Source organism: Halictus rubicundus, chromosome 11 (assembly GCF_050948215.1).
Source record: "Halictus rubicundus isolate RS-2024b chromosome 11, iyHalRubi1_principal, whole genome shotgun sequence".
NCBI lineage: Eukaryota > Metazoa > Arthropoda > Insecta > Hymenoptera > Halictidae > Halictus > Halictus rubicundus.
Window position 1 is genome coordinate 6554703 of NC_135159.1, and position 107863 is coordinate 6662565.

The 107863-nt window shown below is 37.7% G+C and overlaps 4 protein-coding genes across 11 annotated transcripts; 1 reads left to right on the forward strand and 3 right to left on the reverse strand.

Moving 5' to 3' along the window:
- Window positions 1–54080: 54080 nt before the first annotated feature.
- LOC143359232 (poly(A)-specific ribonuclease PARN) lies at window positions 54081–72404 on the reverse strand. 3 transcript variants are annotated; one of them, XM_076797025.1, is made up of 12 exons: window positions 72252–72404; window positions 71157–71370; window positions 70780–71055; window positions 70431–70713; window positions 70252–70373; window positions 69952–70178; window positions 69809–69878; window positions 69351–69406; window positions 69179–69265; window positions 68638–68830; window positions 57103–57191; window positions 54081–54249 (listed from the first exon to the last, which is right to left on the reverse strand). In XM_076797025.1, the coding sequence occupies exons 1-12, from the start codon at window positions 72268–72270 to the stop codon at window positions 54155–54157; spliced, it is 1731 nt and encodes a 576-aa protein (XP_076653140.1). In that variant the 5' UTR covers window positions 72271–72404; the 3' UTR covers window positions 54081–54154. The 3 variants fall into 3 exon arrangements, with proteins under 3 accessions (XP_076653140.1, XP_076653141.1, XP_076653139.1); XM_076797026.1 differs by lacking the exon at window positions 57103–57191; XM_076797024.1 differs by lacking the exon at window positions 54081–54249 and having other exon boundaries at window positions 55124–57191.
- A 4-nt stretch (window positions 72405–72408) lies between these two features.
- Window positions 72409–75947, forward strand: LOC143359233 (uncharacterized). 4 transcript variants are annotated; one of them, XM_076797029.1, is made up of 9 exons: window positions 72409–72560; window positions 73105–73191; window positions 73319–73563; window positions 73629–73855; window positions 73920–74183; window positions 74295–74486; window positions 74558–74799; window positions 75253–75567; window positions 75680–75947. In XM_076797029.1, exons 2-9 carry the CDS (start codon window positions 73109–73111, stop codon window positions 75798–75800), a joined length of 1689 nt encoding a protein of 562 aa, XP_076653144.1. In that variant the 5' UTR covers window positions 72409–72560; window positions 73105–73108; the 3' UTR covers window positions 75801–75947. The 4 variants fall into 4 exon arrangements, with proteins under 4 accessions (XP_076653144.1, XP_076653148.1, XP_076653143.1 ...); XM_076797028.1 differs by lacking the exon at window positions 72409–72560 and adding an exon at window positions 72594–72637; XM_076797027.1 differs by lacking the exon at window positions 72409–72560 and adding an exon at window positions 72612–72699.
- A 225-nt stretch (window positions 75948–76172) lies between these two features.
- Window positions 76173–83618, reverse strand: LOC143359234 (SET domain-containing protein SmydA-8). Of its 3 annotated transcripts, XM_076797035.1 has the most exons (10): window positions 83303–83618; window positions 82349–82553; window positions 81283–81537; window positions 80508–80762; window positions 79839–79992; window positions 78926–79082; window positions 78064–78416; window positions 77507–77610; window positions 76920–77147; window positions 76174–76537 (listed from the first exon to the last, which is right to left on the reverse strand). In XM_076797035.1, the coding sequence occupies exons 2-9, from the start codon at window positions 82487–82489 to the stop codon at window positions 77004–77006; spliced, it is 1563 nt and encodes a 520-aa protein (XP_076653150.1). In that variant the 5' UTR covers window positions 82490–82553; window positions 83303–83618; the 3' UTR covers window positions 76174–76537; window positions 76920–77003. The 3 variants fall into 3 exon arrangements, with proteins under 3 accessions (XP_076653151.1, XP_076653150.1, XP_076653149.1); XM_076797036.1 differs by lacking the exon at window positions 83303–83618 and having other exon boundaries at window positions 76173–76537; window positions 81283–81533; window positions 82349–82489; XM_076797034.1 differs by having other exon boundaries at window positions 82349–83618.
- A 3725-nt stretch (window positions 83619–87343) lies between these two features.
- On the reverse strand, window positions 87344–104514 carry Syt4 (Synaptotagmin 4). The gene is made up of 6 exons (XM_076797042.1): window positions 103778–104514; window positions 98144–98452; window positions 96421–96794; window positions 95313–95471; window positions 94324–94641; window positions 87344–93711 (listed from the first exon to the last, which is right to left on the reverse strand). The coding sequence occupies exons 1-6, from the start codon at window positions 103827–103829 to the stop codon at window positions 93592–93594; spliced, it is 1332 nt and encodes a 443-aa protein (XP_076653157.1). The 5' UTR covers window positions 103830–104514; the 3' UTR covers window positions 87344–93591.
- Window positions 104515–107863: the final 3349 nt, after the last annotated feature.

Genomic DNA, 107863 nt, shown 5'->3' on the forward strand with positions numbered 1-107863 from the left:
AAAAAAGGCACGGGGATCGAGGCACGGTCCGTGGCAGCGGAAGAACGGATCGAGAGGCTGGAATAGCGTCGTGTTGTATCGATCAATTACGGGACCCGGCCTTATAAGGCAATTATTAAATCACGCGGACACGTCGTCTTACACACGCGTGTATCGGTAACAAGCGATCGGCGTGTCACTCAGCCCCGAGATTCGCTCGGGATCGCGATATCCCGTTTGCCGCGACGTCCGGGATGGATGTGTCGGTAAGAATATCAGAGCCTCGGATCTGCAGATCGAATTCTCCAGCCGCGAATAAAAGAGATCCCTCAAGACGGCGCCAGTTTACAGGCCGGTCTGCTCTCCCTCGGTCTCTCTCTCTCTCTCTTTCTCTCTCTCTCTCTCTGTATGTAGTGTAGATACTTAGGCGAACACGTGGTCGCCCGTAATGGATGCGAGCTGCACTGTAGATTAGACAGATTAGCCATTATGCTGTTTAGCTCGCCGCGCAGACCCGCGAGATTGCATTCTAATCAACGGATATAATGTTTCGACTGCTGTGGATGATACGATATTATATTCTAGCATGTGTATAAATTTGCGAGAGTCTATTTGAAATATTGCGCCTACTGTTTTGTCGAAATGTTTAGCCATTTCTCTGTGGTGATATCCCCCTTCTTAGGAAGGGACATACACCTTTTTCTTTCTTGGAGGAAAATTTACCCGACCAAGATGAAATTAGGCTATATATGTCCCGAATGCCTAAACGATAAAAGTCACAGAGCTATCCCCACTGCCGCGGGGTATACCCCGTGAGGGACCAAGAAGCTCGAGAGACCTCGGTCGCCGAGTGTAAGGTCGCGTGGATCAAAGAATAGTATCTCCTGGACGATATATGTCCCTGGGTAGACCCGTGTTTTGGACATGAATCGAATAATCACTGTACCCACTAAAATCTTACTCCCAGGGTCTTCTAACCCACTCCCCACCATCCCGGTGGTGACGTAGGGGGGGGGGGGTAGAGAATTTTTCTGTCTCAACAAATGGTCATATTAGAAAAAAAACATTTAGTACATAAGTTGCGTCAGACTGTTATCTACGAAATACTAAATCCTCGTTAAAAAATATCCAATAGAAGTGGGGTGGGGCAGTTCACAACATATTGTCCTGGATCATACCGGATCGTCGGCGGGGATCACGGGCATGCCGATCGTGAGACGATCGTGGGGGCCGATGAATTAAAGATCACCGATCGGCCGCCCTCGGTGGAAGCCAATGAATTTGTCCGAAGACTGCCGAGGACATTGAGAACATAATCGGTACTCTACCCCTCGGATCAATGTGCACGAGAATCCGCCTGCGGAATCGCAAACAGCGGAACTCTCTACTCTGCTGATCACTTTCTTTCCCCGAAAACAACGCTTCGAGAATGTCGTCTAACGCCGGGCAGCGCTTAGAACAACGGACACTGGCAAAGGATCCAATCAAACGAAGAAATCAAAGCAATAAAACGTGCACAGACCCATGCAAACTATTCGGAACTAAACCACTCAGGAGAATTGTTTATCATCGAGAAATTTATAATTGCTTACACAATAATAATAATTGGATTAAATTTTCGAGTTGCCAAAAATGGGATCATGAGTGTTTATACATATTCCTGAACGGCGGATAATTAAATATATTTGTAACAAAACATACTTTGGAAGACTGACATTGAATGCCATCAATTGAATTTTCCTTTTTAAATCATAGGTGGAAGTTGAGAAATAATGGTGGGAATGAGAAAGAGAAATATAAATGAGTGCATAATTAAGCACACATATATTATGGTATGTGCCATGACGATAAAATTAAAATAGAAATCGCAGAAAATTTAAATGATTTCGATCTTGTAATTTTTTCAAGGCCGCACATACAGGTTACGTTTAGCGGACAGTAGGCATAGCGTTGAGGGTATTGTAGCGCTTACAAAGCGCGCGATTTGCATGCGAATCCACTATGCAAAGCGCGGGTCCAGTTTTTCGTGTCCGATTGAGAATGTGTTAATTGGCCAATACTGTGTGCACGAGCTCGACAGCAACGATCATAACGATCCAAAGGAGGAGCTGTGGCTCTGAAATTGTAATTTCAAATGGAAGCAACTCCACGGAGTCCCCTACCCCCTGTGTAGGTGCGTGCAACGGTATACAGAGCGACTCGCCTAACTGTGCTATCCGAACTAGTAAACCGTTCATTAGATTCAGAATCAATTCGAACAGAAATTGTATGGTACCGAGAGACGATCTCACTGTGTAACTAATTTATTATCGTTTTGCTATTTCATCGAGATTTTTCATTATAATGGGTCTTCAGTTACATAATTAATGACACACGATTTAAATCAGAATAACTTTTTTATAAACGGACCAAACGACATTATCGGTCGCATCGACAAATATTGAAATAGATTTTATTAAAAGAAACTGAATAGGGTGTCCCAAAAACGTTCAATTTCCTTGCAGGAGGTGATTCCTGAGTTCATTCGAAGTAACTTTTTCCTTTGCGAAAATGTTCTCCGAGGCTTCGTTTAGAAGTTATTAACGAAAATCACGGACCAATTAGAGCGCGGGAACAGCGGACGGACTCCGAATCGGCGACACGCCCCGCTGAGCGTAGGTCGCGTTGTCATTGGCCGAGCCGAAACCCGTCCGCTATATCCGCGCTCTGATTGGCCCGCGTTTTTCGTTAATAACTTCTTAACGAAGCCCCGGAGAATATTTTCGCAAAGGAAAAAGTTTCTTGAAATGATCTCGAGAATCTCCTCTTTCAAGGAAGTGCATTTTTGGGTCACCCCGTATAATAAAGCTGTAGCTATTAATAGTGTATCTTGATTAAAATTCTTGTTAACATTTGCATTCTGTAATCGAACATTTCATATGCAACGACCAAATGTTAAACGTGAACAGGAAAGTGCGTCAAATCGGATTCGACGCGGAGCCGAGTTGACAGTCGATTTTCGCGTGAGCGGCCACCGTTAATGAAACACGTTAAACTCGTAGCCGGCATGCTAAGCGATCGGTTTTTTCACCGGGACAAGAGGAAGTAGCAGATGACAGCGTCATTAGCCAGTCGCAAAGAAGTTTAGGAGTTTGTGCATGAGCTTCTGAAATTCCATTGGACGTTCGGCGAGACAGGACGATTCGATACGTGCGTTTAACACTAATTTATGTTCGCGCGTGACGGTGTGCAACCACGCGGAATCCGAGGCGGTTGCAGCGGAGCTGTCAGTCACCTATCACTATAGACGTGGCTAAGTACCTCTCGGATAAGATAGCTGGCTGACGACCGGCTTCCGGAATAGTTTCGCCGATTTTTATCCCCATTAAAACACCGTCGGTGAAATTCTACAATACAATAGTCCACTAATTATGCAATAATAAAAATACTCATGGGCAATTTTCTCAACTAATTGCTGCAGTTACTGCACGCTTTCGCGCTGAACCCACTGTCGGTTAAACGAACAACTACTTTTTAATTTTACAATTGTTGTACACATAGGAAATTATTATATTCACTATTCTCTGTGTTCAGGAGTCCGCTGGACATATAATATTCGTTCCGGCACACTTTCGGAAGGAGACGAACAAAATGATTTTGTTTCTGAAAAATATGGTGCTGTCGGTTTTTTCATTTTGAAGCGGACGAGTCTTTCTGCCAGGAAGAGCCACTCCCACGCACGAGTTTCTCCGGTAGATAAGAAGCCCCGGCGCAGCTTTATGCGTCGGTGCAGTGCGTAATTTCCTCTGATACCATTCCGAGTTCTTCTTGTCCCCGATCTGGGACACCGTGCAAACGGGCACGGAACACCACGGAAGGGAAACACACGCCATGGGACACGAACGGATAAGAACCACGGCCATTGTGTCTCTGCCCACGTGGATGCTAATATTGAATACAAATACGCGCAATAAACCAACCCGTTTCTAGCCTGCTCCCTATCTCCCGGCCGCATTGTTTCCGCCCCACCCCCGCTGCATCTTCTCAGACACTTCTCTTTTTTGAGCACACGTATTCTTGCAACATCTGCGACTTATTCGTTTCGGTCAATTTTACTGGGTCATCCGAGCAACGCGGAGTGCCATACCTGACAGCAATCTGCAGTGGCTGATCGAAAAGTATAGTAAACGATAGCCTTGCTACTCGGACATTTAGGCGACGTACAAGTTTTCTGTGTCAATTATAAGAGAAGAGAGTTACAGAAAAATTAATGATTTCTTCAATTTTGTTTCTGAGTAGGAAATAACTATTTCAAATAATTTATTTCGCGCAGTTCTATACATACTGTTGTTTGAAAATAAAAATAATATTAATGTAATAGCGGTTTCGAGTAATTTCTTTATCTTTTTTATTTCAAATTTGACAAGAGAAATAATCCTCAAAATAACATGCAACAGAGAATGTCTGTATAAACCAGACTCAAAAATTTTAATGAACAATTTTATAATTATCTTCAATAATTATGAAATAAAATAATATATTTCACCTACTCGTTGTTGCCAGAGATACATACAGACCGCAGTCTACATTTTTGCAGGAAAAATGCAAAAATGCATTCTTTTTTCATTGTTTGTAGATTATAATTACCCGGCAACATTGTGGACAACATTATTTATCACGTACTTGAAAAATATGTTGGTTCCAAAAAAAGACAATTGTGCTCGTTAAAAAGTACATTTACCAAATTTTTACCACAAAACCTTGAAGAACGAGGTACTATCTTTTTATCCGGGAGTGTAGAAGACAATAAGATGCGCAGTTGTTAGCGGTCGCAATTTTCTGAAGCCTGCGAAACTTTTCTCCAGCACCGTCCCAGCAATAAATTAAGCCGTAGAGCGGCCTTTCTTCTATCTTCGCGGCATTGTTTTCATCGGGGAATAAGTTTTCTTGCGTTTCAGTTGAGACCTTCCGATATCGAGCCCCGGCATTCGAGCTGTACCAGAACGCGAGATGTTATCGGGGCATTGTCCGTGGCATCGCTTCGTTTAAACGCAGTTATCACGTCACTTTAATAGGCTATGCGCCCGAATTTCATACCAAGAAAGATTTCTCGCCACTTGTCCGAAGTCAAATAAATTTTTCCGAACTTCGCCGCAACACTAGAACGCACAAAATTTCGTTCTACAGCGCCTGCCATACGAATTATTGATACTTCAACCGAGAAACTGGTTGAAATAACAGCGAGACCAATAAAAATTACCATTACTAGAACATTAACAGAGAAATAAATATGTTTCGCTAAATAAATGGGTCATTGCAAAAGTCCCGATATGTTTCTAACTGATGGTGTTACTCCTGTAACAGTGGTATTGCATTGAATACAGGGTGTCCAAAAATGTTGCAGTTCCTTGAAAAAGGCGATTCCTGACGTCATTTGAAGTAACTTTTTCCTTTGCGAAAATGTTCTTCGAGGCTTCGTTAAGGAGTTATTGACGAAAAACACGAACCAATCAGAGCGCGGATACAGCGGACGGGTTCCGCCTTGGCGTCACGCCCCGCTGAACGTAGCGTTGCCGTTGGCCGGGCCGGAATCCGTCCGTTGTAGCCGCGCGCTGATTGGTCCGGGTTTTTCATTAATAACTCTTTAAGGAAGCCTCGGAGAACATTTTCGCAAAGGAAAAAGTTACTTCAAATGACCTGAAGAATCACCCCCTTTTGGGACACCCTTATATGTTGGAAAGAGTGTACCTTCGGTTGTTGTTTGACCATAGGTTTAGGTTATTTTAGTACCGTTTTCGTCATAAAAATAATTGTTAAACATTTTTGCAGTGAAACAAAAATTAAAATACAGTGAAAAAAAAGTTCAACGAGCTTAAAATATTGTAAAGAAATATTTTCGAAAACGAGTCCGAAATAGTGCAGCTCCGAGCTGAGAATATTTTTCATGCGACAACAGACAACGGAGATAAATTTTCTTCATGGACGTTGGAAGGCTAGATCTTGTAGATCTAAAAACAAATGGAAACAGTATCTAATTACCGACGAATTGCCTGGTTGCCTTTTTACTGTTTTTCCCACAATTACAGAAGACTCGACTCGTACAAATAAATCTCGCTTAATAATCCTTTCCGGACGCGCGAAACGCGTGATCAAAAATGCTAAAAAAAAAACAATAATCGTGAAATAACAGTGCAGCAGACGGGAGTCGTGACAGAAAATTGAAGGAAACGAGTATCGGATCCGCGTAGAAGTCGATTAAGCGGATCCGAAGTCACCAGTGGTTTCTTGCGCTTGCAGCAAGTGACAAGTGCGATTTCCGGCGAAATCATCTGGCGCTATAATGACCGCTCGAACACGACCATCAAGTGTCATTTGTCGCGATTGCCCTCATCCTGTATCGATCTCTCGTCGTCGCTTCGCGTCGGTACGGGACAGTCGGACAAGAAACGAAGAAAAATGGGAGAAAAACGTCGAATCGGTGGAATCGCGAGTGTTGCTAAAAGGGCATCGTTGCGCTTTGGTCCCTTGTAAGGGACGGGGAGCAGTACGCCACGGCTAAAGGAACCAGCTTATGACCAAATTTAGGCTTCCCGAGTTCTTTCGTCCGCGGAATTTCTTGCGGAAGAGACTGACGGTCGTTAACAGAGCTAACGAACGTCCCTTCGGAAATTAGCCAACGCTAATTGGGGGATAACGAGCTCTTCGTATTCGAAAAACGTTAGGCCACGGACTAATCCAACGCAGAAACAATAATGGTTTCAGTTGTTATTAATTATTCATACGTTTGCCGGGCTTTGAGTGAAGCATAACAAAAATTCATGAATAACATTTTTGTTTATACCATACTGATAGCGTAATATTATCTATCATCAATAATACTTACTATTTTTTATTTGTAATTCATTTGTATTAACTGATTTCTATTAATTCTAACATTGCAAACACTATTTAACACGTTAAGGGCCAAATATCAACCCCAGAAATTCTTAGAAAATCAGAGTAGTTTAATTAATGAAACCAGAACTAGAAATTTAAAATGTATTATAGGGGATGCTACCTTAACCCTTTCGAATTCGAAAGACTCCAATAAAATTCGGTTTATCTGGATATCTCATAATAAAAATAAATTTTTAAACCCAGTCATATGTGACTGACGTGGCAGTTAACGTGTTAATATAGAACCAACGTTTAGAAGGCATTAACAAATTTATCAAAGAACAGTGTCAAAAATAAAAAATCGAGTAACCTGATAAAATAATATTCTGTAAAATTTAGAAAAATGTTTTTGCTTAGTAGTGTTGAAGTTAATAAGAACATTTCTAAAAAAAAATAGAAAAACTTAAAGGGCACAATTAATTGATCTGTAAAGGGACCGGTTACTAATTTTTCTTTTGCTTAGTAGTGTTAAAGTTAATAAGAACAATTGTAAAAAAATAGGAAAAGTCAAAGGGCAAAATTAATTGATCTGTAAAGGGACCAGTTACTAATTTTTCTTTAAATTTGTTCTTCCAGTGTTTGGAAGCGACGATCCCCGGGCAAAATAATGCATTTCACTGTTTCTGTTTGTTCTTCCCAGATTCGGTATTGTAAGTGAACGATAAATGAATTCGTCACACTCGCCATTTCACGCGAGACGATGGGCTCCGAGAACTCTGCTCTAAGTATGGGGCTGTTTCGTAGCAAAAAGTAGTATCGTCCGAGGTGAGGCCAGCGGTAATAAACGAGTTGCCCTTATAAAAGAGAAGTGCAATCGCGTATCGCGTCGCTGTTGTCCCAGCGGAGCATGATGCTGGCCAAACGAAAGAAGAACTTGTGCGAATGACACAGGGATTGCATGCCGCTTCATGCACGTCTTTATTAGCGGCTTCTAGGTGTGGTAATAATGAAGTTAAACTACACTGTGACGCACGACTATGGCACCGCTAAAATTTCTGAGAGTTATGATCATTAATACAATTTTTAATTTTCATCCTCTGTAGGAAAATATAGACGATCCTGGACTGCAACTCTTAATTATTCATGCACTCATTAGCTTTTTTCATTCAAAATGAAAAATTTGATGACTCTATTTACGCGAAGTAATAATGATTTTGTCATTTTTTAATTTTTTCCGAAAATACAGACCTTTGAAAGTTGTAATTTTTGACAGTGTTTTGTCCATTTCTTTTGGAGGCTAAGATTACGCGAGCTATAGTGGTTCATGTTAGCGATTCTGATCAAAATTAAGTATGTCGTGATATAGTACATGTCAAATTAGGTAGAGTTTAAGTCATCGTTTTGATCAGTTCGAATTTATTTACGGAGAACAACAATTTTAATCTTCCAATTTTTGCTTATTGTCACAGAAATAGGTTGCCCACTATTTTACAAATAATTAAGGTGTTCTGATTTGATAATAACGTTAGTCTAACGAATTGATAATAGTTAATCTATCGAACGAAGCATAAAAGAAGAATATTCGATTCACAGGAAATTAATTAGTCAAATGTCCTAATTAGCTGTGTTCATAATTTCGAACAGCAAAAACTTCGGCAATATTAAAACGTCTGTTTGGCCAATTGTAAACTCGTGTAACAATAATTCACGTGAACTCGCGAGGGAATACCGCGAGTTGGACGCACTTAGCGTGTAATGAACGACGAAACGTTAAATTAGAAGTTACTGCAGCATTGTTCGCCCCATGAAGGTATGCCACGCACGCGACATTGTTGTCTGTATAGCGTTTAATTTGCCACAGTAGAAACTTTAAACAAAAGGATACCACTGCCATTTATTTCCCGGAATATAAAACAATAATTACTAATCCTCTCACGAAATAAATTTCTCCATCATCGACTTAACGTCATCTTCCATCATTATACATATTAATACAATAACAAAATAAATTCCAATAATAAAAATTACAAACAGAAAAAAATATCTTTTACTTATGAGAAAATCCTTTGTAAAACGAATAAAATAAAACATTAGTTGTTAATTCTTTTTTTAGTATGACTTGTGCTCTTGTATTTAAAAATTTGGTACTATTTATTTATCAATAACTAATACAGCGTTAAGCAACTAAAAGTTTCCTGCATCATTTCACATGAAAGGTTTCATTTAAAAAAATTTAAAAATTCTTGCACTTGAAGTACTTAGCATTTTAATTTTCCAATGATTCCTTTTTGTAAGATTAATGAAAGTTATAGTGACATTTTAAATTCGACAGAAAAAAATTGCAATTTCAAATTCTCCGACTCGTGGACCGGAGAAACCCCTCCCCTGGGCCCCCAGGGCTGTATATCATCTTCTGCGGTCGTTATTATACTAAGGGTGGCATCTGGGGTGGAGTTTTCGTTTTAAAATTGAATTCTATTGGCTACGATACCCTCCCTGTCTGTTTCTCTGGCGAAATGGAGGTTCTATTTAGGCAGGGGAGGGACTGCTAGGGGTGCAGCACCCTATCCTGAGTTCCCTGGAAGGGAAATAGGGCCGGTTTTGTGACGCACGTGCTCTGTTCGTGACACAGATCAAATTAATCAATTATTATTGCGTCGCTTGCAGAAAGTGAAAACAATTCCGTCGAGCTTCCAATATCGTTGATTAATTTCTGTTGTCTTTGAAGGAACAAGGCGATTTTTATAACATGACAAATTCGATCTTAATGGATCCTTTCGTGAATCGCAGCAGAAAGTAAAATTGATTTCGATCACTCAAAAGTTGTTCAAAATAATATAAAAATATGGTTAATGTTACGGCGAAGTTTTCTATTATTTTATAATATTTTCTATTATTTTGTTCATGTACCAGCCGGAGGGGTAGTTACAGGGAAAATCGAAAAATCAGTTTTTAGGATAACTCCACTTACTCGCATGTAAAAATTCCAAAAATCTGAAAATTGTCAGATGCTCCAATACACATTAGTTTTTATTTAGTATAATTTTAAAAATTGTAAAATTTGTAAAATCGCCACACTGCAAAAACTGCCCTGCGACGGACAACCCCCAAAGAAATAATAGAAGAGAGGGGTTGCCAAGAGGCTGTTGTATCAACTGACAGTCGGAGAAGTCCATGCACGATCACGATCCGAGACGGTCGCATGCTCGAGATAACATAACCGTATTATATGTAATTGTAAATGAAGTGATCCATGTAAAATGCCGCGACGCGAAGTGCCATGGATATTTGCAATAATATATTGACTGTGTACTGGAGATTTGAGTGACATCATTTTGTTTCATCAAAAGGTGCGGAATTAAACGGTATTACTTAAATGCCATTTTTTAACGTAATGAAAGTGAACAAATTGTGTATAACCTTGTAACCTAATGGAAGTTGTAATTATAGGGTGCAATAGAAAAATATCTTTTTGGTGGTTTCATCTATTAAATTGCGTCTATTTCTATCGGAATTTCGAATGCGAGGACATTGTTTAAAAAATCTGCACGTTTAAAATGAAACCTATTGACCCTTATACGCCCATCAGGGTCAAAATTCACTCATTTATATTTTTTACGTGAAAAAATTCTTAATTTTGAATTCTTCTTGTCCGTGATATCATTAGAATGTGACATTATCAGACTGCGGATCTTTATGCAAAATAACAATTTTCTACCTGCATTGCAACAAACTAGAACGAAGTAGAAAGTTACTTCCTTTTTTAATATGTATAATAGGCTGAAAATAATATAACAGCATTATTAAAGACATTTAATTTTTTTACTGTTTGAACTCACGCCCACTCATTTTTGTCATAAATGCATAAAATCCGCTGTCTAGATATTATAAATGAAACACAATTTGTTGATTTTAACCCTTAATCTTCTCTCTGTGCATTTGCCCCCCAGGCTGATGAAAACAGAAACAAAAAGTTGAAGAATAGAAAATTTCCAAAAGATTTCACAGAATTGCTATCTGTAATATGTTTCAAATTTTTTAAGTATTGTGTACTAATCTTTTAAACATGATAAAATTTCACAAATACTTATGCAGACAAATTTTTTCTTTACATTTTGCACCGAAAATATATGGGGTGCAATTACACTCCCGTACACGGTGAACGTTAGAATGACAACACACAGCGAGAAGGTTAATTGGTATAGTGTTTGCTCACATTACAAAGTATCAAACTAGGATATCTGCAAATAAATTTTTTCGAATCCCTTTAAGCGTACAAATTAAGACTAAAATAATCAAAATATTCTGAAGAAGTTAAATTTTGATATTTCCAAAAATTGTACCCTGGAGTAGCGAAAGTTTACAGAAATTTTGTTGGGGTCATGAGAGACCCCACACCAGTTAAGGGTTATGGACAATGCAAAAATGGGCGATATTATCCTAGGATCTTTCGTGCGTTTGTTTCTGAGGATCGTACGAGGCTTGAAAGACGACAATAGCTTCTGTCCGAGACAAAAATTGTGTTTAGAAAAGTTTCGTTTAAAAGAATTTTAAAATTCTTGCACTTGAAGTATCCAGCATTTTAATTTTCCAATCATACGTTTCATCAGATTAATGAAAGCTATAGTCAAATTTCAAATTTGACAGATAAAAATTGCAAAGCAAAAATGGTCGATGTTATCCCAGGATCTTTCGTGCGTTTGTTTCTGAGGATCGTACGAGGCTTGAAAGACGACAATAGCTTCTGTCCGAGACAAAAATTGTGTTTAGAAAAGTTTCGTTTAAAAGAATTTTAAAATTCTTGCACTTGAAGTATCCAGCATTTTAATTTTCCAATCATTCGTTTCATCAGATTAATGAAAGCTATAGTCAAATTTCAAATTTGACAGAAAAAAATTGCAAAGCAAAAATGGTCGATATCATCCCAGGATCTTTCGTGCGTTTGTTTCTAAGGATCGTACGAGGGTTGAAAGACGACAATAGCTTCTGTCCGAGACAAAAATTGTGTTTCGAAAAGTTTCGTTTAAAAAAATTTAAAAATTCTTGCACTTGAAGTATCCAGCATTTTAATTTTCCAATCATACGTTTCATCAGATTAATGAAAGCTATAGTCAAATATCAAATTTGACAGAAAAAAAATTGCAAAGCAAAAATGGTCGATATTATCCCAGGATCTTTCGTGCGTTTGTTTCTGAGGATCGTACGAGGCTTGAAAGACGACAATAGCTTCTGTCCGAGACAAAAATTGTGTTTCGAAAAGTTTCGTTTAAAAAAATTTAAAAATTCTTGCACTTGAAGTATCCAGCATTTTAATTTTCCAATCATTCGTTTCATCAGATTAACGAAAGCTATAGTCAAATTTCAAATTTGACAGAAAAAAATTGCAAAGCAAAAATGGTCGATGTTATCCCAGGATCTTTCGTGCGTTTGTTTCTGGGCATCGTACGAGGGTTGAAAGGCGACATAGCTTTTGACCGAGACAAAAATTGTGTCCTCTCGGTATTCCAGGTATTCGCTGGTTTGTTCCTGGCCTATCACGTAACAGGGTGAGCGATATCCGCAGCCTGTAATCAAACACTGTGCGAGCTCTTAAGAAAGGGTAACCGCACGTCGCGCCGCTGAAATGTCGTGCTGCACATCGATCGACCGCAGAAGGCCAACGAATCCGTTGAATCGGTGTGCAGCACACGGCCAACGGTTTCTTCTCTTCTCTTCCCTCGGCGATCTTCATCTTCCCTTCTCCGTTTCGCCCGACGTGACCCATTTCGGGCCGCAGGTTGCGAACCTGACAGGTGACAAGCTCCTGCGGTCGGCGTCTTCGGTTCCAAATCGATTGCACACCCTTTCACCACTATTCTCGCGATTTCTCATATTCGCTCGCGACAACCGAGTGCTACAATCCTCGACAAAACGCGTGGGCACATGGGCATGACGCATGGGTGCCATCTTTGATTCCTCTTGTGCGATTTTTTCTATTTTCATTGATATATTTGCAGTGTGAAAAGTTGAATAAATCAAAAGGCTGTTTAACTTGAAATTCTTTGTACAAGTCTTAGCATTTGGGTAACAGGACTTGGGTCTGTTTTGACCCACTATTTCGAGAGTATCTTTTTCTGGAATAAATGAAAGGGCTGTTTAATTTGAAATTCTTTCCGCGTACAAATCTTAACATTTGGATGCCGGGACTTGGGTCAGTGCTGACCCACTAGTTCGAAAGCATCCTTTTCTGGAATCAATGAAAGAGCTGTTTAACACTAAACCTACCAAGTACAAAACATATAAAAGTAAAACGTCTTATAGAAAGGAGAAGATTGAATTGAGTTAAACTTTGTATGATTTTTATTATAATATGTGCTTAAATAAAGAAGTCAAGTCAGTAATTTCCTATGAAAACGATTTATAATTATAACAATTGTGTAATAGAAAACCGGTCATTTTGCCCGTGGTAGGTTTAGTGTTAACTTGTGATTCTTTCCGTGTAAAAATCTTAATATTTGGATAACGGAGCTTGGGTCACTTCTGACCGACCATTTCGAAAGCATCCTTTTCTGGAATAAATGAAAGGACTGTTTATCTGGTAATTCTTTCCGCCTACAAATCTTAATATTCGGATGCCGGGACTTGGGTCCGTTTTGACCCAGCATTTCGAAAGCATCTTCTAGTTACACAATTTTTGAATTTTTCTGGAGAAATAAAAAATGCTAAACGCGATTCCTCGTATTCTTTTAATTTCTGTTTCTGCAGTGTGAAAAGTTTGGAGGTAAATGGCGTCGAAGTTACCGTAGTTTTACTAATATTTTTACAGAAAAACAAGGGGAGGGGAAGCTGCCCCCTGTATTGCACAGCATTCACCTTTCAATTTACTATTTCCACAATGTGAAAACCGTAGAAATGATGACAGTGAAGATCCTTGATAAAAGGAACCCATTTTATCGTGTAGCGTTTACTCTGCACCATTATTTCAAAGTAAAAATAATGGAAATTATTGAAATAAAACGCACGCGCTATCATTTTCTCCGGGAGTTTCCGAACCGTTCGTTTGCAATGATTAAGGTATAAATTACGAGTGCCACGAATTTCGATCGGGTTTCCTGCGTGCGCAGGAAGGAGCTTCAAGGATCGCTCTTCGCCGGAGACGAAGAAAAACGCGGCTTCCCATCCTCGGCGGAGCGTTCGCGAGGGTACCGGCATCTATTACCTTTTATCTTTCCACCTTGCCTGCTACCAGGGCCACCTCCTTTCGCTGTTGCTACAGCGTGTTCCACTCAGCCGAAGATTTTCGTGCCTTTGCTCGCGGAGAACACCGCCGCGCGTGCCTATCGCAACGCGATAATTTTGACATGGCCTACACGGTTTCGGTATTAATATCCCGAGAGCCGGGCCCGTGTTCCGATCGCGCGAGATAAGTATCGGGAATCAATAGAAATCATCCTTGCATCGCCCATATACGTACAGAATTCAATAAAAATCCACGGAGAGGACCGTTCGCGAAAAAGGTGCCCTTTTCTTATTGATAGAATCCGAAACACTGCGCGGAACGTTCAAGCAATTCGTAGTGCTCACAATTATTCAATTTCAACCCTTTCCGTCGACGAATTGAATTGTGCTGTTTTAATTTTCTTCGAATGAGCCGTTTCATACGAAAGTCAATGTTTCTCTGTTTAGTTTAACACGACATCTCGAGGGTTCAGTCGTCGTGAAATAAAATAATTGCAACACAATTTTATCCGAAGCGGAAAGACGCGGATGAAGAAGAAATAATAATACAAAATAAAGTTTACATTCAAAGGAGATTTTTAGATCAAACAGTATACCGCGTACAGTGAATTCTCGATATATGTCAAGAACACGGGTCCTGCCAGCGACATGTTTCGTCCAGGAGACATACCCGAGCCGTGTTACGTTTACCCTCACGTATACCCGGTGGTAGTGGGCATAATTCCGCGACGTTTATCGTCGAGGCCTTGGCGACATATATAGAAAAATCACTGTATAGGTATCTTGATTTAGTATCTTAATTATTCTTTCTGCCACAGTTTTAAAACGATACGTTTGTCGGAAATGTGACCTACGTCGCACAGTGGGCAATTTGGACAAAATCGGATTCAAAATCGAGGAACTTTCGATAGGAATGAGGTAGAGCGATGAAATTTTTTTAAAATGAAAGCTGCAACTTTGTAGAATATGGGAAAAATAGGGAGATTATTACCATCCAATCGTTTCAACGAAAAAATGACTTCATTAGTTTTTGTCACAAAAATCTATTTTTTGTAAAATCCTGAGGTCGTAGACAAATTTTGAGACCAGATTTGAAATCAGCGTGAAAAAATCTATGGGAAATTATGTATAGCATGTTAAAAAAAATTTTTTTCCGCGCGTGGTATTGGAAAAACTAAAATTTTCTTGAATTTGTGCGCGTTTAACGAATTTTCTCGATGTTAAAAAACGTTCGTACCACAATCTCTCTATTTTTCCCATATTCTACAAAGTTGCAGCTTTCATTTAAAAAAGATTTCACCGCTCTACCTCATTCCTATCGAAAGTTCCTTGATTTTGAATCCGATTTTGTCCAAATTGCCCACTGTGCGTTGTACGTCATTTGGAAGAGTACAAAACACCGTTCGGTAATTAGAGAAGGGCTCGAATCACAGATTTCTTAGCACTGACTCCGCGTCTTACTGCACCGACCGATTCGCAGCCCTCGACGTTACCGGGCAGTGGAGCTAACTCGAGGATTGTTTCTATTCAGTCGATTTTCCACGTTCGGTTTCCGAGCCCAAGGACGTGTTTTCACGGCATTTCCGCTTCGGACCGGCTCTCCGCGCGAGAAGACGAAATCGCAACGAACTCCCGAGCACACCCGAGGGTCAATTAAAATACCGATGACCATCGTCCGAGCAGGATTTACGAGCGTGCCGATTCTCGGCCCTGATCGTTCATCCGACAGTCAGCTGGTGTCGAAGTCCGCGGCCGGAAACCTCTCCGCGTTTATCATTTGCATTACTGCTTGGCACCCATGCGGACCCCGAGCACAGCTTCTCCGTCTTTTCCCCTTCGTCAGCTCGCCTAACCGAAAGGGCGAAACGCTATACAACACGCTCTCGGACAAGGCGATAGCGCACGAGTGCTATCTTTCACGAAGACTGTATAGTCCCCGCGTTGCATGCTGTACGACACAATAGAAAATCAAATCTCTGGTATGACAAAGAATTTGTCCTTTTTGGGAAGTTTTATAGTATAATTCGTAGCTATGAAAATCATGATAAATTAATACAAATGGAAACACCTATTTTTAGCCGTGACCAAAAACATAAGCAATATTCTTTTAAAAACTGAATATACAGCCACCTTTATTTTTTAGGACTTCTGATATTCATTTGAACACAGATTAATGGTGGCATTTGCTATGCAATAAAATGTAGGAGACAGCTTCATCTAGTTTTTCATAAAAATCGTAAAATTAAGAATAGTAGGTATGTGAGATTAATATTAGTACAATTATGGCAACTTCGACGCCATTTACCTCCAGACTTTTCACACTGCAGAAACAGAAATTAAAAGAGCAAATATTATACAACGGAGTACGAGAAACCGTGTTTTGCATTTTACGTTTCTCCAGAAAAATTAAAAAGTTGTGTAACTAGAAGATGCTTTCGAAATGCTGGGTCAAAACGGACCCAAGTCCCGGCATCCAAATATTAAGATTTCTACGCGGAAAGAATTACCAGTTAAACCAGTTTATCCTTCCATTTATTCCAGAAAAATATGTTTTAGAAATGGTGGGTTAGAACTGACCCAAGTCCTGACATCTAAATGTTGAGATTTATATGCGGAAAGAATTTCAAATTAAACAGCCCTCTCATTTATCCCAGAAAAAAGAATACTTTCGAAGTGGTGGGTCATAGTTGACCCAAGCCCCGACATCCAAATATTAACACGTTAAGTGCCAAACATCAACCTCAGAGATTCTTACAAAATCCGAGTAATTTAATTAATGAAACCACAACTAGAAATTTAAAATGTATCATAGAGGATGCTGTCTTAACCCTTTCGCATTCGGAAGACTCCAATAAAATTCGGTTTATCTGGATATCTCTTAATAAAAATGAAATTCTAAACCCAGTCAAAAATCATTGTCGGTCATATGTAACTGACGTGGCAATTAACTTTCGTTTATCCCAGAAAAGGATTTTTGACCAAACCTGGAAGAACAATTTCTACCCGCTTCGTACCAAAAAATATAACTCCAAAGGGCAAACATGATGCAACAGAACGCAATAGTCCGCGCTTCGGAAGCTCGGTTCATCGTCTCGGAAAAAATGTGAATGTTCACCCCGAAGCTGTTATGTACAGCTTTAAATAATCTCCATAACCGAGAGTGTTAAACCGTTCTCGAATCGTAGCCGACTACGTAAGTGGTAAGGAATGATATCTCGAACGAATGCTAGTCCTTGTGCGCAAGTCTGTCTCTCTCTCGGAATATTACCTAGAAGAACACGGTTAAGGTTGAAATAAATACGGATTGTAAATTATGGTATCTGCGCCTGGGGCAGCCTGAGCAGCAGCAGCAGCAGACTCCACAGTAAACCACTCAACTTGTTCCCTGGTCGATTTCTTTTGGTTTTTCTCGGGGGAAACCTTCGGACCCATCGCCGACACGAAATCACCCTATACATTACAGCCATCAAACGATTTGAAAAGTTTTCGAAATGGAACCGCCGCTTTGCTCCTATTTCCGCGGTAACGAGAGTAAGAGATCTCTTATTCGCTCGGGCTCGTCCGTAGCATCGGCATAAATATCCTTAACGCATTAGTCCGCGATCTCATAATACCGTACGGGAGATTTATCTATCTAACATTTCTTCCCGTGAGCACGCCATCAGTGCTCGCCGATGCGTAAACGCAGATTTCGTTAAGGCCGGTCTTCTAAGAATGTTTAAATTCCTCGAGGCGTTCCCTGAGGGTCCAATTATCTCTTCTGCATATTCGCTAATAACAGCCGGACCGGTTACCGCTGATCCATGCGTGTTTATTTGCAGCTGTTTCTAGACGCGGCCATTTTTCTCTTAACCATCCGTTCGCCTCGTTTGTTACGAAATCAACGCGCACCCCACCGTCCAAACTATCGCCATTCAACCTACCCTGGACCGGACTTCGGTAATTAATTATTTCTTTTTATTACTAGGCAGCGACGTTTATGACACAAATGCGAACGTGTCATTTGAAACATCAGATGATTATTTTCGAACTATTAAATATATTACGAGAGAGAATTTTCTATTTCGCTCAGGTTGCGATTCAGATAGATAATGTTCATTTTGCACAAAGCAAAATATTTAGAAAAGATAAATATAATAAATAATGTTAGAAATATTAATATATAAGTATTAGTGATATGTAATATTAACCCTTAGCACTCGAATGGTGACTGTGAGGCACCACTAAAAATTGCTGTATCATTATTCAAAATATTTTTTACATTATTAAATTCGTTTGCATTTAGTAAATTACTAAATTGATTTCAGTCTTGTACGAGTAAATGGGACCATTTTCGTATGTGTAACATGAAAAATATATATAGAAGGGAAATATTCTAGATCGGAAGAAATGTTTCGTTTTGGAGTTAAAATAGCTTCGAGTGCAAAGGGTTAATATTTTAATACTGATATTTAATACTCATAAATGGTTATGATACTCTCCTAGTGCCGGACACTTGATTTTTCTCTCGAATAAATAAAAATATGTAATACTTTATACTTTTATTCCGCGTTATTTATAGAGTGACAATATTAGAAACCAAAATAAAGTGAGAAATAATCCGGGAAGATAATCCGTCGCGCAAATAGAAATCCAAAGGATTGTTTAAATAATCGATAGAGGTAACACACACGCCCCTCGAGCGTCGCACAGGCTTGAGAAACACGCGAAGACAATCTTCTGTGTCCGCCACTTGAATAAAGACGGAGTCAACGTCTTTTGTTGCAGAACCTGTCCCTGCATTTAAAGTACTTTTGCCTTTATTTTAATTAGTTTTGCAACCCCTGACCCTCGGACCGAGCTTCCCCGCAGCGTTTTGCATGAGAAATGTTTATGGTGTGATTTCCATCTAGCCGAGACAAGTATTCCGATTGTCTCGAGCAAGTAGAATATGAATTCATTTCACTATTTTGAAACGCAAAGTCTTGTAATCCCATCGTTTAATTTCAGGGGGACAACAGGTTCTTCGGTAATTTATTTCAAGGGAAAGCAAATTGTTGATCGCTGAAACAGGCGTATGCAGTTAAAATACATGCATTGATGTTCCCAAAAACATTTTTTTTATTTACGAAACTTTACGTTAAAATGGTTGGAAAATGTTGAGGGTTAGAAGTTCACTTTTACTAGTTTAGTGGAGTCCTGATCTTTATGCAAAATAAAAAGTTTGAGTATTAAAAATTTATATTTTTCACTAATAATTTTAATGTAGTAAAAATAATATATTAATACTCTTAAAGTCTTTTTATCTGTTCACTGTTTTAAATTGCGCCTACTCATTTTTGTCATAAATGCATAAAATCCGGAGACTGGTAATTAGTTTTTAATTGGCTGATATTTGTTCGACTTTTAGATCAGAGATCCTGAGCTGCGATAATAACCGGAACAATCAAACTTAGCTCAAAGTCTCAAAACAAATGAATGGTTACAAAATGTCCCCTTAAGGTGAGTTTTGTACCTTCAAATGATATACAGTGTGTCCCAAAAATAAATAAAATATAAATATAAAATATAAAATATCCTTGAAGGGGATGATTCCTGAGGTTATTCGAAGAAACTTTTTCCTTTGCGAAAATGTTCTTCGCGGCTTCGTTTAGGAGTTATTAACGAAAAACGGATTCCGACTCGGCGACACGCCCCGCTGAGCGTAGGTCGCGTTGTCATTGGCCGGGCCGGAATTCGTCCGCTGTATCCGCGCTCTGATTGGCCCGCGTTTTTCTTTAATAACTCCTGAACGAAGCCTCGGAGAACATTTTCGCAAAGGAAAAAGTTTCTCGAAATGACCTCAGGAATCACCCCTGTATAAGTATATTTTTGGGACAACCTGTATAATAAACCTGTAAACTACGTGCTTCTGGATTAAGACATAACATTTCCGACATAATGGATTCTAGCACCCCAAAAACACCTAAACCCGTACAATTAATAGCGTATAATTAACAGAGAGACGAAATTTGTCCAACTTTTGCGATTCTGGCCCACTGTGGCGCTCCAGCGAAATAATCTCGGAGAAAAGGGAAAGTGGATAAACAAAGAATCATCATACGGTTTTGCGGGAAGAGGGTCGTTACCGCAATAACGGTTCAAACTGTGGGAAATGAATTCGCGCGAGAGGAGGCCGGTGTATTACCTCGCGGATTTCATTGCCGACATGTTCAGTAAATAATCGCAGTTATTCGCCGCGGCCGATCCGGCCGGCGCGCGCTCGTACGATTCTAATCGGCGTTTCGATGCCTCCTGATAAACTGTAACGGCAGATATAATTATATTAAACCGAATAGGTTTCCCCGATGGCATCGTACCAACGTTGCACCGGTGCTCCTCGCCACGGGCGTTGCATAATTGCAGCCGATCGATTGAGAAACCATTCAACTCGTGTTTTTGCCCGGGACGCTGCAACGATTGTTAGGCGCCTTCAAATTATCCACGGCGATTATATCAATCGAATTTATTGGCCTACTACGGAAATAGTCGAGCTTTTTCTCTCAATACTCGTCTAGTTTCGCTTTATTTCGATTTTCACGGTTCTAAAACTCTCCACATCCAAACGAATGATAGCATTCCGCTTGAGAACCAACACCCCGTGAAATCGGAGATCAAAGTTTACCCGTCATAACGATCCCATAGAAAATAGGTGAGCCTAATGAAATGGGGTGATCTAACATTTTTTTCGAATATAAAGATACTGTAAAGAAAAAGGATTTTTTTCAGGGAATGTTCAGCAACATCTTAGCTTTATTTTCATATTTTTTTATTACATAAAATTGCAAAATGGTGGAGTTGTATAACACCATGTTCAACATAAGCTTCGTAGCTTGCACCCAACGGTAAAAGCGACTGGAATATAAACAAATAGATTGTCTGCAATGTAGCATACGATTGTTCAATAATTTTGATGAATGAGAAAATGGCGACAGTTGAGAACAAAAGTATCTATAAATTCAATAAATTAAGACATCGAGAAAAATCGTACGCTACATTGAAATAATCTATTTTCATTTAAGTTAATACAACAATTTTGTGATTTTTATATTCCAGCCACTGTTACCACAAGCTACCAAGGTTTTGCTGGACATGGAGTTAGATAACGCTATACAACTCCACCATTTTGCAACTTTATGTAATACAAAAAATATGTAAATAAAATTAAAATGTTGCTTAATGTTCCCTGAAAAAAAAGAAAATATCTTTTGCAGTATCCTTATATACGAGAAAAATGTACTCCAGTTTATTAGGGTTACAGAATTGCATACAAGTAGTGCTGACTCGATATTTCCTAGAATCCGAACGATAAACAATAAGACCGTCTAACGGTAAGAAACGAATCCTGGTAAGCGTATTGTAAACTTTTGCAGGCGCAGGTGCCGTGCAGGTGTGAGCCTGACCTAGCCCAGCGGGGAGGCTCGAGAATCAAATGCCGGTAGAAAGAGAAATGGCGAACGGAAGGAACCCGAAGAGGAGTCTGCTCCGAGAGCTCGAGGACGACTTGTGACTTGTGGCCGCTCGGTAAGCAATTGCACTCTTCGCGCAAGTCGGTACCGGAAGCTTGCACCCCCAGCGAGGATCAGTCCATCCTCCCTGGACAGTTACCATATTTCCTCTTTGCGCAAATCTCACAGAATTAGTGTTTTATTTAGACCTCAGGCTCATCTATTCAGTGAACGAACACTTAACGCTAGCTTTACGTCAAAGTGACGGGTGCTAATATTTCTTTTTTAAGTTCTAATATTTTTAATCTACAATTATTGAGATTGTAAAGATGCATCCATGATTATACAATAAATTTCTTTCTTTGGGTACATACTATTTTAGAAAATATCTAGACCAAATGACGGTTTTTAATATTTTTAATTTACAATTATTGAGATGGTAAAGATGCATCCACGATTTTTCAACAAATTTATTTCTTTGGGAACACATTATTTGAAAAAATTGCTAGTCAAAATGACGGTCTGTAATATTTTGAATTTGTAATTATGTATTGGGACTGTAATGTAATTCATGATTATTCAACAAATTCATTTCTTTGGATAGATATTATTTTTAAAAATTGCTAGTAAAAATCACGGTTTCTAATATTTTTAATTTACAATTATTGAGACTGTAATGATCCATCCATGATTATTCAACAAATCTAATTGCTTGGGTACGTATACATATAAAAATTTACGTGAACACATTTTTCTAAAGTGATGCGAAATAATCGCTTTTACTGCCCCGTAAGTGTTACGTTGCATGCCTGTTGGAATTACTATTCCCGAATCGTAATTTGATTTCCCGAGTGCTGTTTCTATCAGAAGTCGTTGTTAAGATCTTACATTCCAGAACACAAGCAGTTCTCGTTTGCCGAGCTATTAAACGAAAGATAGCAGCAACAACGTATGAATGTACCATCGAGGCATTGCTGATTCGATATATCGTTTAGAAGTTCGTAATTGAATTCAAGCCACCGACGGAGTGAAACAATCATAAAATAGTCCTAGTGTTCATCGGCACTGTTTTATTATACGTCTGAAATAACTGGATAATGCGCCTCGACGTTCTTGGTGGTTAGCTCGCCACGTTCGTTGGTTAATATTTACAAACACATTATATGAAAGTGCAATTATTTTCGCGTAGCATAGCCGGCGATATTTCGTTACCTCGGGTCTCAAATTTAATGTGGAAATTAAACCGAACGTACAAACGCGCGCAATTATCGAACCTTCTATTTGTCCACCGCTCGATGCGTACCATTCGCTGTGACTTACTAACTTTTAGTGCTCGGCCATAATCCGTTCATTATTTCCATCTTATTACACTGGCCAACAAAGTTCAACTCCTCTGGGTTTCGATAATCAATCATTTTTATAGATTTTCTTATACATTTTTGAGAATTTAGGAAGGAAATCCAAATTTTCATTGTTTATACTTTTCTGTTTGAACTTGAAAAATGAAATCAGTATCCAGTGAATTCTCGATATATTTCAACAGAACCGGTCTCGTTAGCGTCATGTATCCATGTGGCTCCTCACGGGGTATACTCCGCAGTAGTGGGGATAATTCCGCGACGTTTATCATCCAGGCCTTGGCGACATATATAGAGAAATAACTGTTCCAACTTCCTATGACGGTGTCCAAAAGAACAGAGTCTGCTCTGTCGTATAGTGCAATTAAAATGAAAACGTTAATTTTCGAAATAAATTCAGAAATATTCGAGAAAGATGGTAAACTATAAGCATCTCTATTTGAACGTTTATAACGTTGTAACAAGTATACCGTTATATGTATTTACATATAAACAGAAAAATTTTCCTATTCCTAATTCGATTTTTCTTCCTGAAATTATTATTTTCTTCTGAATATTTAAATTAAGTATTTGAAATGCTTGAATATTTAAAATAGCGTCAAAAATTATATTATTGTATAGAGGAGTTTCTCTGTAAGTTTGTGTGGCTTTTACGGCTGTGTCAGAAAGAACTATACAAAATTCGATTTTTCCCCCTTTTTTCAAATTCAATTTGAACGACGTTTAAAATTCCAATTTTGTTGGTAAATGCCATTAGACACAGACAAATTTCAAAATGCATCATTAACTTTACTGCCGTCTCTAAATAATGTCTACACAAGCGCATGCGCCGAATGTTACGGAAAATTAGTTATCTCTCGTAAATCAGGGTTATTTATGAGAGGCATAATACCCTGTGATCGTGTCTCTGCGCGCGTGATTCATCTTTGAAGCAGACACTGTCATTCTTAATCAATTCTGGCACGTTTCAAGGTGTGCAATGATGATCGCCGGTAAACTACAGATTATGCGAACGATCGGTAAATCATGCTCGATGTCGTCGATAGGAATACGAACAGTTTGTTCCAAGGGATACAATTTTCTAGAAATGCTCGAAACTGTTCTGTATAATAAGAAACGCGTCTACTATTCCGTTAATGTGACACGACCGAAAAGTGCATAACTACCACAGAAAAATGCATCGACAGTAAACAAGTTTATGGAGACTTGAACAAAATATTTTACGCGGTGTAATGTCATTTATGATAAAAAGAAAAGTTATTTAAGATAATTATAAAAATGTTCTTCCCAATTATGCCCGGTGATCTGATTATCAGGTTCGAGTTTATACAAACAACCTTTGTTGTATATTACTTTGAGGATTATTTCTTTTGTCTTTGGAATAGAATTTGAAATTGCTATTGTGTCAAATGGATCAATATTATTTTTGTTTTTAAATAGCATTGTTGAATTGTGCGAAATAATATAATGATTGTAATGAATAAAAATAATAAAAAGATACATCGTTCCAGTGTCGAGGCAATCGCTGTACTGGTTATTCGAAATAATTTTGCACGTTACTGTACATCTCTTCAGAGAATCGCTATGGCTGCCCGGAATGATCGCAGAAATACCGGAAACGGAATCGACGTTTCGTGTTTCTTGGCCAGTGCGCCATATGCCGATTATATTCCATTATATGGCGGCTCTATGAAGTGGCATGTTACCGGTCCTTAACATACCAACTATTTCTCGGCAACGTCATGGTCGCGCCACGGCACCATTGTTTCGCGGTATAATAGAGCATCGTCCGGAATAGATACGCGCATCTGCACGTATTCTGCAGCCTCGGTAATGAGTCTATGCGCCAGCACTCCCGACACCGACAACCTCCTGCCTCCTCGCTGGATCTTCGAGATCCTTATCTCCTGAAGTTCGACATTTGACATGCCACACGTCACCCCTCTCGCGACCCTGCTCAGCCAGGATCTCGGAAACCATATTTTTCCTATTTTTAATTCGTGATTTTTAGTTTCCAAAGTCGGTTCGAACACTCGACACAAATAATGGGATTATGACGCCTTGAACCTAATTTATCTGTCAATAGATCATTTGATACTCGACTGTGATCCATCTGCATCCAGTTTTAACCCCATAAGTTTGCCAGAAGGGTTTGTCTTCTATGGTTACGAAAGTTCTGAAAACAATTTTTAAATGATGCGGGACAATTTTTTCCGATTTATTTAAACGCCGGAATAATCTTTTTGAAAATTAATTGATTTAATTTGTAAATTTAGGTAATTCGAGAAAATGGAAATATATATTGTTTGCAATACATTATGAATGCGTGCATGGAATGTGCGAGCGAAATCTTTTCGTTGTAACCGATCTGTGCCGCACTGCAGTTTACCGGTAGGTCGAGACAGGCCGGCCAACAATATTACATTATTATTTATTAATTCGGAGCATTCGAGATGTGTATCTCTTACGATGCGGTGCTGCTCTACCCAGGATCACGACTTTCTTATCTGCCCAGGTAACCAGCGACTCTCAATCCGAAGCTTTTGTTTCAACATCAAATCAATCCCAGACCAATTTGCGATAGGCGTATTCTAATATAAATAATTATAAACGTGTTTCTAGTACGAGAAATCACCCAAACAAGAGGTTTAAAATTTTGGAAATTATAATTAGTGAGATTGAACGATGCATTTATAGAGAACTATTCGACAAATTAATTTCTTTAAACATATGATAAATATGGCGTGAACTTTGAATAAATACAGTGTTAATTTTTTTAATGAAATATTATAAAACAGTCACTTCGAATGGCTTGGAGTTTTAGCGGTAAAAATAGGGGCTGAAAAATTGTAATCCTCGAGATAGTTGCAGAATATAAAACAGTGAACTGTCTAGCTCTGTGAGAAAATTAGAATGAAATTTAAGTAGTGTGACAAGGCATTGGAACACCTTTTAATTTCAATTTTCATTGATATTTCTAACGACCATAGACATTCACGAAAAAGTGTTCCGTATGCTTGGGGATGTTCGAACCCTTATTTAAATCCGTGTATAATTTGTTCATTCTGTACATTATGCTAAAACAAACATATTCGCCATTATTTTAATATTTTTTTAATATCTGGCGAGTGGACTGCGGATCTTTGTAAAAACACAAAAAGTTCTCTCCTTAATGATTTTAAAAGGTTGAAATTAGTATATTGGTACTCCTAAATTCCTGTAACATTACCTTGTTACCTTTTTCATTATCTCCTGTGATTCGTTTCAAAATTTTTTTTTGCGCACGTCATTTAACGCTAAACTTACCAAGCACAAAACATATAAAAGTGAAACGTCTTATAGAAGGGGGAAGATTGAATATACTTAAACTTTGTACGATTTTCATTATAATATTAGCCTTAATAAAGAAGTCAATTCAATAATTACCTATGAAAACGTTTTTATAATGTCAATAATTGTGAAATAGAAAGCCGATCATTCGACCGTGGTAGGTTTAGTGTTGATAAACCAAATGCTTCTAATTGCTGAAGAAAGGTCAGGTCTTTCGGTGAGATTTTGAGAAAGTTCAACCGTCCTAAAGGGCGTTCGAGCCACTGTGCATGTTCTCGGATACGAAGTCGGCCACGATAAAACTGGTTCGAAAGAGGAGGCTTGTTTATCCGGAGCAACGTCGCATGTCCTCTAAAATCTGTCCTCGAGGACATCAGATGGTAGGCTCGCCGCAGCCTCAATTTCATTTCAGCCAGCGGCCGCTCGATTTCCTATCCGAGAGCCTCCAGAAATAGAATCGAAGTACAAGGAGCAGCAGAGCCTAGCTGTGTACACCACAGGGTACCTCTGAATACCATGGTCGGTGTGTCCACCTACGAGCACCATGGACCAGTGCAATCTCGTGGCATCGGTCTGACCTCTCGGTACCAGCGGCTACCGTTCTGTGATTACCATGATAATTCGCTGGCTCGCCCATACTCACCACCAATGCCCCCTGGCAGGCCAGATAATATGCAATACCGTCCGATAGAGCAGATTCCGTATTCTTAACGACGACCCGTGAGCATATCCGGACCCATTGTTTCCCAGCAGCCCCCGGCTCGCCGAAAGCGCGTCTGTATCGCGCATATCGCCAGCGAAAAACCATAGACATGCTCGTGCGAGCACTTTTCGTTGTCAGCGCTGAATACGGTGAAAGTTGCCCCGTTTTACTGGCAAAAATCATTTCCCCCTCCAGTATTTCTCGTCTTGGCATTTTTCGAATTTTTCGAAACGCTCATCCCAGGGTACTTGCCTCTATTAATGTGCTTTCGTATTTACACGAGCAGTCAACATTCAAAATAAATAGAGAAGCTATTTCCTTAACACGTTGACTGCCATGTCACCCATATGGGGGTGACGGAATTATTTGTCCAGGTTTGAAAATGAATTTTGATGTCAATATATTCATTATACCAAATTTGATTAGGCTCAGTAAAATGTAAGAAAGTTGGAGGATTACTCAATAATATCATATATTTAATTCTTTTCAATTTTTATTTCATTAAATAACTTACTTTGATTATGGAATTTTTTAGGTTTCTAGTTTGGCAGTCAAAGTGTTAAATTAAACTATTAAGGTACATGTTACAAAGGAATACGTTGCATTCTTTAACTTGTAAAGTATATTAAATATTTTTCCGAAGATGTGTATCAACGCCGTAAAAACTGAACGTTACGAGCACTCACTCAAGAGCATTGCCATAATCTTGATTTGCACAGTGAGGTGGGGGTTCACAGAAACGTTTAGTATGATTAAATCGTGGATTTTTATGCGAATTTTCATAAGGTAAAAATAGAAATAATTATTGTTTTCTATAAAAAAAAAAACGCTGCAAATAGGACGCTGCAGTGAACTGCTTTGGCATAATTATGCAAGCTAACGTTTCAGATATAGATGCTAATTCATCTAATTAGTTGAAACAATCGTTTGTTCCTACACTGAGAAAGCCCCGGGCTGATATTTCGACGCCAATCTACAACGGTAATCGTTATTAAGTAACAATTCACGAAACCTCCCGCATCAATCCAGGCAATTATGGCAGAACGTGATGCATAAATAGAAGATTGCATTCAGAGTCTCTCTTATCAGGCTAATCCTTCGTTCGTAATAAATCGAAGCCGGAGATTTCGCAAAGTTACAATAGGTTAAATTTTTCAAACGTTTCGATTTATGCGAGAAGGAACACTTTCTCATCCGCTTTATGTTGCCGCAGTAGTCCTGGCAAAAGCAACTTGTAATCGGTGCTATTAAAAGATTTATCGATAGATAAATCGATCGATTTGTCGGTAGATTTTTCTTTTTAAATTTTCGAGGAAAATTTCGGCGCAATCCCATGCCAATTCCATGCAAAATCCACGCCAATTCCATGCCAAATCCATGTCAAGCCTTGCACTCGTGAAGTGGGCAGATCGGTCTCACTAAGAGCGGACCTAACGGACCTAAATCGGAGTAAACCTTGATGTAGGAGGGAAAATGTAATTAAATACATGAAACTTAAAATTATATAATTTAGAAATTGAAATATAATTCCGCCCCCCCCCCCCTACAGCAAGATTTACTCCGATATTTACTCTTAGAGCAAGGTCTTAGTATGACTGACCTGCCCTCTTCACGAGAGCAAGGTTTGGCATGGAATTGGCATGGATTTGGCATGGAATTGCGCTTGCAAACTTCGCACTCTTTGCTCGGAATTTTTCGGCAATTGTTTTCGGCAAATTCATAGCAAATAGGGATCAAATTCTGCTCCGAGTGTTGGCACCAAAATGACCGCTTTTTGCTCGCAAAGTACAATTACAGACATGGATCAAAATTGACAAGCATATTGCTTATAGTTGTACCACGCGATAAAAATGAAATTCAGACCGGAAAACTGAAAAATTCCCGTATCTTTTTGAGCATGCCCGGTGTTTACATTTTCGCATTCCTTCGGAAGCAGAAATCGCAGGAGAGAGAAGCGGGTCCCGTTCCGCTCGCCTGAGTCGGCCTGTACAGTGGCATGGGAGGCACCTTGAATGGAGACCATTAACTTCGAACGTATATTATTCAAGCCATTCAGACACGGGGAAATCGTCCCTGCTCTGCATAAGGAGGAGCGCGGCGAACGAGCCTGACATGGGCCTCAAGTAGCTCGGCCCTGTTCGCTTATGAATCCAGAACCTCGCATACATATGTATCGTCTATTATCGTAATGGCTGTCGAGCTACCGTCAAGTAGACGTCACCCGCGCAACTAACGCAAATGCTCCTCGGCATCGTTCCCATTACCAAACGGATCCCTCTTCCGCGCTGTTCAAAACACATAAATATCCCGCGTGCTCAGCTATTTTAATTGTTGACAACAACACTTTACGGGCTACACAGACGAACGAAAAACTCGCCCGGCAGCAAGAAACGTTCTCGGCCGAACAGGAAACGGACGGTGCTCCTCGATCGTTCCACGAGGAATTTGTGTGACCTTGGCTGACCTTGAACGGCCATCGACGTTCGCAGTAGCGGACAGAAGTTTAAGACGATCGGTTATAATTTCGTCACTTTTCTACTCGATCTCTGTCCAGTGACGGATCTAGTCGTGGGCTTTATAGGGCCCCTGCGCGGTAAAAATAAATTTAAAAAATTGATATTAAAAATTTAAGAAAAAATTAATTGGACACCCAGTGTTAGCCAAGGCCCCAAAATTAACCGCCACTGGATCTGGCATATTAGATTGCGGTTTTAGACGGTCGATACGAAAAAAAAAAAAATGGCAGCGTTAGGTGCGTCTCACGCGAAATTTCGTAACGTTCAGGTGGAAGAGGGAGGAGGTACAGTGTGGGAACGTGTGTGGCTCCGAGGCTCGAAAAGCGCAAGCGTTTTAGCGGCCGCCATGCCACGCCGGCTCGATGGTAAATCGCCGGCTACGATTTATTGTGAACGAGGGATTCGCCTGATAAAGGAGACGCTCGATGCGATCTTTTATTTATGCAGCACGCGGCTCTGTCGTAATTGGCCGGATCGATGCGAGGTATCGGAGGTTTCGCGAATTGTTACTTAATAATTCAAGCCGCTCTAACTAAGTGAAAACGAATAAGAACGCGATCCACCTGGGCTCGTTTTAAAGGGTGAAGTCCGTACTTTTCAACGCTGCTAACTGGTTTTTGCTTTCCAAGGAACTTTCCAACGCTACTGATAACATTGGTTCGGGATGTAAAGAATACTCCTCGAAACAACTTCGTGATTTCTGACGGAAATATTTGTAGTATACTGTCGAAAATTGCGCAAGATTTAGCTGCAAATAATGGCTGATTTATTACAAATCCTCCAAAAAAGCCTTGGCAATTCTTTTAAATCTTGTACTATCATTAACTGTTTACAAAAAAAAATTATACTCTGTGTAATGCTAATGTCGGCACATCAACTTTGAAAGCTTACATCCCGATAATAGTTCACGCAAAAACAAAAGTATTCTAGTGTTTGAAAACGTCCTTGGTATCACCTTCAAGAGCACGTAAACAACAATACAGGTTTCCACTCAAAATGTCAATCGTAATCTTTACAGAGCTTCCCAAGGTCACCGCAATGTCAAACTAATGCAATTGTCACGTGCTCTTTTCTATCATAGATCCTACGACTTCCGTCGGAAACTTTTTTTCGCATCACGTATAATTTTCGTGTAACGGAATTGTGTCGAGAAAACTTCGTCAGCTATACTTGCGAAACGATTTCGCGGATGAAAAATCATGCTAGCCTCGCAGTCGCGGCTAAGGTGTCGCGCCGGGTGGGGGGAGGGGGGGGCTGGTTTATCTCGGCGATCCGTGGCACTGGTGTCGCCGGAAGAGTGTCGCTCAAGATTATTCCGAGTGTAACTTATTTATACTAGGCGGTCGCTTTCGCGCGCGACTTTCGCGTCTAGACCGACTTAGGTGCCTAGCAACTTTTCTGTCCAACCGCGGCAGACTTCTCTCGCGACCCCGCGATCTCGACCGTGAGAAAGGGCACGGCTGTTCCCGCAGAGACACACGGGAGACCTGCTCAGCCGTTATAATTTTATCAGTCGCAGCGCTATGCATTTTCACTTTAGCCCGGGAACGACATTGTCAAGAACGGTGGCGGCCATTTCCTCGAGTCATATTTCATAACACCAAGTGGTCTCCCGGGCGGCCAAAAATGCAAATTTCATAAAGTATTATAATCTCTCGGTGCTAATTCGAGGACGTTTATGCTCACTTCGTTCTCTACAGACTGAAATTTTATGGACTGACTCAATACAGTGATTTCTCTATATATGTCGCCAAGGCCTGGGTGATAAACGCCGCGGAATTATCCCTACTACCGCGAGGCATACTAGCAGAGGCCACGAGAGGTCTCCTGGACGATACAAGACACTGGCAAGACCCGCGTTGTTGACATATATCGAGAATTCACTGTACTATTATAATCTACGGGTTCAATATCCCTCCGAAGATTTGCAATCTAGTTGTTATGCAAATGATAACGAAAATAAGTCATCTAATGGCTCGGGGACAAAAATACGTGGAAAACTTTTTCTCCGAAAAAAACAGGAATTTCTACAATACTAATTTTTGAACACAAGTTTTTCGACTCCCTTGGATTCTCCGCGGAAGGCTGTACAATATATTTTTCATGCTGGGAGCTAATGGTCGATATGTAGTACGGGACACGTTCCGACGATTTCCGATAAAACCTGAAACCTCTCCATTACGAAAGACGCTGACTAAAACTGTCGCTTCTTCGCTGCCATTCGGAGGCGAGATCACGTAGTGGCCGGCAAGAACCGAGGTCCATATCCGAGCGGATGAAATCGGCTACGGCGGCGCAAAGAAAACGGTCGGCGTGCATTCGCAACGGTGGGGCCGTTGTCCGGGGGAAGAATTAAAACGCGACAGCGATTCCAGGGGGCCTGAAACGGGCCCAGTTTCAGTTACGTACGTACAAGACGATCCTGAGTGACACACGAGAACCGTGCAGGACGTGGGACTGGCCGTCTCTCATTGTGAGCGGCGTGTGGCGGGTGCAGCTACAGCGCGTTGCACAAATGCAGCACTATCTACTTATTAGGTGCTCGGATGCGGTGGCCCACGAAAGTATTCGAACGCCCTCAGAATTTGAATAACATTTAAAATTGGACTTTCTTTTGAATTAGATTTATTCGTTTATTAAATACGAAAAATTGCATTTGGTAGGAATTGCACGGAAAAATAGAAAGGCAGTTTTTAAACATTTTTTATTTGAGCCCGTAATCAAAATTTAAAATATGCGTCCCGTGAATCTATGTATGTAGAATCCAGATGTAAATTGTATTTTAATATCTAGTAGGGTAACCGTAACTATTTTTTACTGCCCACAATTTTCGCTAAATTTGCACAGAATTGTGGAGAAATATTCTAACGTTTTTCTTAGATCGTATTTGTCAAAAATTGTGTGTAATATTACTTTTTTTTTTTTAATTGGTGTCGTGTATTATGTTGCAGCGAAATACATATGAAATTATGGAGGGCTTAAATTAAGTTTGTTGATGCTAAAAATTTTTATAAAACACAGCCTCTTTAATTTTCTAATTTTTTCTTGTCTTCACCAAGGAAAAATATTTCTTTCATGGCGATGTAGGTTCGGTCTATTAAAAACCACTTTTTTTTTTTAATTCAAACCCCTAGTTTAAACTCAATCCCATACAAATTCCTAGACACATATTTCTGCAAATGGATCATTTGAAATCGAGATTTTCATAGTCGATATCGAGGATTTTGGGGAAAATTAATTATTGTATGACGTAGTACTTGTAAAATCGGAGGGTGTTTAAGTCATCACTTTGTTCATTTCTAATTTGTTTGCAAACTACAGACTTATGAAAATTTTTGAATTATTTATTTCATCTTGTCATGTAGTCTCGCGTTTAATCAAATGAGAACTCGATTAGGTAAACAAATATTATGCCGCGAATCACTATATGAGAATCAATGAAAATATGAGCGGGTCAAAAAAGACCCCAGGAAAGCGACAAGGTTAAAATTGTCGACTTCTTGTCCAGTTTGTCAAAGGAATACTGCAACTAGAGGAATCAACCCCTCGCGATGTTTCCTAATATTTTTCCAAAGGCTCTAGAAGGGGTGAGGCTAAGATGATTATGCTGACACCTGGCCCCAAGACGGTCCATCCAGTCCGACCACTTCTCCCAAAGATAACAATACAGCATTACTATAATGCTCGGTAGTACACAACTTTCACATCTTTATTTAGTTTTATGTCAGCTCTATAATTAATAGACTGTGGGCTTTATGCATTTATGAGAAAAATGAATAGGTGAAATATCAGGTTGTCGCACATGAAATGTCCGATTTTTAACAGTAACGTTAAACAAACACGACTTTTATCGAAAATTCAACAAACTTGTTTTTCCACGAATATAAAAGAAAGAATGCACAAAAATCGCATTGATGGACGTTAAAATAAAAATGATTTACAAGTAAAATTAGACATCTAAATTAAAATTGAAGATAGTTCAATTCTTTTAATCTTTGCATTGTTTAAAACCGTAGCTACTCAGTTTCGTAATAAATGCATAAAATCCACAGTCTAATAATAAACCTGCAAACTGTCATAGTATTTCTTGATCAAAACGCTTTATAACATTTTGCATTTTAAAATCGGACAAATTAAATAAATTAAACACAAACTGCATACTGCAAGGGGTTAAAACATATAATTCCTCTGACGCTCTAAGTACATATCGATGAAAAATAAAATGATTTGTATTGCTGCAAAATCAATGTGCAATAGATTGCCGTTTCATATGTGACGATTAATGCAAAATGGATGGACAGAGACCAGTTAATCACTGGACAATGAGTAATTAAGCAAAAGTTCCATAAAACACTTTTGCAAGCCACGCTAAAGTTATATTCCAATTATTTTATTTAACACTAGGTTTACTCTTCAAAATGGCGTGCTGTACTACTTTTAATTTATAATTATTCAGATTGCATAGAAACATCTACCAGGACTGATTCAACGAATTTATTTCTTCATAAAAAGATGACTAAAAATTTGGATAGACATATTATCGTTATTTTCATAAAGTAATATAAAGCAGTTATTCTCAGCGGTCCGTAAGCCTAGCGTATGCGTCGACATAAACCCTTGAGCTGTTAGGCCAGACAAATATTGACTTACGCCACTTTGTGAATTAAACGACTCGTATGTAAATACCCGATGGAAAGATAAACGGTACAAAGCCCGCGAAACCGCTTGACAATCAGTCGCGTCATTTGAAGGCAATGGGTTAAACAACGGAATCTGGAGCAGAAGAGAGAAACGGACCAATACACGTTCGAAGTTGCAAAGAGACTCGAATATGTTCGGGTTAACGGTGGAGTTATCGAAGTTAGGGAACCACTATGCAGCAGAGCCAGCGGCTGCCTTGGCAACGCTCTTAAGAGCGTCGAGCCCCAAAAGAGCTCCGCCATGTCGTCCCGTGACTCACCGTCTCCCCAAACCCAACCAGAACGGCATAGAAATTCATCCCCCAGTCTCTCGGACGAAGAAGGCGCACCCCTAACTCCGAGAGAAAGCAGCCTCCCCAACTCCCAGGGTATATCCCAGGCTCCTGTATCCCAGGGTAGGAATCCATGCCTCTCTCTTTCCCTTGTCGCACCCCCTCCCCCCTGCCCCTGCCATTTGGCTCGACCAGGGCTAGAAGGGTGGCATTTCTACCCGCCCTTCTCCTTCCCCTGCCATAGTAACCTCAGACGGTCGGTGACTGGGCGTCGCTGAGCTTTTCCGCCTCCGGATAGGTCGGCGCGCCTTGGGAGGGGTGTGGTCGGGGGGTGCCGGGGGTGGTTTATGCTAATCGCCGTGGCCTTTAAAGCCCTCGAAAATCGTGGACAAAAAGAAGAAGGGTGCGCGGTGTGGGCTACCCCTGTGCTCTCTCAGCTCCATCGATTTTTCTCCCTTCTATGGAGCCACCCCAAAACCTAACCCATACTGGCAAGTCTGTCTCGGTGGACACGGGGCGCACACACGCGCCCCGCGAAAGCGAGAGGGCTGTGCGTGCCGGCCGAAAATATTGCGTGGCCGGCGCAGTGTCCGGCCGGCGAAAACCTCGGCGAGAGTGAAAAACGCGTCGCGACGCCGCTGCTCTCACCGGCGATACCGAATCGAGGCACTCTCGGCTTCCGGTTCGTTCGATCGCGAGTTATACGTTCTATTGTGCCACGAAGAGGATTCCGGCCTGGGTGACGACGACGACGACGACGACGACGACAAAGCCGAAAAGTGCACCGCCCGCGCATTCGCACCTGCGTCTTCGCGGCAAAGCGCCGTGTCACACGAACGCATGTGTCGATACGCCGGACATGCATGCGCTGCACCGGTGCAACGACCACTGAGTGAGTAGCCACGCGACCGACACCCCGGATAGGATTCGATTTCGCGAAACGCTGCCCGATGGATCTCGAGGATTTACTGGAGCCTCCGCTGTTCTTTAAGGATTCCACCCCTTTAACCGCGGCCGACGTTTGCGAATAGGATTGCTGCACGAGAGACGTATTCTTCTCACGATCGACCTTCAGGCTGTTCGTTAAGGATACTGTAACGCGGTACAGAGAATCGATGATCGAGCTCCGAGGAAAATCGGGATGAATTAACGCGGCTTTCCCAGGTTAAGATTCAAGGTCTGGAGGTTGAGGGTGTGGTGTGGAGTTTGGTGGATCGGTGGGTGGATAGAGATCTTGGGACGTGAGGGGTTGCTGATGGTTCCTGGGATTTTTAGTTTAGTGGTCGGAGTCGGAGTTTGGTTGAGCGCTGCTTATATCAAATTATTTTGAATATCGAGTATGAAGTTTTTGGGACGTGAGGGGTTGCTGATGGTTCCTCGGTTTTTTAGTTTTGTGGTCGGAGTCGGAGTTTGGTTGAGGGATGCTTAAGGGTAGGCGACTTTTAAGTGAAATATTGAGGATATATGATACATCAAATTATTTTGAATATGGAATATAGAGTTCTTGGAATGTGAGGGGTTGCTGATGGTTCCCGGGGTTTTTAGTTTAGTGGTCGGAGTCGGAGTTCGGTTGAGGGATGCTTAAGGGTAGGTGACTTTTAAGTGAAATATTGAGGATATATTATATAACAAATTATTTTAAATATCGAATATAGAGTTCTTGGGACGTGAGGGGTTGCTGATAGTTCCTCGGGTTTTTAGTTTAGTGGTCGGAGTCGGAATTTGGTTGAGGGATGCTTAGGGGTAGGTAACTTTTATTGAGGATATATGTTTCGATGTGCAAAGTATTTTGCATTTTAGTTACAAGGAAGCATATTAATAGGTTTTTCACTATTTTCTGTTATGTTCCGAGATGCCTAACCCCCTTCGTGTGGCGACATGCTATCAAAAGGAATTTAATTAATGCTCAGGATTTGAAACAAAATTAATACATGAACGTAGCACAAAATCAACAATCGAACGATGCTGAGGCTTAATCGTCTGATTTATGTAGTAATTATGATATTGTGACGCGATATTGCGCGACATAGTTAATTTCAAAAGTGCCGTCGCACCGGAAACAGTTCTTGAGAAGCTTGTTATTTATCTTTCAGTTTTGTAATATATTACCAACGAAATCTCCGATATTTGAACAATTTTTAATATTTCAAAGTTTAATTGGGGATTCTTACTTTGATGTTCTGCATTTGAAAATAATTTTCTAAAAAAATTCGAATATTCCAATAATAATTTTCGAACGTCCAGTAACCGATGGAGGATTTTTATTAATTTTGATGAGTTATATCCAATTAAATTAAAAAAAAATCCAAAATGTATAATACCTAAAAATACCTAAAGCACCGTCGGATCACGAAGCATTGACTGTCTCTACTCTTTCGATATTCATTTTAATATAAATAAATTGTTTCCGCGCTTGCATTAAAGCAATTCTTTTGAAAGCAAAAAATTCTATTTAACAATAAATGGTTAGCAAATAAAATTGTATTTGTCAGATTCTATTGATATCTACATCGACGGTCTGTTCGATGTTTCCTCACCTAAGGCTTTGTTTAAAAAATTGTTTAAAATTAATCACCGAGAGAAAATATTAAAAGCTGTATGTTTAATATGCATTAAGTCGAGACAAGTCAAAAACCAACAACTTTCAATTCACGTTTAGTTTCCTCCAATTCTGATAATCAATGTAATAGTTCTAGCGTGTTAAACATTTAAGCCAATAATATTTATGTAAGTGTAAAAGAAGTTGCGTATAGTCGCCTGAGACACATCCCGACGCATCATCGCAGTTTTAGAAACGTGACTCGCTTCGTAATTTATAATAAACGAAGCAACAATCACATTGTAGGCAGTAATCGTTAAATAATCGTTACGATGGAAAATGTTCTTTGAATAATTTATTTATTTGAAGTACGACTAGAAGAACACTTTCATCGATCACAGACGCCGCGAGCTTCTTCAAAATGGCGTGCACCCCCGCCATCTTACTCTAGCGTACTCTACGCGACATAATATGTGTAAATCGCGAAAAAGAATAGTAATGTCTCTTATTACCATTCTCTGAGAACAATTGCAGTGTCCGCGAAATTATACAAGCCATGGTGTATGAAAATTTGTTGTGCTATCAGATTTTCTTTTTGCATTTTTAATTTCTAAAATGAATTCGCAGAGCTGGCAATTTGGATGTTCCTCTTGCTTTAGTAATTATTTAAACAAATTTACACGTTTAGAACATGAGTTTAAGCTTCGTCATCTCATTCAGGAGAGTCCACAGAATAATTTTATATAAATAATAATTGCAAGATTACTGAGATTATAACGCAAAATATTTTCAACGTCTAAAATCCGATAAGATAAACGCATCACAAGTGCCCCTTTTACATCAATAATTATTCAAACAAATGTACACCGTCAAGATTTTAAACTTTATCGTCTAATTCAGTACTTGCAGAATAATATCTCACATAAACAATTGCAGAACGCAAGACGACGCTTTTTATTTCGAAATAAGGAATTCATCATCCGAAATACGACGAAAGCTAGTCCCGAGCCATCGCCTTGTATCGAAAGAAAACTAGTGAAATATCGGGCGTGGGTCAGAAATGACTCCGGCATAGGCCTAGAACTCGCAGGAGTCCAAGGGTTAAAGCGCACCGCCCTTCCAAAGTCGAAAGTGTCAGCAAAACTTGACAGACAGCGCGGATTTTACTGTAGCAATCATTTAAACGAATTTACACGGGCGCGTATTGAATGACGCGATAGTATCAGAAAAGTGTACAAATCAATATGACACGACGTAAGCGACAACTGCGCAAGCATCGCCGTTAGCATCACCCTTCCGAAATCATAAATATGCACCATCCCAAAAAGATTCGAAGTTCATTATACAGTATAATGATGCTTCCAGCGTACCGAGAAATCCAGGGGTGTGCGAACATTTTGTCAGACAGTGTAAGGTGCAATAGGGGCCCAGAAAAACAGTTAGGTCGAGGGCGAGGACGAAGGAAACGAGGACGAAAGCGAGTGCGAACAGGGCGAAGGATGTACGCGTAGGCGCATAGCACGCGTGCGAATGCTTGCACGCCTAATGCGCGTGTGGGACAGACGACGTATTGCATTCACATTTCGAATCGTGTACAGAATGTTCGAGTAACTTACGACCGGATAAAAGCTGATTCTACGTGAAAAAATTAGTCGAAAATATGGAATAAAATTTTTTCATTTGTCTTTAATATTTTTTTCTCTTCTAATATATTCGTTCTTAATTCTTTTATACTATTTTAGGTAATAATGAAAATGCAAGAAATGAAAATTCTTATTATTTTGAAATTTTATTCACTTAAAAATTGTTAGAAACGATAATTGTGCTCTTCTGATTAAATATCGAAAATTTTTAGTGTTGTTTTGAAATTTTTATTTTTTAAACGCCATAATAATTCTTTCTGTTAACCGCTATGTCGTCACTATACACGATATACTCAACACGAGTGTACAAATAACATTCCAGTAGCGCTAGGTCTGGCGATTGTTGCGGCCAAGGTATTATACTACTGTGGCCGACTCAATACTGGCAGTTTTCACTTAAAAAATTTCTTATTGCCCATAAAAGTAAAGCGAGAGAAAAGCTGATAATATCGACGATATTTACAGATACGGCAGTGATTTTCAAGTATAAAAACTGTGAAATTCGTCGAGTTGAGACTCGATCAAGTGTACCTCGCAGATTTTTAAAACCGATTTTCTCGAAAACGAGATCTCAAATGGAAAAATGTGATTCTACATTTTCGACTTACTTTTTCATGTAGAGTCAGCCCCTATTCCGTTGTACCGCCACTTACACGGCACCGTGTATATCGCAGGCAAGATGGGGGCCGCGAATAATTTCTCCGCCATACCGTCACGCCTTCCAGTTTCTCTAAAATGGCGCTCTGCAATTTTTCTTCATAAAGCCATTGAATGTTTTAAAGTCCCTAAAACCTTTTGAATTTCCCATAGAAATTAAAATCAACAGCCTTAAAAATTTTTTCAGACCCCAATAGTAAATTACAAATTTTTATGTATTCATAGTGTACAACGATTTCCAAAAAAGCGTAAGATGAGACCACCGAAAAATATCTTTTTATATTTTAATATTCATCGTGCTATTTTTAATTGAAGTTAGTATCAAAGTTTACAGAATATGTCAATGTAGAAAGTACAATTTTATTTTAACCTGATTTTGTGATCCTTAGCAGGATCTAAATAGACTGTGCATATTTATGCAGTTTCGCATTGTTGCAGATAAATTCAAAGACAGTAAAATTAAATGGAATATCCAATGTGATATTTCAGGATTTTTGAAAATTTATGTGAGCCATAAATGCACAAAGACTTCTCTGTATGCATTTATGGTGGGTGAACAATTTTTTAACATAGAGGAACGTGTGTATTAACATTTTACCATAAGTCAAAAATGACTTTATATTAAAAATTGCTCCAGTAATTTTCCTTTCAGCAATAATGAAAATAACTGATATGAATACCAAGTATCGCATTACAATTTCTATGCTTTGAAAAATACGTGACTGCAATTTTAAGGGAATTCGAAAATGTTTATCTGGGAATGCAATTGCATTTCACAAAATGCATACACGACTAATTTTCAACGGCACCTTTTCTCAGACGAGGCACAGTAGAGAATCAATAAACAAGGTAAAACACAATTGAAACGACCCACCATTGTCCACTTGCAATCGGCGCAATTAAAATTACATGCATTGTTTCCCACTCGAGTCGACGTTAGGCACGGTATTAATAAGCCGCGAGCATTTGGCGCGTGACTCGAAGGCGCGGTGCCGCGGATCAATTATTAATTAACTTATTCCGTAAGCAATAATTGCGACACGGCGGCGGCGCTACGTGCGCAGGTATGCGCGTCCTCCTAGGCCGGAGTGCATCGCTCGGTGCAACGTCAGATTTTATCTGCGTGAGAAAACCGCGGATCGTCCCTGCGATCGCTCGTCGCGAAATATACTTACACGGTGCTCGAAAGGTGAGAGACTCGGATGAGAAAGACTGTATAGGCACTAAATCGCCCGCGGTTTCACCGCGAGACTGCAACGGGATGATGCGCGAGAGATGCGAGTCTGCATTCTGCTGCAACTCGCATCCCGAGCTGCGAGCAGCCCACCCCTTGTTGCGTTTGAACGAACAATTGACGAATTCTTTCATTTTTTTTTAATATTCCAATTTTAATAACCTCCGACACAAAAGGCCCAAACTTTAATTTCACCTTATTACTATATTTTACCTATCAAGATTATAAATATTAATTCTTAAACAATTACTAAAAATTAAATATTTAAAATAATTTATTATACTATTATTATATATTATTAATAATATACAGGATTTACATGACTATTATTATTCGTAGCAGAAAATGGTTCACGTAGTCCTGTATGGTATCAAGAGGACGCGTAGAGGACATATGAAGGTCAACTTTATACTTTTTTATAAAAAAATCCAGCCGTATATTTTTTTATAGTCCAATTATTCTCTGTAAAAGATTATTAACCTGTGTATGTAGAACAATGATTAATGTAGGAGTTATTTTAATTTGAAATAACCTAATTCTCTCTCCAATATTTGCGAATGTTATGATCGTCACATTGAACCTCGAATATCTCTTTAAAAAATGATTTTTTCGCATAAGTTAACGCTTTCTCGTAAGGAATGTCAAAATACATTAAGTGGTACGATCAAAAATACATGTTTCCATTCAGAAAAGAGCTAATGACGTTCATATGTCCTCTACGCGTCCACCGACAAAAAAACTATTGACGTCAGAATGCGCTCCTCTTGATACCATTCAATTGTTTATTGCACCACTTAATGCATCTTGATATTCTCTACAAGAAAGCGTTAACTTACCTGTATGAAAGAATCATTTTCTTTTTTGGTTCAACGTGACGATCATTTACAGCATACCATCAGCAAACGCTGGAGAGAGAATTCGATTATTTTAAATTAGAATAACTCCTGAACTAATCATGTTTCTACACACACAGGTTAATACTTTTCTGTAGAGACTAAAAAGCTGCATCGATTGGTGCATAAAAAGATCAAAGTTGACCTTCATATGTCCTCTACGCGTCCTCTCGATACCATTCGAGTCTGCGCGAACCAGTTTCCTCTACGAGTGATAATAGTCATGCAAATCGAGGCGGTAGTATGTGGTGACGAGCCGGCGTGTTATTCAACAATTTACGCGAAATTTTTCAAAAATGTACTTTTTCGTTATTTCACCAAAGGTATATAGCCCCTTAAAAGAAAGCATGGGAACGGCTAGCAAAACGAAAACCAATGGCAACGGCGCGGCGATTCCGCTGGGAATAGGCACCGGAAACGAGACTCGCCGATTTTACGGCGCACACGTGGTGCGAGCGGCCGATCGAGTCGAAGAAGTGGCTGCGCCGAGCGTATCCGGAGCCATGAATCCGGCTTAGGCGTTTTATGCGTTTCCGCGGGATCGCCGGGCTGGGTTTATCGGTCAATGGATTCACGGCTGGCCGTGTGTCCGAGGGTCCAGCTTATTCGTAATTAGTTGCGGAGCGACGCGACATCGTAAAAATCGAAAGGCGCGTTCGCGTGTACCGGATATTACTCTTTAGAGAGCGAGCGGCTCCCTTCGGGCGAATTTATATCGCCGTTCTGTCTGCTCCCGGCGCGCTCATGCTTCCACCGAGGAATGCACTTAAATTTTCACGGCGATCGCGCGAACCGAGAGCTGGAAATTCACGATTGCGCCAATGAGACGTGGAACTGCTCGAGCGTCTACCAATCGAAAACGATGTCTCTCCGCTAGGAAGCATCGCATAAATTATATATCGTTCGTCGTAAACACCGATTCCCGGACTTAGAGATTCTACAGTCGACACCGGGGATATTGTTTCTCGAATTCAACGATCGGTTGTTTCTCTACATATGTCGCGAAGGCCTAGATGATAAACGTCGCGGAATTATCCCCACTACGTCCTCTAACGCTGAGGTGTGTAAACATAACACGGTTCTGGTATGTTTTCTGCACGATACACGACGCTGATAAGACCCGTGTTGTTGACGTATATCGAGAATTCACTGTATCGATCCAAATCGTCGGGCAACGTGATTTAGATGTGGACACTGATGCGACACCTTCTCTCGGTGAATCAATTATGAAACTACCAATACCTTTTAGGTGTGTTTAGAAAGAAGTATTCAAGTATTCATTTTTCAAGATTTCTACTTCGTTTAAAAATTTTTAAGTATTGTTACAAGATAGGCAAAAGTGTATAGAAATCTCTGATAATAAAAAGTTTAATTAAATCAGCCTGAAATATTATGGAATCGCTCTTTCGGATATTTTATCTCAAAGGTGTGTGCTTAATGGCTTACAAAAAATCCAATTGAGTTATTCTACGTCAAAAATTTTGCTGACACAGTCAAGATATAAGCAAAAGTGTACAGTAAAGTCCTATAATAATTCGATTTACAGTTTTATTATAAAAAATAAGTTGTTTCTCAAGATTGCATTTAATGAACTATAAAACCCTCAATTTTCATTTTTCTCTCGTCTAAAAATTCGAAGATATCGTTGAAATATAAGCGAAAACGCACACTAAAGTTCTACAATAATTAGATTTGCAGTTTTGCTATAAAAAAATCGCAAAGTTAGTCTAAGATACCAAATTATATAATAAGTTCTTTCTCAAAGATGTATTCCATGATCTACAAAAAGCTCAATTCTCATTTTTCGTTTATCTAAAAATTCAAGATCACAGTCAAAAGAAAACCAAAGCTCAACCCCATGGTTCAACGACAAACATATTCGCAGTTTTACAATAAAAAAAAAATCCCGAGATCAGGCACAATCACTTCGCTGAAACCTCCCCAGGGATACACTTCGTTTTAAATAATCTCATTATGGCGCACTTAAAAACCGGCCGAACATCCCCACCAACCCAGCAGTCTCTCAGCCCTCCAAAAATTTCATTCAGCAACGTACCCATTGTTTTTCGTACCCAGAGTCCAGTTCCACGGTCTTCAAATTGCAAACAAAGTGAACCAACAATGCGTTCACACAGTGTAGACTGACACTGGAAATAATGGAAACCATGCGCAGAGTGTGATCGATTTAGGTGCTCGTCTGCAAGGGAGACGCTCGAGGTCGCATTAAACATTCCTTCGAATGATCCCTTGGTCGCGCCCTCCTTGCGAAAGAGTGTACTGGAATAGTGATTTAAGTGGTCAGGTGGGATGGTAAACACGATGCGGAATGAGCATCGGCGCCGTGTCGGACGCCATGGCGAAAACGGGATGCATGTACCTCTGCATTATTAACGAGACTCGGGACCGGGTAGCAGCCCCCACCACCGGCTGAATTCTAATCAGGTCGCCTAACTCCCTTGGCAGACTCGCCGCAGCCCGGTCGCAGGTTCTTTTGTTATCCTAAAGTCAACGCGACTAACTGAAATTCTAAATGATCAGTCGATTGAATCGTAGCTCGAATTATTCCGTCTCCTACGTGGGAACTTCGTTTACACTTTGCAAAGAGAGCTCGGGGGGGGGGTGCTTTTTGGAATAATTTCTCTCTCGAGGAATTCTTTTATCCGACCAGGTGGATTTTGAATTTTTATAAGCTTTCTCGTAACGGTGCATTAGACTGGAGCTGTGGTTCTTACCCTGTTCAGTGACCGGCACCCCCGGAAATCTAAAAATCCTCTGAATCTAAAAATAAGCTCTCGCACCCCCTTGAAAAATGTGTTTCTATTTCTTTATTTAGCAAATTTATATATTGCAAAATTAATTTTCCACCGAAAATTTACAATCCTCTCGCACCCCTGGAAACTCTTCCTCGCACCCCCAGGTTAAGAACCACCGGACTAGGGGGTGAAAACTTCGTACTCGTGTAATCTTCAAAATATGATGATTCAGTACGAAATTCGAAGTGTTAGCGTTTATGGCATGTACGAAATCTAAATACAAGAGAACATATACAATATACAGGGTAGCCTACAATTTAGTCCCCACGATTTTAGAAGCACTTTCAATAAAAAAATGTTTCCCAAAAATGTTAGCGCTATTAAGAGTTTGAAGGAAAGTGTCACTTCAATGGAAAAGCAAGGTCACCTTGGTTTTTTAAAACTGGCTCTGTGTATCTGACCGCACTATCTCAATGGCCTACTATACTAAGTCCTTGAGTTAACCTTGTACTAAGAAATTGTTATCAAACAGCGACTCTTCCTCTATAACAAAGGATTAACCTTCATATTTTCAATGAAATTTGAATCTATCTTAACACATACCACTATGAGTTCAATTACTGATATTGTTCAAGAGGCATTTGAAATTAAATATTTAATGTCAGTACGATTTGTAGGTGCTAACATTCAACGAATTTTAAAAATCGGAATTGTTTAAGAAGCATTTAAAATTAACAAGCAGCCCACGAGTATTAAAAATGGTATAAAACGCGTTTAAGACGACAAATTATTTTAGCAATGATTTCTATCGACAAACAACGAGTTCAAGCACAGAAATCGTTCGAACGGCGTTCGAAATTGAATACCCGATAGGTCAATGGTTTTTAGTTGCTGACAGACCACGACTCTGAGCATTCGAACTGTTAGCATACACGTTTCGTGACCGCAGTGCAATAAATTGGCCTGCAGAATTGTCTCTTCGATTTCGAATAACATAAAATAACACGCCGGTGGTTTCTAGCTGCCGCGAGAGACCTCGAGTTTGAAATCGTTAGCGTGTAGGATCGGAATTGTTAGGACCCGCCTCGACATCATCGATCCTGGGATCCCGTGGGCGTTTCTTCGTCATGCTCGAAATCTATCTCACGGCGTAACATGCTCCTTTGCGAAATATCGGTATGGTTCACAACACCTGGCGCTGCCGATACACACGGCCCAACGTGGAGCTCCGATCGGTCGATAATCCTCGGATTAATAATTAGTATCCATCCCCGCCGAGAGCCACGGAACCGACGCGAACGTTGCGATCGCGTGTTCTCAGAGCCCGCTGATTTGTCGTTCACACTTTTTTCGATCGACGGCTATAACTAACACAACTGGGCCCCGCCGCGTTTCCACTTCGCCGGGCAATTAATTCAAAGCCCCGGCCCGATCTTATCGCCTCGCGGAACTGTTATTTATTGTTGCTCGTATTCGGCGGGGCTTGAGCCCGAGCAACCATGCACCTCATCGACGTGTAACTCCGCGACTATTAACCGCTCGGTTAATTGGATCTTTCTCCATCGTTTCGGTTCTACTTGCACGGCCGGGTTTTACTGCGCCGCTTTCGTCATGCCTCGCGGTAGACAGCAGACGCTGGTACGCGAGGAACTTCGGGGGGCGCCGCATAATGGTTCAGACGCGAGAAAAAAATTGATTTTCAGAGAAAAAATATTATTTCTGTATCGTCTAGTAGTGGGAGCATAATGTGCAGATTTTTTTAAAATTTTGTTCACAGCCACACACGCATAATAAATAACTAGACTGCGGATTTTATGCATTTGTGACAAACATGAACGGAGCAATTACGAAACGGTGAAGATATTTGAAGAATTTAATGATGCATTACTTTCAACTGATTAAAACTATTTACCCCTTGCCCTGCGGTATCGAGTCAGACTCGTGATGAAGATTCTGAACAGAGTCTAATAAATATGTATGTTATTAATTTTTAATCTTTTTTTTCTCTGAAATTCTGAACGATGAAGAATTTCTGACCATTCTAATCACAAAATAAATAGCAGTGCAAGGGGTTAAGAAAAGAAATAAATCTTTAGTTCCTGTAGCTTGTAATTAGTTCAGGCAATTTTTATTTTGCATAAAAATCTGCAGTCTATAAACTACCCTTTCTTCTCTCCTAGGAAGTTACCAGTAGACTGCGGATTTTATGCATTTATGACAAAGATGGGTAGGCGTATTTTAAAACAATAGAAACATTAGAAAAATTTTAAAATGCTGTTACAATGTTTTGAACCTATTAAACATGTTAAGAAAGAAAATGAATTTCTATTTCACTCCAGTTTGTTGCAATTCAGATAGAAAATGTTTATTTTGCATAAAGATCCGCAGTCTAGTTTCAGTATTCTATGTCTTGGGGTGCAAAAAAGTTATTAACCAGTTAACTGCATTCGACGTGTATACACGTCAATCTAAAACTATATTGCGGTGCGGTTAACGTTAACGTTAACGTTAACGAATTGTTAATTTCTTATCGAATGAATAAGATTTATAATAGCGGCATTTGGCCTGCGCTCGACGTATATACTCGTCATTACTCGATTTTAATTCCGCGCCCCGTGAGGGGATTTTAAAAATTAAACTCCGCAGTTAACTGGTTAATAGACTCCGGCGGATGTTTATGTAAATTAAAAATTTTCCATCTCGATCGCAAGAAACTGGACTCATTCCTTCTCTCGATAATTTTATTAAACCGCGGGCAATATAATTCACCTACTTATTTCTGTCATAAATGCATCAAATCCGCAGTGTAGTTACTAATTATCGAGATATTTAAAAAAACGGTCCTAACTGCAAAATAACGGCCCCCCCGGAGGTGCAAGTCGCGTCGGCGAAGTTAAAAAATTATTCACCAGTAATTCAGTTAAAATACTTTCTTATAGGAACATTGGCAACAGAGAGGAAGGTAACAATGCGAGTGTCGCGAAACTGCGAAACCAGTCCAGTTTCGCAAGGGCGAAGGGGGTAGCAAGAGCTGAGGGTGATTTGGGCCTTAGTGGTCCTGTGGTGGCTGCATATGAATCCTACTGGCCTGCTAAGTCCCAAGTTGTCCTGAGCACGGGCTCCGACCAGCGGCTACGCGTATGCAGTTCCGACAATGGATTCGGATCGTGTGCATCGAACCATGCATGCAGTTTTCGTCGGAGGATCGTTGGAGCGTCGCATCAATTAATCTGCGACTACTGAAGCAGAGCTTTTCAGCTGTCACTGGAGTTCTGTTCTCTGGGCCGAAGCCTCCGGTTAAAGCATAAGTATGAAGTAGAAGTATACCTTAACGCTAGGTTTACGGGACCTGTCAAAATGACGGATCCTAATATTTTTAATTTAGAAATATTAAGATTCTAAAGATACATGAGGAATTCAACAAATTTATTTCTTTGGGTATATGTTATTAATAGATAGCGGATCTTTATGCAAAGTAAAAATTTTCTGCCTGAATTGCAACAAACTGGAGTGAAATGAAAATTTTTTTTTTCTTAATATGTTTAATAGGTTGGAAATAATATAACAGTATTCTTAAATTCTTCTGATGTTTTTACTGTTTTAAATTACACCTACGCATTTCTGTCATAAATGCATGAAGTCCCGCTATCTAGTTATTAAAATAATGGCTAAAAATTTGGGCAGCATATTTTTGTTATTTTTATGAAGTAATGTGAAATAGTCGCTTTTAGTGTTCCGTAAACCTAGTGTTAAGGATTGTCTCCGTTAATCCTCCGTATGCCGGAGTCATTCGTGACCCGTCAATATGTACAATTTTATTCCGATATAAGACGTAGCTTATAATTTCGAAATAAGAAAATCGCCCTCTTTTTCTCTTCATTCGAAATACGACCAAAAACGGTCCCGAGAAATCGCCTTATATCGAAAGAAAACTGTAGCGAAATATCGGCGTGGGTCAGAAATGACTCCGGCATAGGCCTAGAACTAGCAGGAGAGTCCGAGGGTGAATCTCTTAAACGTGGACAGTTACAGAAGTGATTTCAACAGCTCGAGACGATTGTAATTTTGCAAGGTGAGTAGCTTATTTGACACCAGTATCGCAACCATCAGAAGACCGTTCTATAAAATCACATTTATAGAAAACGGGGCAGATAACTGGTTTTTTTAGAAAAATGGAGATTTTATTCGTAGCGTAGTGTTAAACTTGTGAGCAATTTAATTTGCGTTATTTTTAGACAATATGTCTCAGAGTTAAATATGATGCAGTATACGAGAAATTAAATGGGGGTTTAAGTTATTCGCAAAACTGCGAATTTTTATGCAAAATAAAAATTGTCTACATGAATTACGTAAACATTTATTTCTTCTTGAAAGAAATAAATGAAAAAAAATGAATAAATTGTACAGACATCTTAATTTTATCTTTAAATTTTTATTTTAAACGCTACGAACTTCCAATCCAATACTAATCGATACCAAGAAACAAGTATACTTCAAAGTACATCGCAAAATTTACTTCGAGCGCACGACAACTATAACTGTCCCGTAACTGTCCTATAACTGTTATATGACCATGAGCTATTAATCAATTTTTACCGTCTACTGTTTCTGTGTTATAGCATTCTCGACGACCATACCCGGTCAATTTTTATCGGTCCAGCTCGCATAACCGGATAAACCGATGCATTATAAAAACCCTAAAGCGTTGACTTCCTCCAACTAGTCTCGCGGCATTCTTATCTCGAGCGCGTTAATGAATGCTGCATAATTGCATATCTGATGCTTAACTTATCGGCGATTTAAAAAAAAACGAACATAATCGGCCGGGTAACGCATAAAAATTGCTATTATTAATCCACGTTGTGTTTATTAAACGGAAACTAGGAGTGGAATGGGCTATAAAAATATCAGGATTAGCAATTATCCGAGCCTTGGACGCCTCTCCGGACATATCTGTGATCATTTATCGTTCATACACGCGTTTTCCACTTTTCACTTTTTTCTTTCTAGTAGATGGGAACGCGTATGCATAAATATCGATTTGTAAAAGACCTGAATGGATGTGTCATAAAGTGCGTACGTCTAGCTTCCGTTTGCAGCGTCAAAAGTTGAAAAATGTTGACAGGAAACTATTGAAAAGTCAATTAAATCTTTGTCGTATAACAACGAATCAGTTGCTCCTTTTTCAAAGAACGAAATAAAATTCTATTCTTAGTTGTAATCGTTATTTAAAGTTTAAGATAAATATGGACGTGCGATAAAGGTACACTTCCTTTCTTCTTTTGCAAATTACTGAGAATAAAAGAGCTCGAGTACCCTCATTCGCAATACGTCGAAAACCGCCCCGAGCCGTCGTCTTACATCGAAAGAAAACTGTGCAAGAGTCAATTCCATGCCAAATCGATCACTTTTCGACCTCACCATCAACGACGATTTTGTTCTAATTGAAATATGTTGTAGTCCATATGAAATTAGGGGAGGTTTCAGTCATCATTTTGCCGGTATAGAATTTGTTTAAAAATTACAGGCCTTCGAAGTTTGCGATTTGTATCCATTTTAACGAAAATGGGCTTCACTTACGAATTTTTATCTCGGGAACTGTTTGTCCGACTGAGCTAATTTTCTTTTTGTTTTATTCAGAAAGGATTGAGCTATTGTAAAATAATTTTTTCAACCTCGATAATTAACTGTATACTGTCGGTAAACGTAAATGAATTCGGTTAGGGGCTAAAGTTTTTCGAATTTTAAAACAAATATGATCAGACTCCTTCAAGTTTGCCCATCAAAATGAGCCCCTCAAAAAGATGGAGACTTGACAATTGACGTCACGATGAGCTGGGAAAGAACGCGGTGTATCCCCGTTCCAGTTAGGCGAGTCGTGCGCTCTGCTATTATAGTCGGCTGCCTAACCCGCTAAACGCAATACCAGCAGACCTCGTATACGACTAAATGACTCTATTTATACCTCAAGAACTACACTAATAACCACTCTTGGCCAACGACACCTTTTTAATCATAACTCAATTTATAGATGTAATGTCTATAATAATTGAGTATGTTCTACAAAAAAGGTGTCGTTGCTCGATGGAAACCACGAGAAGGTGGTGGTTGTCTTCCATCGGGAAGGGATAGAAGGGGTCATGGAAGTATGGATAGGATCATAGTGTGTGGTGGACTTATATCTTAATATAATATAATACGTTATATGTTTAAGATAGTGTAATAACTTTCTTTTAAATATGAACGGCAGCTGTATGGTGTTTTAAACTTTCAGAAATTATGACAAAATTATGACCAATGATACAGACAACCGAACATGATAAATAGATAGAACACTTACCTGAAATGGTGGTACAACCGCATCCTTCCCAACTAATTGTGACGTTAATTTTCAAGTCTCCATCTTCGTGGAGGGCTCATTTTGATGGGAAAACTTCAAGGGAAAAAAAGAATTCGTTTACGTTTTTCGACATTATAAAGATAATTATCGAGCTTGAAAGAATTATTTTGCAATAGCCTAATCCTTTCCGAATAAAACAAAAAAAAATTTAGCTCAATCGGACAAACAGTTCCTCAGATAAAAATTCGTAAGTGAAAGTCCATTTTCCTCAAAATCTTTGACGCAAAATATGGGTGTTCTTGTTTTTTCCCATTTAACAATAATTCTACATAATGGATTATAGTCTCGCACCTCATCGTGGATTAGAGGAAATCGGATTTACAAAGCCGCCTAAACAGCCAGTAGAGGCTCGGTTATGGAATTCTGAAGTACTCCAGTTAACTGCAACCACCCGCTAGGCGAATGATGTTACAGCATGTGCTGTTGCGTTCGAGCACGATCCTCTCAGCCGGAAACCATTCGCGTTACCGCTGCTGGGGACGGTGTACAACTATACTGAATACGAGAGGCTTAGGTCGCGGTGACGACTGTATACAGTCAGTCTCATAATTGATGGCACACACTTCAAATCAGAATAAGCTTCTTTATGAATGGACCAAACCACTTCAGTTTTCCTGTCAAGCTAAATCAGTTTACTAGGCGGAGATTATGAGATTTTCTATAATCGAAAGAAAAAGAAAGAAAAATCGGTCATTTCACATGCAACGACCCGATAGAACACTTTAGGATAAGCGACCCAATTACTGTGCCTACATTAATTATACTTGTCTTTAAAGCATGATGAATATTTAAAAAATTTTTATATGAATTTATATATACATATATAAAAATAATTAAAATTTTAATGAAAAAAATTGAATACCTCTTTTTTAATATCCGTTATAATAATAATGGAATTGTAATAATTGTCATAATGCCATTGTAATAATAAATATTATAATTATTATTATTATTACGATTATTATTTTTATATTAATATATAAATTAATATGTATATTATAATGTATTTATCTTTTATAGTAGTCATTACGCTTTAAAAATAAGTGTCATTAATATAGGCACAGTAATTGGGTCCTGTACCCTAAATATCGAAAGTGATGTTATTGCGAGAGCTAAAAGAAGTCACGTTTGTATGTGCTCTATTTTTGTTAGTCGCAAGCGTAATTCACCGAAGTTCGAGTATGCACAGGCCGGGGTTTAAAACGCAGTGTTGCGGTATATTAGCCGCGATATATTGCGTCGGAGCATAATGATTTCTTCGAGTTCTATGGGCCGCGAGATTTACGGTGTCTGGCTTGCGCGACGCCGGACAATGATACAGCTTCGTTCGCCTGCATAATGCAGTCTCCGCGAGCGTTTCTTTCGAATCGGAGAGGAATTGAACTCGGATACGCTTCGTCATCGTGTTTCGTGTACGCCCCTATTGTGGCCCGTTGATCCGGCCAACAAATAATCAATCGCTCAAGAGATAACTCGACCGCCGATCTCCTAGCTCCTGATACGACTATCTTGGCGTTAGATGAACATAAACTCCCGTAACAGTTGCCATGCTCGATTCTAGAATGTGTCTGCGGTTCTGACTATGCAATCCGACTACATTTCGTTCAGTGCTATACAGTGCATTTCCGATTCTCGAAAAAATATTTAAATTGTGATCATCTCGCGGAAACAAGTAGCACAGCCATAATCCTGGACTCATTCTAAAACTTGTAGCCTCTGCTTTCGCAAAGCAGTGCACATGTTCGTCTGAAATATTTTTACATGATCTAGCAGGTGGGAAACTGGACTCATTTTTTCCAAAAAAAAATTCTGGAAATTTAGGCGTCTTTGAGAACATTCATAAATTTTTGTGTCATGAAATAATAGCGTTGATTTTATCTTTTCAATAAATTATACAGATTCGAAAGATCGGTATTCGCGATTTATTTGCACAATTAATTGCAAATAAATCTTGAAATATTTATTTTATCGGAATAACTAGATTTTAAGATAATGTTAAATTGTATCGATAAGAGAGTGAAATAGAGGGTGCAGACATGAGTTAATTAGGGAAATGGAATCACACCAGGTGATTATGGAGTTTGTTCTGGCAGAGTTGGGGTTTCTATGTGGCATGTGCCTTGTTTTTCTAAATGCAATGCCCTTTCAAATCTCAAGAATGTCCAACACTTCTCGACGTCAGCAAGAACAGCGGAAAAACTTCCTTTTCTTCCCTGCACACATTGTTGCTATAATAATTTCATATACGAAACATTTCATTAATTACATATAAGATAAGCAACATATTAACTACATAAAAACTTCGTTTATTATTTGTTTACAAACAACTGATATTCTGAGCCTTGATTTGCAATTACAAGTAATATTGAGAAGGAAACATACAACATTTGAAAATGTTCAAAGGTGTTTGAAGATGTTTGAAAATGTTTCAAAGTCTCCAAAGGGCGATTTAAATAATTGAGAAGGACACGATGCAACATTTGAAGATGTTCAAAAGTGTTTGAAGTTGTTTGAAAATGTTTCAAAGTCCCCAAAAGGCGAGTTAAATAATTAAATATCTCACAGTAAAAACAAGTTAAAATGTATTGCAGGAGTTGTCATTGTATATATTTGGTTTTGCCATGCGATTTTGATTGAAAAAAGACAATGGATGGAGCCATAGTTCTTTGCAGCAAGTCTTTTATTGTATTCATATGTCACATGGCGAACGACCTCGCCCAGCGTATAGGAAAAATATGTTTATAAACTTTCCAGGTTATAACATTCAGCTAAACGTTGTAGAACTGCAGCTGCAGTATTTAATTGCAGGGCGACGCGTTTGCGCTTCTACGATCTTGTTACAGAGCTTGGTTTTTTGTTTACAGAGACGTAAAGGCCGACTGAAATGGATGATCTAATTATTCAGTTACAGTGAAAAGTCGTGTTATCGTGCTGCTGTCACAAATTCAACCTTTCTTTTATTTCACCTTCGATTTTATGGCAACGTTAGTCCAATTAGTGCTACCTACACGTTCCACTTATCTCCACTGTTCATTTACATACGCGTACACTATCTCTCAAAAGTTAAATTCAACACTGAAATCTCAATTCCTTTTATGACTAATAAAATCTCGTTTAATTAGTGAAGAGATTTATATTTCTGACAAGATTACGATATTTTTCTACGGCAGAATTGTAAAATTCGGGTGAAGAATATTTGAAAAAATTCAAGAATGATTTCTGAATTATTAGAATTAAACACGTCGTTTTGATATAGCAAAAATTTGTTATTGTACAAACTAGTTTCGTGTAGCTTTCGACTAAATCTTTTAATATTTTAATTTTCTTTAAACCAAAGTGAAACATTCTGGACATTTAAAAAATCCCAAAGTTATTGAAAATCAAAACTATCCTTTTGATAAATGAAAAATAATAATAATAATAATACTTATTACCGTTTAATTAGTTTTACCAACTTGTCATTGAATACTGACTGAAATTTTGGAATTTAAAAAATTTTTGAACGGTAGTGTACTTATTTGTTAGAAAGGAGTAAAAAGCGATACAATAAAATGTTGCCGTTCTGTCTTCGCAGTTTGCAATTTGTTTATCATTCCATAGGACGATGTTAACAACTAGAAAAATTGTTACAGATCTAATTAGTCCCAGGATGCCTCAGCAAATGGCCTTTTCTTCGCAGAGCCTCGGCCAACGTCGACGTCCGCCGGATCCTTTCGCTTCTGGCGTCGTTTACCTGCACATATAACAACAAATTGGTTTATGCGCAACGACATAACCCTTCGAATTTATTAGTTAACTCTAACGAGCTTAAATCAGACTGAATTATACGAAAAAAAAACGGATTTTTCAGCAATTTCGTTTTTGCAAAGTCATTTCAAGAAAATCGTTCTTGAAAAACCAATGCAACTTGCATAATAATATTCTGTGGAGCTTTCTGAAACGATACAGTCCCCTGTTGAGCTGTGGGCACAGAAACATATTTAAAAGGTCGTCAAAGTGAAAAGAACACATGGAATGACCCACTTTTTGCAATTTCCATTTTTCAATTTATTTAAAAAACTAAATCTGTATCTGTAACTTTTCACTCTAACCTGTTTCTAAACATCTGCCAGTACACTTTATTCGGAGAGTACTACAGAATATTACTATGCGGTTAGATACACAAAACGTCTCCGAAGTAGAAAGTTTGCGTTCTCATTGCAAAATTGATTTTCTCGAGAACGACATATGATAATTGAACAATATTTGCAGATTTGTATCCTGCTCACGAGAATATATCACCAACATACAGTTAAAGTTAGAAATCTGCGAAAGAATTTAGTAAACCGCCGTTTGTTAATTAGTTTTATAATTCCGAAACAGTTCGTCGTCTTTTCGTGCCAAGCAGGCTGTAATTTACAAGATTGCCGTTTACTAAGAGCGTCTCAGTATAAAAAAGTTTATTTAAGTACATAAATGTAATATACAGTATCTACGAATCTTCGTATGTACAGTGTAAATAGATATAATAAATCTAGTTATGTGAAACATTTGCGTAAAACAGTCACTTCTCTTTGCAACTCGACGTTTCGTGTTCAAGTATAATGTCCATTCCGGTGCGTCGTGCGTAAAAAATTAAGATATTTCGTTAATCGTCAATGGTTAATAAAAGGTTGCATATTGGTTCTAAATATAAAAAGGGATTTCAAAATATTTTCGAAATAAATCTATTCGTGGGAAGCATTATGGTCTTTCGCTGAATAACATCCGCAGAAAGTCGTTCCCTTTCCTACTATTTAATGAACAATATAAACAATATTAAAAAACGATACTCGCGCTACAAAATAAATCGTTAAAAAAGATCCGTGTCCCCGAATTGAAATCGTAAAAAAATGTCTTCCTAAAAAAAACTGGAAAAATTATTGTCGTCTGCGCAAAAAAAAAAAGAAACAATATGACAGTCAATCAGACGCAATCGAAATACTGTACTACTCTTTGTTCGCCCTATTAATACTTTCCAACGTTCAATAAAATTCTCACCTCTCAATTTGACCTTAGCCTCGTCTTCCAATTAGTTTCAAAACAATGGTGGTCAAGGTTTCAAACCCTTAACCTTTAGAGGGTATTTTTCCCTTGAAAACTTGAATTTTCTTTACGAAAAATTAATAGTAAATTTATTAGACAAATTTATCATATTACGAATACAAATTTACTATCCTCCCCTTTATCTGAATCTTTTGATAAGCTCAGGACAAATTAACACGAAGTCCAAGTGTTACAAAAACGTCTCCTGTTAAGTAAAAAATTCATTGTCTTTAGCAATCTGGTTTTTAAAATTCCAGCTCACAATATATTAATCGACTATGATTTTTTGGCGTTCAATTGTAACAATCGACTTCTATTTTTCAAAGGTTCGAATATTCTAATTTTTGACCACTATTGTTTCAAAATTAATTTATTCACACCGTCTAACTCAATTTTGCATCTCGATAACAATATACGGTTTCTATACACTTCGATACGCTAAACACGAATTCGAAAATTCTTTTCTTCCGCCACGCTCAGTTTTCAAGAACTGTAATTTAAAGCAAAAAGTCAGGACTTTGAGAATATTTTGTTTCAACTATAAAACTAAGCCAAGTGCAATGGTAATTGCAAATTTAGAAGCATAACTGCAAAATATGTTGAAGGTTCAAAATCGATTTCTCTTTTCCTTTCTTCACAATTACATTTCTTAAAAACTCGAAATTGCGATTGACAGAAAAAACTGATGTTCGAATTCGCGTGCAGGGCACCAAAATGCACAACCATTGTCCATTGGTTGCGAAAACACGAAATTGGTGTGGACAATAATCGATTCAAACTTAATGCAACGCGTAACGAATTTCCCTATCAGGTGACCACAATTTCAATCAACCTCGGTTAATTAATTGTAGATCGCTGAACCACCTTGCCGCGTTCAGTTACGTCCTAACGATGAGAATGTAATAAAGAAAGATTAGTATTGTCGCGAACACTATGAACAAATTTGGATTTTTATCAACAACGTTCACACTTTTACTATGTTTCGCTGCGAAACGTTGCGTGACCGAATTTTCCGAATTTTGGTTGCTCTGTTTCGACTCGTAACCGTTCGAACAATCCTTTCCCTGTTCTGTCGCAGGCGCGATTTTTTCCTGCTGCTTGCTGGGCTCCGCGACTTTCGTTTTCGCGAGTTTTTTAGCGTTCTTTTTCGCGTTTTGATTAGCCAAGGGCGCGTGGGAATCATCTTTGGACGCATCTTTTATCAAATTCGTGGCTTTCGGGGCTCCTGTTGGTTTCGATTTGGTTTCAACTGACGAGTCAGTTCGTTGTTCGAGGTTATGCGAATTGGAGCCACGCTTTTTCTTGGGGGTTTTCGAATTTCTCGAATTTACAGTGTCTTTCGAGTCGTGTTTCTTTCGGTTATCGTGGTTCGAGCGACTATTCTGTGCATCGACCTGCTGGTTGAGATCAAGTTGAGAAAAGATAAACTGAATCGGCTCGCGATCGTCGCCACGGCTCAGGACGTTTTTGAAGCGCTCGACATAGTGGTAAGGGCTGATGCTGTCAGATGTGAATTCGTTACCTCTGGGCACCTCCCAACCGTCCGAAACATCTGCTGTCTTTCCACCGGTCTTTGGTACGGAGTTTTCTTCGGTTTTCCTCGCGGTTGGCCTGCGACAATAGAAAATCACAGAGATTTTAGAGCTACGGTAGACCTCCGAGTATTCTGCACCCTTTTGCAAATCAAATTTCCCTACAAAAGTAAAAAAAAACCCTTGGACCAAATTAGACTGTCTACGAGCCATTCGATAAGGCATCGAGAAAAACCATGTTGTGAAAAATGCTAACCCTACATCTCAACCGAGAAAAAATTAGTTTTTGACCTGCCTTTCCTATGTAGTCATATGCAAAAATTCTGAAAAAATCTAGCAAATGTTGAATACCCAAATACATACGCTCCAATTAATTCGGATTTTTAAGTCGAAAATCCTGATTGCGAAAAATCAAGAACCTCAACAAATTAAGAGCAACATCATTTACATTTTTATAGTATCGGTGTACAATTGGAAGCATTGTTCGTGAATTTTTTCAAATTTTTAGGTGAGGAGCGGCGCGGTAAAAAAATAAAAACTGTTTTTTTTTTACTGCTATTCTATATAGCTCCAAATAAATATATTCCTTAATTACGCAATTTTTTAAAATTTTGCCCACTATCACTTCTAAGCGTATAAAACAAAATTGAAAAATCTCAGAGCATCGCTTGAATTTTCCAAGAATTGCGTTAAAAAATAAATCCGTCCGAACGACGGCAGAGAAGAATCCGAAAAGTCGCTGAAAAATCGTGTGGTAATTGGCCAGGATGAATAATTACGAGGTTCACGCTGGCCGCTGTTCGACTATGTTAGTTAATTAAAGATTGACGAGAACCGCGGTGAATAATGGTGGTTTTAGCGATAAAATAGGCGAGGTCGTTGACGTTTTGTGAAAGGCAGGCACCGATAGGAGAAAATCGTTGATCGAAAGGGCATTCTCGATCGGAGCGGCACTTAACGAGGATGTACACACGTGCATTCTGCATGCACGCACGTGATGCTGCATATTCATAAGTTGTGACTACACCGGAGCAACATTTCCGCAGCAAGCTTCGACACGTGCACCGAATAAATTCCTCGTACTGTTACGGCCGGTAGTGTACGCGGGCCGAGGGCAATTGATCTCGTTTCTTTTTTTCTTTTTTTTTTATTCGCTGGTTTATGAGTAGTATCCGGGCCGTGTATAGGTATTTTTGATGGGGAGTCGAGCCAGTATTCGCCCGTGTTCGATTAATTCCCGTTATTGTGTACGTGCAACACAAGCCCGAGGAACTCTACACGGAATAATATGTACGTATACATGGACGTGCCGCGAGGTTTGTACGCTGATGTAATAGCTACACGCGGTTTACACCACCGCGGGGATTTATTGCGTGACGCGGCGTATGGTTACTACAATTGAATCGGAGAGATCGAAAGTTTTTCTCCAGAAATAGAGAAAAACGATTTTTACCGTAGAATCAACCCGTTACGAGGTTTACTGCATAACTACAGCGCCAATCAAATTTTCAAGAGGTTTAAACATTTATACAGGGTTATCAAATGGATGCAAATCTTTTACAGCTTCCTAGTTTTTTGTCTTCTTTCTTTCCAGATTTTACAGGTGAGTTGAGTATCGGTTGCCATTTTATCGTGGGAAAGTACAGGGCGCCCCGATATTGATGGCCCAACCGTGGAGGGGGTGATTCTACGTGAGGAAATAAGTCGAAAATATGCAATACAATTTTTCCATCCGAAGCTTCGTTTTCGAGGAAATCGAGTTTGAAAATGCTGCGAATACGCGTGCTGTAGGATTCGTCTGACGCGTCTGACCATGGTCAACCAATTCTACTTCGATGGATCTTTACACTCGATTTTCTCGAAAACGAGGCGTCAAACGACGAAACGTTATTCCCCATTTTCGACTTATTTTTACATGTAGAATCATCCCCTACCCGGTCTGCACCCGTTCGACCACACCCTATATTTTTTTCCCTTTTTGGAAATTATTAACCCCTAACATCACAATTGATTTTACGATTACAGTGATTACAATTTTATTCTCATCCAGATTTTTATAGAAAAAGAAGAAAATTTATATTTATCTTATGCCTATGTACTCTCCAATGGCTACACAATTGACAGCAACAAAATAGAATTTTATTTCGGTTTAAAAGAAATTAATAACATAGCTATTTAGTAAATTCTGTTCGAAATCTTCATCACGAGTTTGACTCACAAAAATTTGATTTACAAAAAAAAAAGTAAAAAATAAAAATTCAGAATTTTTTCCCACGCAGAAAAATCCTGAAGACTCTCCCAAGTATGACGGTATTTTTTGGAAGACTCCCAAATAGGACGCTCGTGCGAAATGGATGTCTCTTCGACATTAAACATTTTTTTACACACGTTTAAATGTTTATAATGTTATAAAAAAAAATACCATCATATTTGGGAGAGTCTTCCGAATTTTGCTTCGCAAGAATCATTCGTCTAGCTTTTTCGGCTGAAGCAGAAAAAATTACGGAAACTGTGCACGGAAGTCTATAAATGTTCCCTGTGACAAAACTGATGTTGACCAGTGTTATTTGAGCAGCGAAGAAACTAAGCCGGTACTCTGCCGATTTCTAGAGTGTTTTAGAACTTTGTCCAGTTCAAGGGAAAAACGGACGGTACCGTTAGCGTCGAGAGATTCATTCACGCATTCCCGACGCACACATTATCAGGACGCCATAAACACACGGGTCAGACACGCCGGCAACACGGTATTAATGAGACGCCCACGCGCCGACCAATTACTACGCTCGTAACTCTCGTCATTCTACGGAATAGTAACTGCATTATAACTACAAACGGAGCGAGAGAGCGAGCTCCGTGGTTTTATGGGATTTTGCGTGCGCGCGCGCACGCGTGCGGAACCTTGAACTTCGTACGGCGGGGATAAACGTGTGTGCGAACTTCCGCGAGAGCATTAAATAATGAGGAATTCAATGCAACGGTAGCACGAATTATTCCATGACATTCCGATAATTATTCAGAACGTAGATATCCTTTTGCGTTCCTCCTGCTGCGCCTCGCGATCTGCCCTGCGCACCGGCAGAGATGAACGGCTGGACGCTTATAGGGTGACTTCGAATCGTGCAGAATGCACTGCTGCAATTATCTGCAGTTTCGAGACATACGATGCTTTCTTATAAATACCTTTTCCCTATAGTACTGTGGTTGAATTCATTAAAAAAATGTTCAATTACATTTTCAATTTTCAATTACTTTTTGATGAATTTTGTTTCGTAAGTCAAGATATTAATATAAAATTTGAACTTTATATTTTCAAAAAAATAATAAAATTCACTACCCCATAATGTAAAATTTGAACTATATGATATTTTCATAAAAATACTAAAATTCACTACCCCACTAAAAAATTACAGTCTTTACTCGATATATATGTCCGTAACGCGGGTCTAGCCACGGACATATATATATTTGGACATATATAGAGTAAACACTGTACCTCCAATGATTCAAATTTTTGTCCTAAACTTAATAGATAGTGATCATGCAAATTTAATAGTGAAGTACTCGTGTGTGTGTTTAGCGTGTTCAGAGCCTTTATCACGAAGTGCAAATAGACAAAACCTCTGAAAATCTGTAATTCATAAAAAAAAAAAAATAGGAAACCAACAATTTGATGACATAAACTAGTCCCTAACTTAAGTACTGTCTCTATCATCGGAACTAATAGAGAGACATAAGCGATCGGATAACAGAATATTAAAAATAATTACTACTCATCAAGCTGCATAATCTATGGGAAAATGAATGAACGAGTAACGCCAAGAAAAATAGAGAATACAAAAGTAATTGTATGTATATGCAGAAGATGATCTCCATAAGAAGTTCCATCATCGGTGATCAGTATTTTTTCGTATTCAAATTATCTTGTGCAAACAGACCTTCGTTTACGACAACGAAACAGTCGTTTTGCAACAAACTGCGGATAAAACGATAAACCGTAGAATGTGCACGGCGATGGTGAAAAAAAAAGAAACGGTGAAAGGAGAAAAGAAGCAGCAATAAGAATGAAAAGTCCTAAAGCATGTTAAACTCATTATAGCCGCGATGCCTAAGGTATAATCCAGATACAGCAGCTGTGTTCGGCATACTGCTTGCACGAAAGTATTTGCATTATGCATGGAAATCTACTGCCTCCTGCTAGCCGCGCCTTTTTTACACCGTAAACATTACCATGGTATCTGATAATATTATCCAATCTCTAACCGGGACAGAATTTAGGAATGCGCGCGCGTTCTCTATTTCCAAAAAAGTGCAAAACATACGGTTCTACTGTGCTTAACAGCCTCGCGTAGACTGGTAAAAAAAAATCGATTATTTTTATCGCATTTTTTAAAAGTATAGAACCTTGAAACCAGTTTTACATTTTATACTCAAGTTTTCACCGAAATGACAAAGTTGTGACGATTCGAGTAGCAGTGTCAGTAAAACACTTCAAACGTGTTTTTTCGAAACGTAATTTTTTCACCTGCCATCGATAAAATTTTAAAAACTACATTATTCTCAGTATAGCGTACAACTTTTGAATAATTATGAAAAATGAGAAAATGGCGACTGTTGAAAGCAGAAATTTCTTTTTCACTGGAAAAGGAAATCAACTTTAAACACTTACAAATATTCAGCAATATTCATTAAAGATAATCTATTTTTGTTTAAGTTAATATAACAATTTTCTATTTTTTATATCCCAGTCATTTTTACCACTGGGTGCAAGCTACCAAGGTTTTGCTGAACATGGAGTTAGATAATGTTATACAATTCCACAATTTTGTAATTTTATGTGATAAAAAAGATATGAAAATAAAGCTAAAATATATATATACATTATCAACATTTGAAAAACCATGTACAGTGATTTCTATGATCGATATTTCTATCGATATGTCGCCAAGACCTGGATGATAAACGTCGCGGAATTATCCCCACTACCGCGGGGTATACCTCGTGAGGGCACACGAAGCTCAGTCGCCGAGAAGTGAAAACATAACACGGCTCAAGTATGGCTCCTAGACGATACATGACGCTGGCAAGACCCGTGATCTTGACATATATCGAGAATTCACTATCGTGCTAAATTTATTAACCTTTTGCACTCGAAGCTATTTTAACCCCAAAACGAAACATTTCTTCCGACCTAGAATATTTCCCTTCTACATATTTTTTTCATTTTATACATACGAAAATGGTGCAATTTACTCCTACAATACTGAAATGTTTAGTAATTTATTAAATACAAACGAATTTAATAATTTCAAAAATATTTTGAATAATGATACAGCAATTTTTAGTGGTGCCTTACAGTCACCATTCGAGTGCTAAGGGTTAACACTCATATAAAGAAATCACAATTGAAAATTCATTTTGTCCGTCACTGTGGCTCCGGAGCTGTTCCGAACCCTTATAATTTCAAACTCCACCGACCAACGACAGTTCAACGCACACTACCCCTACCACGAATACTCGAAAATTCTACGCGAGGTCCGGCGCTGTCAGCCTCTACGATTATCGATAGTCATAACATTGACATTTATCGTTCCATCGACACTCTGTATTTTTCCGGTAATGAAACGCCGGTATTAATTACGAATCGTATATTTTCGTAACTGTCCAATAAATTTCGATATCTGTTCTCCACGGCTGCGCGTTTTATTACGACGCTCATTCGGCGAGGTGGTAAGAGGAGGAGAAGAGGGTCGGGGGGAGCAGAGAGAACTGTCCCTTCTTCGTACGTGTATATTAATTGCTGTGAAACAGGTTACCGTGCTTGACCATTCGCGTAATTACCTGCCTCGGAAACGACCAACGGCGGATCCCGAGAGCGATCGAGGCGAACGCCTTCTGTAGCGCCAGCAAATTGGAAAAAGATTAAGATTCAAACGCGCCCGCGGTAAATCGAAATAGCTTATTGCGGAAAAATCCTGTAATGGCCTCCGTGTATCGTCGTTCACCTGCGCCCCAGACGTTATTACCGAGCAATTTTCGCCGAGAGCGTATGTTGTTTTGGTAGAGACAGCTACCTTTTCGCGTTGTCTGCTTTATTGCGCCGCGCTCCGCTCCGTTTAGCTCTCTTTTAGCTCGGCGCAGCTTTAAATATGATTATTAAGATAGTCGCGGCTATTAATACGCTCTGAATCTTTAAGATCTGTTGTCGCGGGTTTTTTTCTTTGAAAATTACGATAGGAGAAAACTTTTTTTTATTGATTCGCATTCTTTGTACCTCTAGTATCGAAACTAATGAGCCAATGGGGCGATCTGTTCAGTGAACGAACGCTTAAGGAGGCATTCGGACTTTTGAGGCCGTTTTTGTATATTTAGGAATATTTTTCAGATAAACTATTCAATCTTTTACGTTGAGATTTTGCACACATATTTCTTGATATTTGAAGTACACGTGTGATTTTTGTTGGCATGATTCCGGTCTTTCTACTGATCGGAAATAAAAAATGAAGTTATTTATTAATCCGTGTAGACGGGTGAGGAAGTCAAAAGTGCCCCCAAACCATTCGATGGCATATCTAAAGGGAATACTTTGTGCCAATTTTCAACCCTGTATGTCGACATAGGGGGTAGTAATGGGGTGACAAAGAAAATTAGGTTTTTCCGTAATTTCTCTTATCCTCTTCAATTAAAAATTCTGATAAAAATCATGAATGTGCATTCTAATAGCTAAAATATTCCTGATTTTTTTCAGAATTTTCCATTGAAGAGGGTAAGAAAAATTACGGAAAACTCTGATTTTCTTTGTCACCCCGTTACTAGCCCCGATGTCGACATATAGGGTTGAAAATTGGCACAAAGTATTCTCTTCGGATAAACTACCGAATGGCCTATTGCAAATTCAACTTGCTTTGAGCTCTAAACTTTCGATTTCCTTACACGGCTACCCTTTTATGATTTTATCCCCAATAAAATTTTTCTTTTCTAACCAATATTTAAGCATCGGAGTAAACATGGCCACGGAAAACATATAAATTTTCTTTTCTCTTCTGTGACATTTTTTGGGACAAACACGTTCTAAAGAAAATAGTCCGGCATGGGGTAAACAGGAACATCCAGTCGATTTTTCCGTCGTATCGATGATATATGGGAAAAACGCAGATAGTGGTGCACGTGCATTAACGCGCACACCGATAGAAACATCTCGGTATGTTATGCGTGTGTCTAGGCCGTAATTAAAACTTTTCAAGCGGGATTTCTTATCTGTCGCTGCGCGAGGGACACCGGCAACGAAGAGGGCCGGTTGCTTTGCATATCTGGCCGCGTAACTAACCTCGGTGATTCGAAGCGAACAGACCGCGAATCGAAGTAATTCGCGGCAAGTAATGACGATTTACGATGGAGATCACCGCGGCACCACATTAAGCTATTAATATCTGTCGGAGGTGCATTAACCCGTCGCGCGGCACGGTCGCCTAGGCACCGACGAAATCACACGAGCCGAGAGCTTATTAAACGTAATTTATTGTCACTTCGACTTATTACTTAACCATTAATTATCGCCGGACACTTTATTCCGCTCGGGGCAGGCCGATCGCAATAAAATTTCATTTATCGATGCATAGAACATTGTGGCAAACGTGAACCTTTTTACTGGTCGTTAAATTGATTGAACATGGTCGTAGAACGGAGACGGGGCGATTTACGATCGAGGGATGAGTTATTATGCATCTTTTCATTCGGCAGCTTGGTCGATAAAGAAAAATTTGTAAGCCGATTCAAGGGAGATCACTAGTGTGTTTTCTATTAAATTTATGTATTTCTATTGCATGGTCAAGCGGCGGGGTAAAAATTCATTACATTATAATTTGTGGGCTGCAATCAGAAAATTAATTTCTTTACATTGGAGACACTTTATTACTCGCATTGACTCTTCAAGCATTAGAACCTTGTAGCTTTGACAATCATGAATATTACCAAGAAGACGCTTCAAAAATACCCCTAGGAAATGGGAAGATTTAATCTTGAAGTCGACAATAGATTCATTCAAAAAAATTTTTTTATATCTTCACAGACGTTTTAATTAGTAACATTTTCGACCAGAAAAGTGTCTTCAGCTTCTCGATCGTATCGTGCACAAACACCCTAGAAGAAAATGAGAATGATGGTCTGCGAAAGTAGAGGCTTCGCGGTTTAAAATGAGTCGAAATTTATTATTGTATTATTTTTAACAAAATTATCATAGCTCAAATATTCACAATTGTTCGGGATTCGGTAACTTAGTGTTCAAACACCCTTTTGGATCCACTGCATACCGAGACACGAAAGCTCTAAACTTTAGAGTCCAAACAATACTAAACCATCGTTCCGAGGAGCATAAACAACACTTCCGAGAAAAATCGTTATCCCCGAGCCGAGTCAACACTCTCTGGACTCGTCCCGTGCAATTTTCACCGCGAATGACTGCACGCGAGCGGGTATCGCCGATAAATTACTGCTCGGCGCGAGGTTTCCGCGTGACACGAAAGCTCCGCTCGAAAGGAAGAAAGAAGCTTTGTGGACTTTATGCACGTGGGGGAGGAGCGGAGGAGTGGGGGCGAGGGGGGGTGGAGCAGCAAGGACACAACACAGCTTCAGATAAAAGTCCCATACGACACAGAAGCACTCCGCAATGGTGTTGGCGCGCGTTCGCCGAATGATGTATTGGTACCGCCAAGTGATATATGCTTATGGGGCGTATGGGGTACCGTGAACACGCACACGCGAGGCCCCCGTAACGGATACACGCGTGCCCGACCATGGCGTGTTCATTATGTACCCTGGAAAATCATAAAGCTCGCTCGCGCTGCTCCAAAACCGAAAAAATCTAAACTCAACATTTTTATCTCTTTAGAGATCTATGGAATTCTGGTTGCAGATTCTTGTACAGGCTGGAGCAATTTCAATATCTCCTTTATTTGTAATAATATGAGAAATTGATATAGACAAAACTTGCATGGTACAGACGGGGAAATATTGAGATGCAATCATTGTTTGAAGACGTTGCGAAGATTTCAAGGTCACCAAGATTTATTTAAATGAAACGATCTACCGTTGCGTGATTCGATTTTTTTCCTTATTTTTTATGACTAGGACTGATCGACCAAAGATCGTAAATCCAACGAGAGGGGTTTGTTAATCAGAAATAGTGTGACGGGCCGTTTGTTTGAGCACATGAACGGTTCAAAGCCGTCCATACCCGGTGTCCGGCGACATACAGGCGCGCCCAATCGCGCTCATTACGGGTACAAACGAGCCGCATTGGCCACATGCGAATAAAACGAAAAGCGTGCCGGTATTAGGCTCTTGATTAGAATAATGCAACGTGCCTCGAATAACGTGTCGTGTCGCTCGGCGGGGACGCGTCCGAAATGCAAATGCGCGCGTATGAATCAGTTAGAATGAAAACGTGGGACAGCTATCACTGACAGAATACTTTCCACTCGAAATAAAAACGCTTACTCTCCTACGTTTCTATTTCCCCCGCAACAAATTTTAATTTTCTCGTTCCTAACTTTGATGACACCTACATTAATCACGCATTAATTCGATCAATCACTGAAAAGTCCTTTATCTATACTTACAGATAAATCTAGAAAGCCTCTACAATAATATTTTTCAAAATTTTCGCTCAATGCTCTGCTACAGGCAGTCGGTATACTCCCACATTTAACGCTATCGCTATTTAGAGACTAAATTAATTAGGCTGAATGCTGGACGCCTCTATTAGCCCCTATTAGTCCCCATTAGATGCTAGATATTAGCATGAAGACAGTTAACAGAACCGAAACAATCACTAAGAAGTCCTAAGATTTTCTAAAATCCTTTTTCGAAGCTTTGCCAAAGCCAATTCTTTGATTTGCCTTTTCAACAGGATTTAATGTTTGCACAGTGTCTTCTTCAACAGAGTCATAGCACTCTTCACTGTCACAGGTAAACTAAGAAGGTCACTGGTTTGCCTAATCCTGGCAAAACATGAACAGGAAGCTAAAAATGTAACAGCATACATAGTATCCAAATATAATAAAAATGATAATTGAAATATAATTGAAATGAAAATTATTTGAATACTGTACGGTGTATAAGATAATAGTTTAAGTAAAAAGTGAATGGTTTTGAGGAGAGCATAGTTTCTTTATAGACGGGCGCGTAGAGGTCACGTGAAGGTGACTATGGCCCCCTGGAAACCATTCACTTTTTATCCGAACTATTTTTTGATATAGTATTCAAGTAATTTTCATTTAAAGATTGAGACCGAACCACCCTGTACAATTACGGAAGTTACGATCGGCGTGTATTTCAGCCGCATCCCCGGGAGATCGTGCCTAACGGAATCTATTTTTTCCGCGGGCCATTCAGGAGCCCGTTGGGTCCATTAATCAACGTTCAGAAATCATTTCTCAATGCGCGTCGATTGGTTTATCGATATCCGTTTGAATCGATCGGCAAATACGGTCTCGCCAACAGCGGCGCGGACTCTGATTTACTGGCGACCCTGCTGGCAGACGAAGAAAAATCGCAGACGAGAGGAGAGACGGAAGAGGCGAGCCACGCGTGTAACGAATGTCACGAGCATTAATTCAAAATAAGCTCTACGACCCTATGCAAATCCCCCGTGTACAGGAAACCCTAAGAAACCATCCGCAGTATGAAGCGCCGCCCCTCTTCCATCACATGATCATGCTCGACACTTCTATACTTCTCTCCGAGCTACTGGAAAGACTGTAATCGCATAGAGGGGTCAAAAATTATACAAAATAAAAAAGAGTTTGAAAAGATTTTCTGCAGTGTTCAATTTGAAAAATGGAAAACATTGTCTAGTATGAATTTCAATAGCAGCTATTTTAATTTTGTAAAAAGAACTTTAAAGTTTTATTAAATGAAGAATTGACCAAAAGTCGTTAATCCAATTTTTTTTTCCAAAACTGCAATTATCTTTTTAATTTTATACAACTGAGATTTTCAACCCAAGTAACTACTGAGTTATTCATAAGTATAGTGTATCAAAGCAGATCAGCAGTTTTGCATCCATTGCCATCATCTGTAGGTAATAATTCTGAAAAGATCTGACATGACTACTACTGAAATTTTAGAACATTTTTTTCCAATTTTTTCGTAAAAAATTCTGGGCATAAAGAATTAAGTAAACAAATCTACATTTATACGAACTTGTTTGTTTTCAATTTTTGACAACTAGGAAATTCGAGAAAAAGGTTGAAAAATGACTTCTGGATGTGTTTTTGTAACTACTGCATGGTAGATTTGTTCAGAATGTTTGAATTTGATTAGACATTAAAAATGGGCCAAGAACCAAAAATACGATTTTTTCCTATAACTATTCCCTTTTTGAAGGTATGTGGTTGATACTTCACACGAAACGTTCGATCTCGATAGGGTATCGAATGGTACGTTAGCGATGTAATTAGTTTCAGGGGCATTTGTACCCCTTTTGAATCTGTACTTTTTGAAAGTGTAAAAATATAAATATTACTCACTCGGTGGAAGATAATTTTCTTTTACGTTCTCCCCTGTCGACGTTCTCCAACGACGCCTGGTGCTCAACATACTTTTGTATTTTATAGGTTCCACCTTTTTTGTATAGACTCTTCACCGCTGCGTTGAGTTGCTCTCGACGATTCAATGCTACATATGCGGTCGTATCAGACAACCATGACACGTACACACCTCCTGTAGCAGAAATAAGAGCACATTTTATATGTACGTAATCTTCGTTGCATATTTAGTTCTCATACGCTCCTACAATTGCATAAAAGATCCTAGAACTTTCACTTACTTTTGCTTCATACTTTAAATTAACAATTGTGCTTTACTTGTAATGTCATACTCTGAAGAAATAGATCTGACCAGAGAATAAAAAAGTAATTAAACGCTTTACAGTATCTAAAAAAGAAAACGGGTGAAATTTAACCCTGAGGAACGTATGAGAGTTGAGTAAATAAAGAGTAGCAATATAATATTGATTTCTTGAAAAATAGTAAGGTACTTCGCGATAACAATATTAAAAACACAGCTTACCGAAAGGGCTAAACAGTTGTGAAATGTCACTATACTTCCACTCCTTTGGGAATGTTAAATGGAATACGTGGTCTCTGCTAGGATTTGCTACAGGTAAGAGAAATTAACATAATTAACAAATTGGAAATGTATTTTATTTGAAAATAGAGGAAATTATGTAAAAGAGACTTACGATCTTTTCCTACTAAGCTTATGTAAGGATAGTCTTTTAACCTTGCTATAAGGAGCCTAGAACAAAATTGCACATTGTGAGTAGAACTAACGTTGCCCAACACGGATTTTGTAATTCGATAATCAATCGTCTGATCTTACAGATTTCGATACACTAAACACGAATGTGAGAACCATTTTTCTCCGTCATTTTCAGTTTACGAAAAATGTAATTTGAAAAGAAAAATTAAGTTCTTAAATTTCAGAATTTGTCTACTTCAAACATAAAGGCTATAGAAATGTTTTTTACATGCAATAAATCTATAGACACTCTCAAATACAACGTTAAAATGTTATCAAGAAAGTATATCATTGTATTCAAGAGTGTCTACTTAGGGTTGAAATTAAAAAATTTTTCAAAATTGAAGATTTCAGTGTGTTATCAATGTTAAAACCTGCATTTTGCAAAATGAAACTCACTTGTCCAAAAATGGATTGAGAAGTGGTGAATCTGCAAGAACTATGGGCACTTCTGGTTTCTGTAAACGACCTGGAACGTGTTCATTCACTGTATATACAAAGAAAAACTGTTTACAGTACTTTCTCAAACTATAATTACTAACCTAGGTAATTACACAGTGCAATAAAGCATATTCCTGTAATATAAGCATCGTAACCAGCTTCATGGCATTTCTCAGCCAATGTGGAATAACTTCTACCCTCAATAGATTCTATTTCCGGAATTTCAAATGGAGATTTACTAACTCTTTCCAGTAATACATTCAAATTCGACGATGATACGTTCTCCTTAAACTGCTGCGACTGACAAAGCACTTTTGTGTCTAAAATCCTAACGAAAGAAATTGTACAATTATAAATTACCCCATAGTTATACAAATACTCCATAGTTATTCAAACGTTACCTGGGAAACAAGCTATGTACGAGAGACTTAAATTCCAAGTAACTTTCTGGTAATGGTCCAAAGAACTTGTGCACAATATGACAGATGTCCAATAGCATATTATGTCCAACTATCAATTTCCCCTAGAAGAAAGAGTACATTATTATTTCGATTAATTAAATGCTCACCAATCAACCTACAGAGTCAGCAATCTTCTTCATAAGCGTGCTCAAGCCAACAGCTTCCTTGATTTCCAACTTTTCCCTCTCTCTCCTTTCCACCTCTTTTTGCTCCTCTTCTTTTTTACCTCCCGATCTTTGTATTACAAGACTGTGCCCCAAACAGCCCATTCTATTCTCTACTCTCAGTTTATTTGGCCACCTCACTCTCACTTCTTGATGTACTAGCTTCCTTATATATGCATTGCACTTGTCTATCGTCAGTTCTTCTGCATCAGAAGTTATGAACTTGTCTATCCTCGAGCTGCAATAATTCACAGTTAAACATTATTCCAAAGAACAGAGTAAACAATGTTGCTGATCAGTTCACCAAATTTCTGTGATCTGAGGTTTATCTTCGTCCGAAATGGAAATCAACTCTGGAACTTCATCTCTTGATTTTTGCCTCTCTTCTAACCGCTTCACTAGCTTCTCCTCTTCGCTCGACGTCAGATAAGGAATTCCCAGTTTGAATAATTTGTTGAAATCAAAGTCTTGAGCAGACAGAAATGCTATAGAGGATGCTTGACACATGAACCTTGAGTCCGGAGCTGTGAGATTCAGAGGCCGTGGGAAAACATAGAAGTTATATGATCGTTGACTATACCTTTAAAGAAATATTGCATCCGATTAGTAATAAATAATGTAACATAGTGGTAATAAGACAGTTAATCGATGAAAGAAAAATTAAAATAAAGCATAACATACTTGCGTGTATCTGTATCAAATGTAAAAACAGACAGGCCAAATTGTACAAGAAGGAAGTCCATTGAACCTGCCCGTAATTTTGCATAGTACTGTGCAGGTACGTCAAAGGCACCAGCGTCAGGACCGGAATTAAGTCCTGTGAATTCCCCGTCTATTGCAAGAAATGATGCATGTTTTATGACATCATCCAATTCTGAGAGGATCTCCTGAAAATCTGAACAAGATTTTACAATAAGTATAGAAAATTTGAATAAAGACATTGTGACATTGAATCTAACACATTTAATGTTTAAATATTAAAGTTTTTAAAAACTATATCATTGTCAATAGTGATCCATAACCTCTTCCGGTAACAAAATGTGTATTAACAATTATCACGACCTGCCTTGAACAATAATATAGTGTCTATAAGTGTTCACGAATCAAATATAATCATTTTGTTCATTGTAATACCGGAGCCACTCCAAATAATATTGTTTTACATGTTTGTTTATGTAAGACGAACATAACCTAAAACAAAATGAAAATAGAACGCAAAACACGTTTCTAAAGTATTAAATAGGTATTCATGAAATATATTGTAATCAAATTATGCGATATATTTCATAGATGTAATTCACATTGAAGAATAATCTTTCAACAAACAGATATTTAGAAATATTTACAATGACACAATCATAACCTCAAAGGAAATGAAAATGAAATAAAAACTTATTTCTATATTAGTAAATAAGTACCTTTGAAATACATTATAATACATTTATGTGAAGTCTTTCGTAAAAATAGTTGTTTTGTAATTATAATTCCCAAATAAGAAAATTATTCATAGTCATTCAAAGCAGATGAAGTTTATTTGAAAATTGAAGGAAATAGGATTCATGAGACACATGGAAGTGATAGTATAGTATTTATTTTTATATATATATAAACGAACATAGCAAACTTGTTACATATTTAAACGCAAAAATACAAATGTGTGGACAAAACTTTGCAGAAATTGATCACAGAAAAAACACAGTATTAGTACATTGTGAAGTTATGGCTGAAAGGGTGAAGAGTATGAATTGTATTGCACTGATTTATCCGATTACTCACTTAATCGAGTTACTTCCATTTCTTAACCTCGTCAATTGTTTATCCACAATCAAACTGCAGCAAACATGTCTGAGTTCCTACCCGGAACTGGACTAAAACTTAGATCAGTATTTACAGAAGAAAACAAAAGTTGGGTGAAAATAGTCCTGCGAGTGACACCTAATGGGAAATCTATGAATTAAAATAGTTCCATACCATAAAATCATAACATGTGGATGAGATATAAAACATAGGCATACCTAGAAGTAGACCAATCAGTTACTGTATTTTTCTGTTACGCTTACGGAGTTATAAAGCAGTATTCACAGTGTAAGCACCGTGGTGAAAACTGTCGCCAACTATATCATAATATTTTATGGTAGAGATTGCAGCGCCACACAGTTATTGTACATATCAACTTGTTTGAATTTTTGACAGTTTCAAAAAGTTTAAAATAATTAAAACCGTAGTTCGTGTTTTTTTATTTTCTCTTACTGAGGCTCACGAAAGTATTCGAACGACCTTTAAAACAGTATAACCTCTTTTAACTTGAATCAAACGACCTGAATTTTTTGAGCAATTAGAAGAATTAGTTTTCCAAATGATGTGCAAAAAAGATTTTGAAAAAATTGCAATTGCTAGGAATTATAAAAGCAAATAAAAAAGTTTTGAAAAGTGCCTTTTTTATTTGCTCTTATAATTTCTAGCAATGGTCCAATTTAAAAAAAGTTATACTGTTTTAAAGGGCGTTTGAATACTTTCGTGAGCCTGTGTATAACAAAGTACTTTTGAAACACTTGTTTATTGTTTATATTCAAATGTTATTACTGAGTTACATTTATTTACGAATAAGTTGATCTTTTACATATTTTAGAAGTATGGAAAAATCTACAGATCCGTTCGCATGGACTCGTAAATTGGAATGTCCACAAACAATTATCAATGATTCTGTGAAAAAAATGTTTGTATAGATTTTTAGTGTTGTTAAGAAATAGAGTTTGTTGAGCATTGAAGTTACATATATAGTTGCATAAACAATGTAGCTGATACTAATATCAGAATTGTAAATAATTTACACTATTTTTCAGATTGTGTTCGGGTACTGCTTCGTTTCTATGGGATGATTTGGCTGATGTTATATTTACTGCCGACGAAGTAAAAACAACAAGGAAAAATATATTATTGCATCAGTTAAAAACAGGAACCCCTAATAAATTGGCTCAGTGCATGCGAAACTTAGTACAGTTAAAGTCTGTGGAAAGTGATACGGGAAACCAAATATCTAAATTAGAAGACGAATACAAGCAATTAGATTTTGCAGTCAGACAAAAAGGTACACTTTTTAGTACTGCAAAAGTATACATAAACAAATAAGTACATTAAATATCACTGTTTTAGTGCAAAAGCTACGAGACCTTAGATCCAAGCGTTCAGAAGTAAAAACGAGAAAAAATTTAATCAAGTTGAAATATGATCAAACCATTACGCAAATTGAAGACTGCAAGAAAATGAAATTAGTTTGTCAACATTTAATGCCAAGTACTTGTAAAGACTTAGATCCCAAACTACTGACAGAAATGTTAAATGCAGTGACAAGTTTTTGGAATGGAGCGAGTAAAAAACAGGTATGTGTACGAATGAAATATAATTGAAATAAAATGAAAATAAATAACTGCAATGAACTTTTAGGTATGGGATACTGTATTGAACAATCTTGGTAGTATTGAAGTCCCTACACTATGGTGTCACTTGAATCAACATTTAATGAAAAATGTGGATACATTAATGAAGATGGAAACTACAACATTTTCTGATATGGATAAAAAGAATATAAATCCTGGTATTGCTATAATATATGGCCAACAAATCTCTATGGTTGGAAAGCGATTGTGGTATAATGCAAAAGCAAATAACCATATGCAAAGTATTCTTGAACTTACAGAGAAAATTGAGGTATGCTTTACAAAGCATTATCCACTTAACTGAAAACATGCTTTCAAATGTAGATAACTGTGTATTTATCTGTTATGTATAATTCTAAATATTAATCAATCATTATTTTAGACAGGTTCAGACAATTGTTCAGATGTAATCGAATGGCTTGCATTAGCATTGGAAGTTTGTAAACTAGAAATTGAACAAAAACATTTAGGTGATGAAGTTAGCAAAATTCGAGAATATCTAAATGAGAACAGTACAGTCGCGTTTGACTTAGCTGAACTGATTTCGGAAATACAAGACATCGATAAGGAACTAGTGCGTTAACATTTTAAAAGTCTTATCTACATAACTAAGTATATTTTACATTAATTACAAATCGATTGCAGATGCAATATACGGAATCTATACAAAATTCACTAATTCATTTGAAAAGTTTGCCGGAGTACATTACGAAGGTAAAGAACGAGATGAATTCAGTACTACAGGAAATATTAGCATTAAGAAATAATAATTTTGACTACTCGTGCTTGAAAAATTGTTTAAGGACGGAATTGGATATGTTCCATGATAATGTGCATCTTAATGCTTTGAGAAAAATTAAGTTAAAAGGCGATGTTGGAATTTACAGGTTCGATTATTAATATTTTATTATTATACAGGGTGTTCACGCTATTACTAGCCACTATTTTTTTCAAAATAATAAATATTAGAAAAGAAGGAAAAGTAATACTTGCTTGCTTTTTGCAAGCATCTTAATGGCGTATGTAATTTTTCTGCGTTTGCACTATTTTTTTAGAAATGAACATGATCTTCAATTTTTTTTAATGGAATGCTATATATAATTTTTATATCATATAAAAGCGTGTGTCAAGACAAATTTATTCATATACTACATACGACACAATGACCTTCAAAGGTCATACAAGGTCAAAAATGGAAGAAACATTTTGAATATTTAATTTTTTTCTAATATGTATTATTTGCAAGAAAAACGCCGGGTAGTAATAGCGTGAATATCCGTATTTTATGTATAGGAGGTGAAATATCTTAAGTTGATTTGCGTATTATTCAATATTTTCAGACACAAAAGTATGTGTATTACCGAAGCTTCTGTCGTGGTTGCCAACTCTCAAACTTCAAATATTGTATACTATTTTCCAATGGTTCACACACCAATATATTCTTTACTAGAATGTTACAAAAATTTCTCTTTAATGTTCTTTCATAAAAGATTTAATTTTTCCGAAACCGAAGAGAATGTAGATATACCAAAATTGCCTGTGTCGAAACACGAAGTAAATAATTGTAATATAGTTGAATTGTTAAGGCTGTCCAAAACTGCAACTACAAAAACGCAAGATGAAATTAATGAATTTAATAGAATATTAAACGATTGGTAAGTAATCAAATAAGATGAATATTTTTCAATATCATTTCTGATCAGTTCCTTTTTTACGTTATATTTTATTACACTGTACAGTTTATATTGTTTTGTATTATATTTGCAGGGTGCATCTTACAGTTGAAAAAGCAATGAATGTTATTGAGAACTCTGTGGACAATGCAACTTTTCCAGAATGGGTTGAACGTTATGATCTACTGCTATATATAATTCAGAAGTCTAAGTAAATGTTTTGTAAATTTTTAACTTATTTTATACATTACGCATTGCTCATAACAAAATATTATATACTACTTAAAACGGATATTAAATATCGTTTTAGTAGCAGGTTGTTATTGTCCCCTTTCATGACTTCCATTCTCCAAGATGAGGTTGAGAAAACTATACTCTAATTATGGCAAGTTATAGCCGAATGTATGTAGATTAAAACGATAATATGCAAAATGTACTAATCACTCAAATTAAAAAGAGGTATAGTTAAATTTATTTATTTGTTTTAATCGCCACAGTCTAGAAAAATTGGGAAGGTAAGAATATAAACGGGGTTCGTAAGTTTTAAAGCGAATATGCAAGAATACACAATAAAACAATATTAACTTGCGATAAATTTTATTATTATGGAATTGTTGAAAATATTGCCGATTGTACAGAACACATTTGTGCTCTACGAATCAAATTTCTACGAACGCCTTCTAACATGTTCTAAATTCTAAATTATTCCATCTTTTAATAACGAGGTCAAAGTTCGCAGAGATACAAATTCAAAACACTTCTTAGAATACCATTAGAGAGAACGAATTATTAACCAGCCCTTATGCTATTCAATTTCAAATAAAAAGAAACCTTCAATTTTGCTGGTAATTGTCGGTAGTTGGAATCAGGTGGAAAAGTACTTTAATCCTCAGGATGTATTATAGGATGTGCATACATACGGTGTGTCACGCACTAATTTCGATACACCTTCCTAGGAAGAAATAAATAGTAGATATTTTGCTTTAGGTCGAACGTGTGTTTTTAAAAAATTTTTAATTTGTCCCTCGACCGTCTGAGTTAATGTTACGCGAAATATGTATAATTTGGAAACTATTTTAGACATGATATACTTCCAAAATGAATTGACGATTTAGTTATACAATATAAAACAATGTAGGGAATGTTTACGTTTAAAATATTCCAAAAATATTAGTTTAAATATAAAGTGATCAATTATGCAACATTATTTTTACTAATAAAATAGCAAAATAAATTTCGGAAATTAAAATTCCAACTGCTCTATCAACAAGCTATTTTGTTGGCAGTCTTGAAACAAAAGAGATTTGAAATTGTAATTACTTGTTTTGCATTACCTTGTCTAGAACAGTGTGAAACAAACGTTTGAGAATAGCAAACAAATTTATTCAGCCATCTGGAGATGACTGTTACTCGTAGTTTCAGGATTTTATGTTAAAATATTTTAAAATTTCATTCGTCTTTTGTAGATTGTGCTTAGATTGGTATGCTATTTTGCCTTCGGGTAGAACTTTGGCTTCGTATTTCAGTAGCTCGTAAGATCTAAGTAAACAATTCTTTGATTCCTGTAAAAAAGAAAACATTATATTGAAGTCATATTATCGTATAAAAGGGTAATAAATAAAGAATAATATATTTTCTCTCTATTTAAATGTAATTTAATCTCTTCAATTTTAAGCCCTTAGAAATAAAAATAAGATGAAATGGAAAGATACTGAAGAGGGGCTATTTTTCAGTTTGGAAAATAAAAACATCATTTATAATTATAAATTGGAAACTATTCTGTTAGAAGTAGTATTTAGTTGACTCTACACTTTCGACCTCTATAACTCAAAAAGTTTAAACGATATCATAATCAGGACATTGAGTTCTATAACACTATCTAATTTCGTTAAAATCTTCTATAGTATAGTAAAAGGTTTACCGTTAATAATACTAAAGTGTCCTCCTCTTCCCAGTGTCTCTTGCTAAATTCTGCAAGGACTGCGTGCATTTCAAAAAGAATTAACCCTCGAATTCGATTTTCAGCTGAAACATAACATATTCAATCATGACTAAGGTATGTCAATCATGTCTCTGTCGTGTGTCTGTCTCTGTGTAGAAACAATTTTACTTTCCAAAAATGTTGAATATTCTAATCTATATATATATGTATTGAAAAGTTCGAATTTGAAATCAGCGAATTTGGAAAAATGATGAATGTCCAACCATTTTAAATAATTCGAAATTGTACAGCAATTCGAATGCAATTAATTAACTAATTTTTTTTTATTGCATAATCCAAATTCGTGGCATTCATTGCATAGTACTGTGGATATAAATATCTTTAAGTATTACTAACTACCATAAATATAAATAATTATACATAATTTGTAAGTATAAATATTTTTCCTTTTCCCACAATTTCATCTCGATATTATTACAAATTGATTAATGATACGTTTAGGAGAAAAGAATATATTTTCAGCAGCAATAAATTACCAGGTGCGATAATTCGAAGTATATCATCAAGCTTCTTGCATAAATCAATCTTATCGCCCAGAAGAAAGTCATTGACCATTTCTAGTCCATTCTGTTGTCCAATCAATTGAGCCAAAGCAACAATAATGTCGATATTGTAAAAGTGATTTGGATGTAGAACTTCCTTGTAACGTTCCAAAAATTCTTTACACGCCGTGATGTCGTTTTTCTTCATTTGCGAGAGGTCTATGCCAACCCTTTCTAAAATTTGTTCTACCTCTTCGCAGCTCATCGATAATTTACATACTCCACATACGTAAGGTTCCGGTTCTGTTCCGAGGAAAGTTTTTGGCAAGACGTAGCCATAACAACCCCTACAAGTAAATTGACAACTATGAAGATTTTTCATTAATTTTCATAAAAATGTCTAGTGTACATTTTAACTTTTTTCCGTTTCGATGATTTCTGGAATAGGCGATCCTCATAGATTTTTCTAAACAACAATTTGACTGTTTTCCTCTATTTTTTTTCGTTTCTGAAATATTTAATTTTGAAATAAACGTCAAATTTTCAACTTTAAGAATTTTTTCTGCTTCAATCGTAAAAGTCACTCCAATATATTTTGCGTAGAACGATTATATAAACTTTTCCGTATGCAACAACACATTTCTGTACAACATTATGAACATTATGTTTGAAAAGAACAATATATCTTCAACGTGTCAATTTTCTTTGACATTGTTCAGTTTATTTTAAAAATCTAACTTCTTTCGGAATCCGCCAGAAAAAGTCACGACACAGATTTTAAAAACATTATTAACGATGTGATATGTAGAAGAACATAAGTTATACAGCATACGTTATACAACGTAAAATATCTTACCCTTTATTGCATTTCAGAGCGTTAAACATTACGCCGAACTCTGAAGGGTCCTTGCATCTATCGCAGGTGCAATAAAAGAATTTTGTGTGGAAAAGATGGTGCCTCCTATTTGCAGTACCCCATAGCGCATCTGTGTAGCAGATGGAAAGGTGATCTCCTGAAACACACAATGTAAAAAGATTAGATCAAAACGCACTAGATATCTAGGGTAAGGGACCCAATTACAGTGATTTCTCTATACATGTCGCCAAGCCCTCCATGATAAACGTCGCGGGATTATCCCTACTACCGCGGGAGGGGATAATCCTAAAAATATACCCCGGCCTCTGACGCCGAGGAGTGCAAACATAACACGGCTCGGGTATGTTTCCTGAATGACAAAACCCGTGTTGTTGACAAATATCGAGAATTCACTGTACTGTGCCTATATTAATTATAGTTATTTTTAAAGCATAATGAATATTAAAAAAGAGATATTAAATTTGTTTCATTCACATCATTCGATATATACGCTATATATCTCTTTTTTAATATTTATTATGCTTTAAAAATAAGTATAACTAATATAGGGACATTAATTGGTAACCCCCACAGTAATTTGGTCCCTTTCCCTATATTATTATTATGAATTTTATAATTTTCCAAGAGTAGAACTTCTTATTTACATTTTTCGACAGCTGTACCAATAACAGGGTGAAAGAATTTTTTCATCATCATTTGTTCCCGAGATTTCATTAGTTCAGATGCGAAATTATTAAAGTTCCCTAAGAGTTTGAAAAATTCATATAAAAATATGGTTTACCATGAAAAACCAACCATATATGCGAAATAAAGAACTGCAACTGCACATCTTTAGAGATACTTAGATATTACTATTTAAATGCCTAATTATTTATTAGTGATGTTAATGTACCTTTCGATATAGGTGTCGCGGCGTGAATAATTAATCCACCTTCATCAGTGAAGCTTTTCGAACAATTTGCTTTGCAATTGTGCTCGATTAACGATGCTAACTCGTAAACTGCAATGTATGCTGGTTCTGTAAGAGGAACTTCGTGTCCGTTAACCTGTAATGTAGTAATTAGTGCAAATTACGTTTTCGCAATTTTTGAGATAGTCAAATAAGAACTTCGATTTGTTCCAAACGAAACGTTATGGATATTATTGCTATCAGTGTTACGTATTTATTTTCAGTTCGGCGTTTTTCGAGGAACTAACTTTTTGATGTATACGTTAGCGAGTAGTGCAGTGTCTACTTGATATATGTCCAAAAACACAGGTCTGGCCAGGGACAATTATCGGCTGGAAGATACTATTCTTTGATACACTGCCGAACGTAGAAAAGGACAGATATAATTTCGATGACATTTATTTGTATAACGAACGATGAAAGTTACATCCCATTACAATTATATTAACGAAAAATTAGTGTAAATATGATCCGAATTATATCGTGTTTGGTGTCATTTTAATCAGAAAAATTCAACAAATATATTGGTGAAAGTCTCATAAAAAAATAATTAATAACAAAGTGGTTTTGTTGTTGGATTAGTAAACTATGAAACATTGTTAAGAATCGTACCTGCAGTATACCAACGATTTTTGTAATTTCGCTTTCTGTTATGTCATCCGTTTTGAAGAATCTTCTGATGAAACGCGCAATCTTTAGTGTCTCTTCGAAGGTGAAGCTTTGCTTTTCATTAATTTCATCGGTGTGACTTTCGAGCGACAATAACTTTTTATATGTTTCTGGATTGGTGTGTTTCATAGACAGTGTTTTTATAACATTTATGCATTGGTAATTTGGATGTGGAATACCGAACTCGGTGATCGATACCTGTAATTTCGAACGAGTCACAGTGATTAAGCGAATTCTACTATTTAAAATTATGTTATGGAACGATGACATCCATATATAAATTAATTGAAGTGTAAACTTCAATGCAAAATCTACATTTTTCTGATTTTTCACAACCAGGATGTTCTACTTAAAAATCTGAATTAATTACAGTATATGTATCTGGGTATTTGACATTTGTTACATTTTTTGCAGAATTTTCGCGCATGACTATGCAAAGAAAATAGGCCAAAAACTAATCTCTTCCGTTTTCCGATTACCATATCTACTTGATTAGAAAAATTGCATTGTATCAGTTTTTTTGTCCACAAAGCTACAAAACTTGGTGATGGCGACAGGTTATCAGACAGGAGGGAAACAATATTATTCAATAATCGTAATGATTAATATTCGTTATTTATAGACGTATCGATAAGTAGAAATTCCCCTTAAAAATCTCTACGAACTTTCCGGACAAACCGATAGACGTGCGCGCACAATGTATGGTGTGAATAGTCACCTTCTCACTTCTACGAGAGGAAGTGAAATCACATTCCAATCCATGCTGTTTGCAGCTCGGACAAAGAGGCCATCCGCATTTTGAGCAAGGTATAGCACTATCTTTATATAGCGCCGTGAAACACCCCAGACACACGGGAACGGAATTGTGCATGGGGCCAGCTAACAGAGGTTGATTATCTTTCAGAATGATTTCTCCTACCTTGATGTTCCTCGTGGCCACATAGTGACGGCCCAAAACCGGGTTCTCTGCTAACTTTGAAAAGAAATTTTCTGGTGAATTTCAACCATCAAGAGTACTTAAATATTAACCCCCCCCCCCCCCCCCGCACTGTAACATCGAATCAGACTCTTGATATCGATCAGAATCTTCTAAATATACAGAGTGGAGAGGCACCTAACTTGATCACCACGACTAATTTCTGAATTATGCATTGTACAAAAAAATTATTTATACAGATCCTACGTTCTTTACATTTAGGAGATTTAAAGGTCAAATTTGATTTTTTAAATGGAACCCTATATTTTTTATGCGCCATTCGATGCAGTTTTTTATTCTCTGTGAAAAACTATCAACCCATGCATGGCGACAAATGATTAATTTAGCAGATATTTTAATTTAAATATTGCTAAGAAAACCTCACTCCCTTACTAATCGTATCTTCGTATACCAATACGACCGCACCATAAATGTTTTCTTAGCAATATTTAAATCACTGATCTTTTTAAACTAATCTTTTTTCGACAGGTCAATGTTTATGCAAGTGAAATAATGTATTGTCAACGCCAGGACTCTCAAACGACTCGAAAGGACCAGACGAGGATTTCAGATTTTAGGTTTTACAATTATTAAAGACAAAAGAATTTTTGTAGAAATTCAATGGAAAAAATCAATTGAAATCACCATATAGCTTAATCGCGATCGTATCTTATAATTTTTGTAATTGCAATAGGAAATTAATAAGTACTATACCTTCGATGCTTGGTAAATCTATCAATATTTTCAAACAAAAAATTTTAGTTATGTGGTGACGTAGAAAATTGTTTATATCAAATAATAACTTTACCTTGTAACATTTACAGATCTGAGCGTGCTTCTTCCAACCCTTCTTCTGATGTTCTTTGCTACAGTAATAAGTACTTTCACAGGCACTGCACTTATGAGTTGCAAACTCTCCACAAATGTCACAAACATTTTGAGACTCCATTGATCGAGTCTCCGAAGAGCTTACTTTTCTGTTTTCTCGAAAACGCAAACTGAAAGAATGCAGTCTGCAAGTTTTCTGTCACGTTTTAGTAAATCATTTGATCAAGAAAATTCGCCATTTCGTCGAAAACATTTAGACATCTGTTTACAGAATTTTAACAAATAGATAATTTCATTCGATTGAAAACAGAATAATATTCGAATTTGCAAAATGACGAAATTCTAATTGTGTTCTAATCATGTGCAAACGCTTAAATAGAAGAAAGTAATTATTTTCAGGTATTCGTTGCGTGTTAGTAACAACGGATAACAAGTTGAGATTTTATATTGACTAAAATGTTCAGTAAATTTCCATCTTCTTAATAGATTCTCGCGTGTTGATTAATATTGTCAAAATATAAACGTCTTCAGAGCTAAAAATTTTCGTTTTACTGTAAAATTCATTTTTTCGAGAACCACACATAAGATACAAATTATAGCGTTGCATTGGCGATAATTAAGTATAATTATAGACAAACACGTTAGAAAATCACAAGTGCTATACTTGCTCGTTTTCAAACTCGATATTCAAGAAAACGAGCAGCATTCTAAAATTTACTATACTTTCGCTCCAACAATTGCGCTTTTGTATTCGGCGCTATATATTTAGACACGCCGTATGTAGCCTACTGCTTCATTATTGTACATTATAGTACATCCGAGTCTGTTTCATCTTATGTAATTGTCTCGTGTCTCTATTCTCTGTGTATCAAACGTTTCTACCAATTGTTTTTCACTACGCTGAAAAAAAAATTATATTTCGAATATTGCATACTTATCTGTGAAAAAAACAAGACGATCTCGACCTGGTTGATACGAATTAAAAATACTTTATTAAAAAATTGCTCCGTTCAAACGTGTAATTATCTCATTTGAACCGATATTCGATGGCGCACGTTGCTTTCAACAAAGTCGCAAATTATATTTCAGATTTGATATGGTTCACGTGACAACGAAGTGAATTGAGCAACTACTAGACGTGATAATTGCTCGATCAACGTTCCATAACACACGGTGTCATAGAAACCACGATTATGCGAGCCGGCGATCGTCCGTCTTCGGAGAGAAGTGAGCAGTAACTAACCGGGTACCGGTTTGCTCAGGAGGAAGTTCATATCATGAATAGGGTTTATTTATAGACAAGCGCAAATACATGCTAATCCATGCCGGCTTATGTACAGCGACTCTTATTAATGTTCGGGCACTATTTAAAAAACGATAACTTTTTAAATATTGAACCATACGAATTGGATTTTTTTAGAAGTTTACTACATGATGTGCAAAACATTGTGGAAAAATTGCAATTACTCGGAATTACGTGAGAAAATAAAGAAGGCACATATGTATATTGAAAATTTAAAAAATACATTTTGTAGATCTGTATCAATTATACATCAAAATTGGTCAACGTTGCAATGAGCTATAAACGTTTAAAGATGGTGAAAATTTTTCCCGATTTTAGGCCTGTAACCGTAATAAGTCTAAGGGTTAAAGTTTGCTATAGGAAACCAGAAATTTTTAACTTTTTTAAATGTAATCCCCTAGATTTTGGCGAGAAAATATTGAAAATCCAAGTTTCAATCGTAGGAAATCACTAGTTCAAAAGTTATGCGTGTTTAAAGATGTGCGATTTTCAGCGTTTTTGACAGGTAAGGGCGCCGCCATGTTGGTATCGCTCGTTAAACAACGTACAACGGTCACGACATATCAACAGTATATGATAGTGATCTCCTACGATTGAAACTTGGATTTTCGGCATTTTCTCGCCAAAATCTAGGGGATTACATAAAAAAAGTTAAAAATTTCTGGTTTCCTGTTAAGCTAATCTAAGGATTCTTACATCTTTCAATGCCTGTCGTTCTTTTCCGCATCAACCGATTTTGATAAAATTTTCAGAATATGAATAATTGATACAGATCTAGAATACGTAATTTCTAAATTTTGAATATAGGCCCACATAACATAGTTTTAAAACCAATTGCAATTTTTCCACAATTTTTTTCACGTCATATAGTAAATTAATGTTTCAATCTTGTCAAAAAATTCCAAGTCGTATGGTCCAATTTTAAAAAAGTTATCGTCTTTTTAAGAGTGTCTGAACATTAATAAAAGACACTGTATTTAATCACGCGCTGTATTTATTTTATACATTTGCGTTTAGTAGCAAAGACGTATTTAAGTAATTATCTGCATTGTTGCTTTTATTTTAGAGAGAAGAATGTTGTGTCGAGCAGAATTGGTAGACAATAATTTTCTACTTTGTTCCTCCTATTTTATTCGGCTCAGTAGGCATTCATTATAATATGTTTACGTTATTGTATTTATTTTATTGACTTCAGAATTGAATGTCGTCTTTAGTATAGTAAATGGCTAATAGTAGAACTCTGTTATTGTGACAATAATTTTTACAGAATAGAAGAAATTTTTTCTTTTCGTTTTCATTAAATCAATTATCTTAGTCGGCTTAATTTATTAACCACAATACTACTTGATCACCGTAGGAAATCATTTTTCTTGAATTAGGTAATTTAAAGACGAAACTCAGCTGGAGAATTTAATTCTAATATTTTATTGACCACACAGCCTTAAAATCTGACCATACACAACATGCCGTCGTACGCCATGTTTACGCGCGTATGCGATTCCTCAGAATGCGTGAAAAGCACCGCTTCCTTTCTTTGAACATTACACTAACTAACTTCATTATCGTGATACATTGCGTTTCGCGAAGAAAAACACATCTGTACCGCTCATACTTTAAAATTTGAAATTGTTTTCACCTGCTTTGCGCTATCGTCGAAAAACGCAATTGTCATTAGGACAAATCATTTCTAAATTTAATCCATTACAAATTTCATGTTAACGAATGTAATGTAAAATGCCTATGTTGTTCATATGCTGAACGAGCTTTATTGTTATGTTATGTTCAAGTATATGAATGAAAAGTCCGTTCTGTTGGAGTAGAAATATGAAATTTATAAACAATTGAGATAAAATAATATTTTTAGGAATTTTCTCTGTAATCTGCAGTAAAATTAACATATTCAATGATACGTTAATAAAATTCAATTGATCACAATCGTTCAAAAGTAAAATTATTATGACGTAACACGAAAACAATATTTTTCACTCAATTCGATATTTGACCAGTATGGGAAATGTAAAAATAGTAATTTTTGAATAATAATTTTTCCTTAACATACTCACGGTAGCAAGAGGTTGCACAAGTTTCGTTTGCATCTAGTTAATGTTGTGTTTGTGCAACCTACTTGTAAAACGTTTCAATTTCATGAATAATTTTCAGATTTGTACAAACTGATATGTAAGGACTTACTTTCTTTGTTAACATTTTTCTCGGCGAGTTATCTGTTTCCACTAGCTTCACAATAATGGTTTAATTATTATTCGTAGTAATAGTTGGCAAGCGTATCACAATAGAGCCTCTCTCATCCGAACACTAAAGCTCCCAGTAGCCTAATGTTCAAACATTTCGTTTAACCAAGTGTGTTCTAACAACACATACATTTTCTGCTGTAAATAAAATATTCATATTAAATTAAACGTGGAAGAATTTATCAAATAATTTCATATGTTACAGTAACAATACGCGAGTGTCCCCCAGCAACAAATGTTTCTGTTGCAAACAATTTAACATGCAAGAATTAATGAAATCATTTCATTATTTAATTGAATTTGTAAACATTTATGAAAATAATTCTATTTTTCAATTGAATGGGGAAAAATAAAAATCGTCTGCACTAATTGCAACATACAGAAGCTACATAGACATAATTTTTTTTTGTTAAATAATTATTTAAGTATTTCTCGCACGACTGTATTCAAAAGTTTATTACCGACTACAAAGCTTTCGTGTTAATTCGGATATGGGAGGTTCTGCTGTGTCAGCCATTTTGTATTCAACAGACATATTCTGTAATTGACAGTTAACTTTCGGACTACAAATTTTGAAATGAAGATGGGGAAAAGATTAAAATGGAAGGAAAGGAGAGAGGAAGAAAATTGGGTTACAAAATTAGGATTATAATTAGGTCTGAAATGTTAAACGAAAGGAAAATATCAATTCACGCATTAAAATGGTTCAGGTCGTCATTTTTACAACCTTCGATATTTTGATTTTTGTTATTCTAAAAATTAAAAAATGGCAATTTTTAATGGCATTACCTTTTTTTTGGCAATTTGGATATTAGATCGGTTAAAAGTGTAAATGTTATGCAGACACAAGCATGCCACAAATAAAAAGGTAAAACAATGCAACATAAGCAACAACAAACAAACTGCTTTCAGAACAAAATTAAACTGCAGAATCTATATTCTAATCCTGTTCGAGCACGGTAGTTATAAACGTGTACGCTTTGGGACAAAATTCGCAGGAGAAAATTGATACTTGAATGGCTTATACTAAAATTGATTAAGAATTGAATGAAATTCGATGTGATCGAAGCTACCATTTATGTTTTAACTTGTCATTTGCGTGAACCAATGCATTTGATTAATATTACCTGAAACGATAATGGACATTAGTGGAGTGGAAACACATGTTTGTTTAATATTCAAAATATTAGATCGTCCCAAAAAATTTTTTTAGCTCCTGTGCCTTGCAATTGATGCACCAACTTCTTATTTTGCATAAAGATCCGGAGTTTAGCGATAATTGAGATTATCATTGAAAACAAATTTTAGATACAACACTTCCAGAGTAACTACAGTGGCGAAAACGGTTCGAACGAAAAATCCTTCGCGTCGCCATTTTGTCCCGGAGCGTAGTCGTCGCAAAAAGTGGGGAAAAATCGTGAAATCGAAGCGAATCCTTCTATATTCCATAAATAAGTATCAACTACATTGTATGTTTCGGTACAAAAAATTGTTATCTTTGCAGCGGGGAAAAGTATTCGTTCACAAACGTTCCGTGGAAACGAAAGGAAGGAAATTATGCGATAAGAACGGTGATTTTCCAGCATTCCGTGTCGACCTTCGATCGATTATGCATCCAGCACATCTACACTGGTCTTTGCGGAGCTCCCTGCTTCTGTGTCGATAAAATCGCCATCTTGCGCGAGAAAAGAATCGTCAAGAATGCCAGACGACGACGTTTTATGAGATACTTCGCTACATGCTACTTATTATAGTCGTTCCTTACATAGTTATATCTGTAAATAGCAATTAAATAAATATCCGGAAACTCTCGTGGATCGCATAACACCGTCCGGTCTCCGTTGCGTCGCGGCCCCCGTAGCGTCGCGTTGCGGTTTCCTTAATCTCGCGATTTCTATAGCGTCGCAGTTTCCACGATCGCCATTACGTCACGGTCTCTGTAGCGTCGCACTGGTCGCGTTACGTCACCGTTTCCATAGCGTAGCATTCGCCATAACTTCGGGGTCTTCGTAGCGTCGCGACGGCCATAGCGTTGCGGTCTCCATAACGTCGCGCGCAACGAGACGTTCCGGTCTTTTGTTTCAGTTTTCCTTCCTTTCTCTTTACTATACTTATTCGTTAGCATGTAAATGTTAATGTGTTCGGTGTCGAGTCTTTGTACGTGATATATATATATATATATATATATATATATATTTATTTATTTGCGATGTCTGTCATTTACTTTCTTTCTTTGGTGTTGTGGCTCGTACCGTGTTCGTCGTTGCTTTTTCGTTTTTCTTTTTCATTTGTTTTCTTCCGAAGAATGGATCCGTTTTCATTGTGAAACAGTTTTCTCGTTCGACTTTTGCATTTGCTTCTGGAGAATGATTGATTTGCTACAAGAGAAACAAATCGGCTTTTCGTGCCAGTTGTGTTGACCGTCTGCGTTTTTCTTCTACGGGCAACGGACACCAACAACGTTTATGTTTTCATTGATTCGCGTACTTATGTCTGTATGCTTGATAGTCGACCTCACTACAGTAGTGCTTCGAAAGATGCACAAGGTTTGGGGGATTTCTTCAGAGAAATATTTTCATTTTCGCGAATGCAATATGGTAATAATGTCCGAGTGTTAATTAACCAAATTCTATGATCCATTTGACTAAACTTGAAATATGCTTGAATATTTACCACTAGACTTTGAATTTTATGCAATTATGACAAAATGGAGTAAGCGAATGCATATTATACCATTTGTAGAAAAAGAAATTTAAACTGTAACAATATTAAGTTCGATAAGCATTTATGTTAATAACAACATAAAAATCTGCAGTTTACTTGTTACCCTAATTTTTTCTATCTTTCGTTGAAATATACTACCTGTAAATACTATCCGAAGGTAGTAATTAGAACGACATATTAACTCCAGATTTGAATGGCATCTTTCGAGGCAAAACTGTACTTATTTTCTAGAATCTCCCGTTTCCGCTAAGATTGCAATTTTTGTTCTTGAAAACGCTGCTGATTGTGGTCTATCTTCGTTTTTATTCGCTCTTAAACAAAATATACAATTGTTTGGTAAGACTTAACACTTTCATTGGTAATACCTCTATTTCACCTTACAATCGCTATTTCCCCAACACAGCGTTGCAATTTCGTCGAAACAATGAGCGTGTTAAGTGAAAAGATTCCGATTTGGTAGAATTTCGAAATGAAAAATTCAAGTCTACAACTCAGGTTCGATTCAAGTTCACTTTGCTTCTTTTCGTACATCTACCAACCATTTTATTTCTTGGTGCTTAATTACCTCGTTGAAATGATCTGAAGTCTCGGTAAGTCTACGTCGAAAATCGCTCTTCTACTTTCCGTTCGAGTGTTCGATACATTAAAATCGTTTTCTAGGAACATCTCTGCCTCGAGTAAAATCTGTCGTCTATACGCGGACGCACGCGAACGTTCGCGATTAGAGCGACGATCTGAGCTCTGAAGTTACTTTACGGCTTGAATGGCTCGTTCGAAAAATTCGCACACTTTCTCTCTGTTCCTCCAAAATATTCGGAAATCTGATTGCATCCCCTTAAATAAAATTACGACTTACAACGAAATGACAATCGCCGAGAGAGTTTCGCTAATTCGTTAGACATGCTGCGAATTTTTTCGGACGAGTTAATATCGTTGCCCCCGTCTTTCGGGGACAGTTTAAAGTAACTTTAACATCTCCGAACCCGAGTCTCTAAGATAATTAATAATCGGTACTCGTTATTGATCGCGGTGGTGTGTTTGTGATACATGCAAACGGGCCCTCCGAACGTAAACTCCCCATCGTACAATTAAATACGTTGTGTCGATAATAATTTGAGTGCGTGTGTCGATCAACTTCGCCGCGAAAAACGGATAGAAATATATCAACCTTCCATATCTCTAGTCAATATATATTTATATGCGCATCTAAATTCAGTAACTGATCGCAAATGTAACAATACTCCGATATTAGGACGCATCGGGGTGCCGTCCGATGGCGAATTTCGAAAAACGGAAGTCTAATCGAGCAAATCAGCGTTGTCGGTATTTTACATGCGAGTTACACCTACTATCCTTACCAACTTATCAATTCGGTAACCGAACAAATGCAACAATAATCAGACAAGAATGCGAGATGCTCCGCCGGTAACAACGTGCGTTCCGATGGCGGAATTTCAAACCGAAATCTTATCGTTACGAATTATAGATTCGGTAACTGATCAAATGCAACAATAATCAGACAAGAATGCGAGACGCTCCGCCGGTAACAACGTGCGGTCCGAATTTCAAATCGAACTCGACCGAATAAATCTGCGCCGACGGTATTTTACACAAGCGGATTAATCTTATTGTTACGAATTAAATAGGCAACTGATCGAATGTAACAATAATTCAGAATGCGACGTGCTCGGTCGGTAACGACGGGAGCAAATTTCAAACACAATTTCAAGCTCACATTCTCACGAATTGTAAATCTAGTAGTTGATCAAATATAACTATAATTCGATAAGAATGCTCTGCAAACGGTGTCGGCAGGCTTTCAACAAATTATAAATTCAGTAACCGATCAAACGTAACAATAATTCGTCGGTGTTCGACAAGCTTAAAAATTGCGGATTTTTATGCAAAATAAGTATTTTCCAAGTCAATTGCTAGGAATAGCTGCGTGTAGACATTGCTTAGTTATATCAATCATTTTATTTAACCCCAATGTAATCGTGTTTTTTAAATCGTCTAATATTTTCCCTGTTTTGCAATTCACCTGTTTTGTCGTAAATGCATAAAATCCGCAGTATAACTGTTATGGATTGTTAGTTCGGTAATTTAATGTAACAATAATTTTATAAGAACTCGTATTCTTACGAATTATAAAGTAATTGACCAAATACAATGATAATTCGACAAGAATGTGAAGTGCTCCGTCGGTAACGATGGGTAAATTCGAAGCGGATTTTTAAGAAAATAATTTTGCAAACGGATTTCTCTTATTTTGCTTATTTTCAATGCAACGATAATCCAAGAAGAATACAAAATGTCGCGTCAACAATGCCAGGCGCGTCCGGTTTTCAAACGGAATCGAATCGGGTAATCATTAATCATCATCGACCGTACTTTACAAGCGGATTACGATGTTATCATTACAATCAGACATACCGACGAGGACACTATCACTTGTCTCCGACATCTCGTTCTACTCGGTGTTGTGAAATTTTCCTCTCCGCGAATCGCAGTCGCTCTACCCCGTTCGACAGCGATCGAGAACCACGCACGGTTCTCGATCAAACAAAGAGTCCGCGCGTTTCCTTCTCTATTTAAACATAAATTACATATTTACAAATCGCGAAGCGGCCTTCAATAGCACCCGAAGACGACGCTGCGATCGCTCGACCCGTTCCTCCGTCATCGGTTCTTAAACAATTTATTCTTTTTCATTTATTCCTTTTTTCGTTTATGCTCGATCGGGATTTCGACGATTCAATTCCCATTTTCCCAAACGGACGGACAATCGCAGCGGCGCGTAAGCTTGGTCATTGTTTTGCGACCTTTCCAGGATCGTCTCGTGCATACTTATGCAAAAATCGCTCTAAAAGTCATTTCAGGCAATTTCCTCGCGTCGAGAACCCAATTAGCGTTCTCGCTGAACAAAGTATGTCAGCTATGCAAACACAGATCGAATCTCTCAACGTGTCCTTGCTTCTCTCTCTCTCTCTCTCTCTCTCTCTCTCTCTCTCTCTCTCTCTCTCTCTCTCTCTCTCTTCTCTCGCTGTCGGTCTATCTCGCGGATTTTTCTAGTCGCGGAACATTGATTATACAGTGACACTTTCGCATAATGAAGGGTACAGACACAGTTGCGAGCGAGTCGCTCGGCTCTAGACGATTTCACGATTAATTCACATCGATCCTGCTAAAAACGACGGACTCCGGAGTCGCGCAGACGTCCCTGAAGAGCGTCACAGCCCCGTTCGGAATCGAGGAAAAATTGACTCGGCTCGAAACGAAATCAACTTTCAGTCTCGGATGCGCGCGATCTGTCTGCGAAAGACGTGTTTTTTCGTTCGATCATTCGCGACAACGACGTCCGCGCTGACAAACGAGAATCGGTATTCGATCGCTGGCATCGGACTTGATGACGGAACGTAACACAGACCTCTATTCAACTATTGTGTTTGTTGCTAATTCATAGAATTATAGTTTTCCCCGGTGAAACATGACAAAAACTCATCCGACTCGCGCCGTACGTATCGTTTAAAATTGTCTCGATGGTGGATGCTTCTTCGACGATCTAACATGAGAAAAACCGAAAATCCTGTTCTCGGACTCGCGACACGTATGCCAAATCAACTCTCCGTCGAGAAAACAATGATCGTTGGGGAACACGCAGCCCCCGTCCGATAAAATCGACAGATGCTCGATTGTTTAATAGTTAACTGCTTCGTCCTCCTTCTCGCGTTGCCATCTGGTCGGAAATCTTAATTACTATATTTATATCGTAAAGCATTTTGTATGCGTTGCACTCGCGATCGGCTGCCCCTGCGTTTCGTCGAGATGGTGTTTCTCTTTCGAATCGGAATTTATCGATCCCAGGATAGCCTCCGTGAATCATAGATCGACGTTTCACTGTTCTTCGAGCGAATCGTGTCTGCGGACACTTGAAGCAGCATTTCAAATAATTTTTCAAGCGGTGGCTTTTTTTTTAGACATTTTCTATTTGACGACATCACGTTTTGCGAGCTGAATACAAATCTGTCAATTTCTTTTAATTGCAGTTTTTGAGAAAATCGAAATAAAATTTCCTAATTTGGATTTCATGGATAGAATGACGCGACAATTTTCTCGGAGATCTTCTAATGTATTTAGGAAAATGTAAGAGAACATCTAATTAGGAGCAGAAATAGACCGAACGTTCGATTTGCGGTTAGAGGTTAGAAATCACATTTTGTTCAAAAAATGTAAAAATGTGCTGTACTATTGTATTTTTTAATTATTCGTTAACGATTCGATGCTAAAATAAGGAAACAGAGTGTAAAATCTTTGAACATACAGTCATATTTCCCTTTCACAAAATGGCCGACACATCAGCGTTGAGAACCACTAAGACCGCGCCTTGGGAAACCATTTTGTTCGTATTTTAAAAATGGAACGCGATTTGTAACTTTCACGAATGCCACCTGTAGGTAATAGGTTCGCTCTATCATTCGAAGTAATTAGATTTTCTCTTACACGTTTAGAAAAAAAAAAAAAAAAGAAATTGTCGCATTTCAGGTGTTCTTTTAAACGATTTTTTTCTGCGAAAAGATTGACAGATCCATAATCAGCGCACGAAAATCTTCTAGAAATGTCTATTCAAAGTTCGAAATACTTCGCGCCTAGAAAATGACAGAAGATTGCGTTTGGTGTACGCTTGTGGTTTGCAAAATGAAAATCGATGGTTCGAAACGTGACACGTCTCGTGGCATGCGTTCGCAGTTGCATCGATCGCGGGTGGACGTGCCGCCACTCGCTTCAAGCCTAATATACATCGAGTATTAGGTTTACAAAACAGATACCCTACTTCATCGTAGGGTTTCGGGGGGTTGGATCGGTGGTTTCATAATGGAGAAGGATGTGGGGCTTTCGGATAGTTGGAGATGGGATTCCAGGAAAATCGATGGGGCTGGGAGATACTAACTACTCCCTTAATTTGTGCCAATCAGCAATCTGTCTTTGCGGCGAGCTGCAAACTTCCCTCCAATGGTTCAGAGCTGAATCTTGACAGTCCTGCCCGCCGAATTCGAGTCGTCCGATCACCTGAAACATCCAATCATGTTTGTCAATACCTGTTCCCTTGCGAAAGTTCATGCAATTCCTTACCTCTATACCCTACGCTCAATTTATATGTTTGAAACTGTTTATATGTTCTTGTGGAAAAATGTCAAAACAGCTTCGGATTCTTATTTTTTTTTTTTACGCAAGGTGTCCCAAAAATGTTGTATTTCAATGGATGGTCGAGGCTCTACTCTACGAATTATGTCATGTTTGGTCTCATTTTAATCAGAAAAATGTCAGAAATGTGGTGGCAAAAGTTTCAAGGGGCAGTGGGCATTTTTCAAAAATGTCGTATTCCTTTCGCATATGTATGGTACATGGAGGCATTACTGCATTAAGTATCAAAAAGCCGGATACGACTATTTGAGAATTTGCTCAACTTTTCAATTGTCATAAGTTTGTTGAAATTTCTTAAAAATTATTAATAGAAAAAAATCACATTTTACGATTGAAAGGAAAGAGTTTAAAGACGTCAAAAATGCACCGTTAAGTAGAAGTGTATCAAACATTTCTCGTCGTTTATGAAGATTTATGAGGAGAAGGTTAACATTCGTTTTGTGTATTTTCTACTGCACGAAATGCGTGTTTACATACCTCGTTCTTTGTAACACGATCCCAGTCGAGCAGCATGAATTCAAGGCTGACATTTTTGAGCCCGTCCGCGCCGTTTGGAATGTCAAAAACGAAGGACTCGTTGAATACCGGGCTAAGGGTGCGTCTCTTCACGCTTGTCTTTTTCTTGGCGATGCGTTGATTGTTGTACAGCAGGTAAATTTTCACGTACGGGTCCGCCAAGCCGGTCACGTCCATCTTTGGTAGATTCTGCGCCTTCAGCACGACAACCGTTAGTCGGCTGGTGATCGGTTGCCAGCAAAGAGACACTAGCAGCTCTCCTCTGCCTTGCGATTGAATCTGTAACGCGAGTATCGATGAAAAATCCGTTCAATTTTTATCGATTATTTATCATTAATTAAAATATTTTTAGTTAACATTAAACCTACCAAGCATTAACAGTATCTGGTAAATATTGCCATATCAAAATGGCAACCCTAAATTTATTAAGATTGTCCGTAATTTTCAATGTAACAAATACTTGGACAAGGAAATTTATTCCACTATTTTCCATAAATGAATTTTTATAGTTTCAATAATTGTAAAATATAAAACCGTGGGTAGGTTTAGTGTTAAGATAAAATAGTATCCTACTTGGCTACGAGTTATTTCAAATAATCATTTGATCAGCCAAATAATTTTTTTTTAAATTATTTAATTCTTTGAACTTCAAATGAAATTTGTCAAATCAGATTAGTAAAAGTTCGATATAATAACTGGAATATTTTGTACCAGTATAACCGTGAAAACTGAAAACTAAAAATTATTTTTGGTTCAGTCTAATACATTTGATTGGAAAAACTTTGTGAATTTATAATAAACCGTGAATGTTGTAAATCGTTTCGACTTCTGAAGTCTTGTCACGTTGCTCCTAGTATTTTCGGCGTGCTTGGATGATTAAATATTAGTGGACCCTTTTTTAGACGCTTTCCGAATCAATAGCGTGCTCCCATTCGTCGTTTGTTCCTCACCTTCAGGCTTCTGGGGCAAATTTTTCGACACAATGATATCTCCTGGTTATCAGCGTTCTCCAAACCGGACACCGATGAGAGTGCACACGTCAATTCACCGATAATATCGTCTCGGGAGTATCTATCGAAGCTGAGCACTATAAAGTGCAGGCTGATTTTCTGTGAACCGTAATGAGGAAGCTTGTTTAGTCACAAATATGTCCTTTAAAGAAAAGCTATCATAGTTAAGGAAAAGAAAATAACATTAACGAATTACCAGATTGCATGTTCATACATTCGGTTCCTTTATTTTTATTTTTTATGTGAATTTACCCTTATGCAAATTTCTTTTTGCGTATAAGAAAAAAGACAACGCTGTAACTAATTATAACATTTATGTACAGAGCCCAAATATTCAGAACCCTCCCCATAATAAGCTAAAGTATTATCTCCGTAACTGTCACAAAGGTCTCTGCCGTAACTGTCAAAATTTTATCCCCACCACTGGGCGGGGATCCCCCTTGGAGCCAGTCACGCTGGAGTCAGCGATTCAAGCGAAATACAAGATTACAACTTTTATAAAAAAAAAAAAACAAATTAGAAAAGTTGTAATCTTTTACTTCGCTTACTTTATAAAAAAAAAAAAAACAAATTAGAAAACTTTCACCATCGATTCGTCTCGTTTTTCTAATTAAAGTGATACCAAACACGATATAGTTACGATCATAATGGCTTGTGCACCAAGTGAAGTTAAGAATTCGTGTACCTCTACCGTATATGTCATGTCCGAAGCTTCAATCGCTCGTTACGATTGTAATTATATCGTGTTTGGTGTCATTTTAATAAGAAAAACAAGACGAATGCGATGGTAAAAGTTTCATCGACGGCAAACCAAAAAGAAGAAATTTTGATTTTTTAATTTAAAAGGCTGAGCTGCCACGAGTCCCCCTATCCTTCTCTACGTTCGGCACAGTAAAAAGAATGTGGCACCTCTTCTAGAACTGTCGCTTGGCAGATCTGACGATACGACAGTTACGGAGATGCTACTGCACTTGCCTCTACCCCATTAATCATTAAAAATGTCCGTTTCTCGAAGATTAATGAATTATGCTAGCCGAGTTGCACGTACCTGCAGCTGATCCTTCGATATTCCGAAGAAGGTGAAGTCTTCGTCGTAAACCGGGTCTCTGGTGTTTCTGAGGACCCTCGTCTTCACCTGGTGCTGCTTATCAGGCAACAGCTTCAATTTGACATAAGGGTCGCTGGTGGTTGCGTTCTGCTCCCTCGCGGGCAACCCTTTGCAATTGACGACGGTTACACGGAGCGCGTTCTGCTCGCTGATGTACCGCAGCTTGAACATCAGCTGTCCCAGATTGTCCTTATTATTCTTCGTCGTGTGGTTCTTGTCGCGGTCCGTCTTCTCATTGTTCTCGATCTCCGCCTTATCGCGCTCATTCTCGATGCTTAGGGTTACCTCACCCGAAGGTGTTTGAGGTGGCGTACCTATAATCAAACGCAATCGTCTAAATAATTTTCATCTGTTCCTTCATCGATACGTTCGCTACCAATTCTAATAGTCGTTCTCTTCATCGTCTACACTCCGCGACATAAAAATGGCACGAGTGAATTATTTGTTTCTACACGATATATGTCCAAAACACGGGTCTACCCAGGGACATATATCGGCCAGGAGAAACTATTCCTTGATCCACGTCGAACATGAAAAAAGACAGCGAAGCTTTAGAGGCCTCGTTCTGGGACTTTTATCGGCTAGGCATTTGGGACATATATAGAGTAAACACTGTAAGTAATGAAGTAATGCTACTTAGTGGTATAAATACCACTTGAATTGTAAAATACAAGTACAACTTATCAGTATGAAAAATCGATAGGAAGTCTTATTTTTGGACAGAAATAATAAAATAGCGCGACAAAATGGCGGCACGTATATGAAGAATTTGTTGTAAATTCTTGAAAAAAATATTTCGAATATTTTGTATATCCCCCTTTGTTTTGTAGTACAAAATTTGTACAAAGGGACAAAAATGAATTAAATAACTAAGGTAATTCATGATGGCAAACGTGTCAATGTTTTTTAAATAATCTTAAAGGGTTTCTCTGAGACTTCGACTTCTGTTACTTGTCATATATCACATTTTCCAATTATTTTCGTGGGGCGATATTATCAGGTTCTTCGATATGGAATGTTCGATTCGTAATAGTAACCCGAAGCGATATTTTCTTAATGCGATCGTTAACGCCCACTGGTGGTCTTCGGGGAGATATGAGGGTGGAAAATTTATGTTTCTATATTTAGCTTCCCATTTAAAGCTTTCAGTTTTATATTTACTTCAATATTTTAAAATTGAAAAGTCAGATATATAAAAACATTCAGAAATTTTGATACCAGATATATATATAAAGACGTATAAAAACTAAAATTGTTTTTTTGTTTGTAAACGCTCGAAGAATTTTTGTTTTTTCGGTAATTATTACTCTTTCACCCCACATGCCCTTCGGATACCCTTCCAAGTCGTATGTTCAGATATTACGCATAATGAAATAAAATCTCAAGGTCACCTTCGTATCTCGATAACAAGGTGAAGTATAAAAAAACTAATTATTACATTGTATGTACCGGTTAATGTCTACCAAATTTTGTTTATTGAAACATTATTCGATGCGACTGGTAGGTTGCGAGTAAAGGGGTGGTACAGTTAAGTGACTCGACCTTTATGATTTTCGTCAAGAGAATTCAAGCTTATTAATAAAAAGCTTATTAGTAGGGCATTCGGTGAGTAAAATGCATTGTTGTTGGGAGACCCGGTAGAGAAACTAATTGTTACCCATACCTTGGGGCGTTCTGGGCTGCGAGTAGGGGTTCGAAGCTTGGGAGCCAGTGGGGCTCGGCGTCTGCCCTCCGGAGCCCGGAGGACTCTTGGTCGGCTCCGTGGGGCTCGGGCTCTTCTTCAAGTAGTGGCTGGTGCTGCCAGGACTCTTGACCGCCCTCGGCTTTCTATGTGGTGGTCTGAACGCCAGGGACTTGTCGGAGTTGAGCTTGGTGTGCTCGCGACGCCGCCGACAAAGCCACCAGGTCATCGCGACGGCGCAAAGTAGAAAAGCGGCGCCGATGCATAGCGCGACCACCGTCGTCGTCGACACTGGAATTGCATGGGTTTCTGTTTACTTTAGAAATACATTCGAAATATACAACGATTAGGCTGAACTGTTTAACGAATGAACACTTAAGCCCCGTGTCTGTGCGAGATTAGTATTCTGTGTGTCATTGTTAAGTTCTTACATTCCAGAACACAATTCCAACAATATTTTATGATTCAAAATCTGTCACAGGAGTGAATGAAAAGTGGGCCACGTGATCAATGTATGAACATCAATTTCTAACGGGTGGACAGAGGTGCCCCAGTGAATGATCGTTATCCAAACGAAATTTTCATGGAACCACCTCATAAATTGCTGATCTAGCGACAACAAGACTTGAACAACTGCTAAATAAATTAATGGCGAACAGGTTATAAGGAGAATTAGATCTCTTTAGCCAGACATCTGTGCGCTTACAACAGAATTACTGTATAAATTCCGACATGAAAAGGACATCGTGAATGTTATTTTTTCGTTTGATATGAATTATGTTCGTCCACTGGACAGCTCACCCTAGTCGCCTTATTCACGCTTGCTGGCAACCAAATCATAAGACACCCTAAGAATTACTGGAATCAGTGCTCCATGTTGTGCAGGGTGACTCACCCTGGGTGAGTCATGCGACCTTGGATAACTTGCGATCGTTCTTATAATCGAACTTTTGTTATTCAACGATAAAAGTATTTTACCCAATACAGAAATAGAGCACGCGAATTGCGAAAGTTGTATTTACAATATAAAACTTATTAAACGAAACGAGATTATTCGGTAAAAGTATGTCGCAAGGGACGGCTGTTTAATATCGAGAGGGAATGTGATAATTAGTTTTTTAACGGTTCATCTTTTTGTCGAAATGTGACACTAAATTTTTATGCAAATTTGGCACATTTGACATTGCGTTTCGAAAGAATTTTGAATACCGAGTTAAAAGCTAGTAAGGCATATGTGGTCAGCAACTAATAATTATCGAGATATTCTTTAATTAATCTTTAATGTAAGTGATACATGCACAGAAATTTCATTACATTTTATTAGAAAATATCCCAGTAATTATTCTAATAACTATTAGTTTTTGACCCCATACACCTAAATAGTATTTTACTTTAATTTTTTTACTTTTTGGTATTATGATAGTAAACCTCAAGGTCATCTTCTGTCCCGACAAAATACCGAAACATAAAGAAAAGAAAACTAATTATCACATTGTATGCTTCAACCGATATCAAACAAGTAGCAATATGTCATTTGAAACATTTTTTGTATATACGACAAGTAATTTACGAGCAATTTTACGTGGCACAGTTACGTGACTCATCCTGCATTTAATTAAACAGCATTGTATGCGACGCAGAACTATTTAATCGTAATCAACAATACCTTCATCAATTAAAAGCATAATAAAAGGCATTCTCAATGTAAACAGAAATAATAGAGTTTGAATACTACCCTAATTATTTTTGTATAATTAGACTAAATCGGCTTATAGCAATAAATTTTAGTTTGTAAATGCTTATCAAATTGGTCAAATAAGGAGATCGATGTCGAAAAATAAAATCTTTTTGGAAATACGTAGTACAAACGTCAATTTAAAATGTTATTATAAAATGAATTTAAAATGAATTTATTCGACTTAAGAGAATATGACGGGAAAAAATGTTTTAAATGTTATGTTAGCGAGATTCGCCATCTCGTTAGTAATAAGAAGCCTTTGTTTCCTGAGGATTAATAGCAAATGATAGCAAATTGATCTACTCTCAGTGAACATGGAGTAAGATTACACAATGTGACACTGTCAAGTGGAACTTCATCTTCAAGTTGGTAATACGACGCTCTTCGTGTCGGTTAGGATTTTAGAAACGATCTACAACCATAACGTTGCCCTATCCTCTAGTAACTGTGCCATATTTAGTCAGTTTTGCTATAAATACCTCAACCGTAGAGCAAACTATTAGTTATTCGAAAAGGGCGAAATACGGATGAGAAATTATGTTCATTATAAAAATAAAAATAAATTTATTATAAAAATAAAAGTAAATTCCTTATAAAAATAAATAATAATGTTCTATACTTTTTAGTGATTCGTTAAATATTTAGTGATTTATTATTATATTTGGTAATTCTTGTTATAAATAGCATCTAAACCGAAATACATATTATTAAGCTGACACAAAAATAATTTTCATTTTCATTTTTCAAATTTATTTCAGCGCAGACGATTTAACAATCGCTGGATTCGTGTCCTCAATATTATTAGATTCAATAATATCGCTTTTCTATTTAAGCTTCCTCGTTATTATTGTCAGATCATATTCATTCAATAATTATTCAGTGCTTGCGATGGAAGTTATTTACGACTCGATCCAATAGACACTTGAATAGGGAAAAATGCAGTTTATCGCAAAGGTATTCAGTCAACTGAAGTATTGATTGTTTTTGTTATTTCATCACAGTTGAATACATTTAAGATCTGTAAATTCGATGAACATTTTATTTAAGACTGATTTGATATTAATTATTTCTACTAAAATCTGATGGGGATTAAATATACATATGGAGTTTTCCTTCATTTAATGAAAATATTATTCTTGATTAAAATCATCATTTCTGTTAAAGTTTTGGTTGAATAATAATCTGATTAAAATTGAATTCACTAGGGATTTGTGAATTTAATATTCATTAATGGAAATGATTTACAAAGTTCATGTAGAAATGTAGATTGCAAATGAGGTGAATTAAAAAAGGTGAATTAAATCTATTTTCAATAAACCTGGCTTATTTTATATATATTATCTTTATGAAAATTCCCAATTTTATTCATTATTTTATGAAAGTTGTAACATCGAAATATCTTTTGCACCAACTAGTGCAAAGTAAACATATGAAATTAAGACCTTTTTTAATTCTTAGTGCCTAGTATTAACTGAAAGTGAAATAATATATAACAATTGTATCTTTTTGATCGTGGCGGGCTATTCGATCTTTGTGACACGAAATTTCATTTCTGGAAACAGAATTGTATCCGTGAGATTTCTTTGTGATATTTGATTGATGAGATAAAAATTGTCTGTATAAATTGTACAGCACAGGAGCCAAATTTCATTTTTTCTTTAATGATTTTAATCAGCTGGGACGAATACAAGCATATTTTTAAATTTCTTCAATCTGTCCACTGCTTTAAATTGCACTTACTTCTGTTTGTCATAAATGCATAAAATCTAATTATAACATTCTTTATATTTGATCGAATGTGATATGTCTATTGATTTTTTAATACATTAGCATAGTGTATTCCGGAACTCGATCGCAGGCACAGCATGTTGACTCGTATTTGAATATTGCATATCTTTCAGTCCTGTATATTTTTCAATATTTCGAGCACACCTCTCAGAGTTCGAGCTTCCTTTTCATGCTCTCTGCGAATTGCGACGTGCTCGAATAAATACGAAAGGGTTTACTCGCATTAAGACTTTCGAGTATTGGAGAATCATTATCTGGTTCGTCATTCCGTGTGCCATAGTAACGACTACAAGCCATTTGTAGCACTAAGTAACAAGTACAAGCAATGCCAATAAAAATATAATTGAATTATTAGGGAGGCTCTCTGGTTTGGCAGCTTTTAAAAAAGCATCATTTATCTTTTCCATATTTCCAGCCTTAAAAACATATTCTGAAAGTACTCCAGCTGAATTCGAAAGTTTAGAGATCTCCCCGCATGCATTATGTAGCATATCTCATTATTTATGAGTCGAAGACGACGCTTGAAACTTTGAACGCGTTCTTCTCGAAATAGCTTTTTCGATCTGGCGAACGTGACATGTCAAGAACCAGTCAACCAAATGACTCGAGACTTGACAGGCATATACGGTAGGTGCATATCTTGCCATCGCAAAAACTGGAATTCAGGCACTTTTCGCAAAATATAAATTTTCTGATGCAAAAAATTAACTGTCGAAAAGAGGCAATTTTTTGAAAATTCTATTTTATTGGTTCATGTGATACTTACATAGTATTTGGATTAAGAAACGTCTTGCATTTTTTTGTGATGAACTATAGTAAAGATCGTGTTCGCCATTGTTAGTAAAATATTTTCCAAACGTTGGTATTGCTTAGAAAAATTGCAGATAATAAGTTTGGAATTATTAACCCCTTGCACTACGATTTATTTTATTCCTACTGTTCTAGAATAAAAGATTGCTTATGTTTATTACACGCTGTTGTGCAAGGGCTATACATAGACAACAACAAAATCGAATTTTATTCCAGTTTAATGAAAATTAATAACATACTTATTCTCTTCGATATCCTCATTATAGTGCAAGGGGTTAATGCGTTTCCTTTAAGAAGTTCTGAAAGATTGCTTTACAGTCAGAGTTGGATACTCAACTATAGTCGATCATAATGGCTACCCGTGTCGATTGTTATTGAAAAACCATATATATTTATGCCACCTAACCATAGATAAAACAGAAACAAGTCTTTTATTTCTCAGAAGCTAAACAGGTAGGGGGGTTAATAAAATTGGAAAAAATTTATAAGAACTGGAGGTAGTGTGACTCTTATCAAAACAGGATTACACAAACGACCTAAGTCAATAGCACTGCCCTATCTCTATTGCCTACTGATACAGCATTTAGTTCCTAATCTCCACTATAAATAACATAATACGGTAAAATATCGACTGGCCAATCGGAAAAGAGGAAAACCGACTGGGAATGATGGTTTTCATAAAAGTAGTATTGTACGAACGGCCTGATCCACATAATTGTCCCATACCGACGCTACCATATTTAGCACTTCCTGTCACAAATAACACATAGGACGAACTCTCAGCTCCTAAAAATCGAACTAGCTCCTGTAAAAGGGGAAAATAGACGTCGTGCAACCTGCCTCAAATCGACAAAACCTTAAAACCACATGGTCATCAGTGCCGATGCACAGAAGCAGCCATGATTCATTATATACCCTAAGGTTGACTCATCCGCCACAGTCCCTGTCAAACACAGTGCCTAGGAAAACTACACCCGGGCCAACGATCTGACATTATGACAGGCCCAAAAAGACGAAGACGAAGCAACAATTAAAAATAGAAACTGAATCGAAACGATCGTACCGATCCCGCACCCCTAACAGCTGTGAATTTTCCCTATCAAACAAACGCAACGCCCAGGCGAGAATGATCCTTTCAAGCAGGGTGAAACGATATTCGAAAACGCGGACGATTGCATTATGGGATCGGGAGAGGATAGAAAGCCTTCGGGAATCGTCTGGGTGATCGGTTCCCGAATTAGGCTGCACAGTTCAGGCTTAATCGAGAGAAGTCCACTCACCGGAATCGACAGGTTGAATAAGAGGTCCATCCTCTGTCACACCTCCGACCATGTTCGGCCACGTTTTTCCTTGTACTCAAACGTTTTTAGTCGCGTAAGTCACTCGGCCACGGCGCACTGAACGAATATTTACGGTGTGCGGACCGTTCGTGGTATTCTGAGGCGACCATCGGGCGAAATGCTCGATCAATAGTAACGGGCCGAGCTTGCGCGGAATATGCTCCGTTCGTGTCGAGAAACGAGCCGACGACCACGACCACGGAGACGACGACCACGACGACCACCACCACGACGACGACGACGACGACGACGACGGCGACACCGAGAACAATCTTCTTCTCGGTGGCCGCGTGGACGAGAGGATAGCTCTCCCCACAGGCAACGGGGATCTTGGGACAGGTGACGATGCACCTCGCTGCTTGGTGCATCCACCGGGAGAATCTATGCGATATCGACTCCTGCTTTCGAATGCCGGACGCATCCCTGCTGGTCGCCGTGCCAAAACCTTCGACACGGCGAATAATTCAAGAGCCTAGCGGAGACTTAGGGACATGCTAAGTGACATTTTTTTAGAAAATTTAGACTTCCGAGTGGTGAAGCCTCGCCTCCTAATAAATTTAAAGCTGATTTTCACGAATTCACTAAATTGTTAACACTAGGTTTACGGAACACTGAAAGAGAGTATTTTACGTTACTTTATAAAAATGAGAAGAATGTGTCTATCCAAGTTTTTAGACATTCTTTAAATAATATATACTCAGGGAAATAAATTTATTCAATTACGGATCTTCACAATCTCAATGATCGTGAATTAAAAATATTAGAACCCCTCATTTTGACAGGTCCCGTAAACCTAGTGTTAACTTAAAATTGTCGATTTTTAATAATTGTGTTGTACCAAAGAGAAGATCAAAAATCTTGGATTACTTTATTGAGAGGGAGTTGTTGGTCAATAATTGAAGTTTCTATTTCTGTTAAAGGATCTATTTTAGAAGATCCTCAGCCATGAGCCTTGGGCTTCCAAAAATTATGGAATAGATAACTCTTCGATTTAGAGTTTTGGTCGAGGAACTCGATGGATAAATATTGGATAATTTGGCGACATTGCGAGAAGCGGCTTTGGTTTTTGTTTAGTTCGAGTGAGTAAGGAATGGATAGAAAATGATGGGAGTTCATATAAAGACAATGAACTCTCCCACGGATATACAGTGGATTCGAAGAGTATTTGAATATTCGTGAATGTTTAACGCTGGATTTATCGATCGTCGAAAATTACTGGCGCGTGTTGCTTCGCAAAATGGAGAAGATTGAATTTAGATTTTATTTTTGAGTAATTTATTCAGTCATTTATTCTATCTTTAGAAGCGTCCTCGTAATGTCAGTGATGGCTAGATCAAATATATTTCTCCATTATACACGGTTTTCCAGAGAATGTAAGAAAAACTATTCAACCTTCAAATTTTTTCGTACAAGACGCATAATGACTGCTCCCATGATTCTATAGACTCTTCCAAATATATTTCGTGTAGTATCATAAACAGTTAATGAAGTTTAAGCGAACAAATAATGTAATATATTCTTACTTATTTTATGATGTTGACAACGTTGCAGTCGATACGACATGAAACCTCAAATTAAAAAAATATAATTAAAAAAAATGTTTGGGCTAAAGTTCCGAAAATCAGTCGAGTCAGATTGAGCTCAAATTTTGCACGTAGGCTCATTTTGCATTAAAAACATCTTTCCCAAAATGATTTTTGGCGATTCGAAAAAAATTTGTATCATTTGTCATTTTCTACCGTACCGACATTACATTTTATACCTCTCATGTTTTTTGGGAAACGTTTTTAATGCAAAAAGAGGGTACTTCAGCCAATGTTTGCAACAAGCGATAGAATTGGTAATAAGTCCTAAAGAGAATGCAAAGTTAGTACATGTTGGGTGGTTATCTTTCCGGAAATGAATTCGTCGCGTCGCGTTGCTCTTGAAAAAATACGGTAATAATTAATGTTTATTGCACTCGTAATACCAGTTCACATGAAAAATGCAAAAACGCGCATGAACTACGTCACAGTTGAGTGCGCGATATTTTACCAAAATTTATACTCGTACGGGATATCGTCGCACGTGTTACCGAAGCTTGGAATATCAACGTGTCTCGGCAACAAGCATATCACGTTCGAATAAATTCCATTGAAGTCTCTTGCCGACAAACATCGAATAGAAAATAATAGGAATATGAATGTCATACGTAAATCGTATTCGTCTCTGCGAAATTGTATTCTTATAGACTCGTTTCGGAAAACAACTGAATAAAATGTGTTTCTCTTCAAGAAACAAATAGGCACAAATAAAACATCATTAACTTCGTTAATTTTTTTGTATTGAATTCTATCTAAATGCATAAAGTAATTTTTGAAATAGTTAATTTAATGTTTGAGTGGTTCAAATACGACTAATTTAGAGTTACCAAGAGTTTTATCAATTTAAAATAGGTATTTACAATTATATTAAGCCTTAACTATACCCTTAAGCTTATACTATTACCCTTTAATAGTATTATTAAATTATTTATATCTTCTTCTGTTGAATTTTTGTACAAATGCTATAATAGTTAATTTAGTGCTTGAATTTGTTAAAATGGCCAACTTAGAGCTAATCAACAATTCTGCTAAAAATTTCTAATCAATATTAATATCTCAATGCAAAATAAATTTTTCTGTGAGTACAATGTACAAACTCTTAAGTTGAGGAAAAGTTTATTTTCCTTTTTAATGATTCTGGTATTTTAGTATCCAATTGGAAACAATTGATATTGAAAAATACTGGGAATACATTGAGAATGAAGTGTCAGTGTTAAATGATGGACTTTCTTTTCCTCTTATCTCTACTTAATTACATGACAAAATAAGTGGATGTAAATACATTCGAAAGAATATTTTTTCTTTTTAATTTTAACTTTTTCGAAAATACATGTAGCAGAATAGTTGATGTTAGAATAACGGTAGCAATAACAGTATTAAAGTATTTTTGGGATGTGCTATATGCATGGGAACACTGTGTAACAAATAGGAATTAATTCGGTGAGATTGGAGTTTTAAATAAATATACGATAATCGCAGTAGATTATGGTATATTGTTTGTACATTGATTGAGATGTTACTGGCTCTACTCTCGTAGAGATGCGACATCTTGCCTGACAGTTCACACTTGCTAGTATCAGGCATCTTCATCAATTGCATCATCGGAATCCGCCCGTTATCCATGATGACGTCATGCGTGGCAAAAATGGCGCTTGCGCGTGCTGCTACCGTGAATATTGCCACAATATGCGAAAACGTGGCTTTCCTAAGCGCATGTTTACCTATGCTTAACCAATGAGGTCGCTCAAAGTTGTTACGTCATCGGCAACGTACAGCATGAGCGTATAGGACGCTTCATAATTAGTTCTCACCGCTTTCAAACAGCTTTCCAGTTATTTAAACAGTTTCAATTATTTCTCAGTCAATAGAATTTCAAACAATATCATTTTATGATTTTATATAAATTTTACATAAATGTCTATGAAATGTTCAGCATTTAACAGGCATGAACAAAGCTTTTCATGTTAACTTATGATAGATTGGATGGAATTCCACACTTCCAAAATCTTTTGTTGTAGTACATCTTTCGAAATTGTGTCGCCATTTTTCAATCTACTGTCGATGTTTGACGGACTTAATATCCGGCCTTTGTGAAGGTATTTATAACGCACAATGAATTATACAATAGTCATTATTTCACAATTTCGGCTGTATGCTTGGGGCTATTAGCATTCTGGAAACAGAAATTTTTCAACAATTCCAATTTTATAATATTTTCATTCGAACACAAACTAAAATATTAGCCCCCCTTAACCATTTAATTATAAAAAAGAAATGAGGTCTTCATTAGATTCTGAGAAAACAGCTTGTAACACTTTAGTTGGTACACCCTGTACATTTATGAAGACGAAACGCCGAAGAGTCACATTTACGCGGGAGAAGGGACTTAATTTACAACTTGTTTAATGAACCTGATAGCTCGATTATTATTATCAGGACTTGA

What these genes read in the sequence shown, in the direction of transcription:
- LOC143359232 (XM_076797024.1), bottom strand. An exon ending in TGCACTGTGTAATTACCTAG is followed by an intron (nt 69,879 to 69,951) that starts GTTAGTAATTAT and finishes AACACGTTCCAG; the next exon opens with GTCGTTTACAGAAACCAGAA. An exon ending in AGAAAATTATCTTCCACCGA is followed by an intron (nt 57,192 to 68,637) that starts GTGAGTAATATT and finishes CTATTGTCGCAG; the next exon opens with GCCAACCGCGAGGAAAACCG.
- Syt4 (XM_076797042.1), bottom strand. Translation starts at nt 103,829, where the DNA reads ATGGTCGGAGGTGTGACAGAGGATGGACCTCTTATTCAACCTGTCGAT. An exon ending in TATTCAACCTGTCGATTCCG is followed by an intron (nt 98,453 to 103,777) that starts GTGAGTGGACTT and finishes ATGCAATTCCAG; the next exon opens with TGTCGACGACGACGGTGGTC. An exon ending in ATCGTGTTACAAAGAACGAG is followed by an intron (nt 93,712 to 94,323) that starts GTATGTAAACAC and finishes TGGATGTTTCAG; the next exon opens with GTGATCGGACGACTCGAATT.
- LOC143359233 (XM_076797029.1), top strand. Translation starts at nt 73,109, where the DNA reads ATGGAAAAATCTACAGATCCGTTCGCATGGACTCGTAAATTGGAATGT. An exon ending in ATGGAGCGAGTAAAAAACAG is followed by an intron (nt 73,856 to 73,919) that starts GTATGTGTACGA and finishes ATGAACTTTTAG; the next exon opens with GTATGGGATACTGTATTGAA. An exon ending in AATAGAATATTAAACGATTG is followed by an intron (nt 75,568 to 75,679) that starts GTAAGTAATCAA and finishes TTATATTTGCAG; the next exon opens with GGTGCATCTTACAGTTGAAA.
- LOC143359234 (XM_076797035.1), bottom strand. Translation starts at nt 82,489, where the DNA reads ATGGAGTCTCAAAATGTTTGTGACATTTGTGGAGAGTTTGCAACTCAT. An exon ending in AGATCTGTAAATGTTACAAG is followed by an intron (nt 81,538 to 82,348) that starts GTAAAGTTATTA and finishes TTCTTTTCAAAG; the next exon opens with TTAGCAGAGAACCCGGTTTT. An exon ending in AAATCGTTGGTATACTGCAG is followed by an intron (nt 79,993 to 80,507) that starts GTACGATTCTTA and finishes ACTACATTACAG; the next exon opens with GTTAACGGACACGAAGTTCC.